General features: G+C 43.5%; 1 protein-coding gene across 1 annotated transcript; it reads left to right on the forward strand.

Annotated features, from left to right (window-relative positions):
• The first annotated feature begins 18,749 nt into the window (after positions 1-18,749).
• LOC141271573 (uncharacterized) lies at positions 18,750-83,522 on the forward strand. The gene is made up of 24 exons (XM_073681621.1): positions 18,750-18,838; positions 22,405-22,464; positions 22,565-22,712; positions 26,960-27,139; positions 27,223-27,346; positions 28,051-28,709; positions 28,924-29,037; positions 44,583-44,655; positions 46,067-46,215; positions 46,779-46,958; positions 47,042-47,165; positions 47,249-47,304; positions 48,104-48,212; positions 52,576-53,410; positions 54,724-54,781; positions 55,938-56,075; positions 64,248-64,311; positions 68,176-68,249; positions 70,631-70,753; positions 74,072-74,251; positions 74,335-74,458; positions 74,541-74,605; positions 74,707-74,827; positions 81,837-83,522. Exons 3-24 carry the CDS (start codon positions 22,635-22,637, stop codon positions 82,838-82,840), a joined length of 4,632 nt encoding a protein of 1,543 aa, XP_073537722.1. The 5' UTR covers positions 18,750-18,838; positions 22,405-22,464; positions 22,565-22,634; the 3' UTR covers positions 82,841-83,522.
• Positions 83,523-144,179: the final 60,657 nt, after the last annotated feature.

Genomic DNA, 144,179 nt, shown 5'->3' on the forward strand with positions numbered 1-144,179 from the left:
CTAAGCACTTCTGTGATTGGCTGACAGGGAATGCTATGCCTGTGTCCTCTGTGCCCTGGAGTCACAGCTTGGAGTGGGAAGCTTCAGCAGAAGACGACTGTGGCCCAGACTGACAGGATGGTTGACACGCAGTCTCTCCTGTGGAAATTCTGGGAACAGTATTGTTTTAAAGATATCAAAATTCCTATATGAACATGTTGGCAGCAGTGGTCACCTGTGGAAAGTGCCGGTCACATAGCCACAAGTTGTGTGCACAGTGGCTGCCAGTGACATTCACTAGTGCGGTCTGTAAACGGCAGGGGCAAGCTGCAATCTCACATAGACCATAAGTCTGTATGACAAATCGCTGAAGTCCCCTGGTACACTGATCATTATGGGGTCAGTTTCCTGTCTGTTGAACATGTGCATCATACTGACCCAATGTACAGTACATGTCACCGGTGTGTCACAGGTGACAGACAGTCGCCCTGCAGTGGGTTGCAGGAGATCTCTACATTTTGCATTGCAGACAGCTGCTAGATAGGAGGCTGTCTTTACCACCGAGCGGCTACCTCCCTCTTACTAATTAGCTCTCTGGTCTGGATGTATATATACATATATACCTGGTGTGTCTGAGAGGGCGTCGCCGGCTATATTCATTTTACTTGTGAAGCTTAGCAGGAGCAGTACCTCGTCCTCTCTGGAGCTTGAGGCCGTGTGCACATTTGGAGTTCATCTAAAGCTAAGCCATTTTCCCCTGTTTTATCTACCTTTGTTGTCTATACAGTTTTAGTGGAGGTTGACTAGTGCTCATCTCCTTTCATCTCTAGCCGTAGAATTACGCCAGGGAAAGCAGGGCGAGGCATGCGCTCGGCGATTGCTGAGGAGGCAATATAGGGCCATTAGTTGAGACAGGGTGACGCTAGACCAGACTTTCCCTAGTGTCTGGGCTCCCTCTCCCTTTTCCCTCTGTGTTGCACTAACACCTGGCGTGACAGTACAACTGTTCAAATGAGCCTGTTACAACCCTTAAAAAAAAAAAAATCGCAGTCCTGATTCCCAGTGCAAGTGGGCGGCCACGTGATCGCTTGTATGTGATTTGCGCTGCTGTTGTAAGCAGCATGTATAGTCATGGCCAAAAGTATTGAGAATGAGACAAATAGTAATTTTTCCAAAGTTTACTGCTTCATTTTTTGTAATGGCAATTTGCATATACTCCTGAATGTCAAAGAGTGATCAGCTTAACAGCAATTACTGTACTTGCAAAGTCAATATTTGCCCAGAAAATGAACTTTAACCCCCAAAACACATTTCAACATCATTGCAGTCCTGCCTTAAAAGGAGCAGCTAACATCGTTTTAGTGATTGATCCATTAACACAGGTGTGGGTGTTGATGAGGACAGGGCTGGCGATCAATCAGTCATGATTAAGTAAGAATGACATCACTGGACACTTTAAAAGGAGGCTGGTTCTTGGTATCATTGTTTCTCTTCAGTTAACCATGGTTATCTCTAAAGAAACACGTGCAGCCATCATTGCACTGCACAAAAATGGCCTAACAGGGAAGAGTATCGCAGCTACAAAGATTGCACCTCAGTCAACAATCTATCGCATCATCAAGAACTTCAAGGAGAGAGCTTCCATTGTTGTCAAAAAGGCTCCAGGGCGCCCAAGAAAGACCAGCAAGCGCCAGGACTGTATCTTAAAACTGTTTCAGCTGCGGGATCGGACTACCAGCAGTGCCGAGCTTGCTCAGGAATGGCAGCAGGCTGGTGTGAGTGCTTCTGCACGCACTGTGAGGCGGAGACTCTTTGAGCAAGGGCTGGTTTCAAGGAGGGCAGCAAAGAAGCCACTTCTCTCCAGAAAAAACATCAGGGACCGACTGATATTCTGCAAAAGGTACAGGGAGTGGACTGCTGAGGACTGGGGCAAAGTCATTTTCTCTGATGAATCCCTTTTTCGATTGTTTGGGACATCTGGAAAACAGCTTATTCGGAGAAGAAGAGGTGAGCTCTACCAGCAGTCTTGTCTCATGCCAACTGTAAAGCATCCTGAAACCATTCATGTGTGGGGTTGCTTCTCAGCCAAGGGAATCGGCTCACTCACAGTCTTGCCTAAAAACACAGCCATGAATAAAGAATGGTACCAGAATGTCCTCCAAGAGCAACTTCTCCCAACCGTCCAAGAGCAGTTTGGCGCCCAACAATGCCTTTTCCAGCATGATGGAGCACCTTGCCATAAAGCAAAGGTGATAACTAAATGGCTCATGGAACAAAACATAGAGATTTTGGGTCCATGGCCTGGAAACTCCCCAGATCTTAATCCCATTGAGAACTTGTGGTCAATCATCAAGAGACGGGTGGACAAACAAAAACCAACAAATTCTGGCAAAATGCAAGCATTGATTATGCAAGAATGGACTGCTATCAGTCAGGATTTGGTCTAAAAGTTGATTGAGAGCATGCCAGGGAGAATTACAGAGGTCTTGAAGAAGAAGGGGCAACACTGCAAATATTGACTTGCTGCATTAACTCATTCTAACTGTCAATATAACCTATTGGTACTCATAATATGATTGCAATTATATTTCTGTATGTGATATAAACATCAGACAAACACTAATAAAAACCAGAGGCCAGCAGATCATGGGAAAATATAATTTTGGTGTCATTCTCAAAACTTTTGGCCATGACTGTACACAGTGTGTGGACCCATAGGATCACCCCATGCACTGTTCTATGTGTGTGCTGCTTAAAAGAGCAGAGTACTTCAGAGCGGTGTTTTGAGCAATTGGTGGGAGTCTCAGGACTGAGACGCCCACCGATCACTAACTATTTGCGGTGCCTATTGTATATTTAATAAAAAAATTGTTAATACTAAATAAAATTACTGGTATACTTTAAAGAACTATATTCATTTTAATGCCGATCTCTGCTCACAGCGATCACAGATGGCTCCTGCGAGCGATTCAGTGGCTTCTTCTTTGATAACCCCCTGTCGATTATCATGACGTTGGCAGTGATCCCCCATTTATTGTTTCGATTTTATAATTGTGTTCTAAACTAGTAATAAATATAACAATCTATATGTTTATATAACATTGTTGCATTATGAAGGTGTGGGGGGGCCCAGAAATATTTCTTGCACAGGGGCCCTCTGCAGTCTGTGTCCGTCCCTGGTCAATGGACAGGTGTTTTTTATACAGTAAACAAAATTTATTGGATGCCAATATAATAGTTCTACCTGCGGACTTCAAGGAAAATAAATTCTTGGTGAGCAGAATTTAGAACTTTCTATTCTTTCTAGGGCACCAATGACGAGATTTAAAGGAATTGTATGGTGAAATTTAGGTATCACCAACCCACAGGATAGGTGATAACTTATTGGTTGGTGAAGTTTCAACTTCTGGAACCTGCACTGATAGGCAGAACAGGGAACTTTCATCCCTGTTAAAATGAAGCGGCAGTGCGCTGCTCCATACATTCCCCAACGGGGCTGATGAGTGCTGTGCTAGTTTTTTTTCTGGCGGACCCGTTGAAAGTGAATGAAGTGGTGGTTGAGAATTGGTTATTCCATTCTATAATTGTGATAAAAATTCTTCCTTTCTGACGTTCGTGCGGGTCCTCTTGGTCGGGCTCCCATTGATCAATAAGTTGTCATCCATCCTGTGGAGAGATGATAAAGGGATTGTCCAGTGTAGTAAAAGAGATGGGTGGAATAAATTCTACAGCACTTGAAAGCAAACAAACTCCAAAAGTTGAAACAGTAGAGAACATATCCAGCTTGTAGCAGTTAGAGAAAGTGTTCGATGAGACCCACAAGGCTCGTTGGCAGATTTGGTCCAGCGTGATCTGAGCGAACTCCGCCCAATTAAGAAATTAACTTTTAGTTATAGGGGTATGACTATCACGGTTTCAGTCAAAGCTCAGCGCATTGTGATTGCACTCAGTGCAACAGCTCCAACATGACAATGCCTGTAGCAAAATCTTGCTGACTGGATCCCTTTAACTTTATTCCTCCCAGCAGCCTCGGGCTTTTAGTGATATGGGCGTGACCTTTAGACTATGTTCACACATTGCGTTTTTTTTCTGCAGGCAAAATTTGCTCTCTTGGCAGTAAAGAAGCTGCTTACAAAAAGCAGGTTTTGCTACATGTTTTTGTCAGGTTCATTTGTCTATTGTGCATGCTGATAAACTTTAGTGCAGAAAAAAAAAACATGATTAAACTTCCCCGGGATTTTGCTGTGTTTTTGCACTTACCCATTGTTTTCTATGTGTGAAAAAACGCTGCAAAAACGCTGAATAAAGTGACTTGACGTTCCAAATCAGTCACAAAAAAAATCAATGTGTGCATGAGATTTCTGAAATATCCTAGCCTTTGCTGGTTCTGTAAAACACAGCTTAAAATTTGCATAAAAAACGCAGCAAAAAGACAATGTGTGAACATAACCTTATACTCCTTTGGTATGCACATGTATTTTTGGTGCACCACTTTATGAGGAAAGGTCCATTGACTCCCAGTGTAAGAAGTCCAAAGCAAGTGGAGGAGCCGCATAAGCCGCCTTCAAACAGTGTAAGGGCATGTGCGCACGTTCAGGATTTGAAGCTGAAATTTCTGCAACGTTTCTGCATCTCCTTGGCAGGAAAAACGTTGCGGAAAAAAGTGTGGTTTTGCCGCGATTTTGACTCGTTTTTTGAAGCGTTTTCAATGCATTTTTGTATATCAATGAATGCTTTTTGGAGCTAAATAAAGTTATTTGAAAAAGGACTTGGGACACTGCCTTAACCCTTGGATTAACATCAGAGCTGGGGTTAGTGTATTGGTTAATTTAAGAATGTGTCTGTTGTATTTCAAATAAAGTGTGTGTTTATTAAATTCTTTACTTTACTTTAATTAGGTTAAGTAATGAAAGGGTCTGACTGACACCTTGTCATCGCCAAACAAAAGAGCTAGGTGTCAGCTAATCCCATTCACCCAATCTTCATTAGTAAATCCATTCATGTAATTTCTGAGGCAGCTGTGAGCTGCTATTTTTAGCCTAGGAAGATGCTATTAGGCAAACATGGTCCCTGGCTATTATTAACAGCTCACAGATGTTTTGTTAGCCGCTATGTCCCCACGAACAGCAACAAACAGCGCTTTGGATGCAGCGTATTTTTGCTGCATCCAAAACGTTGTGTTCTAATGCCGCACTTTTGTTGTCGGTACATGTGAATCCACCGCATATAATGACACTTTAATCGGTCAAAATCTGCAGCGGAGACTAGCGTATCCGCTACAGAAATTGACATGGTATGGGTGAGTTTAGGTACGTGGCCACAATCAGGAGCCGATGCAGGTTTGACGCTGCGTGTTTATACAGTGTCAAACCTGCAGCGTCCAGATGTTACAGCATAGTGGATGGGATTTCTAAAAATCCCATGTCCACTATGCGGGCATCAAAGGCTGCGAATCACCCGTGGACACTGACATACGTCGCGTCTTTCAGGACCGCAGCATGTCAAATTCTCTTGCGGAGTCTCTACTCTGTGCAACAGAAATTTGAACACTAGAAAGTATTGAATGTGATAAATCTGCATGGTTCAGTAAACAAATGCGGATTTACCTGCATTCAATAGAATGTAATGCAATGTTTTGGACGCAGCAAAACAGCGGATCGTGGGCACAGAGACTAAAATTAAAAAAAAAAAAAATGGCGTGGGCTCCCATGTCATTTTCATAACCAGCAGAGGGAAAGCCGACCACTGGGGGGTGATATTAGTAGCCAGGGAAGGGGCCATTAGCCAACAATGTTCCCTGTGCATTAATATCGGTCCACAGCTGTTTGTTTAGCCTTTACTGGCTAGATTACAGGGGGACCCCAGAAAAAAATGGACATAGGGTCCCCTTATAAAATCTAACCAGAAAAGGCTAAACAGACAGCTGCAGGCTGATATTAATAGCCAGGGAAAAGGCCATGGATACTAGCCCACTCCACGGCTAATAATATCACCCCTCACCAGTCCCAGAAATGGCGCATACATAAGATGCGCCAAATCAGGGGCTTAGCCTCCGCTCTTCCCGCTGCCCTGTAGCGGTGGCGAGTGAGGTAATGGGGTTGGGGTTCATGTCAGCCTTGTATTGGTGGCTGACGTGAAGCCCAGGTTAGTAATGGAGGGCGTCTATATGACGCCCCCATTACTAACTGCGTAGTAAAGATAACGATGCTTTTTCAATAAAAGACATGGCCAGAATAAAGTATTTTAATGAAATAAAATGACACACGGTTTTAATAAGTTTATTATACGCTCAGTCCCCGAAAAAAATAAAAATAAAAAACAACCATACAGTTATATGAAAAAGTTTGGGCACCCCTATTAATCTTAAGCTTAATGTTTTATAAAAATTGGTGTTTTTGCAACAGCTATTTCAGTTTGATATATGTAATAACTGTTGGACACAGTAATGTTTCTGCCTTGAAATGAGGTTTATTGTACTAACAGAAAATGTGCAATCTGCATTCAAACAAAATTTGACAGGTGCATAAGTATGGGCACCCTTATCATTTTCTTGTTTTAAATACTCCTACCTACTTTTTACTGACTTACTAAAGCACTTTTTTTTGGCTTTGAACTTCATAGCCAGGTGTATGCAATCATGAGAAAAGCTACTTAAAGTGGCCACTTGCAAGTGGCCGACCCAGATAGCACTCGCAGGGTTTTTGCAGCTTTTCCGCGGCCCATTGACTTTAATTGAACCGCAGCAAATCCGCAGGTATAATATTTATACTTGCGGATTTGCTGCAGTTCAATTAAAGTCAATGGGCGGGAAACGCTGCAGAAACGCTGCATAGAAAGGACATGCTGTGTTTTAAAACACAATGGTAATCCACAGCACATCAGGATTGCAATTGCATTAGAAGGCAAGCTACCAAGCGTTTTTGATGCATTTCCACGCGGAAAAACCGCTGCAAAAACGCATCAAAAACGCTACATGTGCCCAGAATTTTCAAACCAAGGATACCCTTACTTCAATAGATGCAAGATTGCCAGATTTTTCACATCTTTGGCCAAATGTCACATCAAATACTTAGGTTCTTTCCTCTAACAAAGGGATGAGCAATGAAGTTTAATCTTTCTCTTGAAAGCATATTTATAAAAATTCCTGTAAATGGCCTCATGTTCAAACCTAGCCTTGGAGTTCATTCAGAAATGCTCATTAAAGCCTGTTCCTATAGATGAACAAAGCAAAGGCATCTATTCTTCACAGTTCCAGAGCCAGACAACAAATGGTGACTTAACATAAACCTGAATTTTCTGAATCAGTTCTTGAAGAAAACATCATTAAAGTTGAAGTCCATCAAGTCAGAGGTGTCGGTTCTTTAACAGTACGATTATATAGCCAAGATAGATCTGGCAGATGCATATCTTCATATACTGGTTCAAAGATAAAACATAAAATATCTATTATAGCAAAGCATTTAGAATCACAGCTTTATCATCTACAATCTCACATCCTCTACAAGGGAGTTTACAAAAATCTGGGTTCTCCTAGCTTCTGTGCTAAAGTCTGTGTCCCTCAGCTTAAGTGTCCATGAGCTGAAGTGCCTGAAATTTGAATTAATCCTGAATTGAACCTGAAGTGAACTGAAGGTACCTGGATACTAAGTCACAGTAAACAATGATTGTTTTTGTTTTCATTCTCACCCCCTTAATCCTTCACTTCTTTCAACCACCCCTAATCCCTACACCGGGAAAGGAACTCTTCATCTCTCCCTCCATTCTCCCCACCCATCTCACCTCTTCCTCAGAGCTATTCCACAACATACAATCCTTTGTCTCCAAACACAGACAGCCACCTCATGCCCTCTCCTGCTCCCACCTAATAACGCTTTCTCTGCTCCTCCTTACTGCCGGCGACATCTCTCCAAATCCTGGCCCTCCTCACCACATCCCTACATTCACTTCCACCTCCTACCCCCGATCTATCCCAAACTCTCGTAACCCTTCTAACCTTACACCCATCCGCCTAGCCCCCGCTTCCCCAGTTCCACTAACAGGAGCTCTATGGAACGCTCGCTCTGTCTGCAATAAACTTTCCTACATTCACGATCTCTTCATCACTAACAAGCTTTCCTTCCTCGGAATCACTGAAACCTGGCTCACCCCCTCCGACACAGCCTCTCCTGCTGCACTTTCGTATGGCGGATTCCACCTCTCCCATACCCCCCGCCCCAACGGCAAGCACGGTGGAGGAATAGGTTTCCTCCTCTCAGAAAACTGCTCCTTCACCCAGATCCCACTGCCGCCCGCAATTACTCTCCCGTCTTTTGAGGTGCACTGTGTGCGCATCTACTCCCCCTCCAACCTCCAACTGGCTGTCATCTACCGCCCCCCAGGATCAGCCACCACTTTCTTTGACCACTTCACCACCTGGCTACTTCATTTCCTCTCTGTTGACATCCCCACTATCCTCATGGGCGACTTTAACATCCCCATTGATACTTCCCTCTCAGCTGCCTCTAAGCTTCTATCCCTCACTTCCTCCTTTGGTCTTACCCAGTGGTCTTCCACACCCACCCACAAAGACGGCCACACGCTGGACCTCATCTTCACCCGCCTCTGTTCCCTATCTAACCTCTCTAACTCACCTCTCCCTCTCTCTGACCACAACCTACTCACATTCTCTTCTCTCTCCTCCCCGGGGCAACAATCCCCACTCCACAAACTTGAATACCCTCGTAGAAATCTCAAACACCTTGACCTACACTCTCTCTCTGAATCCCTCCTCCCTCTTACAGACATTAGTTCCTTACATGATGCAGATGCTGCTGCCACTTTGTACAACACCACAACAGCTGCAGCTCTCGATTCGGTCGCCCCCCTCATGCATACCAAGACTCGCACAATCAACAGACAACCCTGGCACACCAGCCTAACTAAAGAACTGCGACGGGCCTCCAGGGCTGCTGAACGTAGATGGAAAAGGTCCCACTCCCATGAGCACTTCATCGCATTCAAACAGTCCCTCACTACCTTCAAGTCCACACTCACTGCAGCAAAACAAACATACTTCACATCTCTCATATCCTCCCTGTCCCACAACCCCAAACAACTATTCAACACCTTCAATTCTCTCCTCCGTCCCCCAGTGCCTCCTCCCTCTCCTCTTATTTCAGCCGAAGACTTTGCCTCATTCTTCAAGCAGAAGATTGACACCATCAGACAAAGCTTTTGCCTAAAGCCCCCACAGCCCCTCCCCACACCTACTCAACCCTCCTCCTCCAAAACTACATTCTCCACCATTTCTGAAGATCAACTTTCCTCCTTACTCTCCAAATCACACCTCACCACCTGTAAACTTGACCCAATCCCGTCCCACCTCATCCCAAACCTTACCACTATCTTCATCCCAGCCCTAGCCCACCTCTTCAACCTGTCACTAACAACTGGTGTCTTCCCCTCATGTTTCAAACATGCCTCAATCACACCCATCCTCAAAAAGCCCTCCCTTGACCCATCCTCTGTGTCTAGCTATCGCCCCATATCACTTCTCCCCTATGCCTCAAAACTACTGGAACAACATGTCCATTCTGAACTGTCCTCCCACCTCTCCTCCTGCTCCCTTTTTGACCGCCTACAATCTGGTTTCCGACCGCACCATTCTACTGAAACTGCACTGACTAAAGTCACAAACGACCTACTAACCGCCAAATCTAAGCGACACTACTCTGTCCTCCTCCTCCTAGACCTGTCATCTGCCTTTGACACAGTGGACCATTCCCTCTTACTACAGACTCTCTCATCTCTCGGCATCACAGACTTGGCCCTATCCTGGATCTCCTCATACCTAACAGACCGGACATTCAGTGTCTCCCACTCACACACCACCTCTTCATCTCACCCCCTATCTGTCGGTGTCCCCCAAGGTTCAGTTCTAGGACCCCTGCTCTTCTCCATCTACACCTTAGGCCTGGGACAGCTCATAGAGTCTCATGGCTTTCATTATCACCTCTATGCTGATGACACACAGATCTACCTCTCTGGACCCGATATCACCTCCGTATTAACCAAAATCCCACAATGTCTGTCTGCTATTTCCTCCTTCTTCTCTGCTAGATTTCTAAAACTTAACATGGACAAAACAGAATTCATCATCTTTCCGCCATCTCATTCAACCCTCCCAACTGACCTATCCATCATAGTCAATGGCTGCCCACTCTCCCCAGTCCCTCAAGCTCGCTGCCTCGGGGTAACCCTGGACTCGGAACTCTCCTTCAAACCACATATCCAAGCCCTTTCCACTTCCTGCCGACTCCAACTTAAAAATATCTCCCGGATCCGCACATTCCTAAACCATGAATCTGCAAAAACACTAGTGCACGCCCTCATCATCTCCCGCCTTGACTACTGCAACCTCCTGCTCTGTGGCCTCCCCTCTAACACTCTCGCACCCCTCCAATCTATCATAAACTCTGCTGCTCGACTAATCCACCTGTCCCCCCGCTATTCCCCGGCCTCTCCTCTCTGTCAATCTCTTCACTGGCTCCCCATTGCTCAGAGACTCCAGTTCAAAACCCTAACCATGACATACAAAGCCATTCACAACCTGTCTCCTCCATATATCTCCGACCTAGTCTCCCGTTACATACCTGCACGCAACCTCCGATCCTCACAAGATCTCCTGCTCTACTCCCCTCTTATCTCCTCCTCCCACAACCGTATACAAGATTTCTCCCGTGCTTCCGCCCTACTCTGGAACTCTCTACCCCAACGTATCAGACTCTCGCCTACCGTGGAAACCTTCAAAAGGAACCTGAAGACCCACCTCTTCCGACAAGCCTACAACCTGCAGTAACCACCGCTCCACCATACCGCTGCACGACCAGCTCTACCCTCACCTACTGTATCCTCACCCATCCCTCGTAGATTGTGAGCCCTCGCGGGCAGGGTCCTCGCTCCGCCTGTACCAGTCGCTGTCACATTGTGTTCAAGATTATTGAAATTGTTCTTGTATTATACCCCCTTTTTCACATGTAAAGCGCCATGGAATAAATAGCGCTATAATAATAAATAATAATAATAATTTAAAAGAAGTTCAATTAGCTTCTTTCGTGGATGGCTAGTTTTAGAGATTCAAGAGACCTTCTAATGAAACACATAGACTTTAAAGGCTGCTTCAAGACTTTAGGTTTCTAGATCGACTGGATTTTTTCCAGCTTTTCTCCCACAAAGAGGTTTCCGTTCCTAGGTTTTATTCTGGACTCAGACTCTAGGATGATGTCTTCTCTTCATCAGAGAATAATCTAGATCAAATAAAAAATGTCTAGGCTTGTGCGATCTACTCCAATTTCGATCAAGTCTGCTATGAGAACTCTGATAGAAGCAGTTCTCATAACATACTTATTTAAGACAGCTTCAAGAGAACATACTCTCTAGAACAAGACTCCTTCTGGAACGGAGAAGAACTTCACTCTTCATAGGTCTCTTACTTCTGTGCATCCAAAACTACAGATGACCGATGCCTCATCCTCAGGCTGGGGTGACCACTTAGACCAACTTTGGGTTTAGAGAATTTGGAGAAGCAGAGAGACTTTTTTTTCTCCTGTTGTGAGGGAAATAAAAGCTGCGTTTCTGGCGTTAAAGCCCATCCCTGTTAGCTTTGTGCAAGAAGATCATGATTTTAACTGAAAAGTACTGTCAAATTTCCTGCAATCATCTTCAAAAGGGTGTGAAATTTCTATGCAATCTGCCTCAGAAGAACTATACTAACACCAAGAAAATGAGAAATGAACCACAGAGTGTTTCGCTAAATCGTCAGTCACATGGGAACTTCACAATTAGTTTTGATGGTGAACAAAGAAAACACGAAACTCCCCCCCATTGTGCTTTCTCTACAAGACAGATCACCCCTTCACCATAGATGCCTTCTGTCTTCAATGGAACATGATCTTTGTCTTCCCTTCTCTTTCACTCGGTCCTTCGGAAGGTCAAAATAGACAAGTCAGATGCAGTCCTCATTGTCCTCTTTTAACCAAAGTGCAATCAAAGTCCCTCTCTGGCTGTCTCTCTATCTGTCTGGCTGTCTCTATCATGAGGAACATACTTGTGCTTCGGGGCAGCCTGTGGTCAGGTCTTTTCTTGCTGATCTGGCCTAGAGCACCAGGATAAGACCCTGCCTACAGTCCCGCTCCGAAGCACGAGAATCTCATTAACTCAGAATGGCAAACATTGACTACACAAGAAGCACACAATGGATTTCTTCACCTCAGGTATCATTTTAATCAGTGCCACAGCCCCAATATGACAATGCCTGTAGTTTACTCAGCAAAATCCTGCAGATAGGTCCTCTTTAATTTCCTCCCGGCAGCCAGGCTTTTAGTGCTGGCGTTGCACAGCTTCAAGATGCTATGAACCTGTAGATTCCTGGAGTAAATGCCATATTTATGAAGTCCATAATTGTATCGTGTTGTACATTGATGGAAAATTGTCAGATTACACAATCTCCAGTAATTTTTCTTTTACATGGGATTTCTCATTATCTTACCTTTGCTCAATTTCTATCCTTTCAGGTCCCTAAAATACATACTCTTTTCAGTTGATACCTTTTATATGTAAGAGAAATTTGCTGACTAACCCGTCAAGGATGAACAAAGATAAGCTAGCAGAAAGTATACCAAATCTCACCCTAGAGATCCTCTTCCGGCTTACAGGAGAGATGAGAGACTTTGATGACGTCACATTACATCAGCTATGGTAATAACAGATGATATGACCAGAGAGGTGAGGACTCTGGAAATGTCTGTACTGGAATTTATTACTGTGTCTCTCCATAAACAGGATTACATGGTAGTGAAGAAGACTTCTGGTGACCGCTGTCAGGCCCCTGTGTCTGAAGGGGAAGGAACCCTGAGCCCAATCACGGAGCCTCCACCGCACCCCCAGACACATGAGGACATCAATGACCAGAAGATCCTAGAACTGACCTACAAGATGATTGAGCTGCTGACTGGAGAGGTGACACTGCTGGGAATGCTGGGACATTATACAGTGATGTTATAAAGTGATCGAGGGATGACGGTATCATTGTATGTGTCAGGTTCCTATAAGGTGTCAGGACGTCACCGTCTACTTCTCCATGGAGGAGTGGGAGTATCTAGAAGAACACAAGGATTGGTACAAGGACGTCATGATGGAGGCTCTCCAGCTCCGCACATCACCAGGTAATAGACAGGACTACGTCCTATAATTATCTATACGTAAAGGGTGAATTCATTCCTTTTATGCATTTCCTATAGTTGTATCCAGTGCTTCAAGAGTGCAGAATATATGAACTATTTGTTATAATTAAAGTTTAACAGGTTACACGTTTTAGCGTCATATTGACACAGTTATCAGGCCAAAGATATACAGCTTAAGACAAGATCAAATTAAATAGGTAAAAGTGCGGGAAAAAACAACAACGAAGAGAAAACATACTGTACATATCATGATACAAGATGACAAATAAACATCATAGATTCAAGAGAAAAAAAATGCACAGGACCAATGCCGTGAAGGATGACATAGACGCTGTTAGGCAATAAATAACTTAACTGTTGGACATTTGCCTTGCTGGAACTCGAAAAGGGTTATGTATGTAAAAACATGGATCATAATCCACAATAAACCTGTGAATCAACAACGATATATATATATATATATATATATATATATATATATATATATATAACTACAAAGATTATATGTGATATTTCTGTAAAATCCCAGAAATTGAACTTTCCCACGGTCACCTTTATGTGACCGCGGCTGCTCAAATATTTGGGCATCGCTACATGCGTTCTTGTCTTGCCCCACTTGAAGCTTGCTGGGCAAGACGAGAAATAAAAACTAAATATACTACATATGATCAATTTCTTCCCTAGGTTTGAAAACAAGGACACAGTATTTGTTATCACAACTCTATTATATGGTACATTTCAAAAAGTGAAAGAAGTAGGGGCAGAAATGACTTCAGATGTGTCAAAATATGAAGTAAAAAAATGACCTTAAGAGAATACGGTTATAGTATTCAAAACTGATATATTTTTATTCTTAGCAGATGACTTCACCAGGACCTTGGAGGAACATCTTATAAATTCAGATTTTAAAGAAGAGGAGTCTGGTGTAACACAAGATATATATGAAGAGTGTGTCAATTTTCCGAAATAAAGCCTCAGTCCCTCACAGTAAAGTTCTATCATCTCATGCCCCACAACTTGTTAAGGAAAATGAAATATTCAGAAGGGTTGTTGAACATCAAAGTTCTCAAGGAGAGACGCCTTTTAAACGTGGAAATAAAGTTACGTTAAAACCAAGCACACCATTGTTTTTCTTCTGAAATTCCCAATAAGTTTGATGTGTCACGTGACCCTCTTCCCATTGAAAAAAAATAAAGTTGTATCCAAAATGGCCGACTTCAAAATGGCCGCCATGGTCACCACCCATCTGGAAAAGTTTTCCCCCTCCCATATGCTAATGGGCCACACACAGGAAGTTGATATCACCAACCATTCCCATTTTAGTTAGGTGTATCCATATAAATGGCCCACCCTGTATATGACCCTTGTCATTGACTAATGTGGATGCAAGGATGTGGATTTAGTGCAGATATTTGGAAGACTGCTTATGAAAGTAGAAGGCAAGATAAAACATTTTATATCTGTCTCTGACCAAAAATATACCTAACAAATAAAGTTGCACTCTGTAGCGCTATAGTATGCAAACATGAAATATATGAAAATGCATTACTGCTCTAAAAATTGGAAAAAACAAAGATACTTAGCGCATCTTGGCCCATTCATGTGTGCCCTTATAAATGTAGGCGATCAGCCCAGGATAGGAATCACGCTAGGTAAGGTTCCCAGCCTTGTCGTTGACTGCTCGGCACACATGAATTGGCCAATTTAGGCAGCAAGTATTCGTTTTTTCCTATTTTATAGAGCAGTAATGCAGTTACAATTTCATATATTTCATGTCTGCAAGCTACAGCACTACAGAGTGCTGCTGTATTTGTTAGTTATGTATGGAGGTGGCTGCTCTTAGTATGTACCTGTTCACACCTGGTCTCTGTTTGGAAGTGACTGTCAGTCTTTGATATTTATTTAGCTGACCAAAAATATGTATTTTTTTGCGTGGTGTAAATGCCGTTGTTCTCCTAAAGTTGCCATTACTTTTTTGTTTTCCTCTTCTCGGTTCCTGAAATATGGCCCCATAAATCTAATGTAAATCTAATTTTAAGACCAACTGGACATGGTCTTCAACTCCTCTCTGTGGGTGTCTTCTAAGGAACCACACCCAAGACTAGACTTATACACTGGGAAGAAAGGGCCATATGTCAGGAATGTAAAGAAAGGGTCTGGTAACCGGAGCGTAATGACCACGGTAGCAGAGGTTGCAACCGGGCCCATGCGGGTGAGGAACCTGCCAACTCCAGTGCAACCTTCAACTGGATGTGCTTCCTTGGACGCACATTGAGCTGAATTGTATTAAGGTGCAGGGATCCGTTGGGTCCGTGCGCGGCAATAAATGCTGCCGGTCAATCAGTGGCCAGCAGGTGATGTCGGCGTGCGCGTGACTGGGGGCGCATGGCAGTAATGTCATGCGCTCCTGTCGCTTGGTGAAGGGACGGCAGTGAATATACAAGCAAAAACAATTGATACAACATCAAATCAATAAAAATGAGACACCAAGTTAATAATGTAACATGAATTCCCTTCTATACTTCAAGCCTGAGGGAATCCTTGTATCTATAGCAAAGATCCAATACGCCTCTCTATTTCGGAGTGTTTTCTGTCTGTTTCCACTGCGAATATGTCAAGATATATGTTCTATGGCATAAGCTGAAAAGCCTTTTGTACATCATCTATTATGACAATTAATAAAATGTCTAGAAGCACTAAACATACTACGATTTGATTGATATGAAATGTCATATAGATGTTCCCTCAGTCTTCTTTTAAATTTCCTGGTAGTAGAGCCAATATACACTGCTCAAAAAAATAAAGGGAAGACTGAAATACCACATCCTAGATCTGAATGAATGAAATATTCTCATTGAATACTTTGTTCTGTACAAAGTTGAATGAGCTGACAACAAAATCACACAAAAATCATCAATGGAAATCACATTTATTAACCAATGGAGGCCTGGATTTGGAGCAACCCCCAAAATGAAAGTGGAAAGGCAGTCAGGCTACCTCTGGCGAGCACATGGAGGGCTGTGCGGCCCTCCAAAGAAATGCCACCCCACACCATTACTGACCCACTGCCAAACCAGTCATGCTGAAGGATGTTGCAGGCAGCAGATCGCTCTCCACGGCGTCTCCAGACTCTGTCACGTCTGTCACATGTGCTCAGTGTGAACCTGCTTTCATCTGTGAAGAGCACAGGGCGCCAGAGACGACTTAGCCAATCCTGGTGTTCTGTGGCAAATGCCAAGCGTCCTGCACGGTGTTGGGCTGTGAGCACAACCCCCATCTGTGGATGTCGGGCCCTCATACCACCCTCACGGAGTCGGTTTCTAACCGTTTGTGCAGACACATGCACATTTGTGGCCTGCTGGAGGTCATTTTGCAGGGCTCTGGCAGTGCTCCTCCTGTTCCTCCTTGCATAAAGGCGGAGGTAGCGGTCCTGCTGCTGGGTTCTTTCCCTCCACGCCTCTGGACACTACGCTGACAGACACAGCAAACCTTCTTGCCACAGCTCACATTGATGTGCCATCCTGGATGAGCTGCACTACCTGAGCAACTTCTGTGGGTTGTAGAGTCCGTCTCATGCTATCACGAGTGTGAAAGCACAACCAACATTCAAAAGTGACCAAAACATCAGCCAGAAAGCATTGGTACTGAGATGTGGTCTGTGGTCCCCACCTGCAGAACCACTCCTTTATTGAGGGTGTATTGATAATTGCCAATAATTTCCATCTATTGTCTATTCCATTTGCACAACAGCATGTGAAATTGATTGTCAATCAGTGTTGCTTCCTAAGTGGACAGTTTGATTTCACAGAAGTTTGATTCACTTGGAGTTATATTCTGTTGTTTAAGTGTTCCCTTTATTTTTATGAGCAGTGTATTTTAAATTGCAGATAGTACATTCAATTATATAGAAAACATAGTCTGTATTGCAATTTAAAAAAAAACCTTGATTGAATATGTTTTAGAATTATTTTTATCCGCAAAAGTGTTTTTTTTCTAGATACAAAAGGACACGATCTACAGTTTTGAAGACCACATTTGTGAAAACCACTGGTTGATAACCATGTACCGGTGGTTGTTTTAGGAGTTGCCTTATATAAACTGGTGGGATAATTTATTTCCAATTGTAGGAGTTTTACGGGGTACTACTCTGATTCCATGTTTTAGTATTGAATCCATTATAGAATCTTCTCTCTGAATGTCTATATTTTGTTTCACTATACTTAATATAGCTGAAAAATGGGTATTAAAAGTGAAAACTAATCTAGAAATCCCATGTCCACTGTGCGTATCTGGGCACCTGCAGACACGGACATGCGGCTCGTCTTTCAGACCCATAGCATGTTAATTTCTCTTGGGTGTCCACTAATGGACTTTCCCCATAGATTAACATCTATTAAGAATTAAATACATCAGGGGGCAGTACAGAGATCTCTCCCATGACCTGTTTATACCAAGGATGGTGACAAAGACGAGGGGGCACACTATGTGTCAGGAGGAAAGGAGGTTCCTGCACCAGCATAGAAGGGGATTCTTTACGGTCAGAGCCGTGAGACTCTGGAACTCTCTGGGAGAGGAAGTGGTGATGTCCAACTCACTTAATGAGTTCAAGAGAGGCCTGGACGCCTTTCTTGAGAAAAATAAAATTACATTTTATGCTTAGTTAATTAATCCAGGGATTTAATCTGACTGCCAGATTGGTGTCGGGAAGTGAATTTTTCCTCAATGATGTAAATTGGCCTATACCGCATGTTTTTTTTTTGCCTTCCCCTGGATCAACGCTGCGGAATAGCTGCAGTGCACAAGAAATAGGCTGAACTGGATGGACGCGTCTTTTTTCGGCCTTATAAACTATGTAACTATGTAAGAAAGTCCGCATGTAGTAAAAAAAAAAATAAAAAATTATGCCGCTCATTTGCTTAAAATGAGGGCAGAAGCCGCGTGGCTATTCCGCAGCATCGGGGCCGCAGGCGGCTCCTGACCGTGGCCACATACCCTGAAGGGATTACTAAATACAGTAAAAAAAAAAATTTATATAAAAAAAAACAAAACACAAAAGTTCAAATCACCCCCCTATCCGTGTACTCGTGACCTAGATAATCATTTTGCCAGGTCAGTTTGTGGAATTGCACTCTTTTTGCAATTTCATTGTACTTGGAATTTTTTTCACATTTTCCAGCGCACTATATGGTAAAATCACTGGTGTCATTCAAAAGTACAACTCGTCCCCCCAAAAAACAAGCCCTCGTACGGCCATATTGATGAAAAAGTAAAAAAAGTTATGGCTCTGGGAAGAAAGGGAGGAAAAGAGGAAAAAAGCAAAAACTGAAAAATCGCCCGGGGATAAAGAGGTTAAAAAAAGAGTTCAACTAAATGTAAGTGAACCCTTTGGAAATACCTCCATTTCTGCATTGATGACTAATAACTTGGTCTGATTATTATCGACGTCACAATGTACACACACGGCTCTGCTACATACACACGTGACCCCACACATAAACTTTAGCTCACCCAGCACAGCAGTCCTGCGCAGAGCACACTGAGCCTCCGAGTCATGTGATCCCTGACTCCTCCCACTCACCACAGGTCCTGGAAGCACAGAACAGCCATATATCTATTGTGCAGCTCTGCAGGGAGCGGAGGTAAGAGGAGATTACCCAGCACTGGGTGCAGGGGCCATTAACCCCTTCACGAGCCGCCTGCTTTGAACCTTAACCCTTTAACACTCCATGGCGGATATATAATACTGTAATGTGATACTGTAATTTCCCTCGGGATCAATAAAGTGTATTGTATTGTATAATAAATAAAAAAATAATCATTTTTATCATGTCCATCCGTGTGCCCATGACGTGATTGCGGGGCATTGATGGGTTGTCACGACATCCAGCGGTCTGCAGAAGACCCCCCGTGCCTGTCATTACAATCAGGGCTGCCACCAGGAATGTCAGGGCCCCATACTTGCAACATTTTTGGGCCCCCTTGAGAATCCGCCTCCATCCCTCGAACTTTCCACAGTCCCACCGCTCCCTCTTGGAATAACTCCACTTCTGCACCCTGTCCTCACCAATCATGCATTAACAGTTCCCATTGTACTACATATCACATACATAGCCAGCAGCTTTTGTTTTGGCCAAAATAATTTTTAAGCCGCCTCCAGGACAAGGTAGGCTCTTCTGGCCAAGCCCTACTCTACTCTAACCTATTAAACATTTCTTATAATAGCCAATACTCTTTTTAGGTATATTTTTATTTTTTTCCTTTAATGGAATTCATCACATTTTTTTTTAAATGACCAATAATACCACATACAAGGGACAAATGTCGTCACACCATGACCAGATCACATATTACTACCACATAGTGACTGAATATTACCACATACAAGGAATACCGCCACACCATGACCAGACCACATATTACCACCACATAGTGACCGAATAATACCACATACAAGGGACAAATACAGTCGCATCATGACCAGATCACATATTACTACCACATAGTGACCGAATATTACCACATACAAGGAATACCGCCACACCATGACCAGACCACATATTACCACCACATAGTAACTGAATAATATCACATACAAGGGACAAATACAGTCGCATCATGACCAGACCACATATTACCACAACATACTGAATGAATACTACAATACTAATCATTAATAAAAAAACACAATACTAAGTGTATTGTGTATACAGTATATAGCGTCAGTGTACAGGTAATACAGTGATCACTGGTGATATTATACTCAGGAGCTCTGTATACAGTATACAGTGTATAGTGTCAGTGTACAGATAACACACTGACTCACCGGTGACGTCACTAGGTGAAGTCCTTCATCTTCGCTTTTCTCCTTCATCCAGCACAGACCGCCATCACTTCTTCCAGCCAGGACTCGTCACTGCATAAAATAACACAGTTATCTATAGCACATTCCCCAACTTCTACATTACGCAGCTGTATACAGACGTGCACCCACCATTAACATAATTAGTTATTATGCAACCCACCAATCCAAATATAAATTGCAATCCACCACTGCGCCCCCACTGACTGTAAATAGCCACTTTCCCAACTAATATATAAATTAATTAGCACCTGTACTCTTTTCCCCAATTAATTACCAGCCACTGCATCCTCAACGCCCCCACTCTGTGCATCCTGCTCCCCCGATTCATTAGATTTACATGCCCCCTCCACCCCAATTCATTGTCATGTCTTCTCTTTCTTCCACCCCCACCCTTTATTCATTATCAACTGCTCTACCCCACATTCAATACATCATTTACTCTCCTCCACCCTCAATTCATCAACATTTACTGTCTCAATACATCGTCATTTAATTCCCCACCCTCAAAATTCATCATTATTTGCTCTCCCCCTGCCCCCCATCTTCCAACATCACTTCATCATTTGCAGTCCCCTGCCCCCCCCTTCACTTCATCATTTGCAGTCCCCTGTCCCGCTCCCCCTCGCGTACACACCATCACCTGACCAGAAGTCGGGAAAAGGTGGAGGGAGCTGCGCAGCCATTCAGGTTTGACGGCCATGAAGCTCCGGTAAAGCTCCCAGCGCCGAGGTGTTCGCCGTCAAAGGCTGCGACCCAGCGCACAGCACTTTGTTACACTCTGGGGCTGAAGCACAAGAGAGGGGCCCCATTTGCTCACCTGGCCCTATACAGCAGTAAGGGCAGTAATGCTCTGATGGTGGCCCTGATTGCTATACTCCTGTGGACACTGGCCCGTGTCCGACGTTCATAGGAGATTGTGATTTTCTCTATGCATAGCAGAACTGATGCCCTACTATGTATAGAACAAGCGATCGCCAAATCGCAGCTTGAAGTCCCCTAAGGAAACTGTCAAATACAGTAAAAAAGTGAAAAAAAAAGTTTTCTTTTTTGCTCATCTTCTTCCCAGAGCCATAACTTTTTTATTTTTTCATCAATATGACCAGGGCTTGCTTTTTGCGGGATGAGTTGTACTTTTGAATGACACCATTGGTTTTACCATATCAAGTACTGGAAAATGGGAAAAAAAAAAATTCCAAGTGCGGTAAAAATTGCAACAAAAAGTGCAATTCACCAATTGTTTTTTTTTACCACGTTCACTAAATGCTAAAACTGACCTGCCATTTTGAATCTCCAGGTCATTACGAGTTCACAGATACCAAACATGTATAGGTTCTTTTGTTATTTAAGTGGTGAAAAAAAAATCCAAAATTTGTAAGAAAATTTTTTTTTGGACATTTTCCGAGACCCGTTGCGTTCTCACTTTTCTGAATCTGGGGCCGGTGAGGGCTTATTTTTTGCCTGCCGAGCTGACATTTTTATTGATACCATTTTGGGGTAGATACGATGTGTTGATCACCCATTATTGCATTTATTACAATGTTGCGGCGACCAAAAAAACGTAATTCTGGCGTTTTGATTTTTTTCCTCGTTATACCATTTACCGAACAGATTAATTGTTTTTATATTTTGATAGAGCGGACGTTTCTGAACACCGCGATACCAAACGTGTATTTTTTTGTTTGTTTTATTTTCACTGGGGCAAAACGGGGGGAGGGGGGGTGATATGAACTTGTGTTTTTTACATTTTTTAAATATTTTTTAAACTTTATTTATTTATTTTTTTTAAACTTTTTACTGGCTTCAATAGTCTCCTTAGGAGGCCTGAAGCTGTGATCATCTGATCGCTTGTGCTATACACAGTAAGACTTCGGCACTGGTATGTGTAGCAGAAATCATCATCTCCTATGAACACGGGCCATGCGCCGGCATTCATAGGAGATTTACAATGACAGGCACAGGGGTCTTCTGCAGACCCTCGGCTGTCATGACAACCCATCGGCGCCCCCCGATTACATGTCAGGGGCAGCAATGGGTGTGTCTTGTGACGAGCTTCCGCCCGGCGCTTCTTAAATGCTGCTGTCAGAGATGTGCATGACAGCTGATCAGATCAGCTTTCATGTGCAGGGAAAGATGCGGGCTCACAGCCCGAGCCCGCACTAAATGAAGGAAGACAACCTTTGACTTACCAATGCGTCCAAGGTCATTAATGGGGTTAAATTGATGCCATCCACTTGCGGTATAAAAAATGTGTTCCTTTTTTTTTTTTCTATGGGTCAGTACGATTGCAGTGATATCAAATATGGACGATTAATTCCCTTTTACACTGTCTTTTATTTATGACAGATTTCTGGATTAAACGCTGTGTTTATGAAGTTTTTGGGACCTGAGTATCCAATGGAATAAGTACATGAAAAATCAATCTGGCGTTCAGGATGAATTACATTTTTATAACATGCTGATGGTGGGAAAAGTTTACACTGTTTTTTACCTTTTATCCTTTTAGGTTCCTACAGTTTAGGATCCTCTCTGCTGATTTTTTATATACGAGAATTTTAAACTTTGAGCCATCGAAAATGGATAAGGACGGAGACAAGATGGCAGAGAGGATTTTACACCTCACCTTAGAGATCCTCTTCTATCTTACTGGAGAGGTGAGAGATTCTAATGACTTTACTAGAGATGCGCAAAACTGCAAAAATTCTAATTCGGCAGATTTGCTCAGACTCAGGTGACAAAATCAAATCACATTGAATTTATTACATGTGAATCAAATGTGCCTCAATTGCTTTTAAAAAAATAAAACATCTATCATGCTCTGAGGTATCACAACCCCAATGCATAATAAACGTTTGGCCAGGAAGGAGTTGAAAAACAATAGAAAAAAAAAATCAGTCAACTTGCCCCTCACCTGTCCGTGCGGCCGCAGCTTTCCGCCTGTTATTCACTGCATTCCGATTCCATAATGTGCTCGGGTCTCTGTTTTGCTCTTCACAGGCACATATAGCGCCAGCTGTGTTTAAACGCATATGCTGACATCAAGACATGCGTCACCTCACATGACCGCATAAGGCAACGTATGCTGTGACATCATGACGTCACAATCTATGTCAAGACCTAGCCACAGAAAACGGGCTAATGGATCCCTTGCATTTGTCACATCACATTGTCTAGCCCAGCTAATCGGAGGGATATTACAGCCAGTATAAAAGATGAGTGCAGGACAAGCAGAGCCATTTTATGCTTTTATAGCATAGGGATAAGAGGTCAGAACGCATGGCTGATTAAACATAGGGATAGAAAAAGGCCTAATCTGATTGTAGTGTACTACTGCAGTGCTGAAGCACATTGAAAGCAGGAGTGATAGTTATCTCAGTCTGTGAATAATAATCTAAAGATTGAAATGATATATATGGAGGTGCTGTAGTTGTATAGTGACTCAGTGTGATATATAGGGTGGTGATGTAGCTGTATAATCACTCAGTGTGATATATAAGGTGGTGCTGTAGCTGTATAGTCACTCAGTGTGATATATAGGGTGGTGATGTAGCTGTATAATCACTCAGTGTGATATATAAGGTGGTGCTGTAGCTGTATAGTCACTCAGTGTGATATGTAGGAAGGTTCTGTAGCTGTATAGTGACTCAGTCTAATATATAGAGAGGTACTATAGCGGTATAGTTACTCAGTGTGATATATAGTGAGGTGCTGTAGCTGAATAATCACTCAGTGTGATAAATAGGGAGATGCTGTAGCTGTATAGTCACTCAGTGTGATATATAGGAAGATGCTGTAGCTATATAGTCACTCAGTGTGATATATAGGTGCTCGGAGCTGCTGTAACAGTGACTCAATGTGATATATATGGAGGTTCTGGACCTGTATAGTCAATGTGACTGTGAATTGATTGATCTGAGATATACTGCAGTAACTGCACCTTAATACAAGGCTTCTTTTATTCTTCTTCACACACTGCAAACAAGGAAGGCAGTTTAATACCTCGATGTTCTAATTTTCCTGCAAAACAAAAATCCTTAAAACCAAGGATTGTGTGTCACAGAAAATTTGCTTCCTGCAATGTGATATGGGCAAGGCATAAAAAAAAATAAGACAAAAGAAAGCCTCCATAAACCAGAAATGTAAACACAATTGTCTACCTTACAAAGTGTGCAATGTTGTAATAGTTTTTTTGCACACTTCGTTCGATATTAAACCCGTCCACAAAGCATTGAGCTACTGCAGCCTTTTGTAGGTGCTCGCTTTGGGATGTGAAATAACCTAGCTTTGTCCTGTACATTTTTATAAAAGCATGTGGCAGAGTTTTTTTTTTAAAAAACTCTTATAGAGAAGTATCCTTTTTTTCTTTTGTGTGCCTAACACACATGCGTCCAATAGTCCATTTGTGGGGATCCTGAACTCCCATGTGCCCAAGATCACCGCAATTGATGCCAGACCACCTGGATTATGCTGCCTTTTGCGAAAGGATCATGTGCGCTCAACCTCAATTGAAGATACTTAGCCGCCATAATGCATTGAGAAAAGTCATCCCTGCCAGATTTGAGCACAAAATTAAAAAATTTTTCTAAAACAAAATTTTCATGTTTCGTGCATCAGATTTTCAATACATCTCATGATTTTCACCTTCTTTTTCATTTTTGGTGAAATTAAATTTTATTGTGCCTGCATCTGGGGTGACTTTCCCTAGTAGTACCCTGAGCTGGATTGGGCCCCTGCACAGCACAAAAGGCAGGGCACAAGGGACAAAATTGCTGAAAAATTTTAAACAAAAAATCTTGAAATTCTATGAATGCAATTTTGTTGAACAGAATTCTTAATTTTTATCAAAATGGTAAATTTTTTTGGGTGGGTGAATTTTGGGTCAGTAGATGGCAAGAACTGGCTTAGTTTGCAAGGGGAATACTTTCATGTCCAGCTTCCAGCATACTGTCAGAGAAGGAATTCAGCGCAGCTGGTGGCTTTGTCACACCCAAGCAGGCCAGGTTATCCGACAGTGTGGAAAACTTTACACTCGTCAAAATGAATCAGGCATGGATCAGTGCCAACTTTCATTCACTTAAGACTGATGTCAATAATTACCTTAAACGTACCATTATTTGTCATCTATACTGTCGTACAGCTGCTGTCGGGACTACCATTGCTGGTCCTACGCTGACCCACATCTCCTTGGCTGACCCGTCATTTTTTTCTACCATGCAGCTTAGGCAGAGCCAAACCAGCCGCACATCTCCTAGCTGCTCACCATAATTTATAGTGCTGGACAATACTGACGCTGAAATACTGTCACAATGTCACAAGGAGGCTTTTGCAAACATCGCCGACCGTCATGGCGGCCTCAGGATCTGTGGATTCTCTAGGTTATGGCACTCTTCCTTGTAACTTCACTAATGGCTGTAATCAGCACAGGGAAACTCGGGCGTCGACACAAAGACTTGTAGCTCCTAGACAGGTTACCAACCTTAAATCTTTAAATCTCTGCTGGGCTAGGTTGTTAATACCCCTTGGTTACATGGGAGACTGGACACATGGTCACATGACTGGAGAACCAGTCATATCTCCTCTCCCCCTATATATGTGTGTGCTGGACTATTCAGGTAGTGCCAGCTATAGCTTGTCTAAACCTGGTCTGGAGAGGTGGAGATATCCAGGAATTTCTGGTGGTTGCTCTGTGATTGTTGTGTGTGTTTTTTGGTGAAAACCTTTCCCTTCCCCTTTTGTGTTTCATGTAGTTTCTTTGCCTCATTGGCTTCTTACTCTTGTTCCCTAGTGTTTATTCCTGTATGAGTTCTGTGTGACTGAGCTTTTGTTTTTCGCTGTCTTTTCTGTATTAACCCTTTCATTTCGGCCCCCTTTTACCTGGATGAGGGAGGGGATCAGATTAGTTCGGTGTAGGAGAATAGCGAGGTATGAGACCCAAGCATCCCCACCATCAGGAGTAATCTTCGGGACAGGGATAGACTAGAGGCCCCTTAGCTTGAGGGACTAAGCTAAAGCCCACAGTCCTTGCTACCCTACAGTTACATTGTGACAGATACATACTCTCTTGAGGATACACAAACATTAAACAGCTTCCAAAATAGTGTTATTTCTTTAAGTCTTGTTGACAAATTGACAAGCCATTTGTTCTTCACGTTAAAAACCACTAATGTGTTCTTGCTCTTTGAAAAAATAATAATTTTTGGATGGCTTGATTAAAAGCCTTTGTAATTGCTTAATCATTTTGAGAATAGCAAACCTGTTGTGGATCCCAAAAAAGGGATAATTTTTTCACTCGTAATTGAGAAGCTATTACTTCTTTACTTTTAAAACAGCATGCCTACTTTTGCTACTCCCCAAACAGTGACATTTGAGAACTCCTTGCGTAAGAAAGTCTCTGCTTTTTCCATTTGCACTGCCTGTGTATAAACACCAGCAAGGCAGGCATCTTCACCCAAAAAGTTTATTTTTTGGATGTTTTTTACAATTTAAGTAGACTGACAAGCTTTTACACTCCAGTGTGTTATTAAGTAGCCTGTTATTTACCACCGGTCACCATCCGATTACCCCTAGTCAGAAATAAATGACCAAGTGATGTCAACCTAAGATTGTTTGTGTTAAAAAGCTCAAAAGGACTTCATAGTGTCCTAGGAGACCTCTGCATGTCATACATATACTGCCAGGCAATTACAAACTTTGTAGTATTGAAATTTGAGGCAAATTTATTTGCTTTAAAATGATTGTTTTTTTTTAAAAAAAAATTCTGTAAAGTGGGCAAATTTAAAAATAAAAAGATTTGCTCATCTCTAGTTACATGACATCATTATCAATGGTAATAGCAGATGGATATGGTGAGGGACCCTGGAAATGTCTTTGGTGAGATTTATTACTGTGCCTCCGTACACAGGATTACACAGTGGTGAAGAAGACCCCTAATGAGCACTATGAAGCCCCTGTATCTGAGGAATGGGGAGGAACCCTGAGCCCAATCACGGAGCCTCCACCGCACCCCTGGATACATGAGGACATCAATGACCAGAAGATCCTTGAACTCACCTACAAGATGATTGAGCTGCTGACTGGAGAGGTGACACTGCTGGGAATGCTGGGACATTATACAGTGACGCTATGAAGGGATCGGGGGGATGACGGTATCATTGTATATGTCAGGTTCCTATAAGGTGTCAGGACGTCGCCGTCTACTTCTCCATGGAGGAGTGGGAGTATCTAGAAGGACACAAGGATCAGTATGATGACGTCATGATGGAGGACTATCAGCCCAACACATCACCAGGTAATAGACACGACTAAATACACGCGTTGTACAATTACCGTTTTTGCGGATTATAAGACGCACCTGACCATAAAAGGCACCCCACATTTTGGGGAGGAAAATAGTCAAAAATTGTTTTTAATAAAATGGTGGCGTGTCTTCTAGTCCGCTTTTACAGTAGCTTACTGCAGTTGAACGGGGTCCCAGGAGGTAGGGTCGCTGCTGGTGGCGGCAGGAGCAGGGCAATGCTGCGGGCCCAAGGCTGGAAGGAGGGGGTGTTCGGTGATGTGAGGATGCGGCGGTCCCCGGGCTCCCCATGGTTTTCAATGCCGTGGACTTTGGGAAAATGGCCACCGGAGGCGACGCATGCAAAAATGTAGATCTTGGAAGACGAGATCTCAATCTGAGGCAATTTGCATATTAAATTTCCCAGAGCAGCATTGCAAGGCAAATAAGTCTCCTTACATTGGCATGCCAGGGCTGGTATATCACTCTCCACAAGGAGAAACTTTACCCCTTAAATGTCAAAAAATTATAGAAGATACATTTCTTATTAACTTTGTGAAAATGAAGACACAAAACTTGTTGATCACAACTCTATAATCTACTAAACTTCGTAAAGTGCTAGAAATAGGGCCGCAACGATGAGTTCAGATGCGTCAAAAGAAAAAGGCCTTGAGAGAATACGGTTATATTATTCAAAAATAATACATTCATATTTTTAGCAGATGACTTCACCAGGGACTTGGAGCAACATCTGATAAGTTCAGCTTTTCAAGAAGAGGATTCTAGTATCACACAATACACATATGAAGAACATGGCGTTTTTCCAGATGAATCTTCAGCCTTTCGCAGCGAAGATCTGTCAACTGATCCTATAAAACAGTTTGTATATTCTCATGTGTCACAGATTAAGGAAGATGAAATTAACAGAAGGGTTGTTGAACATCAAAGATCTCAAGGAAAGACTTCATTTAAATGTTCGGAATGTGAGAAATGTTTTAACTTCAAATCAAATCTTGTTAGACATCAGAGAATTCACACAGGAGAGAGGCCATTTTTATGTTCAGAATGCGGGAAATGTTTTACAGATCGATCAAATCTTGTTTTACATCAGAGAAGTCACACAGGGGTGAAACCATATTCGTGCCAAGAATGTGGAAAAAGTTTTACACGGAAATCAACTTTACGTAAACATGAGAGAATTCACAAAGGGGAGAAGCCATTTTCATGTTCAGAATGTGGGAAATATTGTAGTCGTAAATCAAATTTTGTCGTACATCAGAGAATTCACACAGGGAAGAAACCATATTCGTGTTCAGAATGTGGGAGATGTTTTACAGAGAAATCAAATCTTAGTAATCATGTCAGAATTCACACAACATAGGCCTTTTTATTGCTCAGATTGCGGGAAATGTTTCACAGATTCATCAAATCTTGCTATGTAATCGGGAGAGTTTACACAGGTGAGAAGCCATATTCATGCGCAGAATGCGGAAATTATTTTTCACATCCATCAAATTTTATTACCCATCAGAGAATACACAAAGAGAAGCTTTAAACTAATCATGTTCCATTGTGAAAAATATTTGAACCAGAAAGCAGATCTTCACTTATATAAAAGAAGTCTCACAGCGGAGAAGCCATTTTCATGTTCAGAACGTGGGAAATATTTCTACCAAATCTTGCTCTACATCAGAGAATTCACACAGGTGAGAAGTCACACATAGCAGAAGCCATTTTCATGTTTCAAATATGGGAAATGTTTTACAAATGAATCAGGTCGTGTTGCACATCAGAGAAGTCACACGGGGGAAAAGCCGTATTCATGTTCCGACTGTGAGAAATGTTGCACACAGAAAACAAGTCCTCTTCAACATAAAAAAATTCATACAAAGCTTGTAAAAAGTCCAAGTGTTAGGCTAGGGTCAGACAGCTGTATAACTCAGACAGGGATCGCAACGCAATGCTCGGACTGGCTGGCAGCCAGACCCGAGTGTGACAGAGTGTATTTCTATGCAGCTGTCATGCTTGGTACAGGAGAGCCGCCGGCCAGTCCGAGCATTGCATTCCGATCCCCGTCCAAGTTATACATCAGTCTGATTCTTCCCTTAGATTGTAATGTCGCTGCTGGGTAAATAAAAATCCTCACTTCTTTTTTGCTATTTTGGAGTGTAGTCTTGCTTCATTGGAAATTAGGCACTTTTTTTTTTTTACAATTGCAGTAACAAAATGTACTTGCGCTTTCACGTAACTTTTCAGAATTTGTCACGTTTGTGTACACAAGGAATAACACTATTTCTGACCATTATATGACTTGTATCCTTCATTTTTTTCACCAGCTTTCCCCTCTGTATGCTAGGAATGGTGTCTATAGATCCGAAATGGGTAGTCAAATTTAATATTGGAGGCTGAGGGCCACTTTAAAAGATTGATAAATTTAGGTCGATCTGGTTTAGCAAAACTACAGCAAGCAGCCCAGGATCAGTCTCTACAATCAAATAATAAAATATTGGTATTGCCACATTTGTAATTAGCCCAGCTATAAAAAATGGTACATTATTTGATCTTCGCACACTACCCAGGGACATATAGTCATGGGTCAAGAAGAAATTCATACAAAGACTTCAAAAGTACAATATTTTATTATAGATTCAAGATAAAACAATAGAATCCAAGTAAAATAAGCAGGGAATCAGTAGGCTATACAGGGGCTCACCTAATAAGCGTAGTGACTTTTTTTTTTGACTATATTAACTTTATTCTTCCTGGGAACCGCCAGCTTTCAGTCATAGAGGCGGGCTCAGAGAGATTACAGTTACCTGTAAGCACTCCCTGCCAGTTTGATTGACAGCACACTCTGCCACAAATGCGTTGCACTCAGCTAACATCTGGTGATCCCCTTAAAAACATATGCAGTGGCAGTGTGCATAATCTACCTCTGCTCCATTCAGCAGGGGTTCTTCAGAGCCCTGGTTCTTTTACAGCATTTGGACCTTTATCCATCAGAAAGTTATCCACTATCATGTAGATAGATTCATTTTTTTTGAGAATACTCCTTTAATGAATTAATTATACATAGGGAAGAGGGAAATATAGAAGCCTTTGCTTATACACAGTCTAGGTATAGCGGGGAAGGTGTAGCACTGGTGCATAGTGTTTATACTTATACCTTTCTTTGTGCAAGCACAACAAAATTTTGGGGGTGTACATATTTTTCCCTGTGGCTGGCTCTTCACTAAGTAAGTTCTGCTCTGGATCATTTCATGGTACATTATTTGAAGATACAGAACTTCCTTTAACTTTTTCCCCTAAAAGAAGAAATGTATTCTATGCTCTCAGTATTCCAAGTAGGTGGTCAACTTTTCTGAAGATAACAACTGAATTTTACACAGTCATCTGGATGATGAAGACAGATAATTTATTTTATACCCTATTTTTTACTTCCTCATCGCATGGTATATGGTTTTGGTTTATGCTCTGAAAGATGTATTCTTTCATTAATTTATGGTATGCCTTGACTAGAGATGAGCAAGTAATTTCAAGTGGAATTGAATTCTTCTCGAATTTTACAAAAATCCATATTCACCAAAATGCAGATTATTTTTTTTATAATTTCTGTGCAGATAACAGAAAAATGGTGACTGTTAAACGCCATTTTTTTGAACTGTAAAACGCAATCAAAATTTTAAAAAAAATTGTTATCATTTCTGGCTGCTTCGATCCTCACGTCAGCCGTCCAGTCCTTGCCGCATCTTTAGGTTGCCTACGCTCGCGCTGAAATCCCCTGGCCTCTCATGCTCGGCCTGGACTTCTTGTTTTGATAGGGATCAGGAGAGTTCTGCGCAACCCTGAGAAAGTTCACAGCATGCGCACAACCCTCCCGGACCTCATCAAAACGGAAAGTCTCAACCCATCTAGAGAGGCCTGGGAATTTCCACATGAGTGCCAGCGATCTGAAGATGCGGAAAGGATCAGACGGTTGACAGTGAGGAGTGCGGGAGCCAGAGAGTTGAATATAAAGTTTTTCTTTATTTTTTACATCTTAAGTTTATTATGCATAGAGAGACCCCAGAGCATAAAAAGGGACATCAGATTAGCAAATTTCCCTGGAAAAATCGAATTTGACTTTTGCCTGATCCGATAGTAAAGCCTTGATTAAAAGAGGCATTACTATGGATGATGCTGTACCACACAAGTGCTACGGACATTGTGATTAGGTGTCAACATTAAAAACGACCAGTCACCAGGTCGCAAGTGTTATGGGTCCGGATGGTGGAACCACTGTGCCGTGGTACAAGGAGGGACTAGAGGGGCGTAACTAAGTGCCTACCCCGACCGACCCTGACTATACGGCGGCTTAGTCGACTCCGTGAACCAAGGAGGGACCGGGAAGGTGAACCAGATGCCACTCTGGGACCGACCTCATGTGAGAGCAGGCGACTCCCACGAGGCTGATTGCCGAAGCGGACTGGCATGACAGATGTACACAGCTGGTAGGCAGGTGGACGGAGCTGACTGACGGACAGGCTTGGCTGGCAGGCTGATTGCGGGGCATGGCTGATAGGCTGGCGGGCACGGCTGATAGGCAGGCTGGCGGGCACGGCTGATACGCAGGCTGGCGGGCACGGCTGATACGCAGGCTGGCGGGCACGGCTGATAGACAGGCTGGCGGACAGCACTGGGACCTGAGGATTGGAGAGAGTGTTAGCACACAAACTACAACATTGCCCAGGCACCTCCATTTTGGAGGAGGTGCCTAAAATATCAGCTGTCCTCTGGCCATTGGCCATGGACATATTAGGACAGCGTGCGCGGCCCCTTTAAGAAGCAGAGAGTGCGCACGCGGACACACCCTAAGCATAGTGCCCGGGGATCTGCACGTGGTGCATGCACCCCGGGGACACACAGCCAGAGGAGCGGAGGACGCCGGAGCAGAGCCGCAGCGGTAAGGGGGTCGGCGTCTGCCGGGCAGGAGGCAGAGACTCCGGTGCTACAGTACCCCCCCCTTTACGCCCCCTCTTCTTCAAGCCTGCAAGAAATCTTTCCTAAAGAAGAGGAGCATTAATGTTCTCCCTGGGCTACCATGACCTCTCCTCAGGACCAAACCCCTTCCAGTTCACAAGAAAGAAAGTTTTTCCTCTTACGCTCTTGGAGGCCAAAATGCTCTCTACCTCAAAAACGTCCTCAGAGCTGACAATGGCATTTAAATAGTTAAACAGCAGTGATTGGAGGTAGCCCCCAATGCTGCTGTTCCAGACACATGCCGGCTGTATAATGCAGCTGGCGTCTGCCTAGTATTGAGCGAGATGTGATGTACAGTTATATCCAGGTGTGCTTAGGGATTGATTCAGACAAACGAACACTAATAGGCGGACGATCTAACACAATGTATTGAGAGGACAAAGTGCCTAAACTGTCTACATAAAGCTACATCCAGACAACTAATATATGAGGAAAGATTTACCCCCCAAAAATCATCCTTATTCAAAGAGAGGTGCAGAGGTTAATGACTGTGATACAGAAGAGGTAATCAGGGGTTAGCGTGAGGAGGCAATCGGGGGCTAGCGTGAGGAGTAGTGTTGAGCGATACCTTCCGATATCGGGAAATATCGGATCGGATTGGATCGGACCGATACCGAAAAAGTATCGGATATCGCCGATTCCGATACCGGAAACCAATGCAAGTCAATGGGACATAAATATCGGAATTAAAATAAACCCTTTCTTTCCTTGTAGGTTATTTCTACATGAAGGAAAACAACTAAGAATAATGTAGAATGTATTGGGGGAGGTGGGGGAGACAATAAAGGCATAGAGGTTTAGCCCAGTCAAATGGAATAGCAGGAATTAATATTTTTTTATTATGTTCTGAGTTACGGAAATATTAACTATGTTAAGTATTTTTATATTTTGTCAGATATTTATGTTTCACTACTTCCATGCTCTTCACCTTCTTTTTTACTTCTCCCACACTTTCTCCTTCATCATCCTCAGCATCTTTTTCATCCACTTCTTCTTCACCTTCTTCTTCTTCACCTTCTTCGTATTATTCTTTTTTTTACATTCTTCATATTCTACTTCTTCATCTTCTTCATATTCTTCTTCTTCATCATATTCTTATTTGTGACAGGCATTCCTGTAGTTGTTATCTATAAAAGGTTGGACATTACACCTTTCGTTCTGCCCGTCACAAAAGATTTACAACAGGATTTGTCCGCGTTCAGTTTGGCCTGCAGCAGCAGGTCTTTTCCAGGGGCACCACGAGGAGGAACGGACTCACCCCCATACACTGCTTAGTCATCTTCTGCTTATAATTTAGATATTATCTTTTGCTCTGATTTTTAGTCTTATGCTTAATGTTCTTCCGCTTTTTGTTCTGCAGCTTCTTGTATTTCTGCTTCTTGGTTTTCTGTCTCTTGTTTTTCTGTATCTTGGTGCTTGTCTTCTCTTCTTTGTCTTCTTGGTCAACTTCTTCAGGGTCATCTTCTTGGTCTTCTTCGGGGTGGTCTTCAGGGTCGTCGTCTTCGGGGGTCCTCGTCTTCGGGGTCCTCGTCTTCTTCGGGTTGGTCTTCTGGGTCCTCGTCTTCGGGGTCCTCGTCTTCTTCGGGGTGGTCTTCAGGGTCCTCGTCTTCTTCGGGGTGGTCTTCAGGGTCCTCGTCTTCTTCGGGGTGGTCTTCAGGGTCCTCGTCTTCAGGGTCATTGTCTTCGGGGTCCTCGTCTTCTTAGGGTTGGTCTTCAGGGTCCTCGTCTTCAGGGTCCTCGTCAGGGAGATCCAGAGTGATTACCAAGAACCATTTCAAAAAGCTTGAACTTGGAAATGTAGCAGAAGGTACAAGAAAGCTGAGGAACTACCGAGGACCAGCTGACGGTACTGGAACCCGGATGGATAGCAGAAGGTACAAGAGCCAATGGAACTACCGAGGACCAGCTGATGTTACTGGAACTCGGTTACTAAGCAGGAGGTACCTGTGCCAGAAAGCACTACCAAGGACCAGCAGACGTTGGTGGAACTTGGATACCGAGAAGGAGGCACCTAATCCAAAGGCACTGCCGAGAACCAGCTGACGGTACTGGAACCCGGATGGGTAGCAGAAGGTACAAGAGCCAATGGAACTACCGAGGACCAGCTGATGTTACTGGAACCCGGATGGGTAGCAGAAGGTACAAGAGCCAATGGAACTACCGAGGACCAGCTGATGTTACTGGAACTCGGTTACTAAGCAGGAGGTACCTGTGCCAGAAAGCACTACCAAGGACCAGCAGACGTTGGTGGAACTTGGATACCGAGAAGGAGGCACCTAATCCAAAGGCACTGCCGAGAACCAGCTGACGGTACTGGAACCCGGATGGGTAGCAGAAGGTACCCATGTAAAAAAAAAGTTCAAGGCCGCGAGCCGGCCGCAGTTACCAAAACCCACAGTCCTACAGAGGGTGCTTGTCCTATTGGCACTATGGAACCAGCCTTCATTGCCAGATCCCGCAGCCCACATAGGAGTCACCTAAACTGCAGGCACCATAGAGTCGGCTAACCCGACCGCAACACGACAGGACAACGCATTGGAGGCAAAGTGACGTTGACACTACCCGGAAACAGCTGGCGTGCTGGAACCAGGCTGGGCAGGAGGGAGTACCCGTGCCAAAGACACTGCCGTGAACCAGCTGACGGTACTGGAACCCGGATGGGTAGCAGAAGATACAAGAGCAAATGGAACTACCGAGGACCAGCTGACGGTACTGGAACCCGGATGGGTAGCAGAAGGTACAAGAGCCAATGGAACTACCGAGGACCAGCTGATGTTACTGGAACTCGGTTACTAAGCAGGAGGTACCTGTGCCAGAAAGCACTACCAAGGACCAGCAGACGTTGGTGGAACTTGGATACCGAGAAGGAGGCACCTAATCCAAAGGCACTGCCGAGAACCAGCTGACGGTACTGGAACCCGGATGGGTAGCAGAAGGTACCCATGTAAAAAAAAAGTTCAAGGCCGCGAGCCGGCCGCAGTTACCAAAACCCACAGTCCTACAGAGGGTGCTTGTCCTATTGGCACTATGGAACCAGCCTTCATTGCCAGATCCCGCAGCCCACATAGGAGTCACCTAAACTGCAGGCACCATAGAGTCGGCTAACCCGACCGCAACACGACAGGACAACGCATTGGAGGCAAAGTGACGTTGACACTACCCGGAAACAGCTGGCGTGCTGGAACCAGGCTGGGCAGGAGGGAGTACCCGTGCCAAAGACACTGCCGAGAACCAGCTGACGGTACTGGAACCCGGATGGGTAGCAGAAGATACAAGAGCAAATGGAACTACCGAGGACCAGCTGACGGTACTGGAACCCGGATGGGTAGCAGAAGGTACAAGAGCCAATGGAACTACCGAGGACCAGCTGATGTTACTGGAACTCGGTTACTAAGCAGGAGGTACCTGTGCCAGAAAGCACTACCAAGGACCAGCAGACGTTGGTGGAACTTGGATACCGAGAAGGAGGCACCTAATCCAAAGGCACTGCCGAGAACCAGCTGACGGTACTGGAACCCGGATGGGTAGCAGAAGATACAAGAGCAAATGGAACTACCGAGGACCAGCTGACGGTACTGGAACCCGGATGGGTAGCAGAAGGTACAAGAGCCAATGGAACTACCGAGGACCAGCTGATGTTACTGGAACTCGGTTACTAAGCAGGAGGTACCTGTGCCAGAAAGCACTACCAAGGACCAGCAGACGTTGGTGGAACTTGGATACCGAGAAGGAGGCACCTAATCCAAAGGCACTGCCGAGAACCAGCTGACGGTACTGGAACCCGGATGGGTAGCAGAAGATACAAGAGCAAATGGAACTACCGAGGACCAGCTGACGGTACTGGAACCCGGATGGGTAGCAGAAGATACAAGAGCAAATGGAACTACCGAGGACCAGCTGACGGTACTGGAACCCGGATGGGTAGCAGAAGGTACAAGAGCCAATGGAACTACCGAGGACCAGCTGATGTTACTGGAACTCGGTTACTAAGCAGGAGGTCCCTGTGCCAGAAAGCACTACCAAGGACCAGCAGACGTTGGTGGAACTTGGATACCGAGAAGGAGGCACCTAATCCAAAGGCACTGCCGAGAACCAGCTGACGGTACTGGAACCCGGATGGGTAGCAGAAGGTACCCATGTAAAAAAAAAGTTCAAGGCCGCGAGCCGGCCGCAGTTACCAAAACCCACAGTCCTACAGAGGGTGCTTGTCCTATTGGCACTATGGAACCAGCCTTCATTGCCAGATCCCGCAGCCCACATAGGAGTCACCTAAACTGCAGGCACCATAGAGTCGGCTAACCCGACCGCAACACGACAGGACAACGCATTGGAGGCAAAGTGACGTTGACACTACCCGGAAACAGCTGGCGTGCTGGAACCAGGCTGGGCAGGAGGGAGTACCCGTGCCAAAGACACTGCCGAGAACCAGCTGACGGTACTGGAACCCGGATGGGTAGCAGAAGGTACAAGAGCCAATGGAACTGCCGAGAACCAGCTGGCGGTGCTGGAGCCCAGGGTAAATACTAAAAACAGAAGAGCCAGAGGTGTATTTGGAGGAGGTTTTAAATCCGTACTACAGTGGATGTGGACAAAGCAGGAGAATTTGCCGGACACACAGCTGGGGATCAGCTGACGTTACTGAATCCCAATAACACTGGAGCAAGCGTTGACTGTGCAGACGGCACTTCTGAGCAGCAACTAGCGGTATTGGAGCCCAGGGTAAATACTAAAAACGGAGGAGCCAGAGGTGTAATTGGAGCAAGTTTTAAATAAGTAGCACAGTGAATATGGACAGAGCAGGAGAAATTGCCGTGAACACAGCAGGGGAACAGCTGACGTTACCGAACCCCAATAACACCGCAGCAAGTGTTGACTGTGCAGACGGCACTTCCGAGCGCCAACTGGCGGTGCTGGAGCCCAGGGATAAGAATGAAAACAGAGGAGCCAGAGGTGTAATTGGAGCAACTTTAAAATCTGTAGTAGTGAGAATGTGGACAGAGCAGGAGAAATTGCCGTCCGCACAGCAGGGGAACAGCTGACGTTACTGAACCCCAATAACATGGTAGCAAGTGTTGACTGTGCAGACAGCACTTCCGAGCGCCAACTGGCGGTGCTGGAGCCCAGGGATAAGAATGAAAACAGAGGAGCCAGAGGTGTAATTGGAGCAACTTTAAAATCTGTAGTAGTGAGAATGTGGACAGAGCAGGAGAAATTGCCGTCCGCACAGCAGGGGAACAGCTGACGTTACTGAACCCCAATAACACGGCAGCAAGTGTTGACTGTGCAGACGGCACTTCCGAGCGCCAACTGGCGGTGCTGGAGCCCAGGGATAAGAATGAAAACAGAGGAGCCAGAGGTGTAATTCGAGCAACTTTAAAATGTGTAGTACAGTGGATTTGGACAAAGCAGGAGAAATTGCCGTCCGCACAGCAGGAGAACAGCTGACGTTACTGAACCCCAATAACACGGCAGCAAGTGTTGACTGTGCAGACGGCACTTCCGTGCGCCAACTGGCGGTGTTGGAGCTCAGGGATAATACTGAAAACAGAGGAGCCAGAGGTGTAATTGGAGCAACTTTAAAATCTGTAGTAGTGAGAATGTGGACAGAGCAGGAGAAATTGCCGTCCGCACAGCAGGGGAACAGCTGACGTTACTGAACCCCAATAACATGGTAGCAAGTGTTGACTGTGCAGACAGCACTTCCGAGCGCCAACTGGCGGTGCTGGAGCCCAGGGATAAGAATGAAAACAGAGGAGCCAGAGGAGTAATTGGAGCAACTTTAAAATGTGTAGTACAGTGGATGTGGACAAATCAGGAGAAATTGCCGTCCGCACAGCAGGAGAACAGCTGACGTTACTGAACCCCAATAACACGGCAGCAAGTGTTGACTGTGCAGACGGCACTTCCGAGCGCCAACTGGCGGTGTTGGAGCTCAGGGATTACAGTTCAGGTGGTAGAAACATGAACAGAACAGGAGACCTGGATACTGTTGCCAACCAATTATTTATTCTGGAAGAGGACTGGCAAATTCATGAGAGATCCAGGCCTTGTTCATTTTGAGAAAAGTAAGCCGGTCAACGTTATCGGAGGATAGTCGCATGCGACGGTCTGTTAGTACACCACCTGCGGCACTAAAGACGCGTTCCGATAATACACTAGCAGCAGGGCAAGCTAGCACCTCCAGTGCATACTGACTAAGCTCTGGCCATGTATCCAGCTTACAGACCCAAAACTTGAAGGGAGAAGAGCCGTCTGGGAGTACACTAAGAGGGCAAGACATGTAGTCTGTCACCATCTGACGGAAACGTTGCCTCCTGCTGACTGGAGCTGTCTGTGATGGTGTAGACATTTGTGGCGGCGGGGACACAAAACTTTGCCACATTTCGGCCATACTGGTCTTGCCTTGTGCTGAGGCGCTGCTTCTGCTCCCTCTTTGTGCAGAGCTTCCTCCACTGCCTCGACGCACTGAGCTGCTTTGTAAAGCACTAGCAGCACTGCTCTCGGTTGGAATGGAGAACATGATGGAATGCACCAGTGCGTCTTGGTACTCCCGCATTTTACGCTCCCGGTTCAATGGTGTTATGAGGCTTTGTAAGTTGTCCCGGTAGCGAGGATCTAGGAGGGTGGACACCCAATAATCAGCCGTGTTGAGAATGTGGGCGATGCGGCGGTCGTTTCTGAGGCACTGCAGCATGAAATCAACCATGTGCTGCAGACTGCCAACTGGCCAAGAAACGCTGTCCCCTGCTTGAGGCGTGATCTCTGCCTGCTCTGCATCACCCCACCCTCGCTCTAGATACTGACTACTAGAGCATTGTGTACCTCCCTCCTCTGGACAGATGTCTTCCTCATCCATTGACTCCTCCTCATCCTCCTCACAAAGTGTCCCCTGCCTAGGCCTTTGTGAGGAACCACATTGCGCAGACTGTAGAGAAGCAGATGGCATTTGTGACTCCTCATCCTCCACCTCTTCCAAAACCTCGTCCCTTAGTGCTTGCAGTGTTTTTTCAAGCAGGCAGATAAGGGGGATAGTCATGCTGACTAGTGCATCATCTGCACTCGCCATCCGCGTGGAATAATCGAAGGCACGCAAAACGTGGCAAATGTCCTTCATAGAGGCCCACTCAGTGGTGGTGAAGTGTGAACGGCGCGCACTGCGACTTGTTTGCGCCTGCTGCAGCTGGTACTCCATTACTGCTGCCTGCTGCTCACACAACCTCTCCAACATATGTAACGTTGAATTCCACCTGGTGGGTAGGTCACATATGATGCGATGTTCCGGAAGACATAATCGGCGCTGCAGAGCTGCAATGCGTGATCTTGCATTGCTGGAACGCCGCAAGTGAGCGCACTCTATGCGGACCTTGTGAAGCAGTGCATCAAGATCCGGATAGTCCCTCAAAAAACTCTGCACGACCAAGTTGAGCACATGTGCCAGACATGGGATGTGAGTGAGGTTGCCTAGGCCCAGAGCTGCCACCAGATTTCGGCCATTGTCACACACTACCATGCCTGGCTGGAGATTCGCTGGCACAAACCACACGTCACTCTGCTGCTTGATGGCATTCCAGAGCTCCTGCGCTGTGTGGCTTCGATTCCCCAAAGAAATTAATTTTAATACGGCCTGTTGACGTTTGGCCACGGCTGTGCTCATATCGGTCATCATAACAGGTAACCGTTCACGGGTCGATGTGGAGGTAGACCGTGACGGCTCCTGCAGCGCTGATTCAGAGAAACTGGAGTATGAGGAGGAGTCAATGTGTACAGACTGGATTCCTGCAATCCTTGGAGTTGGCAGAACACGTACAGCGCCACTCTCAAGATCTGTACCCGGCTCCACAACATTTACCCAATGGGCAGTGAGGGAAAGGTATCGTCCCTGTCCATGCTTACTGGTCCACGCATCAGTGGTCAGGTGGACCTTGCTACTGACGGCGTTTTGTAGCGCATGTTTAATTTTTCCCTCCACATGATGTTGCAGGGCAGGGACGGCTTGCCTGCTGAAATAAAAGCGGCTGGGCACGTTGTATTGTGGGACTGCCAATGCCATAAAGTTACGGAATGTGTCAGTCTCCACCAGCCTGAATGATAGCATTTCAAGGGCCAGTAGTTTAGCAATGCCAGCATTCAGAGCCTGTGCTCGGGGGTGGTTTGCCGAGTATGGGCGCCTTTTCTCCCATGCCTGTGCTAACGATGGCTGTAGACTGGCCTGGGAGTGTGAGGATGACTGGGAAAGTGGTGCTGTGGGTGGAATTACACTGTGTCTCTGTACAACAGTGCCAGAGATTCTTCCATGGCGATCCTGTGAGGAAGCCGAACCAGCTGTGTGTGAGCTGGAGGAAGAGGCTACAACACGAGCTGAAGAGGTGGTAGGTGGCGCTGTAGGTTGGCCTAGGTCTTCAGTGTGTTTGTGTAACTCCACCACGTGCTTGGTCCGCACATGTTTCCACATATTTGTGGTATTGAGGTTGCTGACACTTTTCCCTCTTTTCACCTTCTGATTACACAGCTTGCATTTGACAAAGCAAATGTCATCTGCAACTGTGTCAAAAAAGGACCAGGCACTGCAAGTCTTGGGAGCGCCCGCTTTGGATTTTGGAAGAGCCATGCTCCTAATGGGTGCCGAAGTGGAGGCTACAGGCAACCAAGTCTGCCCCCTCCCTCTCCCTCCTTTTTGGGCCGTTCGGGGAATCTCTTCCTCAGAGCTGCTCCCACCACCTTCCTGTCCCTCACGCCATGATGGGTCAAGGACCTCATCATCTACACCACCCTCTTCAAACAACTGCTTCTCCTGGGTAGTCTCGACAGCACAGTACGCACCAGAAAGTGGCACCTGAGTCTCATCATCAGATGCGTACTGAGGTGTGCTGCTGACCATAGGCACTGGCCCACCCGCCTCTTCAGATTCAGAGAGACAAAACGCTTGCGCATCACTGCATACTACCTCTTCTTCAAATTCTCGAATTCTGCTTGGCTGGCCCCCTCTTTCCAAGCCAAGAGATTCAGAGAACAGAAGTAGAGATGGCTCCTGTCCAGGGCTCTCTGACTGCCTGGGCAATTTGGCAGGTGGTGAAGAGACAGATGGGTGCTCTTCAGTGCTCAGGACCTGAGAGGATCTGGAACTAATTGAAGTCGATGCGTTAGCTGCCATCCATCCGACAACGGCTTCAATTTGGTCCTCGCGCAGCAGTGGGGTACGGCTAGCTCCTACAAAGCTGCGCATAAAGGACTGTTCCCTGGTAAAACTGGGGGATGCTGAGTCACTGGTGCCCGCAGCAGGCACAGAATCCCCACGTCCTCTCCCTGCAGGCACAGAATCCTCACGTCCTCTCCCTGCAGAAACTCCACGCCCACGCCCACGACCACGACCACATGCCTTACTCCCTGCCTTCTTCATCTTGGTAGACTGATAAAGATAGGCAGAAAAGTACTAAGGGCTTAGTGTGCTTATTCCTGAACAGCTGCTAACAGGTATAAGAAACACTAATTTTATAAAGTGTGGACTAGACTTTAATATGAGCTAATGTGGCCTACACAACTGTAAAGTGGAGTGTTTGGTGAACTTTATTTAGGTTTTTTTTGTCACAAAAAGACACTGGATGTGCCTAAAGATGTAATAACGATAGTATCACAAACTTTTTGTAGCTATTACAATGTAGGAAGGTAACCTACAATGCAATAGATGAGGCTGCAAAAAATAGGCTAATACTAATCTGGCTGGGGCTGCAGGGCCCAATGCTGCAGAAAGGCTCCTCTATCTACTCCTATATAGTGTGTTTGGAATCAATTTAGCTGAATATGGATGGAACCACCACACTAATAGGAGAAATCAGGAAAAATTATGAATTGGCAATAAAGGACAATGTATGAGGCAGTGACACACACTGAGTGCACTACAACCAGACGGGGTTGAAGCACACACTACAGGGTGAGCTGCACTCACACACCAGACCTTGCAGACAGCGGTGAACAGTACAGATGCAGAGCACTGTGCACTAGTGCTGCAAGACGGAAAAAAAATTCTCTATCTACTCCTATATAGTGTGTTTGGAACCAATTTAGCTGAATACAGATGGAACCACCACACTAATAGGAGATATCAGGAAAAATTATGAATTGGCAATAAAGGACAATGTATGAGGCAGTGACACACACTGAGTGCACTACAACCAGACGGGGTTGAAGCACACACTACAGGGTGAGCTGCACTCACACACCAGACCTTGCAGACAGCGGTGAACAGTACAGATGCAGAGCACTGTGCACTAGTGCTGCAAGACGGAAAAAAATTTCTCTATCTACTCCTATATAGTGTGTTTGGAACCAATTTAGCTGAATACAGATGGAACCACCACACTAATAGGAGATATCAGGAAAAATTATGAATTGGCAAAAAAGGACAATGTATGAGGCAGTGACACACACTGAGTGCACTACAACCAGACTTGGCTGAAGCACACACTACAGGGTGAGCTGCACTCACACACACAGACCTTGCAGATAGCGGTGAACAGCACAGGGAACTGTGCACTAGCACTGCAAGGCACAGTGATTTAGAAAGTAGCTTGGGTAAAGCAGTATAGAGCAAATAGGTAGCTAAAACTGTCCCTCAGAACAACAGCGTCCTATCCCTAACTGAATTCACAGCAGAGTGAGCTCAAAATGGCGGCGGTGGCTTTTATAGTGCATCATGACATCATTTCAGCAGCCAATCACAGCCATGCCATTAGTTAAGATGCCTACATGCCTAACAGGATGTGCCCACACTTCTTAGGATCCTCATTGGCTGAATAAAATGAAAATGTCTCATTGCATTATGGGAACTTCCGATTCCGGTATACGATATTGCAATAGTATCGGAATTAAGTATCGGAATTCCGATACCGCGAATATCGGCCGATACCCGATATTTCAGTATCGGAATGCTCAACACTAGTGAGGAGGCAATCAGGGGGCTAGCGTGAGGAGGCAATCGAGGGGCTAGCGTGAAGAGGCAATCGGGGGGCTAGCGTGAGGAGGCAATCAGGGGGCTAGCGTGAGGAGGCAATCGGGGGCTAGCGTGAGGAGGCAATCGAGGGACTAGCGTGAGAAGGCAATCGGGGGGGCTAGCGTGAGGAGGCAATCGGGGGCTAGCGTGAGGAGGCAATCGGGGGCTAGCGTGAGGAGGCAATCGGGGGCTAGCGTGAAAAGGCAATTGGGGGCTAGCATGAGGAGGCAGACACAGGCACCAGGTATGATTGATGCCAATTCACAAACTAAAGCAATGAGAGTCTGTGACCCGGCCACTAAGGCGTACTCTCACTATACAGCGCTGTGATTGGAGGATCTGTACAGACACATCGATCTCTGACCAGACACCCATGATCGTGCAGGAGATAGACCGGGGTGCCGGTAGCTGCGGGAAGTCACAACGGAAATGTACTCAGTTCTCATTTACATCTTGGTGCGCATCGGACTTATAGGGTCAGATTGTATCGCGTACACTATAAACAAAATGTCTGAATTTTCTTGATTTTATGTAAGAGAAGTTTTAGAATTAGGGGCCCTATAAATCATTTGTGGGTTTTTTTAAGTCACTTTTATTTAGGTGGTATTCGCTGCTGTTTTTTTACGCCAACTTCATCAAAATGGCGCAGGCGGTTCATATGTGTTGTGCAAAGTCATAAATGGTCTTTTAACAATTTTTGCAACTTTTTAGAGCCAGAGGTTGCATGTTTGATATACCGTTGCAAAAAAAATTGCTCAAAAATTAGTTTTGAAGTACATTGACGACGTTTTGAAAAATCAGAAATGATGAGTTGGTCGAAGACATCTGGAAACCCTAAGCACAGCGATGAACTAAAAAAAAAAACAACATAAAAAAAGCAACAAAAATAAAACCGAAACAGACAAACACCTAATGTAGAATTAAAACAAGGTGCAAACAAAACAAAAAAAAGCACAAAATGCCCAAAACTCGACAAAAAACAGGCGCAAATACAATAATAAATTAGGCCATAAGTCACCTCAGAAGTGACAGATACTGTGAAGAGGAAAACCCAGACTAGATGCGAGAAAATACAGAGGATATACGGCTAAAAGTAAGTGAACCTTTTGGAATTTCCTACATTTCTGTACTGATGGCTAACAACGTGGTCTGATCGTTATCGACGTTGAAAATAAGATTCGTGACTCCTCAAATCACTGCTTATATACCCTGAGCACCAAGTCATGTGATTCCTGACCCCTCCCACCCATGTGTGACATCACCAAAGGTCCTGTAAGAACAGAACCGCCATATCTAGTGTGCAACTCTGCAAGTGGAGGTAAGAGGAGATTCCTGTTACCGGGGCGCAGGGACCATTAACCCCTTCACGAGCATCAGGTTTTGGGTATTTAATGCCTGAATGTTTTTTTTTTTTCATTGTTTTTTCATCGTCTGGTTCCTGGAGGCGGCACTCCCTTACTTTTCTGTATGTAGGTTTTTTTTTTGTTTTTTTTGCAGGTTATTTTGTATTTTTTAACCACACCATTTTGGAGGACATATAACAGAGTGACTAACTTTTTTATTAACTTTTTTTTGAGCAAACAGTGGGGGGAAAAAACAGTGATTTCCCCATTGCGCTGTGTGTTTAAAATTGATATCATTCACCGCAGCGTATCTAATGTATTACTTGTACTCTGTGGCTCGGTACGATTATGGCGATATCGTATATGGACGATTAATTCCCCTTTATCCTGTTTTATTGCAATTTATAGAACAAGATCAAACTCGCAGGTTTGAGCCCTCCAAAAAAGGACCAAAAAAATAAAATAAAAGGTAAACAAAATGTTTTCAAATATTACAAAAAAAAACCCATAAAAATTCCAAATCTCCCCCCCCCATCCATTTTCCCTGTTAAAAATACATTTAAAAAATAAACCTATTTGGAATTTCCACATCCGCAAAAGTAGGAGTTCTAAAAATATTGTAAAGTAAAAGCAGAAATAATCAAAAGTCCACAAATTATGTTTTTCGGTTGCTGAACGCCCCACCAAAAAAATGCATAAAAAAAATTATCAAAACATCACAAGTGCACCGAAATGGTATGAATAAAGACGTCAGCTCGCCACATGAAAAAAACAAGCCCTCAACTCAGCTCCATCATAAGAAGAATGAAAAAGCTATAAGGCTTGGAAACTGGTGATACAAATCTATTATTTTGTAATTATTTATTTAATTATTTATTTATTTATTTACAAATTTCTGATTTTTTTTTTTATTCTCAACTAAACTAATAAAGAAATCAAGTTTGGTATCAACTTAATCATTCTGACCCGGAGAATTATATCACCGGGTCATTTTTTTTTGGCTCACAATGAATACCAAAAATACAAAACCTAAAAAAACAATGGCGGAATTAAGTTTTATTTCACTATATTTTTACCGTTTTTCAGTACTTTATATGGTAAAAAGAATGATATCACTCAATACTACAACTTGTCCAGCAAAAAAAATCAAAACATAACAAGAAAATAAACCAAGCTCCGGTAGCTTTTGGTTATCTATGTGGGTTTATTTGGGTTTTTTGTTTGCTACAATTTTTCAAAACTGTAAAGAAATCCCACAATGTTGATTCTTAAATACTTAACTCCTGGCAAAAGTTACTATTTTATTTGCAGCATCTCCAGTACTTTTCTTTTTCCCCATGTGATTTTTTTTACAATTTTACACATTTTTATTTTCTATCCTTTCAGGTTCCTACAATTTAGGATCCTCTCTGCTGATTTCTATATACGATAATTTTTTGCTCGTTGACCCATCGAGAATGGATAAGGACCGGGACGATATAGCGGAGACAATATTACACCTCACCCTAGAGATCCTCTTCTATCTTACTGGAGAGGTGAGAAGTTCTGATGACGTTCTGATTACTAGAGTTGAGCGAATTGGTCAAAATTCAAATCACATTGAATTTATTGCAAGTGAATCGAATGTGCCTCAATAGCCACTTATTGTGCTCTGAGGCTTCTAGACCCCAAAGAATAAAAAGATGGCATGGGAAGAGGTTAAAAAAAACAAAATATCATACTCCCTCATCTCTGCTACTGCAGCTTCCCACTGTTCTTTCACTAACTTCCAGACCCCAACTCTGCTCTGATCTCTTCTTCACCACCGCTCCCGACATTGGCTAAGTCTTGATGCACGCTTTGACATCATGATGCGCGCTGCCCCCACAAGACCGCAATGTATAGTCTGACTTCATGATGTATGTCAATGCCTAAAAGGAGAATGGAGACCAGAAGAGAACTTTTGGGAAGCTACAGGGACAGGTGAGGGATGAGAGATCATTTGTTTTTTTTGACCCTTTCCAGAAAAATGGCAACTAGGTGCTGGATTCATGCAAATCAAATTCCCAATCTGGAAATGTCTGTAGTGAGATATATTACTGCATTTCCCCATGCACAGGATTACACGTTGGTGAAGAAGACCCCTAGTGAGCGCTGTCAGGCTCCTGTATCTGAAGGACGGGGAGGAACCTTGGGCCCAATCCCGGGGTCTCCACCGCACCCCCGGATACATGAGGACATCAATGATCCGAAGATCCTAGAACTGACTTACAAGATGATTGAGCTGCTGACTGGAGAGGTGACACTGCTGGGAATGCTGGGACATTATACAGTGATGCTATGAAGGGATCGGGGGGATGATGGTATCATTGTATGTGTCAGGTTCCTATAAGGTGTCAGGACGTCACCGTCTACTTCTCCATGGAGGAGTGGGAGTATCTAGAAGGACACAAGGATCGGTACAAGGACGTGATGATGGAGGACCACCGGCCCCGCACATCACCAGGTAATAGACAGGACTAAATACACGTGGCCTATAATTATCTGTATGTAAAAAATGAATACAGTCCCTGTTTGTGTTTCCTACAGTTCTCTCCAGTGAGAGGACAACACAAGAGAGATGTCTTCTCCCACAGAATGATCAGGTAGATGGAGACGGATTTCATGAAATCTTCCCACTGATGTATGAAGGTCTTGTGTTCTGTTTTGTTCTATCCCAGTACTATAAATTTTCCCAAAAACTGAACTCTAGAAATCCTGATGGAGTCCATTTCTAGGATTGTAAATATGAGTTGAGGGTGTGCTCACTATACACAGTCTCCAATTTCCATTGGTTCAGCTCATACTCAGTGCAAATCTCCTTTCTGCTTAGTGGGCATAGAGCAAGCAATCAAGTACCGTAGCCCTGGAGATCTGCTCTCACTAATTGTACACGATTTCACCTGTATCTTCTTTTATTGCGCATATGTAATTCAGGTGATCAGATTTCACTTTAAACGTTAGAGAAGCTTCTTGAGGATTATGCTTGTGTCCCTCTAACAAGGGTAAAATACCCGTTCCCGTGAAAGCTACTGTGCAGACTCCTCCGGTACCAAAGGCCCTAGCATGCGTCTCCAGTTTTTCACGCTAGGCCTCAAGTCCTCCTGACAAAGTCTACCAAAGCATTATGGGCTTCCTTTGCTTCAATTGACCCCTGCCTTGTCCTCTGCCCCCGCCCAGGCCAACCCCTGTACCGTACGTCAGTGCTGGAGCTTAGCTCTGATAGTTTTTGTTATAGTCAGATGCCGGCTCTTTAACACAGCTGGCATCTGCCAGATATGGTGTAGGCTCAACGGATGAGCCTGCTCCTTAGATGTGCGCCCCCCCTGACTGTGACGTAAAACGAAGGGTGCACAAAGGGGTAAGTTACTTGCAATTGATAAAATATAAATATTTATTTCACAGTTTTTCAATCAGGATGAAGATCTCAACTATAATAATTTTTTATCCATAATTAAAATCGAAGAGGTGGATGTCTGGGGAGAGGAGCGGTGTGAGGAGGAGATTCCTGCCGGTGAGTAGTAGCTAATGAGTGTAGAGAAGTCGCTTAGTCTATTTCTTTATTTTTTAGAGAACCTGTCGCTATAGATTTGTAAACACCAAAATGTTAGAAAATTAGCATTTTTAAACATTTTAGTTTTCTCATTTACTACGTTCATTCTGCCTGGCGATATGATTTTCCAGGTCTGTACGATTACAGCGTTACATTTTTTCTTCTTTTAAATATTTTTGTGATTTTAGAACATTGTATAAAAATAAGAAGAAATGTTGTTTTTTTTTCGCCAATTTTCTGAGAAGTGTAACTTTTTTTTATTTTCGCGCTGATGGAGTCCGGGCTTGTTCTGTGCGTATTGAACTGTGTTTTTTATTGCTTCCATTTTGGTGGGGTGTGCACATTCTTTTTGCATTTTGGGAGGATTCGATATGACCAAAAAAATATCAAATCAGGAATTTCATTTTTTTTTTCTTTACAGCATTTACCATATGGGTGAGTTACTTTTATGACTACATTGACCTTTTACAGATGCGATGAAATTGAAATATATATGTTTTTTTAATTTCTTCATTTTTAAAAATTGGGAAAACGTGGGTGATTTCAACTTAAATTTATTTTTTAAATATATTTTTGATCATTTGTACAATGCACTGTAATATTAAAGTATTGCAGTATATAATAAAAAATCCTTATCTCCTATGAAGCCCAGTCAGAAACTGCTCTTCAAAAACCTCTCCGTGAGTCCAAACGGTCTGATGTGACCACTTGGGGGAAATGGTATAACAAATAGTGGGGTGCTTTTCTTCCTTTGATCCCTTGAGAGGAGGTAAAGAATTTACGTTGGGGGCACCATAGCGCCTGAAAATCAAAGTCAATGGAAAGGAGAGTGAACAGGCTTTCGAAACAAATAATCTATCATGTGCCTAAACAATGCTGGTTTGGCTTTTATCCTAAGTCATGTGATAAGGCTCATTAAAGGGTCGATAATGACTTTTAGGATTACTACTTCCAATAGGTGGCGCTAGAGTTCTAGTCCTTTTCCTCTCTGAAGAGGCAGTTTGCATATTTAATTTCCCAGAGGATCATTGCATGGCCTATAAGTCTCCTCATACTGGCATGCCAGGCCTGGCTTGTCACTTTTCACAAGGAGAATCCTTACCCCTTAGATTCTAAACGATGCGTGTCACATTATTCACATTTGTCAAATGGTGATTTTCTCTTTGTGTTAATGAAGAATTTGGAGCTAAAATTAAATAATATTAGAAAAAAGTGTAAATGTTATTTTCAGAGCCCAATTTGTAAAACTTTTATGAAACCACCTATAGGATGAAAATGCTCACTAGATCCCCTTTATATAAATGCCATGATGTGTATAGTTTCCGAGATGGGGGTTTTTTAGGGAGTGTTTTTCTTTTGGCATCTCGAGGCCATTGCAAATCTAAGATTGATTTCCAAAAAAATTTAAAATAAAAAATAAGAGGAATTACGTCCATGTAGGATATTTCTAAAAGCTGCAAAACCAGAGTAGTAATACTGAGTTGTTTCTCTGTTAACACCTATTGTGTGAGGCAACGTTCCCACAATGAGTATCTGGTGAGCTTTAGATGGTGCAGATTTTCAATTAGGTAAATTAGGTTAATTGCGGAGTTTTTTTCATTGTTTTCTTTAGTGCAATTTTTGCATGCCTTTTTATTGTATTTTTGATGCTGCAGTTTTTGGCTATTTTTCGGCATGTCATGTTTTATATAAAGCTGCTTTGTTTTTGATACTTTCTGCCATTTGACTTTGACAAAACTTTGATTACATGCTTTTTGTACCTGCAGATTTTCCATATCCAATGCAAGGCTATGGGGAAAATCTGCACATAAAACTCAGTGTACAGTCATGGCCAAAAGTTTTGAGAATGACACCAAAATTATATTTTCACATGATCTGCTGGCCTCTGGTTTTTATTAGTGTTTGTCTGATGTTTATATCACATACAGAAATATAATTGCAATCATATTATGAGTACCAATAGGTTATATTGACAGTTAGAATGAGTTAATGCAGCAAGTCAGTATTTGCAGTGCTGCCCCTTCTTCTTCAAGACCTCTGTAATTCTCCCTGGCATGCTCTCAATCAACTTTTGGACCAAATCCTGACTGATAGCAGTCCATTCTTGCATAATCAATGCTTGCATTTTGCCAGAATTTGTTGGTTTTTGTTTGTCCACCCGTCTCTTGATGATTGACCACAAGTTCTCAATGGGATTAAGATCTGGGGAGTTTCCAGGCCATGGACCCAAAATATCTATGTTTTGTTCCATGAGCCATTTAGTTATCACCTTTGCTTTATGGCAAGGTGCTCCATCATGCTGGAAAAGGCATTGTTGGGCGCCAAACTGCTCTTGGACGGTTGGGAGAAGTTGCTCTTGGAGGACATTCTGGTACCATTCTTTATTCATGGCTGTGTTTTTAGGCAAGACTGTGAGTGAGCCGATTCCCTTGGCTGAGAAGCAACCCCACACATGAATGGTTTCAGGATGCTTTACAGTTGGCATGAGACAAGACTGCTGGTAGCGCTCACCTCTTCTTCTCCGAATAAGCTGTTTTCCAGATGTCCCAAACAATCGAAAAGGGGATTCATCAGAGAAAATGACTTTGCCCCAGTCCTCAGCAGTCCACTCCCTGTACCTTTTGCAGAATATCAGTCGGTCCCTGATGTTTTTTCTGGAGAGAAGTGGCTTCTTTGCTGCCCTCCTTGAAACCAGCCCTTGCTCAAAGAGTCTCCGCCTCACAGTGCATGCAGAAGCACTCACACCAGCCTGCGGCCATTCCTGAGCAAGCTCGGCACTGCTGGTAGTCCGATCCCGCGTCTGAAACAGTTTTAAGATACGGTCCTGGCGCTTGCTGGTCTTTCTTGGGCGCCCTGGAGCCTTTTTGACAACAATGGAAGCTCTCTCCTTGAAGTTCTTGATGATGCGATAGATTGTTGACTGAAGTGCAATCTTTGTAGCTGCGATACTCTTCCCTGTTAGGCCATTTTTGTGCAGTGCAATGATGGCTGCACGTGTTTCTTTAGCGATAACCATGGTTAACTGAAGAGAAACAATGATACCAAGAACCAGCCTCCTTTTAAAGTGTCCAGTGATGTCATTCTTACTTAATCATGACTGATTGATCGCCAGCCCTGTCCTCATCAACACCCACACCTGTGTTAATGGATCAATCACTAAAACGATGTTAGCTGCTCCTTTTAAGGCAGGACTGCAATGATGTTGAAATGTGTTTTGGGGGTTAAAGTTCATTTTCTGGGCAAATATTGACTTTGCAAGTACAGTAATTGCTGTTAAGCTGATCACTCTTTGACATTCAGGAGTATATGCAAATTGCCATTACAAAAAATGAAGCAGTAAACTTTGGAAAAATTACTATTTGTCTCATTCTCAATACTTTTGGCCATGACTATACTCGCAAGAAAAATTGTTGACATGTTGGGGATTAAAAACACACACCGCAGGTCAGTTTATGCAGCGTAAAAAAGGCACAGTGAGCAGGAGATTTCTATAAATCCCATCCACTTTGCGGCAACTATAAAACACTGCATTTTTTTTTGATCAGCAAAAATAAATCAACGTCAAAAACGCATCAAAAACTCATCGTGGGAACTTAATCTTACAGGAAAAAAATGGATTAAAACTTAAATGTATGTAAATTTTTTTAGTTTTTTACCCTTCATTTTGCTTTAAATTCTATGAAACACCAAAAAGTTTAGCAAATGCTGTTGTCAGAGTCTTTCCTAGCAGATGATGGCTGTGTTATTCAGCCATCATCTGACTCTAACAACTGCCAATAGAGCCGAGCTTCAATCTGTTAATCTCTGCTGTCAATCTCTTAAAGTGGTATTTAAAGCACATGGTTCGGCTGTTCTAAGAGCCCATCACCTCCCCCATCACAACGCGCGGTGCTGATGGGTTTCCATGACAGCCGGGGGTCTGCTGAAGACCCCTATGCTTGTCATGATAGTGCTCCGTTGAAATCAAGCTTGTGGCTGGACTTCATAGGAAATTGTACTGTGTATAGTACAAGCAATCAGATGATTTCAGGTTCAAGTCACCTAAGGGGACAACAGAATACAGTAAAAATTAAAGAAATAAAAAAAAAAAGTAAAAAAATCAGTCGAATCACCCCCATTTCCCTCCTATTAACAATAAAGAAATGAAAAAAATACACTTGTTATCTCCATGTGCATAAAAGTCCGAACTATCAAGTTGTTATCGCATAAAGCGACACATAGGGTTTCGTCAAAGTATGAAGTAAAAAAAAAAAAAGGACTCGTTCTTTAAGATTGTATAGTAATATTATTTCAAAATAATACAAATTATTTTTATTCTGGGCAGATGACATCACCATGAGCTCAAAAGAACATCTGATATCTTCAGGTTTTATAGATAATGATTCTGGTATCACACGAGATGCACATGAAGGATGTGCCATTATTCCAGATAAAGCCTCAACCCTTCACGGCCAATATCCATCATCTGATCCTTTCAAGCAGTTTGTTTCCTCTCATTTATCACAGATTATTGGGGAAAAAGAAATTAGCAAAAGTGGTGTTGAACTTCAAATACCTCACAAAGAAGAGAAGTCGTTTATGTGTTCGGAATGTGGGAAATGTTACAGCTATAAATCAAGTCTTATTAAACATAAGAGAGTTCACACAGGGGAGAAGCCATATTCGTGCTCAAATTGTGGGAAATCTTTCCACCAGAAATCAAATTTTGAAATGCATCAGAGAATTCACACAGGGGCAAAACCATATTCCTGTTCAGAATGTGAAAAGTGTTTTGCAAATCAATCCAATCTTAGTAAACATCAGAGAAGTCACGTAGGCGAGAAGCCTTTTTCATGTTCAGAGTGTGGGAAATGTTTCAGCCAGACATCAAATCTAGTGGTACATCAGAGAACTCACACAGGAGTGAAGCCATACTCTTGCTCAGAATGTAAGAAATCTTTTGCTTATCAGTCAAGCCTTGTGAAACATAACAGAATTCACACAGGGGAGAAGCCTTATTCATGCTTAGAATGTGGGAAATGTTTTTCAAGGAAATCAAATCTTACTAAACATGAGAGAATTCACACAGGAGTGAAGCCACACTTATGTTCACAATGCGGGAAATGTTTTACAGATCAATCAAATCTTGTTAAACATGAAAAAAGTCACAAAGAGGAGAAGCTATAATTATGTTTACGATGTTTTAACCAGAAATTATTATACGTGAGAGATGTCACACAGAGTAAAAGCCTTTTTTTTTTTTGTTCGCAACGTGGGAAATGTTTTCCATTGAAAGCAAATCTTCTAAAGCATCAAAAAATTCCTATAGGGATGTTGCCATTTTCTCTTCTTTCTTCACACAAGAAAAAGAAATTTAGAGAAGAAAAGGATGAAAATTGAATGAAATTACCAATAAACGTATATCTAAAAATAAAAGGGAATCCAGATAACACAACTGTACATAAAATATCTGGCATTAATATATTGTATATAATTGTCTCATAGCTTATTACCAATAGATAGTAAAATTCTTATTAAAACGTTTACTGGTATCAAAACTTATATTAATAAAACATTTTCGGGTTTGGTTCTGTCTCGCTTTCTTTTTTTTAGGTGTTAGGTTATTGTCAAGGTGAGGGAGAGCTTGTAGACATTTTTGGCCCAATTCCTTATTGCCTTTGGGCCTTTCTTTTGGTCAAGTTTTTGGTGCCTTTAGCCAGTTTTTGATTTGCATCAAATTCTTCTTTTAATTTGTGTTTTTATCGGTCTGTTTTATGTCTTCTCATTTTTTTTAAGGATACGGTTTTTGATTCCCAGACTTTTGTGGCCGATTCTTCAATTTGCTACTTTTTAAAAAGTCACAATATTTTCGCGCAAACGCCCTCTAGTCCACCACTGGAGCAATTTGCGTACGCCTGAAATTATCACGCAACTTTGTGACACTTTATCGGAGGATACGATTTAAAAGGTGCAAAAAAAAAGGTAAAACACAAAAATAAAGAGCATTTTTTGATTTGGCACATAATTAATAAACCGTATGCGACATTTTAAAGGACTTGGAGCAGAAAACAGTAATGAATACTTTAAGACAAAAAACAAAGTGACTTAAAGGAATACGCAAATGCCAATAGTGAAGGGAGAGTTCCACCAAAGATTTGAGATATTCTGGAATTTGTTAGGAGACATTTTGGTTTAGAAAAGGAAGCCTCCTGTCCATCCATAATTACTATAGTTTTGAATGCTGGAAAAAGAGTCTCGTGTAGGTCTACAAGCAGAGATTTCACATACTGCGCTACAAAAGCACACAGAACAGGAATTCTCCACTGGAGATCAACCATCTCAGAACAAAGGCTAGGTGCAACAAATCTGGGTCCATATTCCAGAGTCTACAACATTGTGAAGATTCATTCTGTGAAGGAAATCCACCCATTCTATAGAGCAATATGGATGTGCGGTTGCTGCACAATGTATGGCTCAATACGTTTATCGTTAGTTGTAGAAGAAACGGTTACACGAGATTCAATGTGATCTACTCTTGTAGACTAAGTGAGGTAAGTGAGGCTATAAAAACAAAATGTGGGCAGGTAATGGTAATAAATTGAAAAAAAAATGCTTATAAATGATAGCATCGGAGCTCATTTATTAATTTGTGTAAACTTGCTTTACATTTGAAATTGATGTGTGAGACTTTCTATGTTTGGAACAGGCTTCTCATCGATGTCTTTCTTCATACGCAAAATGTCTATATTTGTTAAAGGTGGCCTGTCACGTGCTAAAAAAATTGAGTTAAATCCCTTGTAAGAATCCCTGATTCTGCTGCTCCTTTCTGTTTTGTGTGGCTTCACACCACTGCAAGGAGATTCACATCTGTTGCTTTTGTAGCGCAGTATGTGAAATCTCTGCTTGTAGACCAACACAGCATTTAATTAGAGTCTCCTCTGGGAGCCTTAATACCACTCTTCAAGACGCTGCCAATCAGAGCTCGGCAGCAGTTCAATAATTCTTATGGTGGAGAAGCCTTGTCTATGTGACAATGGTGTGTGTGTGGACCCACTGCGCACGGGACGGGCTTACTCTGGGGGCAGTGACTAAGCAACTAACTGGTATTCGGTAGAGGCTCTGGGGGTCAGGATAAGCTTGGCTGCAGGAAGTCGCCAGGTGTTACTCCAGGCTATTACCCGAACCTGCAGAGCAGGTATGCAAAGTACATGAGGGCGAGACAGAAGCGTAGTCAGACGGTCTGAGGCTGGGGCAGGCAGCACGGGTTCACTATACAAAGCCGGGGTCAGGAATGGAGAGGTCAGACAGAACAGGTACATGAGCCAGGTCAGTAACAGGAAAGACGAGACAAGATAACACACTGACTGCGGAAGACAGACAAAAGCAAGAACCTAAGTTCAAGTAGGGAACAGGAGGAGAAGCCTAATATATCCCCTGCTGGCAGAGGATAGGCTGGGGAACCAAACCCTGCAGGACACAGCAGGGTTAAATTACTGCAGGACACAGCACGGTTAAATTACTGCAGGACACAGCAGGGTTATTAAATTCCTGCAGGATTCTGGCCTCCCTTTCGTGTGGATATGCAGCAGAGTAGAAAATGCAGCATGAGGACCCAACGCGGCGGCCTGACACGGGAAGGAGCCGAGCGGCACTGGGAACACATGCGAGTTACAGTCTTCTCTAGAGATTGAACCTTTCTTTCTCCAGGTGGAGGGAATACGGTCTTATTTTTGGAATGGGTTTTACATGAAACAGCTTTTGACCACACTTTTTGTATTGGCCATTTATATTGTTGTAAATGTTACTCATGTCCCCATTAGACATCTCTTCTCAAGACTGAATACAGTGGGTGGAAAGTATTCAGACCCCTTTAAATTTTTCACTCTTTGTTTCATTCCAGCCATTTGGTAAATTCTAAAAAGTTATTTTTTTTTCTCATTAAAGTCCACTCTGCACCCCATCTTGACTGAAAAAAAAACAAATTTAGAAATTTTTGATAATTTATTAAAAAAGAAAAACTGAAATATCACATGGTCATAAGTATTCAGACCCTTTGCTCAGACACTCATATTTAAGTCACATGCTGTCATTTCCTTGTGATCCTCCTTGAGATGGTTCTACTCCTTCATAGGAGTCCAACTGTGTTTAATTAAACTTATAGGACTTGATTTGGAAAGGCACACACCTGTCTATATAAGACCTCACAGCTCACAGTGCATGTCAGACCAAATGAGAATCATGAGCTCAAAGGAACTGCCCAAGGAGCTCAGAGACAGAATTGTGGCAAGGCACAGATCTGGCCAAGGTTACAAAAGAATCAAGGTTCCTAAGAGCACAGTGGCCTCCATAATCCTTAAATGGAAGAAGTTTGGGACCACCAGAAGTCTTCCTAGACCTGGCCGTCCAGCCAAACTGAGCAATCGTGCGAGAAGAGCCTTGGTGAGAGAGGTAAAGGAGAACCCCAAGATCACTGTGGCTGAGCTCCAGAGATGCAGTAGGGAGATGGGAGAAAGTTCCACAAGGTCAACTATCACTGAAGACCTCCACCAGTCTGGCCTTTATGGCAGAGTGGCCCGACGGAAGCCTCTCCTCTGTGCAAGACATATGAGGAGTTTGTCCAAAAACACATGAAGGACTCCCAGACTATAAGAAATAAGATTCTCTGGTCTGATGAGACAGCACCCGTACGCCCCGAATCTGTCAGAAGACAGAGGGATCGTAGGCCGCAAGAAGGGGACCGGCCCCTGGTCCAGCCGTTTTACTCTACGTCTCGGCTGGGAAAACCGGAGGCTTCGTGCTTATATAGTCAGTTGCCGAAGCCTCATTCTAGTCTCCGTGAGGGTCAAGCAGGTCCGGGAACTCCAACAAGCCAGGGGGGACTTCAGAGCACCCGAGGGGGATTGAGAGTGGGCAGCGCAGGGCAGGAGGGAGAAAGACCCAGCGTGAAGACGGTCTAGCTAGGAACACAAGAAAGTGGTGTTCTGTCTGCGCTCCTAACCTGCCTGAGAAAGTGCTGAACCCCTGTCTGGTGAATGCAGTACTATGTGGGAGGCTGACACCTGTACAGTGCACCAGTGGAACTGTCATAAGAACCGTGAGTAAAGACTCGGATGACTGCACCGCACTGCCTCCGTCCCTTCTTTCATCTGTGCCATCTTTCCCTCCCTGCACTACAACGCCCAGTGCAACCAACTCACACTATCTACACTGCCCTGGAGCTAGCTCTACCTGTGGAGAGCCACACCATCCCTGCTGCCGTATCACCAGCTCCAGAGGACCTGCTCCGCACCGGTGGCACCCCTTTAGCCGCATTCCACAGGTGGCGTCACGAACACTTTACAAATCCCCTATAAATAAATTCCCCCTTTTTACTGACCGCCCTGGGTCACCGCTACTGTGACATCACCCCCCAGCCCGGCACCGGGTACCCCACGGCCCAGGGGGCGCGTCATGTGCACAGCAGCTTACCATTCTTGCACGTTTCACCCACACATGATTCACTTAAAGGGGTTGTCCACACTTAGAAAATCATGGTTGTTTTCTATCAAAAACAACTCCACCCGTGACCATAGACTGTGTATGTTATTGCAGCTCAGCTCCACTCACTTCTTTGGGGCTGAGTTGGTCTATTAGATACATCCTATGGTTCGTTTTGGTGTCTTTCTGAAAGAAAGCAACCATGTTTTTCTTGTACTGGCCAATCCCTTTATAGGGGTTTTCCCATTTATGCTGTTATGCGGTTATGCTTCCCGGGTGGGGCGGGGGGCTCCTGTGGAGCAACAGTTCGGACCAGTTCATTCTTGATAACTGAAAAGGATTTTTAATCGGAGAAAAATCATAAAGCTCCGCAGCGTTAGATGCACTTTATAATGTTACCCGTATACCGAGAAGAAACACTCGTTACACAAGGTGACAAAGCAGATGTGATACAAGAGCGAGCGGCAGCCAATGAGAGCAAAGGACTGCTGACGAGGTGACCAATCACTACACGGGAATACAAAACAATCAGTAAGGCTCGGCTCCGCTCCCTACACCTCGTACGCACACGGCTCCGCTCCCTACACGGTTCTGCTCAGTACGCCTCGCACGCGCTCGGCTCCACTCCCTGCACCTCGCACGCGCTCGGCTCCGCTCCCTACACCTCGTACGCGCTTGGCTCCGCTCCGCACACATAATATACACACATGGCTCCGCTCCGTACACCTCGTACGCGCACGGCTCCGCTCCGTACACTTCGTACGCGCACGGCTCCGCTCCGTACACTTCGTACGCGCACGGCTCCGCTCCGTACACTTCGTACGCGCACGGCTCCGCTCCGTACACCTCGTAAGCGCACGGCTCCGCTCCGTACACCTCGTAAGCGCACGGCTCCGCACACATAATATACACACATGGCTCCGCTCCGTACACCTCATATGCACACGGCTCCGTTCCGTACACCTCGTACGCGCATGGCTCCGCTCCGCACACAATATACACACATGACTCCGCTCCGTACACATGATACGCACACCACTCTACTCCGTACACCTCGTATGCACACAGCTCCGCTCCGCACAAATAATATACACACATGGCTCCGCTCCGTACACCTCGTATGCGCACGGCTCCTCTCCGCACACATAATATACACACATGGCTCCGCTCCGTACACCTTGTACGCGCACGGCTCCGCTTCGCACGCGCACGGCTCCGCTCCGTACACTTCGTACGCGCACGGCTCCGCTCCGTACACCTCGTAAGCGCACGGCTCCGCTCCGTACACCTCGTAAGCGCACGGCTCCGCACACATAATATACACACATGGCTCCGCTCCGTACACCTCATATGCGCATGGCTCCGCTCCGCACACAATATACACCCATGACTCCGCTCCGTACACATGATACGCACACCACTCTACTCCGTACACCTCGTATGCACACAGCTACGCTCCGCACAAATAATATACACACATGGCTCCGCTCCGTACACCTCGTACGCGCACGGCTCCTCTCCGCACACATAATATACACACATGGCTCCGCTCCGTACACATGATACGCACACGGCTCCGCTCCATACACCTCGTACTCGCTCGACACTATACACACATGGCTCCGCTCCGTACACCTCGTATGCGCACGGCTCCGCTCCGAACACCTCGTAAGCGCTCGGCTTCGCTCCGCACACATAATATACACACATGGCTCCGCTCCGTACACATAATACGAACACGGCTCCGCTCCGCACACATAATATACACACACGGCTCCGCTCCGCACACATAATATACACACACGGCTCCGCTCCGCACACATAATATACACACACGGCTCCGCTCCGCACACATAATATACACACACGGCTCCGCTCCGCACACATAATATACACACACGGCTCCGCTCCGCACACATAATATACACACACGGCTCCGCTCCGCACACATAATATACACACACGGCTCCGCTCCGCACACATAGTATACACACACGGCTCCGCTCCGCACACATAGTATACACACACGGCTCCGCTCTGTACACATAATATACACACATGGCTCCGCTCTGTACACCTCGTATGTGCACGGGTCCGCTCCGTACACCTCGTACGCGCTCTGCTCCACACACATAATATACACACACGGCTCCGCTCTGCACACATAATATACACACACGGCTCCGCTCCGCACACATAATATACGCATACGGCTCCGCTCCGCACACATAATATACGCATACGGCTCCGCTCCGCACACATAATATACGCATACGGCTCCGCTCCGCACACATAATATACGCATACGGCTCCGCTCCGCACACATAATATACGCATACGGCTCCGCTCCGCACACATAATATACGCATACGGCTCCGCTCCGCACACATAATATACGCATACGGCTCCGCTCCGCACACATAATATACACACACGGCTCCGCTCCGCACACATAATATACACACACGGCTCCGCTCCGTACACATAATATACACACATGGCTCCGCTCTGTACACCTCGTATGTGCACGGGTCCGCTCCGTACACCTCGTACGCGCTCTGCTCTGCACACATAATATACACACACGGCTCCGCTCCGCACACATAATATACACACACGGCTCCGCTCCGCACACATAATATACACACACTGCTCCGCTCCGCACACATAATATACACACACTGCTCCGCACACTATTAATACACACACGGCTCCGCTCCGCACACATAATATACACACACGGCTCCGCTCCGCACACATAATATACACACACGGCTCCGCACACATAATATACACACGGCTCCGCTCCGCACACACGGCTCCGCTCCGCACACATAATACACACACACGGCTCCGCTCCGCACACTATTAATACACACACGGCTCCGCTCCGCACACATAATATACACACACGGCTCCGCACACATAATATACACACACGGCTCCGCTCCGCACACATAATATACACACACGGCTCCGCACACTATTAATACACACACGGCTCCGCTCCGCACACATAATATACACACACGGCTCCGCTCCGCACACATAATATACACACACGGCTCCGCACACATAATATACACACACGGCTCCGCTCCGCACACATAATACGCACACACGGCTCCGCTCCGCACAGATAATACACACACACGGCTCCGCACACATAATACACACACACGGCTCCGCTCCGCACACTATTAATACACACACGGCTCCGCTCCGCACACATAATATACACACATGGCTCCGCACACATAATATACACACACGGCTCCGCACACATAATATACACACACGGCTCCGCTCCGCACACTATTATATACACACATGGCTCCGCTCCGTACACCTCGTATGTGCACGGGTCCGCTCCGTACACCTCATACGCACTCGGCTCCGCACACATAATATACACACGGCTCCGCTCCGCACACATAATATACACACACGGCTCCGCTCCACACACATAATATACACACACGGCTCCGCTCCGCACACATAATATACACACACGGCTCCGCTCCGCACACATAATATACACACACGGCTCCGCTCCGCACACATAATATACACACGGCTCCGCTCCGCACACATAATATACACACGGCTCCGCTCCGCACACATAATATACACACACGGCTCCGCTCCACACACATAATATACACACACGGCTCTGCTCCGCACACATAATACACACACACGGCTCCGCTCCGCACACATAATATACACACACGGCTCCGCTCCGTACAGATAATATACACACACGGCTCCGCTCCGCACACGGCTCCGCTTTGTACACCTTGTACACACACAGCTCCGCTCCGCACACATAATATACACACGGCTCTGCTCTGTACAGATAATACGCTCACGGCTCCGCTCCGTACACATAATATACACACACGGCTCCGCTCCATACAGATAATACGCTCACGGCTCCGCTCCGTACAGATAATACGCTCACGGCTCCGCTCCGTACACGGCTCCGTTTTGTACACCTCGTACACACACGGCTCCGCACACATAATATACGCACACGGCTCCGCTCCGCACACATAATATACGCACACGGCTCCGCTCCGTACAGATAATACGCTCACGGCTCCGCTCCGTACAGATAATACGCTCACGGCTCCGCTCCGTACAGATAATACGCTCACGGCTCCGCACACGGCTCCGTTTTGTACACCTCGTACACACACGGCTCCGCACACATAATATACGCACATGGCTCCGCTCCGCACACATAATATACGCACACGGCTCCGCTCCGTACAGATAATACGCTCACGGCTCCGCTCCGTACAGATAATACGCTCACGGCTCCGCTCCGTACACGGCTCCGTTTTGTACACCTCGTATACACACGGCTCCGCACACATAATATACGCACACGGCTCCGCTCCGCACACATAATATACACACACGGCTCCGCTCCACACACATAATATACACACACGGCTCTGCTCCGCACACATAATACACACACACGGCTCCGCTCCGCACACATAATATACACACACGGCTCCGCTCCGTACAGATAATATACACACACGGCTCCGCTCCGCACACGGCTCCGCTTTGTACACCTTGTACACACACAGCTCCGCTCCGCACACATAATATACACACGGCTCTGCTCTGTACAGATAATACGCTCACGGCTCCGCTCCGTACACATAATATACACACACGGCTCCGCTCCATACAGATAATACGCTCACGGCTCCGCTCCGTACAGATAATACGCTCACGGCTCCGCTCCGTACACGGCTCCGTTTTGTACACCTCGTACACACACGGCTCCGCACACATAATATACGCACACGGCTCCGCTCCGCACACATAATATACGCACACGGCTCCGCTCCGTACAGATAATACGCTCACGGCTCCGCTCCGTACAGATAATACGCTCACGGCTCCGCTCCGTACAGATAATACGCTCACGGCTCCGCTCCGTACACGGCTCCGTTTTGTACACCTCGTACACACACGGCTCCGCACACATAATATACGCACATGGCTCCGCTCCGCACACATAATATACGCACACGGCTCCGCTCCGTACAGATAATACGCTCACGGCTCCGCTCCGTACAGATAATACGCTCACGGCTCCGCTCCGTACACGGCTCCGTTTTGTACACCTCGTATACACACGGCTCCGCACACATAATATATGCACACGGCTCCACTCCGCACACATAATATACGCACACGGCTCCGCTCCGTACAGATAATACGCTCACGGCTCCGCTCCGTACAGATAATACGCTCACGGCTCCGCTCCGTACACAGCTCCGTTTTGTACACCTCGTACACACACGGCTCCGCACACATAATATACGCACACGGCTCCGCTCCGCACACATAATATACGCACACGGCTCCGCTCCGTACAGATAATACGCTCACGGCTCTGCTCCGTACAGATAATACGCTCACGGCTCCGCTCCGTACACGGCTCCGCTTTGTACACCTCGTACACACACGGCTCCGCACACATAATATACGCACACGGCTCCGCTCCGCACACATAATATACGCACACGGCTCCGCTCCGCACACATAATATACGCACACGCCCCGCTCCGTACAGATAATACGCTCACGGCTCCGCTCCGTACACGGCTCCGTTTTGTACACCTCGTACACACACGGCTCCGCACACATAATATACGCACACGGCTCCGCTCCGCACACATAATATACGCACACGGCTCCGCTCCGTACAGATAATACGCTCACGGCTCTGCTCCGTACAGATAATACGCTCACGGCTCCGCTCCGTACACGGCTCCGCTCCGCACACATAATATACGCACACGGCTCCGCTCCAAACAGATAATACGCTCACGGCTCCGCTCCGTACAGATAATACGCTCACGGCTCCGCTCCGTACAGATAATACGCTCACGGCTCCGCTCCGTACAGATAATACGCTCACGGCTCCGCTCCGTACACGGCTCCGTTTTGTACACCTCGTACACACACGGCTCCGCACACATAATATACGCACACGGCTCCGCTCCGCACACATAATATACGCACACGGCTCCGCTCCGTACAGATAATACGCTCACGGCTCCGCTCCGTACACGGCTCCGCTTTGTACACCTCGTACACACACGGCTCCGCACACATAATATACGCACACAGCTCCGCTCCGCACACATAATATACACACGGCTCCGCTCTGTACAGATAATACGCTCACGGCTCCGCTCCGTACACGGCTCCGCTTTGTACACCTCGTACACACACGGCTCCGCACACATAATATACGCACACATAATATACGCACACGGCTCCGCTCCACACACATAATATACGCACACGGCTCCGCTCCGTACAGATAATATACGCACACGGCTCCGCTCCGTACAGATAATACGCTCACGGCTCCGCTCCGCACACAATCAATACATTCTGATCCCACAAATAATCTTCAGCTCCGCGAATGCCGATCACTGCTTATATACCGCGAGCACCCGGTCATGTGATCTCCTGGCTCCTCCCACCCATGTGTGACATCACCGCAGGTCCTGTAAGCACAGAGCAGCCCTCTCTCCAGTGTGCGGCTCTGCAGGAGGAGGAGGAGGTATGTGCAGATCCCCCGTTACCGGGCGCTGCCGGCATTAACCCTTTCACCAGCCCTGCGGCTGAATGGACGTTCATTCCCTCTGTCTCGTTCCGGGCGGCGGATCTTTCTTCCTTCCCTGTCGCTGGCCGGAGCCGCTCTCTTATCTGGACGTGTTGTTTCTCTTTGGTCCTTTTCGGTTTCTTATAACGAATTGATTAACTTTTATTAGCTTTTTTTTTACAGACCATTGGGGGGAAAATATTATTTATTTATTATTTTTAAATTGATGCAATTGACCCCCTGGCATAACATCATGTGACTTCTATTCTGGGGGTCTCTATTCCACTATTACAGCGATGTTACCTGCAAATGGGATTTTACTCCTTACTGCTTTTGCAATTAGCATATTCTATAAAATTTGATTAGGTTTTGTAGTTTTAGTTTACAGTTTCACAGGAGTTTTCCACCTCGGGGGACAATTTTTCTTACTTAATTGCTCGTATTTGGGGTTAATAATCCCTTTTCGCATTTGGGTTTCATCAAAAATGTCCTGTTTTCCTTCTGTAGCCGCTGTGTATTTGCTGCCTGCAGAATGAGTTAACTGAGAATCTATCAGTGAGCTCTTTCTCGCAGGGCGGTTTTAGCTCCTTTTCTGATTTCCTCTCTGCTAATTTATCACCACAGACCACATCAAAGTTAAATGTGCAGGAAACTTAAGTCTGTAAAAGCAAAGTAACTTTTCCCTGTGCAGCGCTGACATGCGGCATGGCATAAGGAGCTGCTGCATCCCTATGCTATACAGCCGATCAGCCTGCAAAAAGTGAAAGTCCCATAGTGGGACAAAGTGTAAAAGTAACAAAGTGCAGGAAAGTGGGGGGGAAAAGAAAAAAATGAAAAAAATAATCCCCCAAAAATAAAAATAGATTGTACCCATAATATTTATTTATTATGAAAAAAAAAATAAACCAATAAAAGTACACAAATTTGGTATCGCCACATCCGGAACAGCCTGACCTATAAAACTGTCCCACTAGTTAACCCCTTTAGTGAACACTGTAAAAAAAAACAAACAAAAAAAAACAATGCTTTATCATCATACCGCCAAACAAAAAATGGAACAACACGCAATCAAAAAGACGAATTGTAAATAAAAATGGGACCACTGAAAACGTCATCTTGTCCAGCAAAAAACAAGCCGCAATACAGCTCCATCATCCGAAAAATAAAAAGTTAGAGCTCTCCGAATAAAGTGATACAAAAAAAAAAATCTTTTCTATAAAATAGCTTTTATTGTGTAAAGGCGCCAAAACATAAAAAACGATATAAATGTGGTACCGCTGTAAACATACTGACCCGAAGAATAAAGCTGCCTTATCAATGTTACCACACGCGGAGCGGCACAAAAATAATAAAAAAAACAATTCAGGAATTTCTGTTTTCTGTTTATTCTGCCTCCCAAAAATCGGTATAGAAAGCGATCAAAAAATATCACGTGCCCGAAAATGGCACCAATATAAACATCAACTTGTCCCACAAAAAACAAGCCGTCACATGACTTTGTCGGCTGAAATATGGAAAAAATTATAGCTCTCAAAATATGGCGATGCAAAAACTATTTTTAAAAAAAAAAAAAAAAAAAAGTGTCTTTTAGTGTGTGACAGCTGTCAATCATAAAAACCCGATATGATTCTGGTATCGCTGTAATCGCACCGACCCAAAGAATAAAGACGTCTAATCACTTATACTGCACGAGGAACGGCGTAAAAAATAAACTCTGGGGTTAGGGTTGTATTAGCATTGGGGTTAGGGTTAGGGTTGTGTTGGGGTTAGGGTTGTGTTGGGGTTAGGGTTGTGTTGGGGTTAGGGTTGTGTTGGGGTTGGCCTAGGGTTAGAGATAGGGTTAGGGTTGGGGTTGTATTAGGGTTGGGATTTTTTCAAAAGTAAAGAAAAAAAAATTATGACGATATGGCGACCAGTGTTGATCGCAAGTGCTCGCTACTTGAGTTTGCATCGGGTGCTCGGGTATGCACCGAGTATCACGGGTGCTCGAGTGACATGCTGGAGTCTCTGCCCCATATGCTTCGTGGCCAAAAAAAAAAATGTTGCTGGGATCACCTGTCATGCATGAGCGATCCCCGCATGTTTTTTTGGGTGTCTAATAAACATGCAGGGCAGGGACTTGAGCACCCGCGATACAGTACATGGTGCATACCTGAGTACTTGATGCAAACTCAAGTAGCGAGCACTTGCGCTCAAGACTAATGACAACTTATTCAATATGATGACCTAATGTTATCAAATTCTGTGTCGTACCTCTGGGTTCAAAATGTTCACTATACCCCATGATAAAATCCTTGAAGGGTCTAGTTTCCAAAATAGAGTAAATTGTGGGGGGTTTCCACTATTTAGGCACATCAGGGGCTCCCGAAATGCGACATGGCGTCCGCTCTCATTTCCAGCCAATTTTGCATTCAAAAAGTCACACAGTGCTCCTTCCCTTCTGAACCCTGACGTGAACCCAAACAGTGTGCTTTCCCCCATATTATCCCACATATGGGGTATCGGCGTACTCAGGAGAAATTGCACACCAGTTTTTAGGTTCCGTTTTCTCCTCTTACCCTTGTGAAAATAAAAATTTGTGGCTAAAACATCATTTTTGTGGAAAAAGTTTGATTTTTTATTTTTTTTTTATTTTCATGGCTCCATGTTCTAAACTTCTGCGAAGCACTTGTGGGGGTTCAGGGTGCTCAACACACATCTAGATAAGTTTCCTGAGGGGTCTAGTTTCCAAAATGGTGTCACTTGTGGGGGGGTTTCCACTGTTTAGGCACATCAGGGACTCTCCAAACGCAACATGACGTCCGCTAATTATTCAAGCAAATTTTACATTCAAAAAGTCAAATGGCGCTCCTTCCCTTCCGAACCCTGCCGTGCGCCCAAACAGTGTTTTTTTTCCCCACATATGGGGCACAACAAATTTTGGGGTCAAGATTTCCTGTTACCCTTGCAAAAATAAAAAAATTGGGTCTAAAGTAAAATTTTTGTGAAAAAAGTTAAATGTTCATTTTTTTTTTATTCCCCATTCCAAAAATTCCTGTGAAGCACCTGAAGGGTTAATAAACTTCTTGAATGTGGTTTTGAGCACCTTGAGGGGTGCAGTTTTTAGAATGGTGTCACTTTTTTGGGTATTTTCTGTCCTATAGGCCCCTCAAAGTCACTTCAAATGTGATGTGGTCCCTAAAAAAAAAAAAAAAATGGTTTTGTAAATTTTGTTGTAAAAATGAGAAATCGCTGGTCAACTTTTAACCCTTATAACTTCCTAATATAAAAAAATGTTGGTTCCAAAATTGTGCTGATGTAAAGTAGACATGTGGGAAATGTTATTTATTAACTCTTTTGTGTGACATATCTCTCTGATTTAAGGGCATGAAAATTCAAATTTTGAAACTTGCGAAATTTTGGCCAAATTTCCGATTTTTTTTTTTCACAAATAAACGCAAGTGATATCGAATAAATTTTACAACAGTCATGAAGCACAATATGTCACGAAAAAACAATCTCAGAATCAGGGGGATCCGTTGAAGAGTTGCAGAGTAATTACCTCATAAAGTGACAGTGGTCAGAATTGAAAAAAATTGGCCTGGTCATTAACGTGCAAACCACCCTCGGGGGTAAAGGGGTTAAGTAAACAAAACAAAATGTGCCCAGAGGTGGACAACCCCTTTAAGTGATATGTTTTCTTCATTATATGGGTTGATCGATTTTAACACTGTTGATAATTAAACCTTATAAAAACTTTTATTAGACTTTTTTTTTTTCTTTTTTTTTTTTTGGAAACTATAACTTTTTAATTTTTTTATTTATTTTTTTTATTCCCACCAGCCTGCACGACTCCAGCTGCTGCAAGGCTACAACTTCCAGCATGTCCTGACCAGAGAAGAGCCAATCGGTTCAAGGTCAATCAAAATCGCCTCAAATCGAGTATTTGGAGCAGATTTTTTTCTGCACCAAAAAACTCATTTTTACGTTTTTTTTTTTTTTATGAGTTTTTACTTTAAATGTTTTCTCATTCATTTGTATGGGTGAAAAACGCTGAAAGAATTGACAAGCTGCAGATATGGTTCAAATCTGGCTGGAAAAAAAAAATAAGCAGCACGTTCGTGAAATTTCCAAAATCTCACTAACTTTTCCGGTACTATAAGGTGCAGTGATTTTTTTAAATTTATTTATTTATTTTGGCGGCTAAAACGCAGCATGTTAACAAGCCCTAGGGGTAACTACACACGGCGTCATTTTAATAAGTGCTACAAAAAAAACATGGTGCACAGCACTGTGAAAACGGTCCATCTTTTGCCGCTTCTTTTAACCTCTTAAGACTGTGTGCACACAATGCTTTTTTTTTTTTTTTTTTAGTGCTGATTTGTCACAAAACCTGAAGGGTTTTCTGATGCAGCAAAGTGAATGACAATCGTGCAGTCTTGTGCACATGTTGCTTACTTTTTCCTTTCAGATTTATATCTGCAGCGTCAGTTCTTCCAGCGTTTTTGCTGCGGATTTCACCCATACTAATGAGTGGGGAAAAATCTCCACCAAAAAAACATGCGTTTTTTGCCGTTGTGTTTTTTTTCCTGCCAAGTGATACAGAAATGCTGCAGAATTTCTGCACCAAATACTTAACGTGTGCACATACCCTAAGGCTATGTTCACACGTTGCATTTTTTTTTAATGCAAAATTTAAGCTGCGTTTTACAGTACCGGCAAAAGCTATGAGATTTCAGAAGTCTCATGCACACACTTGCTTTTTTTTTTTCTTATTTTCCCTGACTGATTTGGAAAACTGCTATGTTTTTGCAAACTGCAGCATGTCACTTCTTTCAGCGTTTTTGCAGGGTTTTTTCACCCATAGAAAGCAATGAGTAAGTGCAAAAATGCAACAAAAAAAGCAGGTATCAAAATTTTACTAGGTTTTTGGTGCAGAAAGCTCAGAAAGTTACATCATGTGTGTGTGGTTTTTTTTTTTTTTTTTTTTTGGGGGGGGGGGGGGGGGGTGAAAACCTGGGGTCTTCCATGGGCGTAACAATACTCAGACAACACAGGGTGAGGGTAAAACAGTGCGGCAATATTTTATTGAACCACAAAGCAGACAATAAGCACAGAACAGTCCCAGCAATACCCAAGATGGTGCAAATGACAGAGTCCTCACCCTTCCGCTGGCCCACCTGGGATAGAACAGCTGTGATTTCGGGGCTTCCAAGGCCGACTACCCCCACTAGTGGTCCCCTGCTTTTGGTGGGTCCCCACAGAGAGAAGGTAACAGCAAGCTTAGGAAACTAGCAGAGGGAAGTGAGGTCTGGGTCCAGGTGACCTGTTTGTCCCAACCTGGATTCTTCAAGACGTCTCTGAGGGTTCATCAATGGTCAATGGAGCCGATCTGTATTCCTCCAGCTGGGGCCGAAGTCCCCTAAGCTGACATGCTGTAGAGTGACACAGAATAGAGGCAGAGACCCCTTTTTTTTATAGATCACAGTTGTCCTTGCAGCCATCATTCACAGGTCAAGGGTCAGGGATCAAGGTGGGAGAGGCTCATGACTCATTGTTTGAGCATTTCATCAACTTGCATAGTTTTGTCCTCCATTGCTCGACAAATCAACAACTCCCTGGGCTGGTATAATACTTAATCGGCATATTATAAAACAGTATTGCTCCATTACACTATCTTGCAAGATTTGCTGACAATATGTTTCCTGGCTTACTGAATTTGTCTAGCATAATTAAGAAGAAAAGCTGTATCAGCATGCACAAGAGAAAAATGTACCTGAAAAAAAATGCAGCAATAAAACGCAGCAAACCCTGCTTTTTTTGTAAGCAGCTTCTTTACTACCAAGAGAGCAGGTTTTGCCCACAGAAAAAATAAAACAAAGCAAAAACGCAACGTGCAAACATAGCCTAAGAGTTTGCAAACTATTAAAAGAAATGACATTACAGGAAAATGACCGCCGTCGTTTCCAAAACTATTTTAACTTGGGAAAACTTGGTTCGGTTGTCATAAAAAAAAACAACCCAAAAAGGTGGATGACTCCTGCACACTCCCAGCTCCCATTTTTGCCGCTTTTTGTATTTTTGCGAGTCCCTGTGATCGGAGGGTTTCGTGTCATTACAATACAGTCATTTTCTCGAAAATTCTGCCATTCTGGCTGAATTCCATTTTTATGCACATTATCAAAAAGGGGCAAACATTTATTTTTTTTACACTTCCGTCATTTCCAGTATCTTTTTTTCCCCTCACATGGGATTTTGTACGTGTTCACATTTGCTCATTTTCTTCTTCATCATTCAGGTTCCTACGAAATCCGATTCTTGGGTGATTGACTCATCAAGGATGGATAGAAACAGAGGCAGAAAGATGGCGGAGGGGATATTACACCTCACCCTGGAGATCCTCTTCCATCTTACAGGAGAGGTGAGCGACTCTGGTGACGGCACATTACGTCATTATCTATGATACAGATGAGTGAATTGTTTCTAAAAGAATTGATTTCGCAATGGATGTTAAAAAATTTACTAAAGTAGGTGATTTTGAATACTTGATTTTTTTTTTTTTTTTTAGGCAAATTGCCTAAAATGGAAGCTCTCGTATGCTAGATAAGACAGAGAAGTTTGATAAACAACGTCACATGACCTCGGACAGGCTTTCCCATAATGCCTTGCAGTTATAGCACAGCAGCCAATCAGGAGGGACTATTGGTGTGATGTCTCCGCCACTATAAAAGCCCAAGCAAGAGCTGCTGCAGCTACTTTGTGAACAGTGAATGATGTCACTGAGCTCAGACATGGCGAGAGACAGAATATATACTGTATGCAGGTAGTGTGTGACAGCAGGGAGGATATATAGAGAGATGGGAGAGTCGCTGGCGAGACTGTATATAGAGAGATAGGAGAGTCGCTGGCAGGACGGTATATAGAGAGATAGATGGTATGTAGTGGTTTGCAAAAGTATTCACCCCTTTGGCTTTTTACCTTTTTTTGTTACATTACAACCTGTGTGTAAATATTTGTGTAATCCAATTTGTGTTGAGGCATCATAGAACATAGTACCACAAGAAACCAGCCAAGAGAGGGTGCCCACCAAAGCTCTCAGCCCGGGCGAGGAGGGCATTAATCAGAGAGAAAGCACAGAGACCAAAGGTAAACCTGAAGGAGCTGCAGAGTTCCCAAGCAGAGATTGGAGTATCTGTCCATGCAACCACAATGAGCCGTACACTCCATAGAGGTGGCCTTTAAGGAAGATTGGGCAGAATAAAGCATTTACTTACACACAAAAATTGTAAGGCTTGTTTTGAGTTTCCCAAAAAAAACATGTGGGAGACTCCCCAAATGTATGAAGGAAGGTGCTGTGGTCAGATGAGACCAACATTGAACTTTTTGGCCACCAAGGTAAACGTTATGTCTGGCACCAAACCAACACAGCTCGTCACCCCAAGAACACCATCCCCACAGTGAAACATGGTGGGGATATTTTTCGGCAGCAGGGACTGGGAAAATGAGTCGAGGGGAAGATGGATGGTGCGAAGTACCGGAATATTCTTGGGCAAAACCTGTTTCAGTCTGTCAGTGATTTGAGATTGGGACAGAGGTTCAAGAAGACATTGACCCAAAACATACTGCCAAAGCAACACTCGAGTGGTGTAAGAGGAAATGTGTAAATGTTTTGGAGTGGCCTAGTCACAGCCCAGACCTTAATCCAATTGAGAATCTGTGGGGCATATGATGAGAACATTGTTCTTCCTCTGTATAAAGCACTGGTAAGGCCGCACTTAGAATATTGTGCACAGTTCTGGGCTCCGGTGCTCAGAAAAGACATATTGGAGCTAGAGAGGGTACAAAGGAGGGCGACTAAGGTAATAAAGGGAATGGAGGGACTAGAATACCCAGAGAGGTTGTCAAAATTAGGCCTATTTACGTTGGAGAAAAGAAGGCTTAGGGGAGACCTCATAAACATGTATAAATACATCAGGGGGCAGTACAGAGATCTCTCCCATGACCTGTTTGTACCAAGGATGGTGACAAAGACGAGGGGGCACACTATGCGTCTGGAGGAAAGGAGGTTCCTGCACCAGCATAGAAGGGGATTCTTTACGGTCAGAGCCGTGAGACTCTGGAACTCTCTGGGAGAGGAAGTGGTGATGTCCAACTCACTTAATGAGTTCAAGAGAGGCCTGGACGCCTTTCTTGAGAACAATAAAATTACATCTTATGCTTAGTTAATTAATCCAGGGATTTAATCTGACTGCCAGATTGGTGTCGGGAAGTGAATTTTTCCTCAATGATGTAAATTGGCCTATACCGCATGGTTTTTTGTTGCCTTCCCCTGGATCAACGCTGCGGAATAGCTGCAGTGCACAAGAAATAGGCTGAACTGGATGGACGCTTGTCTTTTTTCGGCCTTATAAACTATGTAACTATGTCAGACTTGAAGACTGCTGTTCACCAGGGGAAACCATCTAAGCTGAAGGAGCTGGAGCAGTTTTGCTTTCAGGATTTGGACAAAAATCCCAGTGGCCAGACAGGGCTGTGGAGTTGGTAAGCCAAACCTCCGACTCCTCAATTTCCATGACTCCGACTCCCTCATACATGGCTCGTGTTTAAGTGATAAATTTACTGTAGCACAGATTCATCTCAGCTAAAACTCTAGACCCTTAGATCAGGAATAGGACAGACATTTATAGGACATTTCATAACTTTACCAAATTCTTATGAAAAAAATATTCCCTACAAACTGCATTGAACTACTGTATATATAATTTATTATATATTTTAAGAGTCGGTCCATTTTATACCGACTCCACCAAAATGGGCTCCAACTCCACAGCCATGTGGCCAGATGTGGAAAGTTCATAGAGACTTGTCCAAAGCGACTTGCAGCTGTAATTGCCACAAAAGTAGGCTCTACAAAGTACTGATTTTAGGGGGTGAATAGTTATGCAGACTGAAGATTTCAGTTATTTTTAACTATTTGTTGTTCGCTTCACAATAAAAATAAAACCAAATGTTCACAGTTGTAGACATGTCCTTTACATAAACTGATGCAAACTCTCAAAAAAAAAAAAAAAAAAAACTGAAACTCCAGGTTGTGAAGCAGCGAAACATGAAAAATGACAAGAGGGGGAGGGGGGTGAATTCTTTTGCAAGTCACTGTAGAGAGATCGGAGAGTCACTGGAGGACTGGTATATTGAGAGCATTGGAGAGTCACTGTGTGATACTGTTGGGCAGGGAGGGATGGAATAGGGAGAGCGATCGGAGAGTCATTCTTTGGAGTGAGACTTCTGGCGTTGCACACAGAGGCGCACGTCTTATCAGACACTGCAGATTCATGGAGACTCATGCACCTTTTCATGATTTTGGAGCGTCTGGCTCCTGCACATCACCTTCATCAAGACCGCTGAGAACATCGCCAGTCTTGATGAATCGGACCCCAAAAAGTTTAGCTGCCATTTGATTCCGTTGTTTACCATCCATTCCCACACAGCCTTAACTGTTCAGGTCACTTTGACGTTGCGAAGGCCGTCTTTATATTAAAGAGCTTGAAAGGAGTTAGATCTTCTCCTAGGAGGGTCTCAGATTATCCTACATATCTTTTCAGGCCAAGTAGAGGCTTTGGACCACTTCTCAAACTGATTTGCTTCTAAATGAATTTTGGGGGCAAATCGAATTTCTGGAAGTTCGTAGAACTCTATAGACTCTGGAAATGTCTGTATAGTAATGTCTTTCTATACACAGGATTACACAGTAGTGAAGAAGACCTCTAGTGATCGCTCTCAGACCCCTGTGTCTGAGGGATGGGAAGGAACCCTGAGCCCAATCCTGGGTCCTCCACCGCACCCCCAGATACATGAGGACATCAATGACCAGAGAATCCTAGAACTGACCTACAAGATGATTGAGCTGCTGACTGGAGAGGTGACACTGCTGGGAATGCTGGGACATTATACAGTGACGCTATGAAGTGATCGGGGGGATGATGGTATCATTGTATGTGTCAGGTTCCTATAAGGTGTCAGGATGTCACCGTCTACTTCTCCATGGAGGAGTGGGAGTATCTAGAAGGACACAAGGATCGGTATAAGGATGTGATGATGGAGGAGCACTGGCCCCGCACATCACCAGGTAATAGACAGGACTAAATACACATGGCCTATAATTATCTATACGTAATAATGAATTCAGTCCCTGTATGTGTCTCATATAGTTCTCTCCAGTGAGAGGACAACCCCAGAGAGATGTCCCCGTCCTCTTCATCCTCTGGATCATCAGGTAGATGGCGATACAGTTTCTCATGTCATCTTTTCTGATCATCTAACAGATTCCTCGCCACGTCTCCAAATATCTGGTGACTTATAATATTTGTTTCACAGCTTTTCAATCAGGATGAAGATCTGAATCACTGCGATTTACCAGATATAATAAAAATTGAAGAGATAGATGACTGGGGAGAGGAGGGGTGTGAGGAGGAGATTCCTACTGATGACCGCTCCGGTGAGTAACTTAAAACCCTAAGTTCTAATAATTCATCATCTTGTTTTGTATTTTTTTTAGAAGACTTTTGAATTCCTTTCCTTGTAATAATGGAGTTTTTGACGCGGATTTTGAAGCAGATACAGTTTTTCTGACAGCTTGATTGATGACAGTTTTTAACCCCTTCACCACCTTTGTGATTTTCTGTTTTTGCGTTTTCGTTTTTTGCTCCCCTTCTTCCTAGAGCCATAATTTTTTTTTTTTTTTTTTTTAATTTTTCTGTCAAAATAGCCGTGTGAGGGCTTGTACTTTTGAATGACCTCATTCATTTTACCATATCGTGTACTGGAAAAAATGGAAAAAAAATTCAAGTTCAATTCCACAATGTTTTCTTTTTTGCTTTTTTTTTACATTTTATTTACCACATTCACTAAATGCTAAAACTGACCTTCCATTATGATTCTCCAGGTTGTTTCGAATTCGCAGATACCAAACATATATATATATATAATATATATATATATATATATATATATATGTATGTATGTTTTATTTTTTAAGTGATGTAAAAAAAATATCCAAATTTTTTGTAAGGAGAAAAAAAAAAAGGGGCCTTTTTCTGAGACCCGTAGCGGCACCAATTTTTTAGGATCTGGGTGAGGGCTTATTTTTTGCGCCCTGAGCTGATGGTTTTTAGGGGTAGATGTTTTGATTGGCCGTTATTGCATTTTATTGCAATGTTGCGGTGACCAAAAAACCATAATTCTGGCTTTTTTATTTATTTTTTTTTCTCGTTACACAATTTACCGATCATATTCATCTATTTTAGATTTTGATAGATCGGGCGATTCTGAATGCAGCGATGCACGTACTAAACGTGTTTTTTTTTCGTTTTGTGTGTTTTTTTTTTTTTTTTTTAAATCATTTATTTTTACTGGCTTTTACTCCATAGGAGACCAGAATCTGTTACTGTCTGATGGCCTGTGCTACACATAGCAGGGCTGAAGCGGATGCCCTGCTATGTGTAGCATAAATAAATGCCTCAGGCCGACGTTCATAGGAGATTTACAATAGGGTCTTCTGCAGACCCGAGGCTGTCATTGGAACCCATCGGCGCCCCTGTCACTTGATCGTGGGGTGCTCATGAATTGCCTTGACAGCCGGGGGTATGCTATACATAACAGGGCTGATCGCGTATGCACCCGCGGCTCTTAGAGGCGCATGACAGCTGATCAGATTGGCTGTCGTGTGCAGGGAAAGACGCGGGCTCCGGCGCTGAGCCCGCATCAAATGCAGGGAGACAACTTTTGACGCACCTATACGTCCAAGGTCATAAAGGGTTTGATCTGCATAATTTACTTATTTATTTATTTTTTTTGTTTGTTTCAACTCCAATTTGCTATAATTCCTGTTGTACAACACAAAGTTTTATATTGTGGCGCCGTGTTAGCCAGAAAAATCGATGTAAATACTTTTCTGCCCAAAAATGACAAAAGTATTCTTGGAGTGATACCTTTTTATTGGCTAACCAGAAAAAGATATGTATATAAGATTTCAGAGCACAGGGGCTCCTTCTTCAGGTAGGTTTACAAATTAATTGATCAGACAAAGGCACAACATTTAAGAGATGTTACAGCAGGACATTTGTTCATAAAGTGGAAGGTGTGATGCCTTCTAATGATAAATAAGCCAAGGAAATCAAGTTAGGGTTTTGTTACAAATGGAGAGGCCCTGGGAATGTTTCATTATCTTTAGACCCTCTGGTGGAGGTGTGAATTGTGTCCATGTAGTGAGTCATAAATCCAGGTGTTAGATTGATCCTATTGCCAAGGAATTGAACATTCTTATCAGTCTGAATTCCCAAATTTTCCTCTGTGTGATCCTTAAAATTACGTTTTAGTATCAAGACTTTTTTAGATCTGTCATACAGTGTCCAGGTGCAGAAAAATGTTTTCCCGCAGGTGTCCAGTCCATTCCTGATTGTGTGTCTGTGTAGATTCATTCTTGTTTGTAGTTTTTGCATGACACCTCCATGGCATCTTGTACATTGTGTCATGTACACCATATTGGAGGATGTACTTGAAAAGATATCCATGATCTGTGTTTGGTATATGGACTGTATTTGATAGTAATATGTGGGTACAAGTTTTGCATTTTTTACTGTTACACGGGAATGTGCCCGTCACTGGTGGTGATGAGGACACTTCTGACAAGTAAATTCCTTTAGTTAGGGGGCTGTTTGTAGGAGAGAAGTGGTAGTTCTGGGAATATTCTTTCAGTCAGTAGTCTCTGTGGAATATGGGTTAAAGATCAGCACCAATTTTCCTTAGGATGTTCATGTGGGGGTTGTATGTAACGACAAGAGGCGCTCTGTTGTCCTCCCTCTGTCTGTAATTCTGGAGGCTGCTTCTTGGGATTCTTGTAGCTCTGTGGATCTGTTCATCTATTACTAGTGAATGGTATCCTTGTTGAAGGAATGTATTCCTCAATGATAGCCACTGCAGTTTTCTGTCCTTTATAGTCTGAACAGATCTGAATGTACCTCGGGGCTTGACTTATGCAACCAGATAGGAAAAAAGGCGATCAAAAAAGTCCTCATGAACTATATCCTATGAAAATAGAAAATGTATTCAATAGATAAGACATATGTGACGAGTATAAGGACAAATGACACAGAACCCATGTGCAGATGCAAACAGGACCTGCGGTCCACCCAGTAAACAACCACCATGATCCATACTACTGCATAGTTGTAACTATTGAAAGCTGTACATCTATAAATATTGTAAGCATAATGTGCAGGGTCCATATATACCTTTTTTAATAAGGGGATCTAGGGATAATATAGCCGGCTGGGTGGGCGCACGTCCGCCCCAACGCGCGTTTCGGCGAGCCTTCGTCAGGAGGGCGGTGCAGTAGTGTGCTTACAACCTTTTTAAATGTGTGTCCGCGAATCAGATTCCAGAAGGACCTTCATGACTCATGTCGCGTCATGATAGTCTGGGCGGCCCGTGGCGTCTGCATCGCATGAGTCCAGCGTCAGTCACGTGGGACCACGTGACCACCGCAGGTCCTCACGAAGAGATGCCAAACGCCAAGGAGTGCACACAGAACATGACGGGCATGCGTACCGGTCCAGTTATATAACACTGACCACTGTACATTGTTGGAGCATATATTGGTTTAATTTCTTTGACAGGATGACTATGGTCTTTTCCTACTAAGATGTTCCAATGGTATGTTCTAGTTCTATCTGCTGCCATGATCCTACGTGATCTTTCTAAGGAAGGACGGGTACGGGTGCGCATCATGTTCTCTGTGCGCTCCCCGGCTCTCGGCATCTCTTCGTGAGGACCTCCGAGGGTCACGTGGTCGCACGTGACTCTGACGCTAGACTCGCGTGATGCGGACCGACCAGACTATCATGATGCGTAATGTAGGTCCTTCTGGAATCAGATTCACGGACACACATTTAAAAAGGTTGTTTGCACACTATTGCACCGCTCCCTGACGAAGGCTCGCTGAAACGTGCGTTGGGGTGGACGTGCGCCCACCCAGCTGGCTACATTATCCCTAGATTATATGCTAACAATATTTACAAATGTACTGCTTTCAATAGGTACAACTATGCAGTGGTATGGATCATGAGTGCTTAAAATGATTGCCTCTTATTATATGCTTTTTTTACCTGTAACTTTATACAACTGGTTGCTTACTGAGTGGACCGCAGGTCCTGTTTGCATCTGCACATGGGTTCTGTGTCATTTGTCCTTATACTTGTCACATATATCTTAGAACACTTATTCAATAGATAAAAGATTTAATTTTCATATGAAATAGTTCATGAGGACTTTTTTTATAGCCTTTTTTTTCTCCCTGGTTACATACGTTTGATTGTTAGCAATTTGTCCTTCTGTTTCTAGTCCATGTTGTGCCCTATTAGGGGACTGTTCATCCTAACAGTGATTTTACCATGCTTATGTTCTGGTGGAATATTGTATTAACTCAGGGCTTGACTGTACATGATACATTTTTTTGTGTGTCTTAAATGAAAGCTGGTCCATCTAAGAAATGTCGGACGTCCTGTGGGTTTATGGTAAACTGTTGTTTGTATGGTATTGTCTTTGACGTATATGGTTTTGTCCAGAAAATGTATTTAGGACCTTGAGAGTAAGCTTGATGGTTGGATGGAACTTGTTGAAATTATTGTGGAAGGTGAGCAGATCATCTTTTGAGCTTGTCCAGATTATTAAGAGATCATCAACGCAGCGGAAGTATGCTAGAGGTTTAATAGAGCAAGATGACAAAAACTCCCTCCTCTAGTTGAGCCATAAATAGGTCAGCATATTGTGGGGACATTTTGCTTCCCATGGTGCTGCCCATACACTGCAGGTATACAGTTCAACTACCTTTTCCCGTAGATCCGTTGACAATTCTTTTGCTTTCCCCATGATTCACAATCCATAAACGTCAGTGGCTGGATGAAAGATGCAAGAGTCTGTCTGGATCCCAGAAACTCACTCAGCTTTTATGCACACACACTGATTACAAGCAAACAGGTCACAGGTGAGGATGTTACCTTTAGTAGCCATTCAAGCCCATTTGTGTCAAATTCTGTGCATGTTATCACCTGATAAATTGCAGAATCACTCCAAGAATACTTTTGTCATTTTTGGGCAGAAAAGTATTTACATTTCTAATTCCTGTGAAACACTTAAATGTTTCGCTTTAAAATAAAAATAAAAAAAAAAGTGACTAAGGGCGCAGAAATTCGTGCGAGGATCGCAACGTAAATCTTGTACTGGCTGTCGGCTTTCCTGACCTGAGCTTGACGGCTGCGTTGAAATACATCACGCTGTTACGCTCCGGTCAGGAGAGGTGTCGGGCCAGGCCGTGCACTGTGGTGCGATCATCACACGAGTTATACGGCCGTCTGCCTGTGCCCTTGTGGTGATCCTAGCATATAGCGCACTTCAGAACTGAATTGGTCACTAAAGTGTGTTTTTTGAAAATTTGTAAAAATTGCTAATAAACTTTAAATGCCGTAAAAACATCCTAAAAATGCCTAAGCAAAGATAACACATGTCAATGATTTATTTACTTATTGCTGTGTCATTATCCATTTTAAGAGCAAATTATTTAATATTTTGAAGCTGTACATTTTTTTTCAAATTTTCTTTAAAATTATTATTTTTTTTAGGGCGCGCAAAACATACAGTACAGACCAAGTTTGGACACACCTTCTCATTTTAAAGATTTTTCTGTATTTTCATGACTATGAAAATTGTACATTCACACTGAAGGCATCAAAACTATGAATTACCACATGTGGAATTATATACTTAACAAAAAAGTGTGTAACAACTGAAAATATGTCTTATATTCTAGGTTCTTCAAAGTAGCCACCTTTTGCTTTGATGACTGCTTTGCACACTCTTGGCATTCTCTTGATGAGTTTCAAGAGGTAGTCACCGGAAATGGTTTTCCCAGAGATGCTTAGCACTTGTTGGCCCTTTTGCCTTCACTTTGCGGTCCAACTCACCCCAAACCATCTCGATTGGGTTCAGGTCTGGTGACTGTGGAGGCCAGGTCATCTGGCGTAGCACCCCATCACTCTCCATTTTGGTCAAATAGCCCTTACACAGCCTGGAGGTGTGTTTGGGGTCATTGTCCTGTTGAAAAATAAATGATGGTCCAACTAAACGCAAACCGGATGGAATAGCATGCCGCTGCAAGATGCTGTGGTAGCCATGCTGGTTCAGTATGCCTTCAATTTTGAATAAATCCCCAACAGTGTCACCAGCAAAGCACCCCCACACCATCACACCTCCTCCTCCATGCTTCACGGTGGGAACCAGGCATGTAGAGTCCATCCGTTCACCTTTTCTGCGTCGCACAAAGACACGGTGGTTGGAACCAAAGATCTCAAATTTGGCCTCATTAGACCAAAGCACAGATTTCCACTGGTCTAATGTCCATTCCTTGTGTTCTTTAGCCCAAACAAGTCTCTTCTGCTTGTTGCCTGTCCTTAGCAGTGGTTTCCTAGCAGCTATTTTACCATGAAGGCCTGCTGCACAAAGTCTCCTCTAATCAGTTGTTGAAGAGATGTGTCTGCTGCTAGAACTCTGTGTGGCATTGACCTGGTCTCTAATCTGAGCTGCTGTTAACCTGCGATTTCTGAGGCTGGTGACTCGGATAAACTTATCCTCAGAAGCAGAGGTGACTCTTGGTCTTCCTTTCCTGGGGCGGTCCTCATGTGAGCCAGTTTCTTTGTAGCGCTTGATGGTTTTTGCAACTGCACTTGGGGACAATTTCAAAGTTTGCCAAATTTTTCGGACTGACTGACCTTCATTGCTTAAAGTAATGATGGCCACTCGTTTTTCTTTACTTAGCTGATTTTTTTCTTGCCATAATACAAATTTTAGCAGTCTATTCAGTAGGACTATCAGCTGTGTATCCACCTGACTTCTGCACAACACAACTGATGGTCCCAACCCCATTTATAAGGCTAGAAATCCCACTTATTAAACCTGACAGGGCACACCTGTGAAGTGAAAACCATTTCCGGTGACTACCTCTAGAAGCTCATCAAGAGAATGCCAAGAGTGTGCAAAGCAGTCATCAAAGCAAAAGGTGGCTACTTTGAAGAACCTAGAATATAAAACATATTTTCAGTTGTTTCACACTTTTTTGTTAAGTATATAATTCCACATGTGTTAATTCATAGTTTTGATGCCTTCAGTGTGAATGTACAATTTTCATAGTCATGAAAATACAGAAAAATCTTTAAATGAGAAGGTGTGTCCAAACTTTTGGTCTGTACTGTATGTACCAAAATTTACCAACAAAATAAAATGAGTTACAAAAGAACTCTTTGTGCTGATCTGAGTCATTCTAAACATTGCAAAGTTGTTACCACATAAAATGACTTGTTCTAGATTTAAAAAAGAGGATAAATATAAAAAAGGCAAGTTGTTAAGAGAATATTAAAACTTAAATTTTGTTGGGGTTTTTATTTTCTCTTTGGCAGATGACTGTACCATGAGCTTGGAGGAACAGTTGATCTATTCAGATTTTAAAGTAGCTACACCTGGTATTGTACAATATACATACGACGAGCATGCTAATATCCCAGATATACCTTCGGCCATTCTCGATGAAGAGCTATCATCTGAACCTTATGAACAGGACCTATCTACTCCTTCATCACAGACTGTTAAAGAAAATGAAATTTACCGTAGTGGTGATGAATATCACAGATCTCACATAAGAGAGAAGTCATTTATTTGTCCAGAATGTGGAAAATGTTTTGGCCATAAATCGGATCTCACTAAACATTTGAGAATTCACACAGGGGAGAAGCCGTTCTCATGTTCAGTATGTGGAAAAAGTTTTAAGCAGAAAGCACATCTTAACAAACATCATAGAAGTCACACATTGGAGAGGTCGTACTTGTGTTCAAAATGCGGAAAATGTTTTAACCAGAAATCCGATCTTGTTGGACATCAGAGAAGTCACACAGGGGAGAAGCCATTTTCATGTTCAGAATGTGGGAAATGTTTTACAGTTAAATCCAATCTCATGAAACATGAGCGATGTCACACAGGGGAGAGGCCATTCACATGTACAGTATGTTGGAAAGCTTTTGCGGAGCAATCAAGTCTTGTGGAACATATAAGAATTCACACAGGGGAGAAGCCATATTCGTGCACAGAATGTGGGAAATATTTCAACCAGAGATCACATCTTATTACGCATCGGAGAATTCACACAGGGGAGAAGCCGTATTTATGTTCAGAATGTGGGAAACGTTTTGCACGGAAATCAAACCTTTATGATCATCAAAAGACTCACACTGGAGAGAAGCCATATTCCTGTTCTGAATGTGGGAAACATTTTTCCCGGAAATCACATCTTCTCAAGCATCAAGTAATTCACTCAGGGGTGAAGATGTATTCATGTTCTCAATGTGGGAAAAATTATAACCGCAAACCAAATTTTCTAAAACATCAAAAAACTCATGAAAGGAAATAATTTTTTGTTTTATTGACACAACATATAAGGTAGAATACAACAGTGGCATCAAAATAAAGTCAAATGTCATACCAGAGAAAATATAGAGTCAGAGCTCTGAGGGCTCAATTGACCAAATCCCTTTTTTTTTCTTTCTTTCTTTTTTTTTTGTTTAACATTTTATTGATGTTCTTTGTGCCAATTCTTCAAAATGACTCAAAAGGATTCAGGAAATTTGCGCCAAAGCAGATATGTTCTTTATTTTTGTCTTTGAAAGATGGCCGCGGGACAGGTTCTTGAAGGGAGATATGTATCACCATGGTTGGTAGCTTAAGTGATGGAAGCCGAGGTGTTTAGAGAGTTAATAGGGTGTATCAGGGCCGGGTTTTCGAGCATCGGTGGAACTGGCTGCTCACGTATCTCCACCCCGGGGGCGTGTTATGGCAAATAAATAAAATGGAGACCAGTTGTCTCATTCTATGTCTGGAGATGTGTAGATCTCCAGTGTGTTGGACTTTGCTAAGGACTCAAGAACTTGACACTGACCCAAGTGGGCGAACCCGCAATACTGTATGGACTATCTTTTTTTTAGTTATTTTTTTTAATTTGTTTATTAAACAAAAACTTACACAATTTATATATAACCAATATATGACATAGACATGCTCATAATAATAATAATAAAACAGCGATTTTGTATAAACGTCAATTCCATATTTTTTGCGAGGCTTATGGGACAATAGAGGAGTAATTAGAAGAATTATTATTCAAATTTATGTATGTTTGGTTATACATAACTCAGAATGATGCAATACATCCAACATATCTATTATATTCTTAAAGAAAGAAAAACTAAGCCTACCCTGCTGCCAACAACGATTTACACATAGGTTCTTTTTGAAGAATATTAAGATTGAGATATTATTAATGACATTGTGATACTGTCAAGTGTGGGTCAATGTATCCTTTACTACAGCTATTATAATGGTACCAGAACATTATCTATGTGTCGATATAGTAAGATGAGACGAGTTCCACATAGCCCAAATCTTATTGAATTTCCCCAAGCTGCCTCTATTCTGCTACCTTGTTTGCTCGTAAGATATAATTGAATTTACCAGCCAAGCTCCAAGAGATGGATGTAGATTGCCCATCCAGCGTCAAGCCAATATTTTCCTAGCTAAGAAAAGTCTCTCGTAGGAAAATTTTAACATGGTATCCCCATATCTCCTCTTCTAGCACACCAAATAAGAGGAACAGGAGTGGATCTAAGGGAGGTTAACAACAAGGTTGCCTCATTCCAAAAGGATAGGATAGCTGGGCATCTTCACACCATATGTATAAAATTTGCATCCATTGCATGACATCTTAAGTATTCTGAAGTTTGAGACCATCCCATTCTAAATAACCATAACTGGGTCAGGTATGGTTGGTGTAGTGTATATATAATATGGTCATTTCGTTATTAGCCGATGGGGACACCTTGGTTGGAGATGCAAGAATCTCCTCCCAATATTCATTTTGGATATCAGGAACGAGGAGTTTCCATTTTTCTCACGGTCAGTAGAGTAAAATCAATACCCACGGACAACATGTATGTATATAAAGAGGAGATAAGGCCTTGGGGACTTTGCGATTTGCGGATCCCTATTAAAGGGAAAGACTATATTGTTTGAGTTGTATTTATGCTACGTAAGTGTGATTGAATTGCTGATCTGAGCTGTAGATAGCCAAAAAAAAAAAACGGGCCTGGGAATTCCATATTTAATTTGTATTTGTTCAAAGGACATTAGGACACTGTGATCATATAAATCTTTAACCGAGGAAACATTATGTGAAATCCAAAATTGAGTGGACGGGTGGTTTAGTAGCACTTGGAAGTAAGTATTATTCCATAATGGCATTTCAGCTATGATGCCATCAAAGCGAGTCACTTTCTTTAATTTGTATCCAGACTGATCGTGCCAATCGGAGTAGCGGTAATAATCTAGGGATATTGGGTTTATCTGCTTCTAGAAAACCCAGCAGACAATTGACCTTTGCAGCATTGGCCAAATGACTCTCCGAATTAGGTAGGTAATTATTGGGAATCCACTTACTCAAAGCTTTGAGCTGCCCAACCAAATAATACAAGAAGAAATCCGGCAATGCCGCTCCTCCCATTTGTTTAGACCTATGTAAGGTGGACAATTTGTCTATAGTGGTAATCACATGCGGTAATGTTTCTTTTGCGTTATCCATAAAGACCACCATGTCATCAGCATACAAGCCAATAGTGTCTAAACGGTCTGCTATATTTATACCCTTAATGGCTGGATTGGATCTTGTATGTATTGCTGATGCTTCGATCGCAAGAGCAAAAAGGGCTGGGGAAAGGGGACATCCTTGGCATGTTCCCCTTGCCAAAGAGAACAACCCTGATATAGAATTGTTTATAATTATTCGGGCTTTTGGATTTCTATATATTGCGCAAATCCCCTTCCGAAATTTAGGACCGAATTCATATTTTTGTAGACATGCTGATAAAAAGGACCACTCAAGGGAATCGAAGGCTTTATCCATGTCTAGCGAGGCCAGGGCTCATTTATTATATGGCACCAGAGAACTGTACTGAACTACAGATTGAACTCTCCTGATGTTAATAGATGTATTTTTCCCGGGCATGAACCCAGTCTGGTCTGGATCTATTATTTCCAGTATTACTGAGTTTAGTCTGGTGGCCAGGATCTTTTGTAAAAATTTTATAATCCACCTTTACCAACGATATGGGGCGATATGACCCACATTCGAGAGGATCCTTCCCTTCTTTCTTAAGTATTATTATATTTGCTTCATAAAAGGAGTCTGGTAAAGAACCTTCCTCCCAGGTCTTTTGAAACACTTTTAGAAGGAGTGGTGACAAAGTATCCCGATATTTTCTATACATTTCTATGTGAAATCCATCTGGCCCAGTCGCCTTCCCTGAGGCCATATCCACAATATCTCTGTTTATCTCCTCTATAGTAAAGTCCGCGTCCAAAAAGGCTTGTTGAGTGGGGCTTAACGTGGGAAACTTTGTCTGATAGATATTCAAGATATTCTAAGGTGTTAAATGCACCTTTTGGAGCTACGTATATAGTGTTTTATAGTAATCATGAAAACATTGCAGTATGTCATCTGTTGAGGTTACTATCGAGTTATCTGGTTTTCGAATTTGAAGTCTAGTGTTAGATGTCTTATGCTGGCGTACTATAAATGCCAGTAGTTTACTGGACTGGTTCCCTAATTCAAAATTTGACTGGCGGGTAAAGAATAGTTTACGCTTAGATTTGGTGTCCACACATTGGGTATATAACCTGTAGGAGTTCAACCATTCAATTCTATTTTCATTTGTTTAATTAGTTATATAGGTTGTTTCCAATTCCCTCAGCCACTTTTCCAGGTCATCCTCCTCCTTGGATGTCACCCTTTTAATGTAAGATATTGTGGAAGATAAACATCCTCTTAAATACGCTTTAAGGGTGTCCTAAAACAAGTTAATAATTCGTGGTTCAGGATGAGATGAAATGAAGCAATCTAATTGGTCTAGAGTTCTATCGTTGGAGCCTATCAGTTTCAGCCAGAATGGGTTTAGCTTCCAAAATAAGTTGTGATTTGTTTGGCCAAATCTAAGTTTATCGGACTATGGTCTGAAATAACCCTGTTCCCATGTTCCACATCCCCCACCCACATTGCCAGGTTACTGAATCCAAATATATAATCTGTACGGGATAAAGTGTGTCTAGTGGATGAGTGGCTGGTATAATCTCTCACATCAGGATGACGTAGTCTCCACAGATCCAACTAGCCATTGTCCTCCATGAACATTGGATGACGGAGTCTCCGGAGTGACCTCCTCTCCCTCCCAGTTATCAATATGAGTCTATCAAGACAGTTATCCATAACTAGGTTGAAATCTCCCATAAAAATAACATGTGCATTCGGAAAATTTAGGGCAAAGCTTACCGTCTTTTTAAGAACGGTCATATTAGCTGGGGGCGGGTTATAGACACAAACACACATTATGCCATAATCCTTCAAATTTATCGATGCATGTACAAAAACAAAACGTCTCTCCGGGTCTCTCTGAGCCTCTTTGACCTCCCATCTAACATCTTTGTGTATTACCAAGGACACCCCTCTAGAGTAACTGGTGTGGAATGCATGTATGGACCTGTTAGAACCCTCCTGTTTGTTTTTTCCATCTTGTGTTTTGCGGTCACGTGACCATCTGCCTTTATATTCCAGCTCTGCCCTTTTGGCTGTGCTGGACTTCTGTGTTTGACTGTTTCTCTAGCCAGGTGCTTCTGTGCCTTTCTCTGTCAGTTCGCTTGGTCCTTCTGGGACCTCTAGTACCTTTTTGTCAGTTTGTCTTTTCGTGTTCTGCAACAACTTCTCTGTTTAGGAGGTGTCCCATTTTTGTTCCAGTCCTTAGTTCTTTTAGGGACCCCTCCCCTTATGCTATAGGTCTTCGTTCAGACTAGCCGAGGACTAAGCCGGGTCTGTTCGCTAGGAACAGGCAGCCCGCTACATCGTAGGGATTCAGCTTAGTCTTACTGTAGGAACAGCTTTCCCCTATCTTTCCTTAGTACTTGTTGCAGATCATAACAGTAAGTCCAGCCCAAAAAACTAAAAGGAAAGAAATTCGGGGATCAGTGTGGTTTCCGTCCAGGATTTGGCTCAACGCTTGCAGGGATTGTCTCTGGAGGTGGCCGAGCTACAGCAACACGTGAGTAGCTGTTCTGGAGCGCATTTTGTGGAACCCAAGGTAGGACTGCCTGATGGTTTTTTTTATGGTAAACAGCAAGATTTTTTTTTTTTTCCTTTTAAAAATGCTTGTTTGTTATAGTTTCGTTTGAGACCAAGGTCCTCTGGGAATGAATCACAGGGCATTGGTTTTATGTCACTTTTGCTCAATGAACCACAGGGGTGGGCTTTTTCTCTCCAACCTAATGATTGATGCTTAAGGTCGGTAGAAGAATTTTTTTCTGCTATGGGGCTATTATATGACGATCCTGATAGAATCTCATCTGCTGAGGCAGAACTCAGGCGTTTGAATCAGGGGTCAGGTGATGTTGAAAATTATTGTACACACTTCAGAAGATGGGCTTCAGAAGTCAGATGGAATGATCCTGCTCTGAAATGTTTATTTCTTGCTGGTCTGAGTGAAAGGGTTAAGGATCTGCTAATTGCATTCCTTGCACCTGAGACTCTGCAGGATGCCATGCAATTAGCTGTTCGTGTGGACAGGAGGCTGAGGTTCAGACTGAATGAGGTAAAGACTCCTGTAATGTCAGGTCCTAGTCCCAAGAAAATCTGCTCAGACGGCGGAGAACCGATGGAGGTTGGGGCGATGTCACTCCGCTCTCAGGAAAGAGACCGGAGGTTCGCTGAGGGATTGTGTCTTTATTGTGGTAAAGCTGACCATTTGATTAAGTATTGTGAGCCTCGTTTAAGTAAAGAAAAAAAAAAAAAAGGTCAGTTACGCCCGTATAGCTTGTTTACGCTCTGCAGGAGTATTTCTTTCTGGGAGTACTACTTTTCAGGAAGATTTGATTGAATTTCAGGTATTTGTGGATTGTGGTTCAACACTTAATGTGATTGATAAAGGGTTTTTGGAAAACCTTAAATTGAAATCCAAACCTTTGTCATCACCTATTTTTGTGATTGCAATTGATAACACTCCCTTCAAATGTATTACTCACAAGGTTGCTGCATTTCCCCTCACTAACAATGGAGTTCACCAAGAAATTTTGGACTTGGTTGTTTTAGATAATTTACCCTCTCCAGTCGTTTTAGGTTTGCCTTGGTTAAAACTGCACAATCCTTTACTGGACTGGTCTGCTAATGTGATTAAGTCTTGGAGTCCGAAGTGCTATGATAAATGTTGTAATGGTCGCATTGCGGCTGTGGAAAAAGGGGAATTACCTGTACCTATTCAAGATTTTTGGAGGGTTTTTTCGGAGGAGGAGTCGGAAATTTTACCTCCTCATAGGGATTATGATTGCGCCATTGAGTTTGTTCTGGGTGCTACTCTTCCCAAGAGTCGCTTGTTTAATCTGACTATCCCTGAAAGAAAGGCCTTGGAGGAATACATACAGACGAGCTTGGCTGCTGGTCACATTAGACCTTCTAAGTCGCCTGTGGCTGTTGGATTTTTCTTTGTTAAAAAAAAAAAGACGGGGGTTTACGTCCATGTCCTGGATTTTCGTGAAATTAATACGATTACCGTACGCAATTCCTACCCATTGCCGTTAATTACTGACTTGTTTAACAAGTTAGTGGGGGCCAAGTGGTTCTCTAAAATTGATCTCCGGGGGGCATACAATTTGTTACGTGTGAAGGAGGGTGATGAATGGAAAACTGCTTTTAACACTCCGGTAGGTCATTTTGAGAATCTGGTGATGCCTTTTGGTCTTACCAATGCACCTGCATTTTTTTTAGAACCTTATTAATGACATCCTGAGACCTTTGATTGGTAAGAATGTGGTTGTGTATTTGGATGACATTTTGATTTATTCGCCAGATCTGGAGTCCCATTGGCAGAGTGTACGTGAAGTTTTGCAGTTATTGAGTGATAATTCACTCTTTGCTAAGCTGGTGAAATGTGAGTTCGTTGTGCAGAAAATTAGTTTTTTGGGCTACATTGTCTCCAGCGAGGTCTTTGAGATGGACCCTGTGAAGGTTCAGGCTGTGCAGGAATGGCCTAGGCCTATTGGTTTGAAATCTATACAGAGATTTTTGGGATTTGCCAATTATTACAGGAAATTCATTAAGAATTTTTCTGTAATTGTTAAACCTCTAACCGATCTCACCAGGAAAGGTGCGAATACGGCCCAGGGGATTACTGAGGCCATTGAAGCATTTGAGTATCTCAAAGAGAGGTTCAGTTCTGCCCCTATCCTTATGCAGCCTGATGAGACCAAGCCTTTTTTGGTCGAGGTCGATGCTTAATCGGTGGGGGTCGGAGCAGTTTTGTCTCAGGAGAACAAGGGTGGAGTACATCCTTGTGCCTTCTTCTCGAAAAAATTTTCGGAAACCGAACTGAATTATGATGTTGGAAATCGGGAGTTGCTGGCTATTAAACTCGCGTTTGAACATTGGCATCATTTTTTGGAAGGCGCTAGATTTCCTATTCAGGTTTTCACAGATCATAACAATTTGATTTATCTGGATACTGCCAAGCGCTTGAATGCCCGGCAAGCTAGGTGGGCACTTTTTTTTTCTCGGTTTCATTTTTCTGTTACCTATATACCTGGTGCTAAGAATGTTAAAGCCGATGCTTTATCTCGCAGCTTCTCTCCTACGGTCGGTGCCGAGGAGGAGGAGAGCATTTTGCAGAAAGGAGTTGTGGTGGCGGCATTGTACTCCGTGCTGGAGAATGGGATTCTGGAAGCTCAAGATGATGATCCATCTAACACTCCCCATGGGAGGTTGTTCGTGCCTAGAACCTTTAGGAGAGATTTGTTTGTGGAGTGTCATGAGTCTCGGTTGGCAGGTCATCCAGGAATTTCTGAGACTAAGAGACTTATCAGTCGCAGTTTTTGGTGGCCTGGATGGCAGAAAGAAGTCATCAAGTGGGTGTGTCAATGTACTGTGTGTGCTAGGTCAAAGGCTTCACATACTCCTGCTGCGGGGTTGCTTTGCCCTTTGGAGGTTCCTAGTGTGCCTTGGACGCATCTCACAATGGATTTTATTACTGATCTTCCTGTGTCCGAGGGTTTTACTGTCATCTGGGTGGTCGTGGACCGTTTTAGTAAGATGTGTCATTTGGTTCCATTCATTAAATTGCCCTGCGCCAAGACACTCGCTAAGACGTTTGTTAAGGAGATTGTCAAGCTCCATGGCGTTCCCACGGATATTGTTTCTGATAGAGGACCTCAGTTTGTGGCTCTCTTTTGGCGTGCTTTTTGTGACAGGTTGGGAGTCCATTTGTCATTTTCGTCTGGGTATCATCCTGAGTCTAATGGACATACTGAAAGAAAGAACCAGGATGTTGAACAGTTTTTGCGTTGTTTTGTGGTGGACAATCAAGAGGAGTGGTCTGAGTTTCTGCCTCGCAGAATTTGCTCTTAACAATTATACATCCTCCTCTGCTGGGTGATCTCCTTTTTTTGTTGTACTGGGAGGCATCCGTCTTTTGGTTCGTTCTCCAAATTGGGGTCGGCGGTGCCGGAGGAGGAGAATTTTTCCGGTGATTTGGAGAGAGTTTGGACTAATGTACATTGCAACCTTCTAGAGGCTAACAAGAAGTCCAAGAAGTATTTTGACAGGAAACGTAAGGAGGTTTTGTTTACTGTGGGTGACATGGTTTGGTTGTCCTCAAAGAACCTGCGGTTGAGGATTCCCTCTAAAAAACTGGGTCCTAAGTTTGTGGGTCCATTTAAAGTGTTAACCCGTCTGCTGTTAGGTTGGATGTCCCTACTTCCTGGAAGATTAATCCTGTGTTTCATGTTTCCTTGTTGAAAAAGGCTGATGTATCTGATAGGGACGCCACTGTCACAGTTCCTCCTGTGGTGGAATTTCTTGTATCTTGAATTCTAGATGGCATAGAGGTAGACAGTATCTTGTCTCCTGGAAGGGTTTCGGTCCCAAAGACAACTTCTGGGTAAGGACGGATGATGTCTCTGCTCCTAGGCTTGTTAAAGCTTTCCACAAGAGGTTTCCGGAGAGGCCTGAGCCTGGAGGATCCGGAGGATCCTCATAAGAGGGGGTACTGAAAGAACTCGTACATGAAAGCGAGGTGGCACACCGATGTAATAAAATCTTCTTTTATTCCATTTCCATTAAAAATGCAGGGAAGCTGCGCCTATTACGGACGACAGCCGTTTCATGTGTCTATCACGCTTCTACGGGTCCTGGAGGGAGTTGCACCCGATGGTAAGACTGATTGCTCCAGCTGATGTGGTCGAGCTTCTGGAGTCTCTGCACAAGGACTGAGTTGCTGCAGTGCTGGTTGCCTGTGCACTTGTATTTGTACTGTTAGAACCCTCCTGTTTGTTTTTTCCATCTTGTGTTTTGCGGTCACGTGACCATCTGCCATCATATTCCAGCTCCGCCCTTTTGGCTGTGCTGGACTTCTGTGTTTGACTGTTTCTCTAGCCAGGTGCTTCGGTGCCTATCTCTGTCTGTTCGTTTGGTCCTTCTGGGACCTCTAGTACCTTTTTGTCAGTTTGTCTTTTCGTGTTCTGCAACAACTTCTCTGTTTAGGAGGTGTCCCATTTTTGTTCCAGTCCTTAGTTCTTTTAGGGACCCCTCCCCTTATGCTATAGGTCTTCGTTCAGACTAGCCGAGGACTAAGGCGGGTCTGTTCGCTAGGAACAGGCAGCCCGCTACATCGTAGGGATTCAGCTTAGTCTTACTGTAGGAACAGCTTTCCCCTATCTTTCCTTGGTACTTGTTGCAGATCATAACAGGACCACTGCACCCATGGTTTCTGCACACAGCGAGCCGACTGTATGGACTATTTACTTAGTATTATCCGGCATAAAGTGAAAACACTATCTTTCTGTTTTGGTTTCCTGAACGGCTTATGAAGTCTTAATAAACAAGCTTGGACATTTTAAGTAAACCGCTTCCTGTACCTATCTCACACGTAACCAAGTGAGTAGAAACACTACAATTGGTGCTAGAAGCACGGGCACGAATCCCAAGGGGCAATGTGACTGCCACAGAGATACCGCATGTCCTGGGTAAAAGCAACTGCAGGAGCGAAGGTCCACAACATGGAGGAGTTGATAAAGCAACTGGTGCAGGCTAATCTCCAGCAGCAGATGGACCTCCTAGGTGAGACCCACTCCTAAGGCAAGGTCATGACTCCTCACACGTGAGGAAGACTAACGAGAGCCTTGCAGATGACCCCAGGTGATGACGTCGAGGCGTTCCTGACTGTTTTTGAAAGTGTGGCAGAACAGGAGAAATTGCCTCTGGAACAGTGGGCAGTGACACCCAAAAGAAGGGAACTGGAGCCACATCTGGGAGGTGTCCAAGAGCCCAGGAGGCATCGGAGTTGTTGCCAAGGGTCCCATCCAATAACGTGACTTGTTGGAGGTGTCACACCCCGGATCACATAGCCACCCTTTGCTCCATGACCACCGAGCCAATGAACTGCTGCATGGTCGTCCCTGCTCATATTTTGCATACCCTGTCTGCAGTGCTGTCCCTCAACCAGGTGAGGGGTCTCAGCTCAGGCATGTCCCGTATCCGTGAGCTGAGTACAAATGACTTCTCTGTTGGACTCAGGTAGTTTGGTAACCTTGTTAAGGTCCACAATTCCTCATTGTTTGATTCCTGGGAAGATGGTGGGCGTCTGCTGAATCCATGAGGAATCTAAGGACTACCCTGTGGCCCGAGTGGTCATAGACACAAACTTTGGTACCAAGTCCCATGCGGTGGGCGTAGTCAAGGACCTATTACACCCTGTTATAATAGACTGGGATTTTGCTTTGTTTTGGGTCTTGTGGGAGAAAGGGAGGACGCTTGGTTGCCTGGATGACAGCCAGGTTGCTCCTAAAGAAACCTCGTCGCAGGACGCAGCTGACAGGTTTCCCTTTTGTGTGCTGGTTGGCGATGAGGATGAGGCAGCATCCCCAGAGGCCAACATCCCTGAGCTGGAGGTGTCCGGAGGAAACTTTGGAACTGCCCAACTCAGGGACTTAACTCCTAAAAGGGGCATTTGATAATGTCACTGTACTTGATGGTGTTGCTCAAGAGCCGGGGGCTGACACCCGATATCCATACTTTGCCATTAATGAGGAGTTACTATATCGGGTCAACAAGCAGAGAGGGAAGATAATGTAGCAGTTACTGGTGCCAGGGCCCTACAGATGCAGGGTGTTAGACATGGCCCATAGTCATGTGTTAGGTGGTCATCTGGGAGTAGAGAAACCCAGGAATGGATCCGCCAGAGGTTCTACTGGCCTGGTGGTCACTGAGAAATCTTGAACTGTTGTACGTGCTGTCCCAGCTGACCTCCCCGGTGGCTTACTTCCGTTGCCCCTTTTAATGCCTTTATTCTCCACCAATTGTAGGGTTTCTACTCATTTGTTTGCTTTTGAGCTAGGCACAGGAAGCTGGTTCCTTTATAATTTCCAGGCTGGTTTATTAAGATTTCATAAACTACTCATCATAAGCAAATGGAAAGACAGACAGCCTTTTCCTTCACAAAGTGAAAACACAAAGTAAATAGTCAATACAGTATTTCAGGTTGGATCATTCTAGTTCTTGAGTCCTTAGCAAAGACCAACACACTGGAGATCTGCACATCTCCAGACGGACACTGAATGAGACAACTGGTCTCCATTTTATCTGCCATACCATGCCCCCGGGGTGGGGATATGTGAGCAGCCAGTCCCACCCATCTCTTTGACTGCTCATAAAACCCGGCCTTGATACGCCCTATTAATTCATCACCCTATCACCAAAGGTACCAACCTCGGTGATGCATATCTCCCCTCAAGGACTTGTCCGGTGGCCATCTTACAGCCCTTTTTAGAGCTAAATGTAGCATGTTCTGCTAACAAAATTTGCCGAGGAGGGTGAGGTGGAGGGAATTTTCAGGTATACAAAAAAAATCACTACAGAGGAGGACTATAAAGTATATTTGCACCAAACTTTGCAACTTTTCAGAAAGCTACAATTGATGACCAGAAATATCATCTGCAAATTGTTGATGTTGACGCTTCTCATTGGCAAGAAGATCCAACAGAACTTCTTCAGGGGTCGGTGATATGGGAAGACGACAACGTCAGAAAGAAGTTTGGTTATTGGAGTTAGAAAGGTACAGGATCAAACTGGGTGCAGAAAATCGGCATCCCTCTCTCGTCATCAATGCCATTGTGATGAATGAATTTTCAGTGGCTTGAACTAATATAAATTATACTTTCAGGTCACTGTAATTTGTTGATAGAAAGTATAATAAAGTCCATTTTCTAACTATTTTGTACATTATTGCGTAGTTCAATCTACAGTGCATTTTTTTTTGGCTACGGAAGTCTGGGGAGAGGGACAAGTTTAGAGGAAAATCTCAACTACAATAGGACTGTAAAACATTCTTTTAGCCACAAGAGGGAGCAATAATTCGAGCTCTAATTGAGGATTATTTCGATTTGTAATGCACATTCTCTATTTGGCCAGATGAGGGCGCAGGCGCTCTTTTCTTATGTAAATGTTCACTCCTAGTGAATAATAATACTAGATTTCCACCACAAGATAACACACACATTTAGAGAACGCTGATGTTTTCTGAGGAGGGTTACTAAAATTTGACTTGCGTACTTGCAGATAATAAGCCCAGTTCATCCTTTCGCATATTTCTATTTTATTTGACTTGTATTCACTGATGGTTTTTTTTTTTTTTTTTTTGCACCAAATTCATCAAAATGGAGCATGCTGTTCAGGAATTTTGCACAAAATCAAAAATGCTACTTTTTTTTTTTTCTTTTGCATTCAACCTATTTAGTGCGAAAAGTCTCACATTCTGTTAGTTTGGGGGAAATTTTGCAACTTTATCAGGCATAACGTAAAATTACTCCAATAGCAGACTGACGTAATATTTCTGGAAAAAAAAAAAAAAATTGTGACTTTTATTTAAAAAGTCACAAATGATGAATCAACAAAAGAAATCTGGAAAAACCGAAACAACGTCTCCCTCAATGATAAACAACAAACACATGAGCGCATGTAAAAAGAATGTTAAGTAGCAGATTTTCCGCACCATTTTTGCACTTATTACGCAAATTGGCTTACTTGCGTTTTTTACGTGCATTTTTTTTTTTTACCCTGTTGTTTTTGTCTGGTGTGTCATGATTTAAATCATACTTTTGTTTTTGATACTTCCTCATATTTGGCTAAACTTTATTGACAGTGATTTGTGGATTACGTGTGTTTTTTTTTTTTATCTGCTGATTTTCCACATCAACTGGGTAAAATCCGCACATAAAACTCAGCTTACCCGCAAGAGAAATTGACAAGTTATGAAATGCAGACCGCAGGTCAGTTTACACGGAGTTAAAAAAAAAAAAAAAAAAAAAAAAAAAGCCCAGTGGGCCGGAGATTTCTATAAATCCCATCCACTTTGCTGGAACTTTTAAGTCGTTGGTTTTTTGACGCAGCAAAAATATGCGCCAAAAGCTCATCGTGGGCACAAAGACTAATAAAAGTCACCACTATTGAATCGGGCTAATACGTTACTGAATAATGAAAACCGCGCACATAATGCCGATCAAAATAAAGAAAAAAAAATCCAGTAAATGTATCCTAAAAATACGGCGCAAATGAAAGAAGGTGCAAATAAAAGTCACTTTTATTTCCATTTTTACTTGAGAAAACGGGGACAAAGCCGACAATAAATTTTCCCCTATAAGTTTACAACTTTTATTTTAAACTATATAGGAATGAGAAAAACAATGTAATCCAAAAGCGTAAGAGAGAATTCAAAAGTCAGCAACAAAATATATAAATGCAGATATTAAAGTAGCTACTACTAAAAACATTACATCCTGGAAAAATATAGCAATATCCTACGCGTTTCAATATAGCTTATCAGTACTTACGCATGACATACAATACATAAAAAAAAAAAAAAAAAAAAAAAATCAGTGTCGATCATAGTTTATATGATTATAAAATTCTATAAAACATTATATAAATGACACAGTAGACAGTAATTAGATGGTCACACTTTACTAATTGAGTGATTGTTAATCTGGTGGTTGCACATTTGTTTAGTGTTCGCTTTATAAAGAATTCATGGGTGTATGTTCTTCATGTTCTTTAGCATTATAATGCCATCTCTAAGACGTTCCAGCAGCGCTCCTCTCCTCTCCACCCTTTTATTCCTGCCTGTCTTTAGTTCTCTCTCCATACCTGCTCTTGTTGAGGAAGGGCAGCAATGACCCTTCACGGTTGACCAAGTGAGTGTCAAATTATTATGTTACAAGGTTGATTGCAATCAGGAAACCAGACGGAGACAAACCTCTGTATGGGAGAATTCGAGAATCTCTAACCCCGTTTATTTCTACTTAGCATTATATATTGTTTTGAGTATATCAATAGCCAATCACTTACAGCCATACTACAGCCATACTACAGGCTTGAACCAATGTTAGTACAATTATTATGGAACCAGACATATGGTCATATTATCGGTAGTTCAGTGCATGATGGAAAGTTACAAGGTTACACATCCCGGCTCAGACTAGCTAGATAACAGGAGCAGGGTGTCTCATAGAATGTTCTTGAGAGAAAAGGTTCTTGTGAGAAAATTGCATGTGAAGCAGGAGAAAAGAATGTATATAGTAATAATAACATGATTTTAGGAGCAAGCTGCAAAAATGGAGTAACTATAGCATGAATATCAATATGTCCTTTACACTCTATTGATCTTGTCACTTCCATCCTCCACCCTAAAGGTGACAATACCAGAGATGCCTCCTCACACGTCCGCCCAGGTGGCGTGATATCGGACCACCAGCAGACGATCAATCAGATCCACACATGTGTGAAGACAAGTTAAGCTTTTGCCTTGGGCCTGACATGAGCTGCACATATAAAGAGCTTAAGATGCTGTAACGATACCTTGTCATCCTTGAAAGCAGCTCGTCCAGTTCTTCCACTGTTGACCTTTTCCTTCCTCACATTCCAGCACTTTTCGTTCTAAGCTATACGCTATGGAAATGATAGAGTTAAAAATTAGAAACTCGGCAGATGGGTAGAATCGGGGTGTCTGCAATGATTACGACACGGTTTGATTTCCAATTGCCGCCTTTGGGCCAGTCTTGATGCCTGTGCGATCATCCTGTAATTTTGGACTTCTTTAGTATTTAGCTTTTAACTGCTTCCTTTCCAGAATGCACTCCTGCCGCCCTGCACATCACAGGTTAATGAATTCATGGAAATATAGCTCATAATAAAATGCAATGATCCCAACCCGAGGCTTCCAAAACTACAACTCCCAGCATGCTTGGGCAGTTACATGATGGCAAAGTAAGAAAAATGAATAAGGGATTTACTTTCTTTGCTCTCTTCATATAAGTGATATAGAATACAAGCCCTATACTTGTTACATTAAAGTTCTATTAATGATTATAAAACCCAGGAGGAACATAAATCCATTCTAGGATCTACAATGTGATATTACTGTATAATCTGGAAGCTGTAATCTGCCTACGTTCAATGACTTTGTATATATATATCTTGGCGTGGCCAAGAGCGTGGTTCACCTTTGCATCCCCTAATTTTGCATATTGCAGACTTCCCCTACACCTGATTGACAGTCTGGCACTGCCTGAGTCTGGCTTTACATGCCACAATGTCATTATGGGCATGCACACAATGGATGGGCGCTAGTGATGAGCGAGCATGCTCCCCACTGCTCTGTACTCACCCAAGTATCTCACTGCTCGAGACGCTCGCTGAGTATTTCCTGGTTGCTCAGGCGGGAGCTCGGGTCTCCTCCCTGCGTGTTTGAACATGCAGGGATTGCCTGCCCCTCACTGTAATGCTGTAGCCATGTTGGTTGTGGCATTACAGTGATTCTCTGGCTGCACAGCATCATCGGATCTATATAAGACCTGGTGACCCTATACTCGTGACAGTCTTCCCCCGGAATCGGGCAGAGTAGGGAGAGGTGCTGCTGCGTGAGGGACAGAATTGGCGGTTTAATAGTTGGATATAGGTATTCCACAGCAAGATATATATCCATCTTAATGAACAGTCCTTCTGAGGACTAATCCAGCTCCATATATAACTGGTGAGGGTGATAGCAGGAGTTAGGCAGGCAGGGTTTGTGGACACTGTATACAACAGAATAGGGTCCATTGCACGTTCTATCTGCTGCTGTTACAAATATCCATAGCCCTAGATATCAAGGCTACTTATTTTTTTTTGCTCTTAATTCTGATTATTTGCTTAAAAAGCAATGCAGTACTCCATTTTACTGCTCTATTTGCTTGCTAGCAAAATACAGGCAGATTTTTATTTTATTTTATTCGTATTGCTGTATTGTGGAAGCAGAGAAACTTCATCACACGTGATCGCATATTACTGCGGTAATAATACAGACATTTTGTGGAGCGTGCCAAATATTACACTCCATTTAAAGTCAGCCAGCTGTGTTTTGTTGAACCTATTCACACTTGGTCGCTGACCAATACCACATCTATAAGGCCACTTCCTAAAACAGTGGTCGTCACACGTGATCCCATATTACTGCGGTAATAATAGACATTTTGTGAAGCGGGTCAAATATTGCACCTTGACCATTTTAAATGGAGTGTGACAAGGGATGGGGAAGTGGACGTGATGCTGATGGCGCACACAGAGGCCGAGGCCGTGGGCAAGATGAAACTGCCTGTTGAGGGAGCACAACAAACACCTACATCATGTTTTAACTACCTTTTTGTCCCAATTACTAGGGGGATGCGGAACACCACTCTTGAAGCCAGAGCAGTGTGAAAAGGTTATTGGTTGGACAGCAGATAATGCTTCCAGTCAGTTTGTCACCACCACCACCACCCTGTCTCCCACATGGTCAAGTCTCAGTAACCGTCAGTCTGGACCACATATTCCTCACAATGATCCTCCTTTCCTTCCTTCCACCATGCCGAGTTCCCAGAGACAACTGATCCCACACTTGGACATTCCAAAGAGCTGTTCACTTGTCCATTTATAGATTCGGGCCTCTCACCCGGCCAGCTTCGAGGGGTGCAAGAGGAGATTGCATGTAGCGATGCCCAAATATTTGAGCAGCCACGGTCACACGAAGGTGATAGTGGGAAACTGTTGCAAGAGGTGGATGATGATGAGGAGACACAATTGCCACCAAGTCAGGAGGAGGCCCAGGGTGCGTACATGGAAGACTAGGGGGTAAACGATGAAGTCACCGACCCAACCTGGCAAGGTGACATGCATAGCGAGGACTGCAGCACATGGCGGGAGGGAGGTGTAGCACCACAACAGGCAGAAACAAGTAGTGGGGGGGCCACAGACACAAGGCGAGCAACTGTTTCCCGGAACACCAACATGAGGGAAGTTGCCAGTCCAACTATTAGGTCTTCCAGAGTCTGGGTCTTTTTTAAAGACTGTCCAGATGTCCAAAAAGACCATTTGCACCCTCTGCTATGCCAGCATCAGCAGGGGAAGAAAAACTAACAGCCTGACCACCACCAGTATGCTCAGGCACATCCAATCCTCTGTCCGTGGCGCAGGCGAAGATGCCTCCGGCCCCGCACCTGTCATTGCACACTTACAACCGTCAGCGTCCACGTCCTTGTCCCAGTGTAGCGTTCAGTTTTCCCTACCCCAGTCCTTTGAACGCAAGCGCAAATATGCAACCAACGCCCCACAGGCCACACTACTAAACTCACATTTTTCGAATGTGCCTTGCAGTCACTACATACGCAATATCAGTATAGGAGACCTTCTCCTTTATAACGGGGAAAAAATTTTAACTGAGGCCCTCCTCTGTCTCTTCAAAGGTGTATTGGGGTTTTTCCAAATTTTGGGCAAGCCTTGCAGTCACTGCATACGCAATAACAGTATAGGGAACCCACTACTTAATAATGGGAAGAACAAAGCATAGCCAGCTGATGGCCCTCTAACAATAGTGAGGGCCGATTGCTGGCCTTTTAACAATAGTAAGAGCAACCTGATAGGCTTTGTGACTTTCAGAGTCCCTCCTTCATAAATGAAACAGGATGTGTCTGATCATGTCTCACACACCACATGGCCAGATAAGGTAGTAAAATGTTAAAATGACATTTACCGGTGAATGTATTTTTCAACGTTGAAAGCAATGCAAAAACGCATCAAAAACGCTATGTGTGAACATAGCTCAAGGTGTGGAGGAGCATTCTTTTTTTTTTGGGGGGGGGGTATTTATTTTGCCTTATATACAAGTCATTACCCTAGAAAGAATGTCCCTTAACATTTTTTTCCAGGAAAATCCATTTTGGCTTAGTTTTTGAATGTTTTATTGTCAGAGTGGAGTAATACTCTGTGGAGTAAAAGTGGAGTAATACTCTGACAACATTGTTGACAGCAGTGACCTGGGAGTCGGATGCTTCCAGGGGTCTTCCTCATGCTGTTCCCATGACATTTCAGCGCTGATCCCATTGATTTGGCCAATTTTTAGGCCCCCTGAAGACCTTCGGGGGACTGCCAGAAAAATTCTTGAGTTTCCCATAGACTTACATTGGGCTCATTGCTCAGGTCGAGCACTCGCGCATTATGATTTGCTCCACCCAAGCAACGAGCACCCGAGTATTTTAGTGCTCGCTCAACACTAATAGGCGCATTTTCCTCCCCAGTAGAGGACCTGTGGAAATTCGGATTCTGGTACCTGACCCGAACTTTACTCCAAAGTTCGGTTCGGGTACCAGAACTGTGCCCGTATTTGAACCAGAACCCGCATCCCATTGTAAACAACGGAGACCCAAACTTTAGATCTGGAAAAAATTCTCTCTCATTTATAGAGACTAAGTCCTTTACATCACTGACAGTGATGAGCGAGTACTGTAATATTCATAATCGCTATACCCCTAACGAGTATTTTGTAATAATCGCGTATTCGTTCCGAATAGCGAGTACAATCTAAGTCAATGGGAAATGCGAGGAATTTTCTGCTGGACCCTACAAAGGGGTTTGGGGGCCTGAGGAAAAGGCTGAAATGGATTGGAAAGTGATGAAACAGAATGGGAAGAGTCTGGAGAATATATGTGGCACCCTGCTGTGCATTGGTGCCACAGAACCCAGAAGGGTGCATGGATGGACTTCTCCACAAGAGGCCCTTACACATTCACACACCTCTACCCTACCACCTTAGTCCTGCAGAGTGAGCCCGTTAGGGATATATATAGGGAGAGTGGAGCCAGGCTGCTGAGATTAGTTCCTGCTTAGAGACAGAGAGGGACAGAGCTCAGAGTTGAGCAGAGAGCGTGCTGACGCTCAGAGAGCAGCGAAGAGGCAGCAAGCTGGCTGCTGTGCTTAGGCGAGCCAAGACCTACAGCACGTGTGAAGGCCTAGTGAGGGCCTTGAGTGGGCCGAAGGCGAGAGGAGAAGGAAGAAGTAGCGAGGGGGCAGAGGAGCATACCAGACTCACCCCGATATATATACCGGACACCGGGTCCGCGCCTACAGGGACCCTTTATACCCAGTAGGAACCACTGGAACCCCTGGAGGACTACAGGACCCAGGTTCACCAAACGCTGATTGCAGTACCAGGGCTAGGAGTCACGGAGGTCCCAGTGTCCAGGGAGAGTGATTTCCAAAGAGAAGGCCCTACTACCAGGTCAGCAGGTGCAAAGAGAGACAGTAACCAAGCTAGGCCTAGTTCCAGGCAGGTCAGAAGCTTAGAGAATAAAGCAACGGATCAGGAGGCCCTATACCCGCTCACTGGGGAGAGTCTAAAAGTGTGCCCTTCGCCTGGAGTACCCTGGACCGTGCCTGCAACATCACCAGTAAAGGTACTGAAGCTTACCCCCGTGTGAGTGTCCGTCTTTCCTCCGGGACTGTCCTGCTGTCTCTCCCCAGCATCCACAACCTACACCCCTACACTGCCACCATCATGTGATACTTTGGCCCTAAATTCAAATGTTCAGAGGGCCTGCAGTAGGCAGGAAAGCTGAGTTTTGGGAGAGCCCTCATGTGACCCTGTAACATACATTTTGAAGTGCCCTCCTCTAGAAATTTTGGCGGTGTCTCTTGTGTACATTTGAGAGTGCCCTCACTTATTCATATTGTAGGGCCCTCACTATTATTTAACTCATTTAAGGGCAGAGACTACAGAGAAAATGGCCAAGAGACATGGAGTACTAGAAGGTAGCAATGAGTGCGGCCTATGATCCTCAGGTATGACTGAACTCTGTGAACCGGAAAAATAAAGCTGCACTAGTGAACTGGATGACGAGCTCAAATATATCACTTGTGCAAGTCAAAGGACAAAGGATATATGGTGCCCCCCTCCAGGATGGGTTGGAGAAGCTTCTCCAAATGGCTTAGAGATTTTGATTAATATTCCCCAGATTACAACCCATGGCAAAAATTATGTAATCACTGGGCTCGGAGGATGTTCATTCAGTTGTTTAATGTTGTTGAAAAAAAGCAGATCACAGACACGGCACAAAACTAAAGTCATTTCAAATGGCAACTTTATGGCTTTTAAGAAACACTAAAAGAATCAAGATAAAAAATGTGGTACTCAGTAAAGGTAATTTTTTTCAGACCAAGCAGAGGGAAAAAATTATGGAATCACTCAATTCTGAGGAAAAAATTAGGGAATCACCAAGTAAATTTTCATTTCCAAAGCTAACACCTGCATCAAACTAGCTCTGCATCTAAAAAAGGAGTGATCACACCTTGGAGAGCTGTTGCACCAAGTGGACTGACATGAATCATGGCTCCAACACGAGAGATGTCAATTGAAACAAAGGAGAGGATTATCAAACTCTTAAAAGAAGGTAAATCATCACACAATGCTGCAAAATATGTTGGTTGTTCACAGTCAGCTGTGTCTAAAATCTGGACCAAATACAAACAACATGGGAAGGTTGTTAAAGGCAAACATACTGGTAGACCAAGGAAGACATCAAAGCGTCAAGACCGGAAACTTAAAGCAATATGTCTCCAAAACAGGAAATGCACAACAAAACAAATGAGGAACAAATGGGAGGAAACTGGAGTCAATATCTGTGACCGAACTGTAAGAAAGCGCCTAAAGGAAATGGGATTTACATACGGAAAAGCTAAATAAAAGCCATCATTAACACCTAAACAGAAAAAGACAAGGTTATAATGGGCTAAGGAAAAGCAATCGTGGACTGTGGATGACTGAATGAAAGTCATATTCAGTGATGAATCGCGAATCTGCATTGGGCAAGGTGATGATGCTGGAACTTTTGTTTGGTGCAGTTCCAATGAGATTTATAAAGATGACTGCATGAAGAGAACATGCAAATTTCCACCGTCATTGATGATATGGGGCTGCATGTCAGGTCAAGGCACTGGGGAGATGGCTGTCATTACATCTTAAATAAATACCCAAGTTTACATTGATATTTTGGACAGTTTTCTTATCCCATCAATTGAAAGGATGTTTGGGGATGATGACATCATTTTTCAAGATGCTAATGCAACCCGCCATAGAGCAAAAACTGTGAAAACATTCCTTGAAAGAAGACACATAAGGTCAATGTCATGGCCTGCAATAAGTCCGGATCTCAATCCAATTGAAAATCTTTGGTGGAAGTTGAGGAAAATGGTCCATGACAAGGCTCCAACCTGCAAAGCTGATCTGGCAACAGCAATCAGAGAAAGTTGGAGCCAGATTGATGAAGAGTATGGTTTGACACTCATTAAGTCCATGCCTCAGAGACTGCAAGCTGTTATTAAAGCCAGAGGTGGTGCAACCAAATACTAGTGATGTATTGGAGTGTTCGTTTGTGTGTTTGTTTTTCATGATTCCATCATTTTTTTCTCAGAATTGAGTGCTTCCATAATTTTTTCATTCTGCTTTGTCTGAAAAAAATTACCCTTACTGAGTACCACATTTTTTATCTTGATTTTCTTTTAGTGTTTCTTAAAGCCATAAAGTTGCCATTTGAAATGACTTTAGTTTTGTGCCATGTCTGTGATCTGCCTTTTTTCAACAACATTAAAAAACTGAATGAACATCCTCCGAGCCTGGTGATTCCATAATTTTTTGCCAGGGGTTGCATATAGCAAGAGAAGACTCCTTGATACTGTACTACTTGATCCAGTGCAGAATGTGCATCGTATTTCCAAAAATTACTCCTTGGGCTGGGGGCTGTCTCATAGATGCAGGAAGATTTCATGACAAGGGCCTCCCTTGACAAACATTATCTACGATGGAGTACTGTAGTAGTTGTGGCCCTCAATTCAAGTTTTCAGAGGGTCATCAGTCGGTAATCAACAGTCAGTGTAAATTTCTATTGAACATGTATCCCCTATCTCAGTCACAATGTGGCACAACCTGTGATAAGGGCCTCCAATGACAAATATTAGTTTGGTAGGACTACTGTAACATAGTAACATAGTTTGTAAAGCCGAATAAAGACTTGCGTCCATCAAGTTCGACCTGTTAGTTCTGTAATTGCTAAAGTTGATCCAGAGGAGGGCAAAAACCCCAAATGATTTAGCCAATCTTCACCTGAGGAAAAATTCCCTCCCGACTCTGAAACCAGCAGTCAGAATAAGTCCCTGTATCAACCTACTATTTTATTCTATTTTTAAGTATATGCTGAAATCTGCCTGGTATCTAGAAATGCATCCAGTCCCCGCTTGAACTGGTGTAGTGAATCTGACATTACCGTCTCCTCACTCAGTGAATTCCATATTCTCACTGCTCTTACCGTAAAGAACCCCTTCCTATGCTGGTGCTGAAACCTTTTCTCTTCCAGTCTTAGTGAATGCCCTCTTGTTACCGTAATATCCCTCCTTTTGAACAAATCCCGGGCAAGGTCTCTATACTGTCCCCTAACATATTTGTACACATTTATTATGTCCCCCCTCAACCTTCTCTTTTCCAGGCTGAATAGTCCTAGTTTTGCCAACCTCTCTGGGTATTGCACTCCCTCCATTCCCTTTCTTAATTTTGTTGCCCTCCTTTGTACCTTTTCAAGCTCATTTATATCCTTTCTATATATTGGGGCCCATAACTGAGCACAGTATTCCAAGTGTGGTCTGACCAGTGCTTTGTACAGTGGAAGAACAATGTTCTCATCCTTTGCAGCTATACCTCTTCTGATACATCCCATTACCCTGTTTGCCCTTACAGCAGCGGCCTGACTTTGGGCACTCCAATTTAGTTTGCTATCAATCAAGATGCCCAAGTCCTTCTCCATCTCTGAATTCCCCAATGATTTCCCATTCAGTGAGTACTGGTGACTTCCATTTTTCCTTCCCATATGTATGACCTTACATTTCTCCTCGTTAAACCTCATTTGCCATTTAATGCTCCACCTACCCAGCTTATCCAAATCCCTCTGTAGGTCTGCACTGTCCTCTTTTGTATTAATTATTTTACATAACTTTATGTCATCTGCAAATATTGATATTTTACTATTTATCCCGTTGACTATGTCGCTAATAAAGATATTAAATAACATTGGGCCTAGTACAGACCCCTGTGGTACCCCACTAGTGACGCTTACCCAATCTGAGTATATTCCATTTATAACCACCCTCTGCCTTCTATCCTTTAGCCAGTTAGCTACCCACTTGCAGACATTTTCCCCCAGCCCCATCATTCTCATTTTGTATACCAACCTATTATGTGGCACGCTATCGAACGCTTTTGAGAAGTCGAGATACACGACATCCACTGGTTCCCCCTGATCTACTCGAGAGCTAACCTCCTCGTAGAAGTCAATCAGGTTTGTTTGGCAGGAGCGATTCCTCATGAATCCATGTTGGTTCGGGGTTAATAGATTATTAGCATCAAGATGCTCCATGATTGCCTCATTAATAAAGCCTTCAAAAATTTTGCCCACAACGGACGTCAGACTCACCGGCCGATAGTTTCCGGCGTCACTTTTTGCTCCCTTTTTGAATATTGGCACTACATTCGCCTGTCGCCAATCAAGTGGTACAGACCCAGTCTCAACAGAGTCCTTAGACAGACCGTTATATCTTATATTTATCACATTACTTAGTTCCCTTAGTACCCGTGGGTGTATGCCATCAGGTCCTGGTGATTTGTTTATTTTAATGTTACTGAGGCGTTTCTGTACCCCAGCTTGGGTTAGATTTGTCATACTTAGTGGAGGATTAAGCTTGTCACTTCTCATTTTTCCTGTTAGTTCTATTTCCTTTGTGAAAGTTGTCGAAAAAAAAATATTTAATAGATTAGCTTTATCCTCATCTTTCTCTATGATTTTGCCTTCTTCACTTTTTATCGGTCCAATATTATCCAATTTAATCCTTTTACTATTTATATACGTAAAGAACAGTTTGGGATTTGATCTACTTTCCCTAGCAATACGTCTCTCTGTTTCCTCCTTCGCTATTTTTATTTGTTTTTTACAGGTTCTCGTTTTTTCCTTGTAACACATTAGTGCTTCCTTACTGTTTTCCTGTTTTAATCTCTTGAATGCCTCTTTTTTGCTATTTAACGCCCCTTTTACGTTCTTGTTCAACCATATTGGTTTCCTCTTATTTCTGGCCCTTTTATTCCCATACGGTATATAGCTCTCGCACTAAGTATTCAGAATTCTTTTGAAGGTTTCCCATTTACTATTTGTATTCCATTGATTAAGTACTTTGTCCCAGTCAATAAGTTGAAAGTTTTCTATCAGCTGATCAAACTTCGCCCTCCTAAAGTTTAATGTTTTTTTTGTTCCCTTATTGATAACCCTACTGAAGGGCATTTTGAAGTCGATAATATTATGATCGCTATTACCTAGGTGCCCCCCTATCTGTACCTCAGTTATTCTATCAGGCCTATTAGTCAATATTAAGTCCAACACGGCCTTCCCTCTCGTTGGTTCCTGCACTAGTTGGGAGAGATAATTATCCTTGATATTTGTCAAGAACCTTTTTTCCTTTCTGCGATCTACAGGTTTCTGTTTCCCAGTCAATATCCGGGTAGTTGAAATCCCCCATTACAATCACTTCATTATGTTTTGCTACTTTGTCTATTTGTCCTAATAGCAGATTCTCATTCTCCTCTGTTATATTTGGTGGCTTATAGCAGACCCCCAGTAATATTTTATTATTATTTTTTGCCCCCTCTATCTCTACCCACATGGACTCGACGCCCTCTTCTCCCTCTCCTATATCTTCCCTTAGTCTGGGTTTTAGACATGACTTTACATATAAGCAGACTCCTCCGCCTTTCCCCTGTTTCCGGTCCCTTCTAAATAAACTATAATCTATTAAATTTACCGCCCAGTCGTAGCTATCGTCTAGCCAAGTCTCTGTTATACCTACGATGTCATACCTCTCCTCCGATATAAGCGCCCGCAGCTCATCTGCCTTATTGGTCAGGCTTCTTGCGTTGGTCAGCATGCAAGATAAAACTGTACATTCCAGATTTGTCCACTGCACAATGTGCATAGGGTTTGTGAAAATTAGCTCTATGGGCTGAGTCATGGTTGACGCAGGAAGCCACCATCCCAAGGGCCTCCAATCACAAATAGCAGTTAGGCTGAGTAGGAATACTGTCCTGGTTAGTCCACTGCACAATGTGCATAGGATTTGTAAAAATTAGCCCTATGGGCTGTGTCATGGTTGACTCACTATTTTGGCTGTGCCTGTGACAGGTAGCTTGGCTTGTGCCATCAACATCTGAAAATCTTTCAACAAAACCCAAAATGCCAAAAAAGCCTGTTAAGGGATGTGGATGTGGTGTGGTCAGTGGTGCGCGAGAACGCACTCAGTCTGTGTCAGGTCAGAAGAAACTTGATGCATCCACTATGTTCCTGGAAAAAGTTCCCGGTCTGGAACGTAAACATGTGTGGAAGCCAGAAGAGTTAGAGCAGATTCTGTCTTGGATAGCAGACAAGGCCTCTACACATTTGTCAAGCAGCAACAAATCTTCCACAACCACACAGTCTACTGTGGATATAGCTGGTTCTACTTCCTCCTGCCATTATCAGTCACAGGAGATATATGACCCCAAGCTTGGCCACTCCCAGGATCTGTTTGGTGCATATCCTTTGGTTGGCTCTGGCCTATCACCATGCAGCATTGAAGAGGGACAAGAGGAGGTGGCATGTATTGATGCTCAAGTATTTGAGGACCTGCGGCCAGAAGAAAGCCACTTGGAGGAATGTCATTTACTGTCTCCAGAGGTGTAGGCTGATGATGATGAGACACAGTTGCCATCAGGTCAGTCTACAATGTCAACTGGGAATGACGATGAGATAGAAGACGAGGTGGTCGATGATGAGTCCACTGATCCGACCTGAACCGTTGGCACGCATAGCCATGACAGCAACACAGAGGAAGATGGATATGTAGCACCAACACAGGCACCAAGGGGTCGTGGTTTGCCCACAGAGAGAACTGGGTCAACTGTTCCCAAGAGCACCCCCGCTGTGCGCCAAGTCAGGGCAAGGGGGCGTTCAGCTGCTGTGTGGAATTTTTTTTTCTGAAAGTCCTTCAGAGAAAAACATTGTAGTCTGTAGCATCTGCCATACCAAGTTGAGCAGAGGCCAGGGCAAAGGCAACCTGAGCACCACCAGTATGAGAAACCACATGGCAGCCAAGCACCCCAGTAGGTGGGCAGAACACCAGGGTACCAAATCTGCATCTGTGGGTCAAACCAATAATAATAATACTCTTTAATTATATAGCACCAACCTATTCCGCAGCGCTTTACAATTCAGAGGTTCATATTCAACAGTCATAAGTAACATAGCTAAAGATAATACAATAATTAAAGCAAAAATAATGACCCTGCTCATAAGAGCTTACGATCTACAATGTGGTGGGGGTGACTCAAAGGACAGGGGCTTATTTATAATGATGGTCCAGCCATCTTGAGGGGATGAGGAATAGACAAAGGCTGCATAAGCTCATCCCCAGCCAGTATCTGTAGTGCTTTTGGGTTCGGTGGTGACTTATGCCATCTCGCCTGGACTATGTCCTTCAGAATCTGCTGTTCAAGAAGCAGGCGCTCATACCTCCTGCCCACAAGCTGCGGTTGCTCACACACAACAAACATAAACCACATCCACTTCCTTGTGCCAGCAAAGCGTCCAATTGTCCGTGCTGGAGAGCTTGGAAAGAAAGCGTAAATACCCAGCCACGCACCCACAGGCACAAATACTAAACTCGCACATTGCCAAATTGCTAGCTGTGGAGATGTTGCCATTTAGGCTTGCGGGAGCACAGTCTTCCGTGATCTCTTGGCTGTGGCTGCCCCACGATACAGTGTTCCCAGCCGCCACTATTTTGCTCGGTGTGCCATCCCTGCGTTACACAAGCATGTGTTAAACAATCTGAACCATGCTCTCACCAACGCCGTAACCCGAAGGTCCACCTAACAAGAGACATCTGGACAAATTGTTGTGTACAGGGACGATACATTTCTGTCATGGCACACTGGGGGAACCTGGTGGAGGGTAGGACAAAGGCGCAAACTGGAACATCACACATCCTACCCACGCCAAGAATAGCGGGCCCAACTTCTGTCAGGGTTTCCACCTTTTTATATTCCACTTCTTCTCTCCCCTTCTCCTGCTCCTCATCCTCTACTGAATTACCTTCCCCATCACTGCCAAGCTGGGACCTGTGCAGCAGCGTATCGGCAAAGTGGCAACACGCTCTGCCGAAGCTGATCTGTTTACGTCAGAAAGCACACACTGCAGCAGAGCTGTGGCAAGCTTTAAAACAGACCGATCAGTGGCTCTCCCCGCTGCACCTCCAACCTGGTCTGGTCATCGGCGATAATGGGCGCAACCTGGTGGCGGCTTTAAAGATCGGCAAGCTGGTACACGTGCCATGCATGGCTTACGTGCTGAACCTAATTGTTTAGAAATTTCTGAAAACTTTCCGTGATTTGCCGTACCTACTTGAGAAGGTGCACCGTATTAGCACCCATTTCCATTCCTCTACTGCTTTTGCTGCTTTTACAGCGCTGCAAAAGTGCTTGCCCATGAGGTGGAACTCCACCTATCATATGTTGGCGAGGATTAGTGAACAGCAGAGGGCAGTAGCTTAATACCAGCTTCAGCATGCCCGTCAGACTGAGAGTCAGCCACCACACATAACAACTGTCGAGCGGGTGTGGATCGCTGACATTTGTGAGGTTCTTGAGAACTTTGAGTATTGCACCAACCTCGTGAGTGGTAATCAGGCTATTATCAGCGTAACCATCCCGCTGCTGCGTCTCTTAAAACAATCGCTGCATAATCTCAAAGAGGAAGCTTTGAGTGCCCAGCATGTTGGTATGGAGCCAGATTTCCCAATGGGTGATACTACCCAGCTGAGCCAATATTCTGAGGCAACATTGGGTGATGAGGAGGAAGATGAGGAGGGAGAGGACTTGTTTTTCTGTGCTACCGAAGGGACTCCTAATGCTACAGAGGGGACACCCAACCCAAGCTTCATGTCTGTCCAGCCTTGATGGGCTGGAGAGGAGGAGGTGGAGGAGGAGTCGAGTCAGCATGAGGAGAGGATGGGTACTGTTTCTACTGTTGGGGACACAGAACATTTGCCTTTTTGCAGCCTGGCCCACATGGCACCGTTCATGTGTAAGTGTCTGTGACAATACCCTCCCGTGATGCACATTTTATCCAACAGTAATAATTTTTATTTATATAGTGCCAACATATTCCGCAGCACTTTACAATTAAGCGGAGACATGTACAGACAATAAATTCAGTTTAAACAGTTCCATTAGGAGTGAGGATCCGGCTGCTCGCAAGCTTGCATTCAATAAGGCAATGGGTAGACACCATAGGTGAAAAGTGCTTGTTATTTCAGGTCAGGCAACTATAATGAGTAGGGATTTTCATATAAGACTGCATGAGCCGGTCATCAGCCAGTATGTTTAAGTGCAATAATCAAGTATTGAATGCAGTTATCGTGTGCATAGAGGGTGTGGAGACAGATGAATAGTAGGGAGCAGATTCTGAATAATATTTAGAAGGAGGGAACAGGGGAAAGTTAGTTTACTGAGTAGTTGAGGTGGTACGCTTGTTTAAAGAGATGGCTTTTTAAAGCGCGCTTCAAGACGTGGTGGCTAGGCATCAGTCGGATCGTCTGGGGTAGAGCATTCCAGAGAACTGGTGCAGCACGAGAGGAGTCTTGGAGGCGGAGGTGCGAGGTTCGGATTATGGGGGATGATAGTCTTAGGTCATTTGTAGAATGGAGGGCACGTGTAGGGCGATAGAGATGAGAAAGGAGACATAAGGCGGTGCAGAAGTGTGGAGAGCTTTGTGGGTGAGAGTGATGAGTTTATATTGGACCCTGTAGCAAATGGGCAACCAGTGTAATGACTGACACAAGGTGGAGGCATCGGTGAAGCGGCTGGACAGAAATACGACCCTGGCTGCTGCATTCAGGGCGGATTGAAGTGAAGTAAGTTTGGTAAGAGGGAGACCGATCAGAAGAGAGTTGCAGTAGTCAAGACGAGAGTGAATAAGACATACAGTGAGAGTTTTAGCAGCTTCAAAGGTGAGAAAAGGTCGAATTCTGGAGATGTTTTTAAGTTGCAGGTGACAAGAGCGACCTATACTGGTTGGCCACCTTTCTCGATCCACGGTACAAGGAGAAATTTCCTTCTCTCCTTTTGAAGTCAACAAAGAGTTTTACAATTGAATTGTTCAAGAGGACCATTATAGATCAATTGCTGAAAACATCACCCTCAGACAATGCTGGTGGCAGAGGTACCGGCTCTTTTCAACACTAAGGGATAATGGGGGGGGGCACGAACACCAGCTCCAAAAGAGGTGGGGGGGGGAATGTGCACAAACTGGGCAATTTTCAATACACCAGCACAACAGTAAAGGCTATCTGTGCCTGTAACAATGCCAAGGAGGGATAAGTTGCAGAACATGGTCAAGGGGTACTTAAGTGACCATACGTGTGTCCTTTCTGACGCTTCAGTTCCCTTTAATTATTGGGTGTCTAAGCTGAACACTTGGCCCGACCTCTCCTTACATGCCTTGGAGGTGCTGGCCTGCCGGCTGCTAGTGTGATGTCAGCGTGTTTTCAGTTCCGCTGGGGCAATCATCCCTGATAGGCGCACACGCCTCTCCACCGAAAATGCAGACAGACTTACTCTTATTAAATTCAACAAGGACTGGATATCTCCACAGTTTGTAATCTTTCCAGATGAGAGCAAGCCAACCTAAATTCACCAAAAATACAGATTCATGCTACTGCTGTAGAACCCGTTTCCTTCCTGCGTCAACCATGACTCAGCCCATAAGACTAATTTTTAGAAACCCTATGCACATTGTGCAGTGGACAGACCGGGACAGTATTCCTACTCCAGCCTAACTACTATTTGTGATTGGAGACCCTTGGGATGGTGGCTTCCAAAATAGTGGTTAAAATGGCCTGGTGCTTGCTTTGTAGCATGCAGTAGGAAATGTTTGGACTTCTGCTTTGTGCTGGGCAATCAAAGATTTTTTACTTACACTCATATGGACAGAAACCAGGCTCTCACCCCAAAAACAGGGGGGAAAATAGACCAGTGCTAAAAAGAAAAAAAGGCAGCACACAATGCTAATTCAGTGTGTGCAGGAAAAATATTGCTTTGCCTCTGACAAGAGCTGTTTCAAGATGGACACTGGAAGAACACTTTATCCTCTCCCTACCTAATACACAAGCTCTCCCCTGTACTCTGACTTTGTTGTGAGTATTCAGCTCTGAAAAGAGCTATTTTTTGATGGTATTATGGAGCTAGTGAGCGGCTCCTTTAAACACTGAACTAGTACACACTGCAGGTAGCCCTGAAAAGGGATTTTGTTTGATCAAGAGGCCTAAACACTCCCTAACAGCTCGGCGATCTCTCCCTAACAGCTCGGCGATCTCTCCCTAACAGCTCGGCGATCTCTCCCTAACAGCTCGGCGATCTCTCCCTAACAGCTCGGCGATCTCTCCCTATGCTTGTAGATCCCAGGCTCCGGACGCAATGTGCACAAAATGGCGGTGGCAGGGCTTCAATAGACCCTATGACTCTGGGCTGCCAGCCAATCACAGTAATGCCACAATCAAGATGTCTGCGGCATTACTGTGATTGACTAAGAAGCCCATCATGTTTAGTGGCTGCGAAGGAGGCGCCAAAACATCAAGGCGGGACATCCGAATATAGCGAGGTGAGTACACAAATACTCGCCGAATAACGATTAACCCGAATACCGTTCTATCCGTGCGAATAGTAACGAATACACTCGCTCATCACTAATCACTGACTACAGTTTTTATTGAAACATGAACAATACATTATCGTGACGTGCTAGCACAACCCTCGAAAGGCTGCAGTTCACATTACAACCACTGGGTGGCCACATATAAACAGATTGTGGCACCGAGTCATGAAATCATTATTTTTTTTATTTTTCAGAGAGGCTGCAGTACATATTTCTACGACTAGATGGGGTTTAGCCCATGGTATAAATTAGATGATTAATGCTGTTAGGGCGACAGAATGAGGAACAATATGTGATTTTATGGGATTTTGTTACAAATGCCAATTACTGAACCTCGGAGCAGTCACCTCTCCAGGGAATTCCCATCCTAACATCACTTGTAAAGCAGTTCCCTACTTTCCTCAGAGGAGCCTCCCTTAATGAGATGGTCCACTACTTTTACACTGATGACCTATCCTTAGGATAGGTCATCAATGCCTGACTGGCCGGGGTCCGACACCCGGCACCCCCGCCGATCAGCTGTCATCGGTGGCGGCGGCCGCTAGCAGGAAGTACTCACTTGTCAAGCTGCTCCGTCTACTTGTAGTGGCCACCACAGGGTACTACACATCCGCCTGCTATTGATTTGAATAGGAGGCGGATGTGCAATACCCAGCCACGGCCACTACCAGAAGACGGAGCAGCTCGGCAAGCGAGTGCTTCTGTCCGGCGGCCTCCGCCTCCTATAACACCTGATTGGCGGGGGTGCTGATTGGCGGCCGATCAGACACTGATGAGCTATCCTAAGGATAGGTCATCAGTGTAAAAGTAGTGGACAACCTCTTTAAAGTACACCAACTTATATTCCAGGTCATTTATTTCGGTTTTTGTTTTCAGGTTTTTGCCCCTTGTGCAAATCGTGGTCTCCCTTTTCTTTGAGCTGGACATTACGTTTATATAGCTCCTCACTGTTGGGTGGCCATTAGTCACACATTAGACACATGGTAAAGTTTTAATACTAGAGGTTAGGACTATCTCAAATAGGGTCACCTTGGCGGCTAATTCTTCTCTGTTCTATGTAGAAACAGGAAGTCTCTTGTCTCTGCATTTATCATTCCCCTCTTCAATTCATGACTCAGCTGCTCCCTCCTCCCTCTGCCAGGGACTTTTTCAGTGATGACTCATGCAAGTGTAATGCAGGTGCCGGGATGCAACGCACAGAGACACAAGGCGAGAACAGTAAGAGTTGAATATAAACAGTTTATATATATATATATTTAACAGGTACGCTGAACAAGGGATTGCAACAAGGGTAATAAACAGTAATTTCAAGTATTAGCAAAATGCGAAGTCTCCCAAGGTAATGTGGTGCCCTCGATCATGGGAGACAGCACGTGAGTTCCTTAACTGTGCATATGGCTCTAGCGGGGGTCACCGGTTATTCCCGCTAGGCCATGAGTCTTTTTCTGGATAAATTCAATTAGATCACGTTGAACTTCTTTAGCCCCAACCGTTCCCCTTCCAACCTGAGTATCTAAACCCAATTGTCCCCGGTACCGTGGGTGAACAGTAGAAGTGATGGCCCTGTTCACGTATGCAGCTCCTCTGCTGGCGTGACTTTCCTGGGGCAGCCGTCTCTCAAGTCCTCTCTGCTTGGCCATTGGAGGCAGTCTCTCAAGCCTTGGGTAGGGGGGTCCAGTCCTCGTCTGTCGGCGGGCGACGTCGGGTTTCGCGAACTCACTCAGCACCGCAAGCAGGTTCCGAGTCTCCTCAGCAGGCGCTGCACTCGGGTCACATCTGTGAGGGATCCGGAGCTCTTCTACCGATGCCCGGCTGTGGCACCTCACAGGCCTCTTGCTTAGGCCTGTCATGTGGGGCTTCCCAGCATGCAGGGAACACGTCTGCTCCTTTCTGCTGCTTGGCGACAAAGACCCCTCAGGTTTGGTGCGCTGGCCTCTTATCTCTCGGAACTCCTTCCTGGAAGTCACCTGATCGGGTCCAGCATCTAAATCTGCTCTCCCTTCAACTTCCCTTGCATATCTTGGTTCCGCTTGACTGTGTCTGGCCAGCAGATGGCAGCCTCTCTCCATTTTTGAAACATCATGTAGGAGTTCCCTTACAAGCTCTCTCGCCTTTGCTACATTCCTCCCTCCTTTTTGCTCGCCAGTCCTCGGGCGAGTGGACTTCTCGCAGAATTGATGCCTCTTTCCAGGCAGTGCAAGTTCAGACAGGAGTTGGGCATACTCCTGCGTTTTCTGCTGGATTTGAGACCAGATAAACTCTTCTTGAGCATACCGGTTAGGAGGAATTCCGGCATTAGCCCGCTCAGTTCTGCTGGGCTCCTCTTGCGGAGGTGACTCCGGGAGATCCGATGAATCAACTACTGGGGATTGCAAGTCATTTCTCGACTCATTCTGGGTTCCACTCGGGGTTGGCCTCAATGGTTCTGATGGGCCCAACTGCATTGTGGCCCATCCTTCTTCATCCCCCAAAGTTCCTGCATGTGGCACTTCAGCATGTGGCACTTCAGCCAATACGTTTGAAGGCCCAACTTCGTTACAGACTTCTGCTTCAGAGGAGCAAGGTCGCAGCTTATTGTGGTGCAGTACCCTGGGTGTCGCGGCGTCATCCCCTTCGGGCCTAACCTCGTAGACGGGGTTGTCTGGGTGAACCTTCTTCACCACCAGATATGGTATCGCCTCCCAACGATGGTCCAGTTTACTCCCAAATCGTTTGGCCTTTACCAGTACTCGGTCTCCTGGCTGAAGTGATCCGCCTGCGGTCGGGGGCCGATCTGCATGCTCTACTTCCTGAAACTTCTGAGCAACCAGTCTTCTCACTGTATGGAGCCGACGCTGGTTTTCTTGAATCCAGGTACTTGGGCTACTGCCCGGGCCAGAGTCTTCTGAGTCTAGCTCCAGTTCAGTAATTTCTCGCCCACTTCTTCCAAACAGCAACATGCAAGGGGTGTAGCCGGTAGTTGCATGAACTCGATTATTATACACCCACACCAGCTCGGACACAAATTCGGCCCACTTCATCTTTTTGTCTGCTTCCAGCGTTCGCAACATTTGCAACAGGGTTCGGTTGAAGCGCTCGCATGCGCCGTTCCCTTGAGGGTGGTAGGGCGTCGTTCGGGATCAGTCGATCCCATAGATGCGGTATAGCTCATCCATCACTCTTCCTTGGAAGCAGGCCCCCTGGTTAGAATGTATTCGCTTCGGGCACCCATAAATCCGGATGAAATCCTGACAGATGGCCTTAGCTGCGGCTTTTGCTGTCTGGTCTTTAGTAGGCGTCACTACTGCGAACTTGGTGAAGTGATCAGTCATGACTGAAAAGTTTCCGTAATCATTGTATGAAGTTCCTATCATCAGATAGTCAATCATCAAGACTTCCAAGGGGACAGAAGTTCGGATGGTCTGAATGGGAGCTCTTTGTTCCGGGGGCTTGTTCAACTCACCGAAAGGTCTTTTCTACACCGAAGTGAGCACCTCTTCTATGAGCTTCTTGGGCTAGCTGCGTTACTAGCGCTCCTGGATCTACCACCTGCCAGGTAACATCAAACTCTCGAGGCAGCTGGATTCTTCAGCAAAGCAAGCCGTCCTTCAGGTATAGCCTCTCCCACTGGCTTAGGATTTGTAGGGTAGTTGGAAGTGAAGCCGCTCTGGCTTCCTGGTCGGGTCTTTGCCTAAGGGCGACCCATTCTCTCAGCTTTGCTAACTCTGGGTCGGACTGCTGCAGATGTATCCACTCGTCTCTTGAACGGCCCAGAATTTGAGTGAGCCTCGGCTCCTCTCTGGTCTCCTGGGCGTCGACCTCAGCAGCTGCGAACTGGCTGAAATCCGGGATCTTGTCGCCTTCGAGCTCCTCATCTCTGTCCCTCTTCGGCCCCGCCTGAGTGACCCGGGACAGGGCATCTGCATGAGTGTTCAGGGCCTTGGACCGGTAGGCGATTTTATATTGGTATTTGGACATCCTTGCGTACATGCATGATAATGACCTGTTTCATGCTGCACATAACACAACACATCTGCATCTCTGGCTGCTATGGGCATAAAAGGGGACAAACTCCCCTGACCTCAACCCCATTGAGAACCTCTGGAGCATCATCAAAAGGAGTGTCTATGATGGCGGGAGGCAGTTCACATCTAAGCAACAGCTCTGGGAGGGTATTCTGTCCTCATGCAAAACAATTGAAGCAGAAACCATCCAAAACCTGACAAATTCAATGGACGAGAGAGTTCAGAAGCTCCTTTCGAACAAGGAGTCCTATGTGCAAATGTAACATCACCTAGAATAAAGTTTTGAGTTGAAAACTGTTTGATTTCAGTGTGTAATAACCTGCTAATGCTTATAATTTCAAAAATGACCATTTTTTTGTTCTTTATTAAAATGAAAAGGTTGAAAACTCTGCTGTGCATAATAATTTGGAACATGCATTTTGAGTGCAGTTTGAGTATTTTATTTTTTTTAAAAATATACTGTTATCATAGGCAGTTTGTACAAAAACCTTTCAATTGTACTCTAATAGTTATTTGACTGGAAAATTACAATGACTGCAATTCATATAGGTCATTTGGGAAAATCTGAGAAAATATTATTTGCATAATAATTTGGAACACAGTGTAATATGATGACTGCAATATATTAAGAGGATACAAATTTTGATGGGAGGAGGAGGAGGAGTGCTTCTTTAAGATCAGATGCATGTCCCCATGTAAAATCTTTTAGGCATTATTAGAGTACCGGCCTCCTCCAAAAACGGGAAGGGCCCCTTTGGGCTCCTTTAAGGCTTCCAGCTGCCCGCTTCTCCCTACACCACCATGTGCAGTCTGTATCTCTCTTTGCACATAACCAACTCTGACGTGTTACTTCTGCACGTGATCTAAGGGGTAACATTTCTCCATGTGGAGGGTGGCAAGCCAAGCCTGGCATGTCAGAGTGAGGAAACGCCGTGTCTGAAAATTGAGTTTCTGGTTTGTCTTTTATCCTAAGTCATGTGACAAGGCTCGTTAGAGGGTCGATATTGACTTTTAGGATCGCTGCTTCCTATAGGTGGCGCTAGAGTTCCAGTTCTTTTTCTCTCTGAAGAGGCAATTTGCATACTTATTTTCCATGTTGTACATGGTTAATAGTTCACTCATTTTGACATGTAAGTGATTTATTACAAATCAGACTAAAATTTCATTAGTGAAAACAGGTGGAAATGACATTACATTGACTGACAGCTCCTTATTTCATGCTAGAATTACCAACCGAGGAAGAAAATTTCTTCCAAGTTCTAGCTTAATTCCCTGGACATTTACACTTTATAGGTCATGTAAATTTTTGCTATCCAATTTTTTTTATTCTAATTCCAGTCTATCCACAATTAATAATATTAGAACAACATTGCACGTGGTTTGGATTGAAAATTGACCACTGTTTATGTATACAGACCGCGGCAATGCAGACCTACGGTATATATCCCCATGGTTACAGACTACAAACAAACCCTGTGTAGTCTGAGCCTGCAGCCATGCGTTTATCCATTCCCCTTATTCACATTTTTGATAACCTAAAAGGTGAATACAGGATCAAACATCACATGGTTTATCTGTTGTCTGTAACAATGGAGCTGTAGACAAAAAAAAAAAGCAGATCAAGACTAATCAAAAGTCTACCTATTTGTATTTTTATATGTTTTGCAGCAATACAAAAAAAAAATAGGTTCCCTAATTCTTTCCCTAATAATATTCCCACATCAATGACCCTTCCTAGCAACAGAGGTAAATTAAGCACGCAAGCTGTGGCGCCCCCCGCTCATCGTTGGCGACCAGGATTTGTTTTTATTGGATGAGGTTTTCGGACAGGGTGCAATGCTAAAGGGGTGGCTGACCAATTCCTGGGCTCTGAGTGCCTGAGATGGTCTTTTGGGGGCTCAGGAGTTTTCACATTACACTTCTGTCTCCTGCAAAAGTTTTATGACCCCACAGGAGGAGCTTTCGGTCATTACTGGTGCTCTGCACCTGACTTAACCCTGGATTTGTCAGTGCTTATTTGGAAGGTAGCTCATACTGTAACTCGATCTCCGTTAGCGCCTTGCATTCCTTCACACTCTGACTTGGCAATGCTCTTCACTCAAAGGAATAAATCTCTATGCTCCTCACTGGTGACAATTCTTGCCCTCCCTCTGTAATGGCAGTACTTTATGAAGGTTAATTAGTCTCTTCCACCTGGGACTAACTAAAATGACTGCAATTTTATTCTGGATCTCTTTATATGATTATTGTGGCCTCTCTTAGCCATTAGTTAGTGCACATCATTCTCCAGCCTGTATTACTCACCCCCAATTACTATGTAGCTATAACGCAGACACTGGCTTCCACAGTTCTCCTTGCATCGGCCAGGCTGCCTGTCTGCATATATCTGACGTCTACTGGTGGGAAAAAGGAACCTTTAATGATTACAGAAGTAGCAATGCCCTCGCTCCTTGTTAGCGGAACCTTGAATCTCACCAATGATACCAGTGGATCCCCCACCAGGCATTATATAACCGTGAATGCAGACTACTCACTCTCATTAGTATGTGACATTGTTACGTGTTGTGGCAAAATCTGCTGCAACTCAGTCATGTGACAATGGCAGCAATGATCATTAATACATATAATACAGTGGGTACCTAGCTGAAATGGAATAATACTACCTCACAAAAGCACATCGCTGGCGCTATGCAGCAGACAGCATAACATAAACCAGACGTAGCAAAGGTTATCTTGACCAGCAGAACACCATCTTTATAACTTGTTACATTAAAGGGGTTGTCTCACCTTTTAAATGGGTAACATTGCAAAGTGCTTGTAAAGAACACGCAACTTTGCAATTCACTGCATTAAAAATCCTCTTTTATAGTTTACTGCTCGTTGCCTAGGTTGCCGGCCACCTCTGCAGTCTATTAGGAGTTCCCAGTTTCCTAGTCAAGAAGTGTGCGCTTTCATGCTCTTTGCTTTGGAGTTTGATAGGGCAGCTGTGCCCCTGCATTCATGTGATGGGAGAGCACACAGTTTGGACCATCAGCATGGTATGGTAGTGCTGCTGGTCCGATCTATTAATTTTCAGGATTGCACTGCTGTCTGATAAAGCAGGAAATCAGGAGCCAGGGGAGTAGTGTGCTCCTAATAAAAAAAGATAAGAAAATCCTATAAAGGGTTTGTACGGCATTGTGACTGCAGAATTGAGGATCCTCACATTGCGAAGTGCCGACGCCAGGACTGGACGTATACTGCAAGGATATGATTTGCATACATGTGATCACATGCCAAGTAAATGGGCGCGGTCTCACTCAATACATGTGCTTTGAGCGAGGCTGGACAAAACTAGTCAGAATGTGGCCGGAAATATGCAAATGGAATACTTGCAGTCACATGATTGCCTGCTCACAGTGCCGGCATTGTGATGTGAGAATTCACAAGTTTGCAGTCACATAGAGTGACTGCAGACTTATACCCTAAGGTTGGACAACACCTTTAACACCTTCACAACATGCGCCGTACATGTTCGGAGCAAGTCAGATTTGGGTGTATGGAGCGGGCTCAAGGGGTGAGCCTGCCCCATACTCGGCAGGGGATGGCGGAGCACCGCCTGTGATTTTTAATCTGTTAAATCCCGCTGTCAAACTCTGACAGCGGCATTTAACATGATCGCAGCTTCAAGTCCCCTAAGGGGAGTAAAAAGAGCAGTGAAAAGAAAAAAGAAATTTAAAAAAAAAAAATGAAGAAAATAAAAATAACATAAAAGTTCAAATCACCACCTTTTTGCCCCATTAAAAATAAAGATTATAAAAATTAAATACACGTATGGTATCGCCATTTTCAGAATAGTCCAATCTATCAAAATATAAAAATAATTAACTCAATCGGTAAACTCTGTAAACCAAAAAAAAATTCAAGAATGCCAAAAATTGCGTTTCTTTGGTTGCTGCAATGTAAGGGGGAAGACCGGGGTGTAAGTACTTTCAGAACAAGGGATCCGGAACTGCCGGGGCCATACCTCTGGTTGCAGGGGGAAGACAGACTGCGAGCACAGGAGTCAGGTGACTGGGAAGCTGGGGGCGTGTCCAGAGTGAGAGCTGGGAGGTCAGGTGACCAGGAAACTGGTGGTGCAGCTAGACAGAGGGGGAGACGAGGACTTTTGCACGGGAAAGCGGCAGGAGAGTCCCGCTCAGGAGAACAGTGTGAGAGGGTCCAGGCTCTTGGCTCCAGTACTTGGAGCAAGATCCGAGAGCAGTGGACTGGAGGAGTCACGCCGACTAGAGGGAGAAGAGACGCAAGTTCCATGGAGCCGAGCACGTGAGGTGCCGTGTTATGGACTAGGGGCTCAGCGGGTAAAACCAGAGACCGCCCGCTGCCGCCAGAAGACGGAGCGTTTTTTGGGCGGGGAAGCCTGAAGAAAGCAACACCGGCATCAGCTGGCAACTGCCTTGTGGAGGATAAGAGTCAGCTAAGTGTAAAAACTGTCGATTACAACCGGTTCGACTCTGCTACATCTAGTTAAACTGTGAACTGTCAGTTATAGACTTTTACCTCTACTTCCCTTGTTTTTCCACATATTTTCCCCTGTTACTCCCTGCTGGAGATTGACCCTGTTATCATAAACCTCCCCTGTTTATTAACCCTGTATTGGCTGCTCTGTGTTTCTGTGTCACTGCATCTAAAGTACCCGTGTTACAGCAATACTACAAAAAATGCTGTAACAAGCGATCAAAAATCACATCTATCCCAAAATTGATATCACTAAAAACGTTGTCTCAACCCATAAAAAATAAGCCATGACACAGAGCTCCATCGACTGAAAACATCTTGGAAAATGGCGACACAATCCTCCAAATTTTTTTTTTTGCAAACGTCTGCATTTTTTTTCACAACTAAATAATAAAAAAAATGGATATGTTTGGTATCGCTATACTCGTACTAATGAGCAGAGTCATAATGTGAGGTCATTTGTACCACTAAGTGTAAATAGTAAAAACATTTCCCGAAAAAACATGTTTTTACACCCTGTGGTGTACAACTTGTCCAGGAAAAAACAAGCCTCCATATTTCTATGTGGACAGAAAAATAAAAAAAGTTATGGCTCTGGGAAGAAGTGGAGGAATAGACAAAAATGGAAAAATGGAAATTGGCCATGTCGTGATAGGGTTAAGGTAAGTGAACTACAGAAGCCATTTACTGATTAGGTGTTAGGTGTTGAATGACACATTTTTGTGTGATGATTTCCCCATTAACCTTTGCTACAGTCTGTTCAGGGGCGAACACTGACAGCTTGGGGCCCTTGTGCTAGTAATGTGTTTGGGCCCCCCTCCTTTTGTGACACCAAGATGTATATACACTGCTCAAAAAAATAAAGGGAACACTGAAATAAGACATCCTAGATCTGAATGAATGAAATATTCTCATTGAATACTTTGTTCTGTACAAAGTTGAATGTGCTGACAACAAAATCACACAAAAATCATCAATGGAAATCACATTTATTAACCAATGGAGGCCTGGATTTGGAGTCACTCCCAAAATTAAAGTGGAAAAACACACTACAGGCTGATCCAACTTTGATGTAATGTCCTTAAAACAAGTCAAAATGAGGCTCAGTATTGTGTGTGGCCTCCACGTGCCTGTATGACCTCCCTACAATGCCTGGGCATGCTCCTGATGAGGCTGAGTATTGTGTGTGGCCTCCACGTGCCTGTATGACCTCCCTACAACGCCTGGGCATGCTCCTGATGAGGCTGAGTATTGTGTGTGGCCTCCACGTGCCTGTATAACCTCCCTACAACGCCTGGACATGCTCCTGATGAGGCTGAGTATTGTGTGTGGCCTCCACGTGCCTGTATGACCTCCCTACAACGCCTGGGCATGCTCCTGATGAGGCTGAGTATTGTGTGTGGCCTCCACGTGCCTGTATGACCTCCCTACAACGCCTGGGCATGCTCCTGATGAGGCTGAGTATTGTGTGTGGCCTCCACGTGCCTGTATGACCTCCCTACAACGACTGGGCATGCTCCTGATGAGGCTGAGTATTGTGTGTGGCCTCCACGTACCTGTATGACCTCCCTACAACGCCTGGGCATGCTCCTGATGAGGCTGAGTATTGTGTGTGGCCTCCACGTGCCGGTATAACCTCCCTACAACGCCTGGCATGCTCCTGATGAGGTTGCGGGTGGTCTCCTGTGGGATCTCCTCCCAGACCTGGACTAAAGCATCCGCCAACTGCTGGATAGTCTGTGGTGCAACGTGACGTTAGTGGATGGAGCGAGACATGATGTCCCAGATGTGCTCAATCGGATTCAGGTCTGGGGAACGGGCGGGCCAGTCCACAGCTTCAATGCCTTCATCTTGCAGGAACTGCTGACACACTCCAGCCACATGAGGTCTGGCATTGTCCTGCATTAGGAGGAACCCAGGGCCAACCGCACCAGCATATGGTCTCACAAGGGGTCTGAGGATCTCATCTCGGTACCTAATGGCAGTCAGGCCACCTCTGGCGAGCACATGGAGGGCTATGCGGCCCTCCAAAGAAATGCCACCCCACACCATTACTGACCCACTGCCAAACCGGTCATGCTGAAGGATGTTGCAGGCAGCAGATCGCTCTCCACGGCATCTCCAGACTCTGTCACGTCTGTCACATGAGCTCAGTGCGAGCCTGATTTAATCTGTGAAGAGCACAGGGTGCCAGTGGCGACTTTGCCAATCCTGGTGTTCTGTGGCAAATGCCAATCGTCCTGCACGGTGTTGGGCTGTGAGCACAACCTCCATCTGTGGACGTCGGGCCCTCATACCACCCTCATGGAGTCGGTTTCTAACCGTTTGTGCAGACACATGCACATTTGTGGCCTGCTGGAGGTCATTTTGCAGGGCTCTGGCAGAGCTCCTCCTGTTCCTCCTTGCACAAAGGTGGAGGTAGAGCTCCTGCTGCCGAGTTGTTGCCCTCCTAGGGCCCCCTCCACGTCTCCTGGTGTACAGGCCTGTCTCCTGGCAGCGCCTCTGGACACTACGCTGACAGACACAGTAAACCTTCTTGCCACAGCTCGCATTGATGTGCCATCCTGGATGAGCTGCACTACCTGAGCAACTTCTGTGGGTTGTACAGTCCGTCTCATGCTACCACGAGTGTGAAAGCACAACCAACATTCAGAAGTGACCAAAACATCAGCCAGAAAGCATTGGTACTGAGATGTGGTCTGTGGTCCCCACCTGCAGAACCACTCCTTTATTGAGGGGGTCTTGATAATTGCCAATAATTTCCATCTATTGTCTATTCCATTTGCACAACAGCATGTGAAATTGATGGTCAATCAGTATTGCTTCCTAAGTGGACAGTTTGATTTCACAGAAGTTTGATTCACTTGGAGTTATATTCTGTTGTTTAAATGCTCCCTTTATTTTTTTGAGCAGTGTATATATATACGTAGTCTCCTCTCATTATGTATATTGCCATCACCTATTACATAGTGCCATCTCATGTTATGTACAGCAGCGTCCCTTACATATCGGATTCTTGTTATTTTTGTTATTTATAGTTTTCTGTTCTTTACATACCGTCCTTTCTTGTCGGATATATAGTGCAATGACGGCTGATGGAGCAATGGAAAGCTTTTTTTCCGATGGAGGAGCTGATGTACTGATCTTCTGATCTGTTCAGATTCTGCCTCATCAGCAGTCAATTTATATCTAACAAGAGAGGACTCTATGTAATAAAGAGAGAGCAATGTGAATATGAAAAGTAATGAGAATTATTTATTTAAGGGACAGTGATATATATAACAAAAAGTAATACTATGTAATAATGAGACAGCACTATAAATAACAAGAGAGGATGCTACATAATAAGGGACCTCCCTATATATAACTAGAGAAGATGATACATAATAAAGGAAGTCTTGGCATAATGTCCCCCATCCTAGTCCCCTTCCTTGTATAATGTCCCCCATCCTGGTTCCCTTCCTGGTACAATGTCCCCCATCCTGGTTCCCTTTCTTGGTATAATGTCCCCCATCCTGATTCCCTTTCTTGGTATAATGTTCCCTTTCTTGGTATAATGTCCCCCATCCTGGTTCCCTTTCTTGGTATAATGTGCCCCATCCTGATCCTTTTCTTGGTATAATGTTCCCTTTCTTGGTATAATGTCCCCCATCCTGGTTCCCTTTCTCGGTATAATGTGCCGCATCCTGATCCTTTTCTTAGTATAGTGTCCCCTTCCTGGTATAATGTCCACCATCCTGATTCCCTTTCTTGGTATAATGTTCCCTTTCTTGGTATAATGTCCCCCATCCTGGTTCCCTTTCTTGGTATAATGTGCCGCATCCTGATCCTTTTCTTAGTATAGTGTCCCCTTTCTGGTATAATGTGCCCCAACCTGGTATAATGTCCCCCCATGCTGGAATAATGTGTCCCATCCAGGTATACTGTATATGTGCCCCATCCAGGTATATACAGTTATATGAAAAAGTTTGGGCACCCCTATTAATCTTAAGCTTAATGTTTTATAAAAATTGGTGTTTTTGCAACAGCTATTTCAGTTTGATCTATGTAATAACTGTTGGACACAGTAATGTTTCTGCCTTGAAATGAGGTTTATTGTACTAACAGAAAATGTGCAATCTGTATTCAAACAAAATTTGACAGGTGCATAAGTATGGGCACCTCACCAGAAAAGTGACATAAATATTTAGTAGATCCTCCTTTTGCAAAAATAACAGCCTCTAGTCGCTTCCTGTAGCTTTTAATGATTTCCTGGATCCTGGATGAAGGTATTTTTGACCATTCCTCTTTACAAAACAATTCCAGTTCAGTTAAGTTTGATGGTCGCCGAGCATGGACAGCCCTCTTCAAATGATCCCACAGATGTTCAATGATATTCAGGTCTGGGGACTGGGATGGCCATTCCAGAACATTGTAATTGTTCCTCTGCATGAATGCCTGAGTAGATTTGGAGCGGTGTTTTGGATCATTGTCTTGCTGAAAGATCCATCCCCTTCGTAACTTCAACTTTGTCACTGATTCTTGAACATTATTGTCAAGAATCTGCTGATACTGAGTGGAATCCATGCGTCCCTCATCTTTAACAAGATTCCCGGTGCCGGCATTGGCCACACAGCCCCAAAGCATGATGGAACCTCCACCAAATTTTACTGTGGGTAGCAAGTGTTTTTCTTGGAATGCTGTGTTTTTTTGCCGCCATGCATAACGCCTTTTTGTATGACCAAACAACTCAATCTTGGTTTCATCAGTCCACAGGACCTTCTTCCAAAAAGAAATTGGCTTCTCCAAATGTGCTTTTGCATACCTCAGCTGACTCTGTTTGTGGCGTGCTTGCAGGAATGGCTTCTTTTGCATCACTCTCCCATACAGCTTCTCCTTGTGCAAAGTGCGTTGTATAGTTGACCGATGCACAGTGATACCATCTGCAGCAAGTTGATGCTGCAGCTCTCTGGAGGTGGTCTGAGGATTGTCCTTGACTGATCTCACCATTCTTCTTCTCTGCCTTTCTGATGTTTTTCTTGGCCTGCCACTTCTGGCCTTAACAAGAACTGTCCCTGTGTTCTTCCATTTCCTTACTATGTTCCTCACAGTGGAAACTGACAGGTTAAATCTCTGAGACAGCTTTTTGTATCCTTCCCCTGAACAACTATGTTGAATAATCTTTGTTTTCAGATCATTTGACAGTTGTTTTGAGGAGCCCATGATGCCACTCTTCAGAGGAGATCCAAACAGGAGAACAACTTGCAAGTGGCAACTTTAAGTAGCTTTTCTCATGATTGCATACACCTGGCTATGAAGTTCAAAGCTCAATGAGGTTACAAAACCAATAAAAGTGCTTTAGTAAGTCAGTAAAAAGTAGGTAGGAGTATTTAAAACAAGAAAATGATAAGGGTGCCCATACTTATGCACCTGTCAAATTTTGTTTGAATGCAGACTGCACATTTTCTGTTAGTACAATAAACCTCATTTCAAGGCAGAAACATTACTGTGTCCAACAGTTATTACATATATCAAACTGAAATAGCTGCTGCAAAAACACCAATTTTTATAAAACATTAAGCTTAAGATTAATAGGGGTGCCCAAACTTTTTCATATAACTGTATGTGTTCTGTTTTGTAATACATTAAAAAAACAAACAATACTACTCCCCTTCCCCCAAACTCTCACACTGTGTGGGTTCCTCTTCTACAGCTGGCACGGGAGCCAGCAGCTGACTTCGGCATCCTCATCATGGCACATGTCACCGCCATGCGCCCCCAGTCACGGGCACGCTGACGTCAGCGGCTGACCTCTGATTCACCAGCGGAGTGTACTGCAGCGCAGGGAACTAACGGGTTTCCTGTGCAGCAATACATTTCAGCTCAGAGGCACATCCAGTCGAAGTGGTCTCTGGTGGCGGCGGGCCCTCCTCCACCTCCGGGCCCCGATGCAGCTGCATCGGCGATATGTCCACCCCTAAATCTGCATATCACATAGTGCAGCATGAAATAACTTTATATTGCCACTTGCATAGCAATAAAGATACTTCGGGATCTAGATGATATCTCCTCTGCAACAGGATCAACAGTGATCCATTACAACCAGGAAAAATAGTGGGTTCAGGTGGAATAAGTCCCTAATTTTAGTAAGCGGGAAGAGGATGCATTTTCCATCCTCTTACACGGATCCTGATCGAACCAGAATTGTTATTAATGGACACGTGGAAATATCATCCACAAGTAATTATAAACAGGGCGAGACTGGAACAAAGCGTCCTGCCGCTGCCTTAAGGAAGATCTCCATCCACATTTCTGAGAATTTATATAGTGACCTCCTGGCACTCCCTGCCGGTGTGACTGCAGGGAGAGCGGAGACAATGTGCTCATTACCACTGGTGTGCGTTACGTCTGCTCTTCAATAAGCTTTATATGGCGGAGTTTCTTTTTATCTTGCCGCATTTTTTTCAGCCTGGAACCATCAATCCCCAAATTCTAGAAATGTCCTTTTATGTGTTAGCTGGAGAACAGCAGCAATCTATGCAGCCCCTACAGCAACATCACGTCCCTCATTACTGAGGCGTAGTCATTTCATTGTGTTACTTATGAGACGCTTGACTGCCCCTCATGTACTAAGACCCCAAGGAATGTCGTTCAGTGAGTTCACAGCAGAACCAGCCATACAAGGTTATACTCAATGACAGATATACCCAGGCTGCAATGATTGATGATTGCTCCAAATCACACATATCACTACATCTAATATCTTTCATCACATTTTACAGATTATTGTACATAGGAGCAGTATTATAGCAGTTATAGTCTTGTACATAGGGGGCAGTATTATAGTAGTTATATTCTTGTACATAGTGGGCAGTATTATAGTAGTTATATTCTTGTATATAGGGGCAGTATTATAGTAGTTATATTCTTGCACATAGGAGCAGTATTATAGTAGTTTTATTCTTGTACATAGTGGGCAGTATTATAGTAGTTATATTCTTTACATAGGAGCAGTATTATAGTAGATATATTCTTGTACATAGGGGCAGTATTATATTAGTTATATTCTTGTACATAGGAGCAGTATTATAGTAGTTATATTCTTGTATATAGGGGCAGTATTATAGTAGTTATATTCTTGTACATAGGGAGCAGTATTATAGTAGTTATATTCTTGTACATAGGGGACAGTATTATAGTAGTTATATTCTTGTACATAGGAGCAGTATTATAGTAGTTATATTCTTGGACATAGGAGCAGTATTATAGTAGTTATATTCTTGTACATAGGGACAGCATTGTAGTAGTTATATTCTTGTACATAGGAGCAGTATTATAGTAGTTATATTCTTGTACATAGGGGTAGTATTATAGTAGTTTTATTCTTGTACATAGTGGGCAGTATTATAGTAGTTATATTCTTGTACATAGGAGCAGTATTATAGTAGATATATTCTTGTACATAGGGGCAGTATTATATTAGTTATATTCTTGTATATAGGGGCAGTATTATAGTAGTTATATTCTTGTACATAGGGGGCAGTATTATAGTAGTTATATTCTTGTACATAGGGGGCAGTATTATAGTAGTTATATTCTTGTACATAGGGGGCAGTATTATAGTAGTTATACTCTTGTACATAGTGGCAGTATTATAGTAGTTATATTCTTGTACACAGGAGCAGTATTATAGTAGTTATATTCTTGTACATAGGGGGCAGTATTATAGTAGTTATATTCTTTACATAGGAGCAGTATTATAGTAGTTATATTCTTGTACACAGGAGCAGTATTATAGTAGTTATATTCTTGTACATGGGGGCAGTATAATAGTAGTTATATTCTTGTACATAGGAGCAGTATTATAGTAGTTATATTCTTGTATATAGGGGCAGTATTATAGTAGTTATATTCTTGTACATAGGGGACAGTATTATAGTAGTTATATTCTTGTACATAGGAGCAGTATTATAGTAGTTATATTCTTGGACATAGGAGCAGTATTATAGTAGTTATATTCTTGTACATAGGGGCAGCATTGTAGTAGTTATATTCTTGTACATAGGAGCAGTATTATAGTAGTTATATTCTTGTACATAGGGGTAGTATTATAGTAGTTTTATTCTTGTACATAGTGGGCAGTATTATAGTAGTTATATTCTTGTACATAGTGGGCAGTATTATAGTAGTTATATTCTTGTACACAGGAGCAGTATTATAGTAGTTATATTCTTGTACATAGGGGGCAGTATTATAGTAGTTATATTCTTGTACATAGGAGCAGTATTATAGTAGTTATATTCTTGTATATAGGGGGCAGTATTATAGTAGTTATATTCCTGTACATAGGAGCAGTATTATAGTAGTTATATTCTTGTACATAGGAGCAGTATTATAGTATTTATATTCTTGTATATAGGGGCAGTATTATAGTAGTTATATTCTTGTATATAGGGGGCAGTATTATAGTAGTTATATTCTTGTACATAGGGGGCAGTATTATAGTAGTTATATTCTTGTACATAGGGGGCAGTATTATAGTAGTTATACTCTTGTACATAGTGGCAGTATTATAGTAGTTATATTCTTGTACACAGGAGCAGTATTATAGTAGTTATATTCTTGTACATAGGGGGCAGTATTATAGTAGTTATATTCTTTACATAGGAGCAGTATTATAGTAGTTATATTCTTGTACACAGGAGCAATATTATAGTAGTTATATTCTTGTACATGGGGGCAGTATAATAGTAGTTATATTCTTGTACATAGGAGCAGTATTATAGTAGTTATATTCTTGTATATAGGGGCAGTATTATAGTAGTTATATTCTTGTACATAGGGAGCAGTATTATAGTAGTTATATTCTTGTACATAGGGGGCAGTATTATAGTAGTTATATTCTTGTACATAGGAGCAGTATTATAGTAGTTATATTCTTGTACATAGGGGCAGTATTATAGTAGTTATATTCCTGTACATATGGGGCAGTATTATAGTAGTTATATTCTTGTACATAGGAGCAGTATTATAGTAGTTATATTCTTGTACATAGGGGCAGTATTATAGTAGTTATATTCCTGTACATATGGGGCAGTATTATAGTAACAAAGTAGCATAGTTTTTAAGGTTGAAGGAAGACTAAGTCCATCTAGTTCAACCCATAGCCTAACATGTGGATCCAGAGGAAGGCAAAAAAAAAACCATGTGGCAAACACTAAGCTCCACATTGGGGAAAATAATTCCTTCCTGACTCCATACGACAATCAGACTAGTTCCCTGGATCAACGCCCTATCAAGGAATCTAGTATTTATAACCTGTAATATTATACTTTACAAGAAAGGCATCCATGCCCTTCTTAAATGTTAGTAGTGAATCCCTCATTACTACATCATGCGGCAGAGAGCTCCATAGTCTCACTGCTCTTACAGTAAAGAATCCCCGTCTGTGATTATGATTAAACCTTCTTTCCTCCAGACGTAGAAGATGCCCCCTTGTCCCCGTCTCAGGCCTCAGAGTAAAAAGATCAGTAGAAAGGTCTTTGTACTGTCCCCTCATATACTTGTACATAGTAATAAGATCACCCCTAAGCCTTCTTTTTTCCACAGTAAATAACCCCAAGTGTAATAACCTGTCTTGGTATTGCTGACCCCCCAGTCCTCTAATAACCTGTCTTGGTATTGCAGACCCCCCAGTCGTCTAATAACCTGCCTTGGTATTGCAGACCCCCCAGTCCTCTAATAACCTGTCTTGGTATTGCAGACCCCCCAGTCCTCTAATAACCTTGGTCGCTCTTCTCTGCACCCGCTCTAGTTCAGCTATGTCTTTCTTATACACCAGAACTGTACACAGAACTGTACACAGTATTCTAAGTGTGGTCGCACTAGTGACTTGTATAGAGGTAAAATTATGTTCTCCTCATGAGCATCTATGCCTCTTTTAATGCATCCCATTATTTTATTTGCCTTTGCAGCAGCTGCCTGACACTGGCCACCAAACGTGATCTTGTCGTCCACCAATACACCCAGGTCTTTTTCAGTGACAATTTTGCCCAGTGTTTTACAATTAAGCATATAATTATACATTTTATTTCCTCTGCCCAAGTGCATTACCTTACATTTATCCCCATTAAAGCTCATTTGCCATTTATCAGCCCAAGCTTCTAGTTTACATAGATCCTCCTGTAATATAAAATTGTCCTCCTCTGTATTGATTACCCTGCAGAGTTTAGTGTCATCTGCAAATATTCAGGCTATGTGCCCACGTTGCGGAACTGAAGCATATTTATTACGCTTCTCCCTGGCGAGAAAATCGCATGCGGATTTTACATGCGGTTTTCCCGCCAGGTAGAAGCGTTTGTGAGGCGTCTTTGCAGCGTCTTTGCATGCATTTCTGCATGCAGGTTATCAAGCACTTCTCCAAGTGATTTATGCATCACTTGGAAAAGTGCTTGACAACTTGTTCACACTATATAAATCCATGCAACCGGCATTGATTTATATAGTGTGACCAAGTAATAGTTAAAAAAAAAGAATCAGAATGGTAAAAAATAAAAAAATAAACTTTATACTCACCTTCTGATGCATTCTCTGCCCCGTCCGGAGTCTTGAGCGGCTCACGCTGTTGTGTGCAGGACCTTCGGTGACGTCATTGAGTCATGTAATGGGTCACATGACTCAATGACGTGGCAGGTCCTTCACACAACAGCGCGACGGCGGGAAAACACCGGGAAGACATCAGAAGATAAATATAAACTTTCTTTTTTCTTTTTTTTTTACAGGTTCTTTGGTACCCAGGTCTGGATGAGAGTCTCCTCTCATCCAGACTTGGGTACCATCCGCACATTGATTCGGCTGCGCTTCCGCAAAATTAATGAACATGCTGCGGATTTTTGACCGCAGCATATATGCTGCGGAAAAATCCGCAGCATGGGCATTGACATTGCGGAATGCCATTGGGGACCATGGGGTGCGGATATACATGCGTTTTACAAGCGTTTACGCTGCGGAAATTCCGCAGCATATACGCTTGTAATACGCAACGTGGGCACGCAGCCTGAAAGACTACTCTGTATGCCCCCTACAAGGTCATTAATAAATATGTTAAAAGGAAGGGGGCCCAATACTGACCCCTGTGGTACCCCACTGTTAACTGAGACCCAGTCTGAGTGTTTTCCATTAATAACCATCCTTTGTTTCCTATCACTGAGCCAGTTCTTCACCCACATACATATATTTTCCCCTATCCCCATTGTTCTCATTTTATGTATCAACCTTTTGTGGGAACCGTATCAAAAGCTTTTGAAAAGTCCATATACACAACATCCACTGCATTTCCTTGGTCCAGTCCAGAACTTGCCTCCTCATAAAAGCTGATCAGATTAGTCTGACAGGAACGGTCCCTCGTAAACCCATGTTGATATTGGGTCATGAGCTTATTCTTCTTCAGATACTCTAGCATAGCATCTCTTAGGAAACCCTCCAGGATTTTACCCACAGTAGAGGTTAAGCTTACTGGCCTATAATTTCCAAGTTCAGTTTTCGTCCCATTTTTGAATATTGCCACCACATTTGCTATACGCCAGTCCTGTGGTACAGACCCTGTTATTATGGAATCTTTAAAGATTAAAAATAATGGTCTATCTATGACGTTACTTATTTCCTGCAGTACTCGCGGGTGTATCCCATCCGGGCCCGGGGATTTGTCAACTTTAGTGATTTTTAGACGCCGCCGTACTTCCTGCTGGGTTAATACAGAATAAATTTCTCAACAGGTGCATGTTATTCTATACTCAAAGCTAACTAGCTTGCACCTAATGATGTGAGTACGGGGAGACCGCTATACATAGGGATTAAATTGAAGAAAAACACACGATCAGAAACAACCCAATGAGTGTTCATTAATAAAAATTAACCTTTATTTATAATATCATTAAAAATCAGGAATAGATATCTAGCATGAAGGGGGGTAAATACATACAGTACAGACCAAATGTTTGGACACACCTTCTCATTTAAAGATTTTTCTGTGTTTTCATGACTTTGAAAATTGTACATTCACACTGAAGGCATCAAAACTATGAATTAACACATGTGGAATTATATACTTAACAAAAAGTGTGAAACAACTGAAAATATGTCTTATATTCTAGGTTCTTCAAAGTAGCCACCTTTTGCTTTGATGACTGCTTTGCATTCTCTTGGCATTCTCTTGATGAGCTTCAAGTGGTAGTCACCGGAAATGGTCTTCCAACAATCTTGAAGGACTTCCCAGAGATGCTTAGCACTTGTTGGCCCTTTTGCCTTCACTCTGCGGTCCAGCTCACCCCAAACCATCTCGATTGGGTACCGTCCCAATTTAGGGTCACCTTGTCGCTGGTGGGACGGCTTGTATACTTTTTTTGATCAAAAATAGTTCACTAAATACCCTATATGTCATATGCAACTTTGCTTTACATTTATATATAATAATGGTAGGGTATGAGATATATTTTTTGTCTTTTGAAGGTTTTGCTTCTTTTTGCTAGTGTGAACATGCTCCTATTTCTTGCATGTGTACCATCTTAGACCTCAGTTCACATTGCTTGGTCTAATAAAGCAAGCACAGTAACAGCAGTTTCTTCAGTAACATAATTCAGCACAGATTAGATCTCTTAGCAGCACACTTCTGTGCATACACAACCACAGGCTTTTCCTTCACAAGGACTCAATAGTACACATCATTCTTTATCCTGTATGGAGATGGAGGGGGGGAGGGTTTGATGCGGAAGATGATCCCTGTGACACAATTCCTTCCAGTCCTTATCTTCCTGCCCGATAATACTCTGCACTGTTAGATCAGGGAGTTTATCTGACCTGTGTTTAGTTTCTCTCCTGATCTGAATCCTGTTCAGTTGCCTTCTGTCAGATCCAGACAACACACCTTTCTCTTCTGGCTTCAGCCAGACTACAATAACAAGTTCTCCACAATCCCCCTGGGGCTTTGCTAAAACACTCCCTGTCTCCTGTGACTGTGTTAACCCCTCTAGTTGCTGGATGCTTCTGAAGCACAACACTTCCCGTCTCCTGTGCTTGTGTTATTTGTAACAGTTGCTGGATGCTTTTGAAGCAACAGCACTACTTCTGCATGTCACAGTTATATTCTTGTACATGGGGGCAGTATTATAGTAGTTGTGACGTGAGTCACTACAGAAATAACAGTCTCAGAAGAGGAGAGAAGAGACTAATATTACTGAAAGAAATATTATGTAAGTACTACTTACTGGATAAATAGAGGGAGCTCAAACGATCCAAAGTCAAGTCCAGGAAAATGGCGCAGTACAACAAGGAGAAGTCAGAGACGTAATCCACTACACAAGCCGGGGTCAGGAAAACGAGAAAGACAAGGCAGTACACAGGGAGCAGACAAAAGAGTAGTCAGATAACAGGCAAATGGTCAAAATCCAGGTAAGGGAAAAGTCAGGCTGGGTCAGGCACAGGGCACAGAGAGATCAGTCCTACACAGGCAACAGCAAGTGTACAATTGACACTGGGTGAAGGAGCTAGCATGCTTAAGCAGAAGACTAATCAAGGGAAGTAAACACAGATGATTGCAGAAACGACCCAGCAAAACCAAAACAGACTGACAGCCTCCACACAATAGTAACATAGCAGACAAGGAAAGTGTGGAGACCGTGACAGTAGTTATATTCTTGTACAATTAATGATTAGTGAATTAATGGTAATTGTGACATAGTCACTGGTAAGGTGATAGATGGAAGATATGTTTCATGGAGGCTATTGGCTTCCGTGAATTGAAACCATGAAGTGTGATCCAGCATGTTATTTGCTGAGAGGGTTGAACCTCCATTGTAAAAGGGAGTAGTTTTTGTGAATGACCATTGTGAAGGGTGGGAGGACATTCACCATATCGCCACCTCAGGGTGTGGTCTGGGGTTTAAATACTCGGCCTGTAAAGGCATTCAGTTTTCAGTAGATCTGGAGAGAGGAACTCCAGATCTGTTTGTGTGGAGCTATCCTGAACCATGTGGAGTTGCTGAACTCTAAGCCGGCGGATCCCTGCTACCACAAGGACTGTGTTTTTGTGTTACCATTTTGCTTTGTTTTCCTGTTTTGCCCAGCAGGCTGTGTTCTCTTTTATGGACTCAGTGTGGGTTTATGCTGCATTTTAATAAACCAACCAGAAGTTTTAAAGAGACAGCGTTCCTGTGTCTACCTCCGTGTGTAGCCGAGTGAGCGATCTACCACATAATGATGTATTAATATGGCTGATAGATTGTAGCTCGCGTGCAGCAGGGCCCTCACTTCTCTTGGTATCTGTGTTATGTGTTACTCTTTATTGTCTGTACAAGTCCCCTCTGTAATGTGAATAGTTGGAGCTATAGAAATAAAAATGATTATTAATATTATGACTACATGTCACAAACTACTCTCAGTGATCCTGACCACTAGGCCCCGATTAGATCCTTTGAAAAGATTTCTGAAATGCATTGTCGGAATAGAGTTGTGGCAGTAAATTTGCACTTCTGCTCCATTCATCATCTATGGGATTAATGGAGAAAGCCGAGCGGCGTACTCAGCTATTCTCAGCCGTAGCTTTATTCCATGCTCAGGATCTTGGGGGTCCCAGTGGATGGACCCTCAACTGTATAGAAAATGATCATCTTTCCTGTGATGGGAATGACCCTTTAGTTCTTCCTTATTTCATTTCTTTCATTTATGGATTTCCTGACTACATACCGGGATCGCATGTTACATGACACTAGAGAATCTATCACATCGTCCATACCTTTCCGGCCTCCTTCAGAAATGACAAATATTCACACTGCAATTTTAACAATGTATAATATTCATCATCTGCGTGACATCTGATGTATTACCTGGAAAGAATTAAGTTCTTTTTACTTTGTAGCCTGAAATAGAACATAGTAAATATTAGCGACTGCCAAATAATAATCGGAATGCAGCTGCATACGAGAAACGAGGACATTAATCTAATCAGGAATCCAATACACCATGAATTTAATGCTGATTTTCCACGGACTTGCTGTACATGTTGAGAAATTTCAATGAGTGCAGGCCAGTAAATACCATACATAGAGGTGGAGGAGGAGGGGGATGCAGCTGCAGAATTTCTACTATAGAGTGTTTGTGAGACTACAAGCAGTTAAAGGGTTATTTGCAAGTCACAAGTTACCCTCTATCCAAAGAATAGGGGGTTATTTGCTGATCTCTGAGAGTCCGACCATTGGGACCCCCAGCAATCCCGAGAGAGGGGTTTTGCCAATCTGTGTTATGTGGAGCATAGCTGCACATGGGACTGCCGGAAATAGCTGAGTACCGCATCTTGGCAGTCCCATGCGCAATGAATGGAGCTGAGGTTGAGTGTGCACACCTCCACTATATTCAAGATGGAGCTGCGGAGCCCCATTCTTGCAGTTCCGGATCTCTGATGAGAACCTCCGCGATCAGCAAATTATCCCCTATTCTATGGAATCCCAGCGATCCTGAGAGCAGAGATCCGGAACCACAAGAATTGGGCTCTGCAGCTTTGTCTTGAATATATTGGAGCTGTGCACGCTCTTCATCTGCTCCCTTCATCACCTATGGGATACCTTCACTCCTTTCAAGATAGATCTGCAGCCAATGTCTCAGATCGCTGGGGGTGTTGGTCCCAGTGGACGGACTCCCAGCTGTCAGTAAGTTATCCCCTATCCTATTAATGGTGAATAACTTGCGATTTTGGGAATAATGCTTTAAAATGTTAAAACATGAAAAAGACTCAAAGTCAATTTCTTGGATGACGTATTGCATCATAATATGAATAAACTTCAGCACAGTGTTTCCATTTTCTTGAGAACTGAATTTTCAGATTTTATAAGCCGCTGATCATTTTTCCATTGTAAGTTGCCCCAGTTTTTACTATACTGGTTGTTATAAACTTATGAGGAAATGAAGTCATATCTGCAGTATCTCTGAAATTGTTCGGGTGCAAAACCGGAGCAAAGGAGGAAGTGAGTGGAGTATAATCTGGAGCCTGGCGCAGGATTGTGAAACGAGTCATTGATCATGGACTTTGATACTTTCCCGAACATGCAGCATGACATGGCAGACATCGAAAGCTTGTAAGCAGCCAGGCAGGAAATAATTGTGAATGAATCGTGTGTCCCTGGCACCAACACTCCCATTATAACTATACAATACTCAGACATTGCACCTAAGTAACAGAATAAGCAAAGAGTTTATAATCTAGGGCAGGGCCAAAATGGATATAGAAACCATCAAAGCAAAAATGTGTCTGGGACGGAGTTCAATACAAGTAGTATAAATCTTTATTAATGAAATGATATATAAAAGGGAAATGGGGGAGAGTAAAAATCCAGCAAAGCAAACAAAGATATACAGTATAAACTTGGGGATGAGCACCAAACAAAAGCAAGTAACTCGAAACGTCAGATGTTTAAAAATAGTGGAACGGCAAGAAATATGTAAAAAGACACCTTGGTATCTCACCCCAGTAGATATGTGCCAGTAGTTGTAAATACTAAAAGACAATATAGCAGGTATAACTACTATAATACTGCTCCTATATACAAGAATATAACTACTATAATACTGCTCCTATGTACAAGAATATAACTACTATAATACTGCTCCCTATGTACAAGAATATAACTACTATAATACTGCTCCTATGTACAGGAATATAACTACTATAATACTGCCCCTATGTACAAGAATAAAACTACTATAATACTGCTCCTATATACAAGAATATAACTACTATAATACTGCTCCTCTGTACAAGAATATAACTACTATAATACTGCCCCTATGTACAAGAATATAACTACTATAATACTGCTCCTATGTAAAAGAATATAACTACTATAATACTGCTCCTATGTACAAGAATATAACTACTATAATACTGCCCCCTATGTACAAAAATATAACTACTATAATACTGCCCCCTATGTACAAGAATATAACTACTATAATACTGCTCCTATGTACAAGAATATAACTACTATAATACTGCCTCCTATGTACAAGAATAAAACTACTATAATACTGCTCCTATATACAAGAATGTAACTACTATAATACTGCTCCTCTGTACAAGAATATAACTACTATAATACTGCCCCTATGTACAAGAATATAACTACTATAATACTGCTCCTATGTACAAGAATATAACTACTATAATACTGCCCCCTATGTACAAGAATATGACTGCTATAATACTGCCCCCTATGTACAAGAATATCACTACTATAACAGAATCATAGAATCATAGAATGGTAGAGTTGGAAGGGACCTCCTGGGTCATCTGGTCCAACCCCCTGCTCAAAGCAGGATTCACTAGATCATCTCAGACAGATGTCTGTCCAGCCTCTGTTTGAAGACGTCCATTGAAGGGGAACTCACCACCTCTCGTGGCAGCCTGTTCCACTCATTAATCACCCTAACTGTCAAAAAGTTTTTTCTAATATCTAATCTGTGTCTCCTCCCATTTAGTTTCATCCCATTGCTTCTAGTCTTTCCTTGTGCAAATGAGAATAAAGATGATCCTTCTACAATGTGACAGCTCTTGACATATTTGTAGACAGCTATTAAGTCTCCTCTCAGTCTTCTTTTTTGCAAGCTAAACATTCCCAAATCCTGCAACCATTCCTCATAGGACATGGTTTGCAGACCGGTCACCATTCTGGTCGCTCTTCTCTGAACTTGCTCCAGTTTGTCTATGTCTTTTTTAAAATGTGGTGCCCAAAACTGTACACAGTATTCCAGATGAGGTCTGACCAAAGAGGAGTAAAGACCGATAATGACTTCACGTGATCTAGACTGTATGCTTCTGTTAATACATCCCAGAATTGTAGTTGCCTTTTTTGCTGCTGCATCACACTGTTGACTCATGTTCAGTCTATGATCTATTAGTATACCTAAGTCTTTTTCACATGTACTGTTGCTTAGCTCTATTCCTCCCATTCTGTATATGCTTTTTTCATTTTTATTGCCCAGATGTAGTACTTTACATTTTTCCCTGTTAAAAACCATTCTGTTGGTTGCTGCCCACTGCTCCAGTTTATTTAGGTCTTTTTGAATCCTCTCTCTCTCTTCTCTAGTATTAGCTATCCCTCCTAGCTTTGTGTCATCAGCAAATTTAATCAGTTTACCCTCAATTCCTTCATCTAAATCATTGATAAAGATGTTGAACAATACAGGTCCCAGGACGGAGCCCTGTGGTACCCCACTTGAGACATTCATCCAGCTGGATGTGAAGCCATTTACAACCACCCTTTGAGTCCGATCACTAAGCCAGTTATGAATCCACCTAACAGTTGCCTGGTCCATTGCATACTTGGTCATTTTTTCAATAAGAATGGTGTGAGATACTTTGTCAAATGCTTTGCTGAAGTCAAGATATACTATATCTACAGCATTTCCCTGATCCACCCAGTCAGTGATTCTGTCATAGAAGGAAATTAAGTTAGTCTGACATGACTTGTTAGTTACAAACCCATGCTGACTCTGGTTAATCACTTCATTCTTATCCATGTACTTACATACATGTTGTTTAATAATTTGTTCAAAGATCTTTCCTGGTATAGAAGTCAGACTCACCGGCCTATAGTTCCCTGGGTCCACCTTCTTCCCCTTTTTGAAGATAGGAACAACATTTGCTCTTCTCCAGTCTTCTGGGACTTCTCCTGTTCTCCAAGAATTTTCAAAGATTATGGAGAGTGGTTCTAAAATTTCTTCTACGATCTCCTTCAGTACTCTGGGGTGTAATTCATCTGGACCTGGAGACTTGAACTCATTTATGTTAGCTAAATATTCCCTCACAATCTTTCTGTTTACAGATAACTTGGATTCCTCTATTCCTTTAAAAGGACAGTGAAGATCAGTTGATGTTACATTTTCTTTCTGAGAGAAAACAGATGCAAAATAGGAATTAAAAAGTTCGGCCTTCTCAACATCCTCTCTTACCATTTCTCCATTTTCATCCTGTAGAAATCCTATAGCATCTTTGACTTTTCTTTTACTTTTGACATACCCCCAAAATCCTTTTTTATTGCTTTTGACATCTCTTGCAAGCCTTAATTCATTGTCAGCTTTAGCTAACCTGATACGTGCCCTACAGGATCTGCAGACTGCATTATAATCTTCTTTAGATATGCCTCCCTCTTTCCATTTAATAAACATTTCTTTCTTTCTTTTTAGCATGTGTTTAAGTTCTGTGTTCATCCATCCTGGTTTCCTTAAATGCTTCCCATTCTTCCTACTTTTCGGGATTGTTAACGATTGTGTTTTGAGAATCTCATTTTTAAAAATTTCCCATCCTTCCTGGACATTTTTGTCCTTAAGGACATCCAGCCATTGGATCCCTCCTATTCTCTTTCTGAGTCTCTTAAAATCTGCCTTTCTAAAATCTAACCTTGAAGTTTGAGTCTTCACATGTCTTCCTCCTCTAGTTATCCAAAATTCTATAATAGCATGATCGCTGCCTCCTAGGGTCCCAGCCACCTTTACCTCCTCAACCATTTCCTCCCTGTTTATAAGGATTAGATCCAAAGTAGCAGATCCCCTTGTTTTCTCCCCTACCTTTTGGAAGATAAAGTTGTCAGCAAGAGAGGATAAGAATTTGCTTGACCTGTTAGTTTTACTTGAGAGAGATTCCCAACAAATGTCTGGATAGTTGAAATCTCCCATGACCACTACGTCATATTTTTTGGAGAACTTGGTCATTTGATACATAAAGAGTTCATCCATATCTTCAGCTTGCCCAGGTGGCCTGTAGTAAATGCCTACAATGGTGTCCTTTCCGTTGTTCTCTCCTTGTATTCTTACCCAAACAGTTTCCACAGAACTCCCAGTCTCTTCTTCAATCTCTGTGCAGATATACGCTTTTCTAACATACAATGCGACACCTCCTCCTCGTTTATCAAGTCTGTTTCTTGCAAATAAGTTGTATCCTTTTAGCCTTTTATTCCAATCATGTGTATCGTCCCACCAAGTTTCAGTGATTCCAATGACATCATATTTCTTTTCCTGCATTAGTAGTTCCAATTTTCCTTGTTTGTTGCCCATGCTTTGTGCATTTGTATAAAAACATTTTAGTCTGTGATTGGTTTCTCTTCCTCCCATATTTTTATTATTTAAATTGTTTTGTCTTTGTTCTTTCTTTCCACTTCCAGTAGCAGAGATCTCAATAGTATTTGTCAGCTGTATGGCTTTTTCTGGCCTTTTGCTTCCCTTCCCACATTGTTCTAGTTTAAAGCTCTTCTGATGAGTGTAGCAAGGCGACTTCCAAATACATGTTTTCCAGTCTTCGTAAGGTGCACCCCATCTCTAGCAAGTAGTCCATCGTATAGGTAATTCATTCCGTGATCCAGAAATCCAAATCCTTGTTGACGGCACCATCGAAGTAGCCAGTTGTTCACCTGTAGAATCTTATTCCACCTCATTGTTTCATGGCCATCCACTGGGAGGATGGATGAGAAGACCACCTGCGCTCCCAATTCTTTCACTTTCTTGCCTAAGTCTTCAAAGTCACTGCAGATGGTTTCCAGGTCCTTTCTTGCGGTGTCATTTGTCCCCACATGTATTAGCAGGAATGGGTAGTGATCTGTAGGTCTGAAGAGTCTTGATATCCTGTCAGACACATCTTTAATTTTTGCTCCTGGAAGACAGCACATTTCTCTTGAGGTTATGTCTGGTCTGCAGATAGCGGCCTCTGTTCCTCTTAACAGGGAATCCCCCATGACCACCACTCTCCGTTTTTTCTTCACAACATTCTTCTTTCTCCATCCAGGAGGATTCTGAGGGCTTACAAGGTTATTCATTGCTGGCAAAGTCTTATTTTGCTGTATTTCTTCATGGTTCTCCTGCGTGAGAGCCTGGTACTGGTTCCTGAGCAGTAAAGGTGCTGACTGCCTCTCGATCCTCCTGCTTCGATACTGCCCCTATGTACAGGAATATAACTACTATAATACTGCCCCCTATGTATAAGAATATCACTACTATAATACTGCCCCTATTTACAAGAATATATCTACTATAATACTGCCCCCTATGTATAAGAATATAACTACTATAATACTGCCCCCTATATACGAGAATATAACTACTATAATACTGCTCCTATATACAAGAATTTAACTACTATAATACTGCCCCTATGTACAATAATATAACTACTATAATACTGCCCCTATGTACAAGAATATAACTACTATAATACTGCCCCTATGTACAACAATATAACTACTATAATACTGCCCCCTATGTATAAGAATATAACTACTATAATACTGCCCACTATGTACAAGAATAAAACTACTATAATACTGCCCTTATGTACAAGAATATAACTACTATAATACTGTTCCTATGTACAAGAATATAACTACTATAATACTGCCCCTATGTACAATAATATCACTACTATAATACTGCCCCTATGTACAAGAATATCACTACTATAATACTACCCCTATGTACAACAATATAACTAGTATAATACTGCCCCTATGTACAAGAATATAAATACTATAATACTTCTCCTATATACAAGAATATAACTACTATAATATGCCCCCTATGTAGAAGAATGTAACTACTATAATACTGCCCCCTATGTACAAGAATATAACTACTATAATACTGCCCCTATGTACAAGAATATAACTACTATAATACTGCTCCTATGTACAAGAATATAACTACTATAATACTGCCCCTATGTACAATAATATAACTACTATAATACCGCTTCTATGTACAAGAATATAACTACTATAATACTGACCTATATGTACAAGAATATAACTACTATAATACTGCCCCTATGTACAAGAATATAACTACTATAATACTGCCCCCTATGTACAAGAATATAACTAATATAATACTGCCCCTATGTGCAAGAATATAACTACTATAATACTGCTCCTATGTACAAGAATATAACTACTATAATACTGCTCCTACGTACAAGAATATAACTTCTGT

Source organism: Phyllobates terribilis, unplaced genomic scaffold, assembly GCF_046119375.1.
Source record: "Phyllobates terribilis strain yellow unplaced genomic scaffold, ASM4611937v1 Scaffold_5__5_contigs__length_657084704, whole genome shotgun sequence".
In the NCBI taxonomy this organism is placed as follows: Eukaryota; Metazoa; Chordata; class Amphibia; order Anura; family Dendrobatidae; genus Phyllobates; species Phyllobates terribilis.

Coding starts and splice junctions, on each gene's coding strand:
- LOC141271573 (XM_073681621.1), top strand. CDS start 22,635: ATGGATAAGGACGGAGACAAGATGGCAGAGAGGATTTTACACCTCACC. Junction 44,656..46,066: donor GTGCAACTCTGCAAGTGGAG/GTAAGAGGAGAT, acceptor CTATCCTTTCAG/GTTCCTACAATTTAGGATCC. Junction 74,606..74,706: donor TTCATCCTCTGGATCATCAG/GTAGATGGCGAT, acceptor TTTGTTTCACAG/CTTTTCAATCAGGATGAAGA.